The following is a 141,462-nucleotide window of genomic DNA, read 5'->3' on the forward strand; positions in this document are numbered from 1 at the left end:
TGGGTGCCACCACCGAGAAAGCCCTCTGTCGGGGTATTTCACAGTGACATTCCGTTTGTTTTGGATTGACCAGCAAGGGTTGACCTCTGATTGACCTCTGATGATCTTAAAGGCCATCTTGGTATGTACAAGGGCAGGCAGTCTGCTAGGTACCCTGGTTCCAAGTTGTTTAGGGCTTTATATGACAATAACATAACCGTGTATGTTGCACAGTAGCTAACAGACAGCCAGTGCAGTTCTTTTAACACAGATGTTACGTGAGCATAGCTGGGTGTCCCAGCGAGCACCCTAGCTGCTGCATTCTGTAGTAGCTGCAGCTTCTGAACCAGGCACAAGGGCAGCCCCACACAGAGTGCATTGCAGTAGTCTAATCATGAAGTCACCAGAGCCTGGATCACTGTGGCTAGGCTATCCCTATCCAGGAATGGATGTAGGCAACGTACCAGCCAGAGCTGGTAATGGGCGCTCTGGGCCACTGAGACCACCTGGGCCTCCAGTGACAAAGATGGAGCATCCCCAAACTATGTACCCGCTCCCTCACAGGGAGTGCAACCCCATCCAGAACAGGCAAACAGCCCAATTCCCAGACCTGGGAACTGCCACCCCATAGGATCTCTGTCATATCAGGATTCACCTTGAGTTTATTGGCCCTCATCCAAGCCATCACTGCATCCAGGCACAGGTTCAGAACGTGCACGGCCTCTCCCAATTCAGATGTCACGGAGAAACAGAGCTGGGTGTCATCAGCATACTGGTGAGACCTTGCCCGAAATCTCCTGATGACCGCTCCCAACAGCGTCATGTGGTTATTAAATATCGTTGGGGACAGGATGGTGCAACAGCGCCAATAGGGATCTGAAAAAAGAGCTGTAAGGCTGGAAACCAACGTTAAAAAAAAAAGACACAGCTGCACCTGTTAAGACTGTTTCTGAGCGTATGGAGATAGTTAGAAGTTTAGATTCTGAAGGGGAACAGCCAGAACCAGGGGAGGCAGCTTCCCGAGCGAGTTCAGATATGGATAGGTGTGCTTCTCAGGATGCTAACACTCAGATGGCTGAGCCTGAAGGGTCCCCCCCCCCCGTGAGAACTCAAGAGGAGGAGGAGAGTGCAGGGTTCTCATGCGGGGGGGGGGGCCTTCAGGCTCAGCCATCTGGGTGTTAGCATCCTGAGAAGCACGCTTATCCATATCTGAACTCGCTCGGGAAGCTGCCATCCCTCAGGAGACCTGAGAGATGCTAGACTGCAGCGCAGAGCGAAGCGGGAAAAGTTAGAGACGGAGCTCAGACAGTCCACCCAGTTGGTGATGCGTGAGGGTCGACGCAGGGGAGCATCACTGGAAGGGAGGGGCATCCCTCCCTAAATTTTTCTAGTCAGCAAGTCCTTGTTCAAACTGCTGGCCACATCGTAGCTCCTATTTGGATCCCCCGCTGTTATTCTTTTGTAGCCTGAGAGTCTTCGAGGATTTGCATCTGTAATGGACCTGTTGATAGTGAGTTAAAGGCGTGAGACTGAAGCCTCTCTTCTTGTGTGTGTGCATGAGGAAGGTGGGGGCCAAGGGAACGTGGCAGCGCCAATTGAATTCCCAACACGTTTCGACACTTGGTCTTTATCAAGGACAGACACTGCATCAATAGCGGTGTTCAAGCCAGCATGAAGGCAAGCAGTTTTATCCTTGAAATGTCTTGCAAAGTCATCACAGAGGGCCACCAAGTATTCCAGTATTGGATTCACTGGGTTTGATGTAACCCTTGAACCACTCGGAAAAGTGGTCACGCATCAGCTGGACGGCTACTTGAGGATGCAATGGAGGTGGCAAAGTAAGCCTTCTTTGCTGCCTTCCCCGCCACGTGGTAGGCACGATTATACACCCTTACACGTGTTCGATCACCTCCATGACGAGTCTTATGCCACTTACGCTCCAGCCATCTTCTGACCTGCCTCATTGTCTGGAGCTCCCCAATAAACCAGGGAGCCTTCCGTGGTCCATTGTATCAAAGAAGGCACTCGGGAGCGATCGTGTCAATGGCCCTTCACACTTCGCCATTCCATAGTGCAACAGGGGCCCCGACAGGATTGCCGGCTCTGGCTACTGAGAAGTCCCCCAGAGCATTCTGGAATCACTTGGATTCCATTAGTCCTTGGGGGTGGAGCATCTTAATGGGTCCCCCAGCTCTGCAAGGAGGGACTGGCATCGCCTGAGTTTGTGCAACCACCACCTATGTTGCTTTGGTCAGCTATTTATCATTCCATGTAGGTAGTATTGAGTGCCAAGTGGGTACTCTTAACGTGGAATGGTAGCTTCAGTTGCATGGTGGCTTCAGTTGCACAGACTCCATGTGAACTCAAAGTGAGAGAATAGTCTCAGGATGCTGTACAAGATGCTGAGACTATTCTCTCCTTTGGGGTTCACCTTGGATGCTCACCCACCTTTGCACCTCTATAGACTCATAGAATCATAGGGTTGGAAGGGGCCTATAAGACCGTCGGGTCCAACCCCCTGCTCAGTGCAGGATTCCCAAGTCCGAGCATCCCTGACAGGTGGCTGTCCAGCCTCATCTTGAATGCCTCCTGGGTGGGAGAGCCCACCACCTCCCTAGGTCACTGGCTCCATTGTTGTATTGCACTAACCATCAGGAAGTTTTTCCTGATGTTCAGCTGGAATCTGGCTTCCTGTCACTTGAGCCATTATTCCATGTCCTCCATTCTGGGATGATCGAGAAGAGATCCTGGCCTTCCTCTCTGTGACAGCCTTTCAAGTCCTTGAAGAGCACTATCCTATCTTCCCTCAGTTTTCTCTTCTCAAGGCTAAACATGCCCAGTTCTTTCAGTCTCTCTTCATAGGGCTTTGTTTCCAGTGCCCTGATCATCTTCGTTGCCCTCCTCTGAACCCTCTCCAGTTTGTCTGCATCCTTCTTAAAGTGTGGTGTCTTCCAGGGTATTAACTATCCCACCCAATTTTGTGTCATCCGCAAATTTGATAAGCATGTGCCTATTCCACTGAACGCTCAAATCTGGGACTGTGTTCAGACACTCTGCCACTGACAACCATCCAGCTCAAGGGTAGTGGTGAATCTGGAACTGACCACAGCATAGGATATTGCCAAAATAACCCAAGACGTGGCCCTTACCAGCAGTAATTTCCCAGCATATTGGGGCTTGAGTAAACGGGAAGCCTTTCACAGGTAAGTTAAACTGGACATTTAAAAAAATTGAGCATGTTTTCTCCTGGGCTTGAATCTTTTAAAATGCAGGGCTGCACTTGAGGATCTTCACGCATCCCTGACATTGCTAGGATCTACAGATCCCACCCTAGGTGTCTTCTTTGATGCTCTCCGATATGAATTCTTTGATGTCTTTTAAGGCACATACTGAGAGTGAAGCTCTTTCCACACTCTAAACATTTATACGGCTTCTCACCTGTGTGGATTCTCTGATGGGCATTAAGGTGTGAGCTCCAACCGAAACTCTTCCCGCACTCAAAGCACCTATACGGCTTCTCACCTGTGTGGATTCTTTGATGGGTTTTAAGGTCTGTGCTCTGAATGAAGCTCTTTCCACACTCTGAGCATTTATAGGGCTTTTTCCCTGTATGGATTCTGTGATGGGTTTTAAGTTTTGAACTACAATGGAAACTCTTCTCACATTCGAAGCATTTATACGGTTTCTCCCCTGTATGGATTCTGTGGTGTATTTTCAGGTGTGAGCTCTGGCTGAAACTTTTTCCACAGTCTAAGCATTTATAAGGCTTCTCCCCTGTGTGAATTCTTTCATGCAGTTTAAAGGCTGAACTCCCAGCGAAGTTCTTTCCACACTCTGAGCATTTATAGGGCTTCTCTCCTGTGTGGATTCTTTGATGGGTTTTAAGGATTGTGCTCCGACTGAAATTCTTCCCGCACTCTAAGCATTTATAGGGCTTCTCACCTGTGTGGATTCTTTGATGGGTTTTAAGGATTGTGCTCCGACTGAAATTCTTCCCGCACTCTAAGCATTTATAGGGCTTCTCACCTGTGTGGATTCTTTTGTGCCTTTTAAGGTGAGTGCTGACAGTGAAGCTCTTTCCACATACAGTGCATTGATGAGGTTTCTCCCCTGTATGGATTCTTTGATGGGTTTTAAGTTTTGAACTACAATGGAAACTCTTCTCACACTCTAAGCATTTATACGGCTTCTCCCCTGTATGGATTCTGTAATGTATTTTAAGGTGTGAGCTCTGACTGAAACTTTTCCCACAGTCTGAGCATTTATAAGGCTCTTCCCTGGTGTGTATTCTTTGATGGGTTTTAAGGGCTCTGTTATCACTGAAGCACTTTCCACACTCTAAGCATTTATGAGGCGTCTGCCCTGTATGGCTTCTTTCATGTCTTTTAAGGGCTGTGCTTTCAATGAAGCTGTTTCCACACTCCGAACATTTAAAGGGCTTCTCCCCTGTGTGAATTCTTTTGTGCGAGTTAAGCTGTCCTTTGGTACTGAATTGCTTTCCACACTCTGAGCATTTATAGGGCTTCTCCCCCATGTGGATGTTTTGATGTGATTTAAGGTGTATCCTATAACGGAATCTCTTCCCACATTCTCAGCAGTCAAATGGCTTCTCCCCTGTGTGGATTCTTTGATGGTATTTCAATTGTGCACGATGAATGAAACTCTTACCACACTCTAAGCATTTATAGGGCTTCTCCCCTGTGTGGATTCTTTGATAGTTTTTAAGGACTGAGCTCCGACTGAAACTCTTTCCACATGCTGAACATTTGTAAGGTTTCTCCCCAGTGTGGGTGCTTTGATGTGATTGAAGGCTTATCCCATAACAGAATCTCTTTCCACACTCTAAGCATTTATACGGCATCTCCCCTGTGTGAATTCTTTGATGGATTGTAAGGCTTTTTTGATAATGGAATCTCTTCCCACACTCTAAGCATTTATAGGGCTCCTCCCGTGTGTGAATTCTTTGATACAAGTTAAGGTCAGAGTTGCAACTGAACTGGTTTTCACTGTCCAAGCACTGAAACATTTTCCCTCTTGTGTGAATTCTTTGACACTCAGTAAGGTTTATTTCCTCGGTGAAATTCTTTCCACTCTCTGAGCATTTCCACAGTTTCTCCTCATTGTCAATATTCCTTTTGTTTCTTTCAAAAGATTCTTCTGGTATTGGACATTCACTGACGTCAGCCCCTTCAAAAGAGCTAGATGTGTTTCCCCATTTCTCTTCATCTTCACTTTTCATTCTCTGGTGGACGTCATGTTTATTGCTCTCCCTCCCATCAGCTGAAAGAAGAAAAAGAGAACGAACCCCCTGAATTGCTATTTTGATTATCAGAGTAGTGGGAGGAAGAATACTTCCAGATATAGTCAGGGCCAGAAATATAGGAACAAGGATAACTGTTTTGGCAGTTGGCCTCTGTACAGCACCACACTGAAGTTGAAAGGAAACACACCCAGATGGGAGCGAAGTCAGGACTTCCAGCTGTAATTCAAGGGGTTTGAGAAAAGTGGGGCACTAACTATTCAGGAAGTACAGCCAGTGGTGTGTTTCGTTTCTACTTCAATGTGGTGGTGTACAGAGGCCGACTGCCAAAACGGTTATCCTCGTTCCGATATTTCTGGCCCTGACTGTATATTAAATAACCTCTGGTAATCAATAGAACTGACAACCAGAGGGGGACCGAGAGTTTTTTTATTTTATTACAATATTTATAGGCGTCCTTTTAGCACATACGGGCATGGTTTGCACATTACACAGCAACAACTATTAAAAAAAAAACCTCTGGGAAACCATGAGCAAGTGTGGCGACTGCATGTAGATTGATCGCTCTCACTTGGCTCCTCCTGGCGGCTAAAACGAAAACTGGGTGATGAGCGTGGCTTGTCAGGGGAGAGGCAAGGCAGAGTTCTGGATCTGGACATCACGTGAACCAAACCAGGGATGAACCAAGCAGAGGAAATCAAAATGCGCACGCTAGCAATGTGGCTTGCTCCTGGCATGCATGGGTTTAAAACATCTCTGGATTGCTGGATGTGCAGACCCTCTCAGGAGACTCATAAGATTGAATAAACTCATAATAAAAAGGTAGACAGCAGCTCAACATTCCTTTCATGATGTAGGTGAGATTTGAAAAAATCAGTAACCAAACTGAGCAAGACTGTTTAATAGGATATGATGGCTGACGGTATCAAAAGCTGCTCAGAGGTCCAAAAGAAATCAAGAGGGTTGAACTTCCTCATCTGCAAAGGCAACCAAGGCTCTCCCCATCACAAAACCAGGAGGGAATGTGGGACCCAAATAGCCGGTCTCCTCCAAGACCATCTGGCGCTGAGAGGCCGCTATCCTCTCCCAGGCCTTGGCCCCCCAAGGCAGGTTAGAGACCGGGAGGAAATTAACACAATTCCTTGGGTCCAGGCTTGGTTTCTTTAACAAAGACAATCAGTGGGGACCCTGCCCTCTGTCCAAGTGGAATTAATCAACTCCGAACTCCCTAAACCCATCCTGGCTGCTTTTATTACTCAAGAAGATCCAGAGCACAGGTGGAAGGCCTCATCTCTCCAATCAGCTCATCCACTTCCTCTGAACAAGCTGAAAAATACCCGTAACAACATGAGAAGAATGCGCCCTAGCCTCAACCGTCTTCGGGTTTGTCAGAACCACGGCAGCCAAGTTGATGTGAATGTGAGCCATTTTCCCCTCAAAGTGAATGTGAGCCATCTTCCCCTCACGTTGAGATGAATGTGAGCCATTTTCCCCTCATGTGAATGTGAGCCATTTTCCCCTTTTCCCCCTTTTCCCCACACAGATCCCAGGAGGCCTCTGAACACGCCTGACTCTGCTCTACTGAGCCTCCCCTGAGGAGACTATTAACCACTGTCAGGGAGCCTTGGGGCTCAACATCTCTTTCACAGTGACCGTCACACCCCTCACTGTGTCACCAGGGCACCCCTCCCAACCACTGGGCCCACTGAGACCGGCTGTGGTGGGGCAGCTGTGAGCAAATGGATAACAGCACCAGCCGACAGCCACTCAAGGCTCCTATTGACGGGAGTAACTGGAAGAGGGAGGGGGTGAGGAGGAGGATATCAGGGAAAGCCGGCAGCCACTGGATAAATAGGGCAGGAAGGAGACAGTGGGGGAGGAATTGGAGAAGACACTGGGAGACAATCAGAGACCTCAAGCGAAGGAGAGAGAAAGGCAAGACGGGGGAAGAACAGCTTCTTACGTGGGAAATGCCGACCTCCGCTCCTCTGTAGTCTTGTCAGGAGCCACTGAACTTACTGCGGAGAGAAGAGACCTTCCCCTCTTCTTACATTGCCCCTCTACGTGCAAGGCTTCAACGACTGAATTGCCCAAGATGGAGGATTTGGTGTTTGCTCGAGGAAAGGCACCAGGGAGACGCACCAGAGAGGGACTGAGCAGCTGTGGGCCTTGTTTCTCCTCGTACTTTCGGCAGACACAAACTGTGGGAGCATTATTTACCTGCCCATGCCATCAGCGAAGGTGGAGAGAATTTTCCTAACGGATGAGCTATTCCCCCGGTGTCTAATATTCTGTTTAGAGGCCACCAGTGCTGTAACTAGGACAATCTGCCTTATTAAATGTTTGCGTTAAAGGACATTTCTTGCTGCTGCGTCTGATGGACTCGATGGATCAGAGAGGTTCTGATGTGCCTTTGCCACAAGACCCGCTCGCAACTTCCCCGAAGAGCGCTGCCTGTTCCGTTAGGGACCTGTCTGGTTATCACGATCTTGAGGGCACCCTCACCCGCAGAGGTGCGGTGGACGAGCAGGCGAGAAAAGACTTTCCCCTGTCTTGCTCCCGAACTTGGAAGGTGCTGCCTCAAGGACGACGATCGGCCCTCCTCTCTCGGCTTTTAGACAGGAAGTGAAGACCCATCTTTGCAATGAAGGTGCTAAATTATGTAGCTCTTTAGGGTGTTACTATTTGTATCCTTCTTGCTCCTTCTTGCTTTAAGCTTTTGTTGTTTGACAACGTTAAAAATAAATAAATAGGACCAGTTTGGACAGTCTGGCCAGGGCTGCCAAAGTTCCCAACACCTGGGAACCCACCAAACTGGTGGACTGTGGAGAAGGGCACCTGTTTAAGGAGATGCAATGTTTTGCATGCCCAAGGTCACAGGTTCGGGCCCTGGCATCTCTGCATGGAGGCATTGAAAGAGCAGAGTTGGAAAGGTCTCCACCTCAGATGATCACTCCCAGTCTGAGTAGATAATACTGGGAAATTGATTGGCATTGTCTTTAAGCCCTAGTACTCTAGAGATCTCCAGCAAAGGAGATCGTTACCTTGTCGTGGTGCTGGAGCTTGAGCACCTCAATGACGTCATGAGTTAAACCGTGAAGCGACACCCAAGATGGGAAGGTCATGGCAGAGAGGTCAGACTAAATACGATCCCTGGGGAAGGAATCGGCAACCCACCCCAGTATTCTTGCCATGAAAACTAAATGGATCAGTACAACCAGAGATATGTCGGTATACCATCAGAAGATGGGACTCCCAGGCCGGAAGATGGTCAAAATGCTACTGGGGAGGAACAGAGGATAAGTTCAACTAGCCCCAGATGTGATGACGCAGCTAGCTCCAAGCCGAAAGGACGGCTAGCAGCCAATGGTGCTGGTGGTGAACGACGAATCCGATGTTCTAATGATCAACACACCATAGGAACCTGGAATGTAAGATCTATGAGCCAGGGCCAATTGGATGTGGTTATTGGGGAGATGTCAAGATTAAAGATAGACATTTTGGGTGTCAGTGAACTGAAATGGACTGGAAAGGGCCACTTCACATCAAATGACCACCAGATCTACTACTGTGGACAAGAGGACCACAGAAGAAATGGAGTAGCCTTCATAATGAATAATAAAGTGGCTAAAGCAGTGCTTGGATACAATCCAAAAACTGACAGAATTATCTCAATTCGAATTCAGGGTAAGCCATTTAACATCACAGTGATCCAAATATGCACCCCAAACACAGATGCTGAAGAAGCAGAAGTAGATCAGTTCTATGAGGATCTGCAGCACCGCCTGGATAGTACACCAAAAAAAGATGTAATTTTCATTACAGGAGACTGGAATGCTAAGGTGGGTAGTCAAACGACACGTGGAATTACAGGTAAGCATAGTCTGGGAGAACAAAATGAAGCAGGACATAGGCTGATAGAATTTTGCCAAGACAACTCACTGTGCATAACAAACACTCTCATCCAACAACCTAAGAGAAGACTTTATACATGGACTTCACCAGACGGTCGACACCAAAATCAGATTGACTACATCCTTCGCAGCCAAAGGTGGCGGACATCTATGCAGTTGGTAAAAACAAGACCTGGAGCCGATTGTAGTTCAGATCACGAACTTCTTATTGCACAATTTAGAATCAGACTCAAGAGAATAGGGAAGACCCACAGATCAGTTAGGCCAGGGCTGACAGTCTGGCCAGGGCTGCCAAAGTTCCCAACACCTGGGAACCCACCAAACCGGTGAGCAGGGCACCTGTTTAAGGAGATGCAATGCTTTGCATGCCCAAGGTCACAGGTTCAGGCCCTGACATCTCCGCATGGAGGCGTTGAAAGAGCAGAGTTGGAAAGGCTCTGAGGTCATCTGAGTGACCTCAGATGATCACTCCCTGTCTGAGTAGATAATATTGGGAAATCGGTTGGCATTGTCTTTAAACCCTAGTGCTCTAGAGACGTTTCCCCCACATACACACTACAAGTAAGCTGCTTCCGATGTGACAGAATCCCCTCCACCTATTCCCTTGGCTCTTTCTCTGCGTGATGACTCAAGTGTCAAGGAGGTGACATTTAGTCAGAAGACAGATCTGCCAGGAGAATGCAGAGCCTGACAGACCTGACAAAGAGGCCCACCAGACCGAAGCACGTACCTGCTGATATCTCTCCTTCCTTGGAGGTGCCAAGAAATTTATCTTCCCCAGTTTTTTCCTGATAGGAGATGAGGTCCAATCTGGGAACTGGAAGGCCTTTTAAAGGGAGCAGAAATAGCAACATTACTTCTGGCACTTCCCACAATAACAAATAATTAGAGTGTTTGAAGCCTCTCCCCCCTGTACCAGCTAAAACAAGGTCAAAAGCAGGATGGGACTGTTATCCTCCATGACATCCTCAGAATGCTCTGATACAGCCAAAGAACAGCCTCAGTTCCCCCTTCCAGGATCTGTCCACAAGGCAAAAGGGAACCCCTACCCAGAGGGCCCCATCCCTTACCCAGAGAAGCCAGGTTCCCATAATTCTCCCCCGTGACATCCCTGTGGAGAGCCCTCTGGCCTGGATCCAGCAGGGCCCGCTCCTCCTCTGTGAAATGCACAGCCACCTCCTCAAAGGACACTGGACCCTGAAAGAAGGGGAAGAAATCATGTTCTCCTTACACATAATGTAGCTATCCATGAAGACAATAAAGGTAAAGTGGCTGCAGGTTCATTTGCAGGATCCAGAGCTTCATGAGTGACTTTCAAAGCCTTCCTGGCATCCATCTCGGACAGAAGCAAAGGGACAGGGTCAGATTCATCCAGGGCCAGAGAGATGTGCAGGGACAGATGCACCCCGGCCTCCCCTACCTGTTCTGGATGCCGAGAAGCCATTTCCACTCCTCCATAAAGCGAAGAGGGCCTAGAAGGAGCCGCCGGTGTCCACTCACTCTCTCTGCAGGGCGTTCCATTGCCTGTGTGGAAGACAAAGGTGGGAAGATATTTCATACTTCATAAGCCGTTTGCCTCTTAGTTCCTTGAGTGGAATCAAAGTTCTTTCGACATGGTGTTGAGGAATAATTCAAAATGCTGGCTTTTATTTCCATAAAGTTGAATCTATTTAAACACCACAGTTCCGAATACATTAGAGAGAAGCGCCTCCTCCCCATGCTGAAATCTGCCCCACTAATCCTCACCCAGGAAGCTGGGACCTCCGTCACCCTCCTGCCAGGTCCATCTGACCAGCGGCCTCTGTGTGGTGTCCGAGGGGGCCTTCTCTGCCTCAGGGAAGTCCGTGGCTGCTTTGGCTGAAATCCCCTCCACCTGGAGAAGGAACGAGGAGCCCAGGCAGTGAAGGGGGTAAAAGGGATCAGGCAAGAACTGGGACAGGAAAAGGCCAACAGCAGTATTTGCCAATCTATTTTCATTCAGGTCCCCTTCTAAAGTTATTCTGTTTACTATGCCCTGCACCCAGCCCTTTCGCAGGTGAGCACATAAGGATTTGGGCCAAAAACGTATCCTGAGGATCAGAACAGGACAAGAAAAATGTATCCAAAACTCCCCCTAAAACCAACTGGGAGGAGAGAAAGAAGCTCCCAGAAGTTCCCTGACACTGAGCTGCTGTAAGCACAGAAGTATGGTGCTTTTAACCACTAATCCTGTTGTGCTGGGACAAGTGGGCCGCTGATGGAAGAAGGGTTCCCTCCTTCCCTGGAATTTCAGTCTTTTTTGGGTGTCTTGTGATCCCCTAAAGGGGGCCTGCTACACACATTTGGAGCCTATGGGGTGGTCAGAGGTGGAGGGCGAGATTGGGACATCACTGCTTTGATTGACAGCCTGAAAAAGTTGGGATACTGTGAAGATTGTTAAGACCACGCTCCTTTGGAGCGATCAGGATGAAATCCTCTCACCTGCTTATTCTCCTTGTCCTCTGCCTGGCTGAGGAGGAACCCTTCCGCCAGGGCCACCGCCTGGGAACTGGTCTCCACTCCACACTCCCTGACCCAGCTCTCCATCTCCGGGGGCAGGACGGCCAGGAACTGCTCCAGGACCACCAGGTCCAGCATCTGAGCTTTCGTGCGCCTTTCTGGCTTCAGCCACTGACGGCAAAGGTGGTGGAGTCGGCTGCAGGCCTCTCGGGGCCCCTCGGCCTCCCGGTAGCAGAACCCCCTGAAGCGAAAGCGCTCTGCGTCTGAGCTGGTGCTGCTCTCCGCCAGGTTCTCCTGCGCTCCTCTTTCCCAGGCCTCTGCACTGCTCCCTTCCTGGATGATTTGAGGGGCTTTTCCCTCCTCGGGGCCAGCGAAGTCTTGCTCATCCATCTTCGCTCTCTTCTCCATCTCCACTGCCAACAGGACTTGAAGGATCTCCTTGCTTCTCTGCCAACATCTTTCTAGAGGTTGATTTGCCCCCTGTCCTTTGCTGCCTCTCTTCCCCCCAGCTGGGCTTCCCTCCCGACTTTTTCCTCCCACTTCCATCATCCCAAAGCACTTTGCACTCACCAGCTCTCATTTGGGGGCCTCCCAGGGCTGGGGGTCCCTGGACTTCAGCCCCGAAGCCCGGCCCGAGCCACCCCACCTTGGGCACTTCCCAGCTGTCTTGCAGGCAAGGAGGGGCTGCAGATCGCGCCCACGTGGGGAGAGAGGGGACGAAGGCGCTGTTTCCGTGGACGTTTTGTGGCTTACCCCATCAGTCCCTCAAAGTAACGTGTGACTGGTGAGTTTGGGGGATACGGACTGTGGCCCGGAACAGGTACCGGAACATGGCTTGCACGGACGTTTCGGGGCTTCTTGCATCCCTGCAATGCAGTGACGCAGGACTGGTGTGTTTGGTTGATTTGGCTCTTTTGGAAGCCGCTGCTCAGGGCCATTCCATTCTGTGTGCTGAGCATTGTGGGGTTAATAATAATAATAATATAATAATATAATATTGCAAGGGTATTAGCCCTAAAAGATTGTTCTCAAGTGCCTCTGATACATACCTCTATATTGGACATTTGGGGGGGGGGTTTAATAAAGGGGCCATTCTGGCCCATTCTGTTCTGTCCTGCAACACTTACACTGTCCCCTTTCTCTCCTCCCTGGCCCACTTTTATTGATTTATTTATTGCATTTATATCCCACCTTTTTTCCTCCAAGGAACTCAAGGCAGCATAGATAATCCTCCTCTCCATTTTATCCTCACAACAACAACCCTGTGAGGTAGGTTGAGCTGAGAGTCTGTGACTGGCCCAAAGTCACCCAGTGAGGTTCCCATTTCATCCTCACAACAACCCTGTGAGGTAGGTTGAGCTGAGAGTCTGTGACTGGCCCAAACTCACCCAGTGAGGTTCCCATTTTATCCTCACAGCAACAACCCTGTGAGGTAGGTTGAGCTGAGGGTCTGTGACTGGCCCAGAGTCATCCAGTGAGGTTCCCATTTTATCCTCACAACAACAACCCTGTGAGGTAAGTTGAGCTGAGGGTCTGTGACTGGCCCAGAGTCACCCAGTGGGGTTCCCATTTCATCCTCACAACAACAACCCTGTGAGGTAGGTTGAGCTGAGAGTCTGTGACTGGCCCAAAGTCACCCAGTGAGGTTCCCATGGCCGAGTGGGGACTAGAACCCGAATCTCTCGGCTCCCAGTCCAACACTCTCGCCACTACGCCACACTGGCTCTCCATCCCATTCCTTGGGAAGCTGGGAAGGATCCGGTGGATGCTAATGGGGAGGAGGGACCTGGGGGGTGGGATGTTGGAAGCCGGGGCACCACCAGTGATGGGGAGCTGGCTTAGAGCTTTGCATAAAGACTCTTTCCCCATCATCTTATCCAGCTAAAAAGTATATTAACAGAAAGCGTGTTGATAGAAAGATGGCCATTTCTTGGCGCATATTGAAATGAAACATTTTATGTAGTACATTTCTACCCTCTCCTTTCCCGCAGGAGCTCTGGGTGCTGTGCAGGGTTCTCCTCTCTCCCCTCCATATGTGATCCTCACAACAACCCTGTGAGGTAGGTTCATGTGAGAGACAATTACTGGCCCAGGAGCACCCAGTGAACTTCAGGGACTGGCCCATTTGGGGTCCCTTCAAAAGACCCATGTTTTTGCGCGGTGGCCCCAGATATTCCAGCGAAATGTATGGCTGAGTGGGAGTTTGGAGCTGGGTCTCCCTGGTCTTAGCCAATTTTTAAAAATATTGTATATTAAAATTGTTGTAAGCTGCTTGAGTAATGCATATGTATTAAAAGGGTGGGGAGGGATAGACATTTTTTAAATTGTTATTATTATTCTTTTGCAGTTACAGGGGGAACTCCCAGTAGATGAACCAAGAAAAACAATTCATCTTACATGGATTCGTAAATACAAATGATAACAGAGAAGAGTTATAAACTTAACCAAACTCATACCAGTTAAATTGCCCCTAACAGTAAATAAGGTTGTACTGAATCCTAGATATGCATCACCTGGAATTTTGAACTGTGCTGCTTCTGAGTAGGCCCACTCTGGTGGATGCTTCGTGATGGATGCATAACGGCGTGGATTTTTGCATGCTTTCAGAACTTGTTCCTATGTTCCAAAGGCTGCTTTTCTCCGTGCCTTTGAGAATGTCATGTATCATTTTAATCCTTACTTTTATTATCATTGCTATTATGGCTGTGGATTCTCTCCCGGCACTTCTCCTTTGAGTTTCTCATTTTCAGGCTATTTTTCCCTTATCAGAGCACTGTAGGCGTACCCTTTTCAAAATGTAATGAAATTCAATAAACAAAAAAACTTTCAGTTTAACATGTTGTGTTAAAGGCTTTCCATGTTCACTCGAGCGCCAAAATGTGGGGAAATTACAGCTGTCAAGGCCACGTCCTTAACGAATGCATTATTTAAGCCAAACATATATTGTACAGTGTGGTTAGTTCAAGCTTCACCACTCCCTTGAGGCTCAGTGGCTGTCAGCGGTGGACCTAAATCCTGTATTCATTCTCTGTTCGCCGGAATAGATACATCCACATGGACCATCCAGATAGAAGGACAGAGTTGGAAGGGACCCTGAAGTTCATCTAGTCCAACCCCCTGCCACGGGCAGAATATTTTAAAGCAACTTTCCTTTTAGCCAATTGAGGTTAGAACCACAATGAGGCTTGCCCAGAGGTAAGCCACAGCACACTTAATGGGCAGTCTCCAACGGTGTCATTCTGCAAACTCAAATCGCACTAGCAGAGCTCCGCTGAATCTTTCTGTTGTACCATTATATGGTTGCCCATTACACTTGTGGAACTGGTTGTGCAAGCAGTTGTACCAGCAACTGCACAAGAGTTATGTGCAATGGGTCGCACAACACGGTGCACAAGAGTTAAGACAAAAGAAACTCAGTGTGTCCAAGATGGTCTTTTTTTTACTTCGTTACTAGAAAGCAATACACACACACACATATCCGTGAACAGTGGAGACTTTGTGGATTCTTCTAGTGCCTTTTTATTGACAAATAGTATATCCCGCTGCTATAGATTTGCTAGTTTTAGCTTATTTCCAGCTATTTTAGGATATGTTCAGTATTTTATTGTAAGCAGCCCTGACAATGTCTCTGAAGGGGTGGGGTATGATTTCTGGTGGTGAAAATGCACATTGCAATCCTGTGTCTGCTCTGAAGGAATAGAAGCTGCTGTCTTTCAGTACTAGTCAACGCAAGAAATCGTTTCTCATCACCTTGAATGGTGGGAGCCAGGGTTTTACCACGCTCAAAGGCACCCATCAGGGATATCTACTCTCTCCCCTCCTTTTTGTGTTATCAACGAAACCTCTCGCTGAAATTATCCTGACAAAGGCAAAATGGGAATGGCTTTTGGAAAAGAAGAGTGTAAAATTAATTGATGCCCACATGATATTGAACTGATATTACAGGATCCTGCAACAGGGTTCAGGGAGCTTTTGGATTTGCTGAAAAACTTTGGTCAAGTATCAGGTTATAAAATCAATCTACATAAATCAGAATGGACAGGTATTAATTTAGAAAAGAGAGAGAAGGACCGTATAGCTAAAATATATTCAGTCCCACTGAGAGATTCCCCGATCAAATATTTTGGTTCATGGATCACACCTAACTTGGAAGACTGCACAGCTTGTAACCATAATACATTGTTACAAGAAATCAAGATTGATCTTGAAAATGATCACGGAAGAAGATGTCTTGGGCCAGGAAAATATCAACAATTAAAATGAATGTATACCAAGAATACTTTTTTATTTTTCAATATTCCATTGCAAGTGAACACAACACTACTTAATGCATGGCAAACATTAATATCATATCTTATTTGGGCAAGAAAAAGGGCTAGAGTTAATGCTCAAGTGTTATACCAACCTACAAATTCAGGAAGTTTATGCTATTACGTTGCTTCTATGCTACCTATGTTAAAATCATGGTTTATACCAGATAAAGGAACAAGAAAAGAATAATTTAACAACCACTATTGAGAATACACTCTGGTTCTGTAATAAAAAATATACAGAAGTTTTAAGGGCAAACCTCTGTATTAGCAATTTATATTACTGTATTATACAAGAATAAACTGAGCCTGGGACTCTTGAGCTCTTATCGCTATTAATTATAGAGAACAGTATTGGGTCATATGAATTTTGGGAAGAAACATGATCTAATAGGACTTAGAAGTCTGTTTTTAAACGGTCGTTAAAAGTTATCAAGATATTCTGGGGAAATAGAACAGAATCAAATCATAGAATAGTTTTGGAAAATCTCAAATATTGGAAAATCTCAGTTTTCCAATATTTGCAAATGAGACATATCATATCTAATTTGATATCTAAATGTGGGTCACTAAGTGATTGCTCTAGCTTTGAAGCAATAATATCAAATAGGGTACATACCACCCAGAGAGCTTCGGCTATTGGGCGGTATAGAAATGAAATAAATAAATAAATAAATAAGCCCCCTCTTAAGGGTGTAATCCTATGTGTGTTTAGGCAGAAAGAAGTCCTACAACTCCCAGCATTCCCCAGCCCTCCATGCTGGCTTGGGAATGCTGGGAGGTGTAGGACTTTTTTCTGTCTAAACAGGCATCGGATTTGTGTCAACTTTATAAAATTACAGTTAACCTTAATATGTTAAGGAATATCTACCTGCTGAAACGAGAATATGATTTAGGAAGACCAATTACTCCAGATGTTTGGGACTGGATTAGAACCCATGACCCAAAGAGCACGCTTGGTAGGAATTGTAAAGAGAACCTTTATAAATTACTCTTCTGATGGTACTGAACACCATTCAGGCTTAGTAAAAGCTGAAGATGTGGCCCCAGTGCAGCTAGCATACAGCATGTTTTTTGGTCCTGTCCCCAAATAGTAAATTGCTATTTACTATTAGCAAATAGTAATAATAAATCTAGAGGCTGTTTAGATTTTTAAAAATAAATACTATACTTTGGACTAAGGCCAGGGAGACCCAGATGGAAAGCCTCCACTCAGCCGCGAAGTTCCCTGGATGATTGGGGCCCAGTCATTCTCTCTGACGCTAGCCTACCTCACAGGGTTGTTGTGAGAATCAAAACGAGGCTGGACAGCCACCTGTCAGGGATGCTCTGACTTGGATTCCTGCCTTGCGCAGGGGGTTGGACTCGATGGCCTCGTAGGCCCCTTCCAACCCTACTATTCCATGATTCTGTGAATCACATCTGGAGGGAAGGGGCGGGGGGAGAACCCTGCACATCGCCCAGAGCTCCTGCGAGAAGGGAGAGGGTGGAAATGCACTAAATAAATTGCTCCGGTATAATATACTCCAAGAAGAGACCATCTTTCTACCAATTTGCTTTCTTTTTCTGCCATCCTTCTAGCAGGTGGAGATGCTGGGGAGGGAATCTGCATGCACAGCTCAGAGCAAGCCCCCCCCCCCACATCTCCCCCACCCCTTCCCAGTTCCCCCAAGGAATGGGATGGGAAGGGGAGGGGGCAAGGGAGCCCAACATCTCAGCCCCCCACCCCCGGTCCCTCCTCCCCCTTTGGATTCACCGGATCCTTCCCAGCTCCCCCAAGGGATGGGATGGGAAGGGGAGGGGGCAAGGGAGCCCAACATCTCAGCCCCCCACCCCCGGTCCCTCCTCCCCCTTTGGATTCACCGGATCCTTCCCAGCTTCCCCAAGGGATGGGATGGGATGGGAAGGGGGGGGAGAGGAAGTCCCTCCTCCATCTCCCACCCCTTTGTGTCTCTGGGAACGCGGGCGGGGGTCTGTCTCTACCCCTGGCTTCCCGCCCCTCCCTCTCCCCGTGGGTCGGATCCGGAGCCCCTCCTGCCCCGCCAGGCTGCTGGTGAGCGCCCAGGGTGGGGCGGCTCGGGCCGGACTGCGGGGCTGAAGTCCAGGGACGCCCCCAGCCCCGCGGGGGCCCAGTTGGGAGCCGGTGAGTGCCGAGCGCATCGGGGTCCCGGGATGATGCTGCGGAATGAGCTGCCGGGTGAAATGCGCCTGCGGACCTCCCTGAAGGTTTTTGGGGGCGCAACCCTCTGCATGTTTGGACAGCCACGAGTCCTACAACTCCCAGCATGCCCCAGCCAGCTTTGCTGGCTGGGGCATGCTGGGAGTTGTAGGACTCGTGGCTGTCCAAACATGCAGAGGGTTGCGCCCGAAGCGGGGATTAAAGACTCGTCTCCTTCTCTTTCGGGGACTCCTGTTCCCGTGTGTTGACCCTTCTGTGCTGTTTTTATGGTTGGGTTGTTTGTTACATTGTTTTCAACTTTGTACGCCGCCTGGGGTGTGCGTGCCTCGGCGGGCTCTAAACTGCATCCGTAAAACTCAATATAGAAATGATGGGGATGGGAGGAAAATGCCTGGGGAGGGGGGAGCCCTGGGGCGGGGGGTGAGTGGGGTGGGGGGAAGGCAGCAAAGGGCAGGGAATACGTTTTTCATGGGGTGGGGAGGTGACTGGCCCATTTGGTGCCCCTCCAGGAGCCCCCCATCTCGCCGCTTTCCCCCTCCCCGCCCTGAAGGCCCGAAGTCTCAACAGCCCCTTCCGGGCGAAGAAGACATTTTTCTCCCTCTCTCACAATACTAGAACTCGGGGTCATCCCATGAAGGTGGGAAAGTTAGGACAGATCAAAGGAAGGACTTCTTCGTGCAGTGCAGAGTTAAGCTGTGGAACTCACTTCTGCAGGACATCGTGAAGGCCACCAACGCGGATGCCTTTCAAAGGGGGTTAGAGAAATTCCTGGAGGAGAAGCCTACCAATGGCTACTAGTCCTGATGGCTACGTGCTACCTCCAGTATCAGAGGCAGTATGCCTGTGTATACCAGTTGCTGGGGAACATGGGTGGGAGGGTGCTGTTGCGCTCCTCTCTTGCTTGTGAGTTTCCCACCGGCAGCTGGTTGGCCACTGAGTGAACAGAATCCTGGACTAGATGGACCCTTGGTCTGATACAGCAGGCCTCACTTTATGTTCTTAAGAAAAGCCTGCAAAACCCCAGGGAGGATCAACACTCATGCTTTTTGCCATTACTGTACGGCGCTGATAGCTGTTGGCGCACGCGGCGCTGTCCTTATACAGCCTTTCCCGCTTTTTATACCGTCTTATCCTGAACCCCGTTTTCGCTTTCGTGCCGCTTTCCTTTCGCTGTGTGTGCCGTCGTGTGCCCAAGCTGTGCGCTCCCATCGCTGGTCTTGGGTGTGTTCTGACCTCGATCAAAGTTCCCCCAAATGGGTTCAGCACTTTGGTTATCTCCAGAGTTCTGGCTGGTCCTGAGCAAAACCCAGTATGGGTGCATGGCCCCTCCGAAACTGGAGCCACCAGCCTGCGCTGGCCTGCCTCCTCCATTTCACACAGCATGCCCTCGCTCCTTTTGTTGCTGTTTTGAGTTGGGATTTGCACATGCATGTCAGAGCCCGAACACACGCAGGCACAGACGTGGCTCCTGAGCCAAGAAGGAGGCGGTGGAAAGAGGGGGAGGTCAAGACAAGGTGGGGGGGGAGAACTTAAATGCGAGGGCTCCAAGGGACCCCACTCCAGCACAACGAAGACAACATGTGAATTCATCCCTTCATACAGATGGACACCTGGTCAATTGCAGTGGGGAGGGCAGATTGCGTTTGACCAGCTCTCCGATAAAGCCACACGAATGTGTATACTCTGGGAAGATGCGGGGAGGGTGGGTCTGTCTGCAGCGTTTTTAAGCGACAAGAAGAAGGCACACACGATCCTCCCTTTCCCTCTAACTCAAGCTTGGTTTCTCCCCAGTTCTCCACGCCTTTCGAGGAAAGCTGGTCACAGGTCCTTTCTAGGGCTGGATGGGCATAGAGCGGGGGTGCCTGGGCAGGGTGATTCAAACAGGCACAGAGTTTGGCCGGCCTCGGCTGCCACCGGCCGTGCTGATGAAAAGGAAAAAGCACTTCTGGTTCCCTTCTCCCCCCTGCATGTGGCTCCTAAAAACCTCAGAACATCGCTCGCTTTCTTATTTTGCGAGGAACAATGTGCTCCTTTCATCCTCCTCCTTCTCCTCGGTGGTGCCCCCCCCCCCCGCAGTCCTAGGCACATTACCATTATACAAGCGCGCACACGGCCCCTCTTCAAAACACTCCCCTCGGTCGAAAGGAAGCGCATGCTGTGTTGTCCTTATACACACGCTCATACATGCTTTATACACGCTTATACACACGCTCCCTCTTCAGAATGCTCCCCTCTGTCTAAAGCAAGTGCATGCTGTGTTGTCCTTATACACACGCTTATACATGCTTTATGCATGCTTATACACACGCTCCCTCTTCAGAATGCTCCCCTCTGTCTAAAGCAAGCGCATGCTGTGTTGTCCTTATACACACGCTTATACATGCTTTATGCACGCTTATACACACGCTCCCTCTTCAGAATGCTTCCCTCTGTCTAAAGCAAGTGCATGCTGTGTTGTCCTTATACACACGCTTATACAAGCTTTATACACGCTTATACACACGCTCCCTCTTCAGAATGCTCCCCTCTGTCTAAAACAAGCGCGTGCTGTGTTGTCCTTATACACATGCTCATACATGCTTTATACACGCTTATACACACACTCCCTCTTCAGAATGCTCCCCTCTGTCTAAAGCAAGTGCATGCTGTGTTGTCCTTATACACATGCTCATACATGCTTTATACACGCTTATACACACGCTCCCTCTTCAGAATGCTCCCCTCTGTCTAAAACAAGCGCATGCTGTGTTGTCCTTATACACACGCTTATACATGCTTTATGCACGCTTATACACACGCTCCCTCTTCAGAATGCTCCCCTCTGTCTAAAACAAGCGCATGCTGTGTTGTCCTTATACACACGCTTATTATGCATGCTTATACACACGCTCCCTCTTCAGAATGCTCCCCTCTGTCTAAAGCAAGTGCATGCTGTGTTGTCCTTATACACACGCTTATTATGCACGCTTATACACACGCTCCCTCTTCAGAATGCACCCCTCTATCTAAAGCAAGTGCATGCTGTGTTGTCCTTATACACACGCTTATACATGCTTTATGCATGCTTATACACACGCTCCCTCTTCAGAATGCTCCCCTCTGTCTAAAGCAAGTGCATGCTGTGTTGTCCTTATACACACGCTTATACAAGCTTTATACACGCTTATACACACGCTCCCTCTTCAGAATGCACCCCTCTATCTAAAGCAAGTGCATGCTGTGTTGTCCTTATACACACGCTTATACATGCTTTATGCATGCTTATACACACGCTCCCTCTTCAGAATGCTCCCCTCTGTCTAAAACAAGCGCGTGCTGTGTTGTCCTTATACACATGCTCATACATGCTTTATACACGCTTATACACACACTCCCTCTTCAGAATGCTCCCCTCTGTCTAAAACAAGTGCATGCTGTGTTGTCCTTATACACATGCTTATACATGCTTTATACACAGTTATACACACGCTCCCTCTTCAGAATGCCCCCTCTGTCTAAAGCAAGTGCATGCTGTGTTGTCCTTATACACACGCTTATGCATGCTTATACACACGCTCCCTCTTCAGAATGCTCCCCTCTGTCTAAAGCAAGCGCATGCTGTGTTGTCCTTATACACACGCTTATACATGCTTTATGCACGCTTATACACACGCTCCCTCTTCAGAATGCTCCCCTCTGTCTAAAGCAAGCGCATGCTGTGTTGTCCTTATACACACGCTTATACATGCTTTATGCACGCTTATACACACGCTCCCTCTTCAGAATGCTTCCCTCTGTCTAAAGCAAGTGCATGCTGTGTTGTCCTTATACACACGCTTATACAAGCTTTATACACTCTTATACACACGCTCCCTCTTCAGAATGCTCCCCTCTGTCTAAAACAAGCGCGTGCTGTGTTGTCCTTATACACATGCTCATACATGCTTTATACACGCTTATACACACACTCCCTCTTCAGAATGCTCCCCTCTGTCTAAAGCAAGTGCATGCTGTGTTGTCCTTATACACATGCTCATACATGCTTTATACACGCTTATACACACGCTCCCTCTTCAGAATGCTCCTCTCTGTCTAAAACAAGCGCATGCTGTGTTGTCCTTATACACACGCTTATACATGCTTTATGCACGCTTATACACACGCTCCCTCTTCAGAATGCTCCCCTCTGTCTAAAACAAGCGCATGCTGTGTTGTCCTTATACACACGCTTATTATGCATGCTTATACACACGCTCCCTCTTCAGAATGCTCCCCTCTGTCTAAAGCAAGTGCATGCTGTGTTGTCCTTATACACACGCTTATTATGCACGCTTATACACACGCTCCCTCTTCAGAATGCACCCCTCTATCTAAAGCAAGTGCATGCTGTGTTGTCCTTATACACACGCTTATACATGCTTTATGCATGCTTATACACACGCTCCCTCTTCAGAATGCTCCCCTCTGTCTAAAGCAAGTGCATGCTGTGTTGTCCTTATACACACGCTTATACAAGCTTTATACACGCTTATACACACGCTCCCTCTTCAGAATGCACCCCTCTATCTAAAGCAAGTGCATGCTGTGTTGTCCTTATACACACGCTTATACATGCTTTATGCATGCTTATACACACGCTCCCTCTTCAGAATGCTCCCCTCTGTCTAAAACAAGCGCGTGCTGTGTTGTCCTTATACACATGCTCATACATGCTTTATACACGCTTATACACACACTCCCTCTTCAGAATGCTCCCCTCTGTCTAAAACAAGTGCATGCTGTGTTGTCCTTATACACATGCTTATACATGCTTTATACACAGTTATACACACGCTCCCTCTTCAGAATGCTCCCCTCTGTCTAAAGCAAGTGCATGCTGTGTTGTCCTTATACACACGCTTATGCATGCTTATACACACGCTCCCTCTTCAGAATGCTCCCCTCTGTCTAAAGCAAGCGCATGCTGTGTTGTCCTTATACACACGCTTATACATGCTTTATGCACGCTTATACACACGCTCCCTCTTCAGAATGCTCCCCTCTGTCTAAAGCAAGCGCATGCTGTGTTGTCCTTATACACATGCTTATACATGCTTTATACACACTTATACACACGCTCCCTCTTCAGAATGCTCCCCTCTGTCTAAAGCAAGCGCATGCTGTGTTGTCCTTATACACATGCTCATACATGCTTTATACACGCTTATACACACACTCCCTCTTCAGAATGCTCCCCTCTGTCTAAAACAAGTGGATGCTGTGTTGTCCTTATACACATGCTTATACATGCTTTATACACACTTATACACACGCTCCCTCTTCAGAATGCTCCCCTCTCTCTAAAGCAAGTGCATGCTGTGTTGTCCTTATACACACGCTTATGCATGCTTATACACACGCTCCCTCTTCAGAATGCTCCCCTCTGTCTAAAGCAAGCGCATGCTGTGTTGTCCTTATACACACGCTTATACATGCTTTATGCACGCTTATACACACGCTCCCTCTTCAGAATGCTCCCCTCTGTCTAAAGCAAGCGCATGCTGTGTTGTCCTTATACACATGCTTATACATGCTTTATACACACTTATACACACGCTCCCTCTTCAGAATGCTCCCCTCTGTCTAAAGCAAGCGCATGCTGTGTTGTCCTTATACACATGCTTATACATGCTTTATGCACGCTTATACACACGCTCCCTCTTCAGAATGCTCCCCTCTGTCTAAAACAAGTGCATGCTGTGTTGTCCTTATACACATGCTTATACATACTTTATACACACTTATACACACGCTCCCTCTTCAGAATGCTCCCCTCTGTCTAAAGCAAGTGCATGCTTTGTTGTCCTTATACACACGCTTATACATGCTTTATGCATGCTTATACACACGCTCCCTCTTCAGAATGCTCCCCTCTGTCTAAAGCAAGTGCATGCTGTGTTGTTCTTATACACACGCTTATACATGCTTTATGCATGCTTATACACACGCTCCCTCTTCAGAATGCTCCCCTCTGTCTAAAGCAAGCGCATGCTGTGTTGTCCTTATACACACGCTTATACATGCTTTATGCACGCTTATACACACGCTCCCTCTTCAGAATGCTCCCCTCTGTCTAAAGCAAGTGCATGCTGTGTTGTCCTTATACACACGCTTATACAAGCTTTATACACGCTTATACACACGCTCCCTCTTCAGAATGCTCCCCTCTGTCTAAAACAAGCGCGTGCTGTGTTGTCCTTATACACATGCTCATACATGCTTTATACACGCTTATACACACACTCCCTCTTCAGAATGCTCCCCTCTGTCTAAAGCAAGTGCATGCTGTGTTGTCCTTATACACATGCTCATACATGCTTTATACACGCTTATACACACGCTCCCTCTTCAGAATGCTCCCCTCTGTCTAAAACAAGCGCATGCTGTGTTGTCCTTATACACACGCTTATACATGCTTTATGCACGCTTATACACACGCTCCCTCTTCAGAATGCTCCCCTCTGTCTAAAGCAAGTGCATGCTGTGTTGTCCTTATACACACGCTTATACAAGCTTTATACACGCTTATACACACGCTCCCTCTTCAGAATGCTCCCCTCTGTCTAAAACAAGCGCGTGCTGTGTTGTCCTTATACACATGCTCATACATGCTTTATACACGCTTATACACACACTCCCTCTTCAGAATGCTCCCCTCTGTCTAAAGCAAGTGCATGCTGTGTTGTCCTTATACACATGCTTATACATGCTTTATACACACTTATACACACGCTCCCTCTTCAGAATGCTCCCCTCTGTCTAAAACAAGCGCATGCTGTGTTGGCCTTATACACACGCTTATACATGCTTTATGCACGCTTATACACACGCTCCCTCTTCAGAATGCTCCCCTCTATCTAAAGCAAGTGCATGCTGTGTTGTCCTTATACACATGCTTATACATGCTTTATACACACTTATACACACGCTCCCTCTTCAGAATGCTCCCCTCTGTCTAAAACAAGCGCATGCTGTGTTGTCCTTATACACACGCTTATACATGCTTTATGCACGCTTATACACACGCTCCCTCTTCAGAATGCTCCCCTCTGTCTAAAGCAAGTGCATGCTGTGTTGTCCTTATACACATGCTTATACATGCTTTATACACACTTATACACACGCTCCCTCTTCAGAATGCTCCCCTCTGTCTAAAACAAGCGCATGCTTTGTTGTCCTTATACACACGCTTATACATGCTTTATGCACGCTTATACACACGCTCCCTCTTCAGAATGCTCCCCTCTGTCTAAAACAAGCGCATGTTGTGTTGTCCTTATACACACGCTTATACATGCTTTATGCACGCTTATACACACGCTCCCTCTTCAGAATGCTCCCCTCTGTCTAAAACAAGCGCATGCTGTGTTGTCCTTATACACACGCTTATACATACTTTATGCACGCTTATACACACGCTCCCTCTTCAGAATGCTCCCCTGTCTAAAACAAGCGCATGCTGTGTTGTCCTTATACACACGCTTATACATGCTTTATGCATGCTTATACACACGCTCCCTCTTCAGAATGCTCCCCTCTGTCTAAAGCAAGCGCATGCTGTGTTGTCCTTATACACACGCTTATACATGCTTTATGCATGCTTATACACACGCTCCCTCTTCAGAATGCTCCCCTCTGTCTAAAACAAGCGCATGCTGTGTTGTCCTTATACACACGCTTATACATGCTTTATGCACGCTTATACACACGCTCCCTCTTCAGAATGCTCCCCTCTTTCTAAAGCAAGTGCATGCTGTGTTGTCCTTATACACACGCTTATACATGCTTTATACATGGTTATACACACGCTCCCTCTTTAGAATGCTCCCCTCTATCTAAAGCAAGTGCATGCTGTGTTGTCCTTATATACATGCTTATACACACGCTCCCTCTTCAAAATGCTCCCCTCTGTCTAAAGCAAGTGCATGCTGTGTTGTCCTTATACACACGCTTATACATGCTTTATACATGGTTATACACACGCTCCCTCTTTAGAATGCTCCCCTCTATCTAAAGCAAGTGCATGCTGTGTTGTCCTTATATACATGCTTATACACACGCTCCCTCTTCAAAATGCTCCCCTCTGTCTAAAGCAAGTGCATGCTGTGTTGTCCTTATACACACGCTTATACATGCTTATACATACACTCCCTCTTCCAAATGCTTCCCTCTGTCTAAAGCAAGCATGTGCCATGTTATCCTTCTGCACACGCTTATACACGCTTTATAACACTTGTACATACGGTCCCTCTTCAAAATGCTCCCCTCTGTCCAAAGCAAGTGAGTGCTGTGTTGTCCTTATACACATGCTTATACACACTTATACATGCTTTATACATGCTCATATGGCCTAGCAAACGACCTAGCAAGGGGGCGCAGGGAGGACATGGGGGAATGTGTCCATGAGTGGTGGTGGGGGGAGCAGGTAGGAGCGCAGCATAAGGAACGCATAACCCACGGTAACAGAGTCAGGGATTCTAAATAGCGCAATAATCACCTCGGTGTGCCCCATGACGTATCACTGTGCAAGATGGAAATTGCGTCACCCTGACAGGTTCGTTACTAAATGATGCTAAGTGCAGATCTGGCCCCAGTCCCTGGGAATCTGAAGCAGGCCTGCCCAGCCCCGGGCCCCCAAACAGTTCCTCCCCCCCGCCCCCGGTCAAGTGAATTATTTAAAAAAATAAAACGCAAGCCGTTCACATGACCCGAGGCAAGGAGAGCATTTAAAAAAAATGAAAAATTAAGGATTGTTTGATAGTAATTTTTGTGTGTAATGCCCCCCCCAAAAAAATTCCATTGCTCCGGGCCCCCAGACCCCTGTGGGCAGCCCTGATGTGGAGACAATGAAACTGGTTTCAAACTTCTTGACTTTTGAAGGACTGAAAGAGAAGAAGGAATCTGCTAGTGGGCTTTCACAGGGGTGGGGGCTGAAGCAGAACAGTGGGCGGGGGGGGCTGGAGGGGAGGGGGAAGGGGGAAGGGTTGGTGCAGGGCTAGAGATGTGCCATCTGCCGGTCCGGTTGCGAACAGGTCTGGTGGCTTGTCTGACTGGTGGGTCAGCAAAGGCAGAGTCAAGGTGTCATGAGCGGAAGAATCAAGAATCCAGTGGACGCAGAGCAGCCTTGGAATCCCGAACAGTCAGCAATCCATTCCACACAGAGAGAAAACTGAGGTACAATACAGGCAAAGGGTGGGATGGGGGGAACCACATAACCACACAAAAGGACTCCTGTGGACCACAGTTCTGGGAAAAACACCAATTCCATACAGAATAGAGCGACCGCCAAGTTCTGCACCTAGGAAAAAGAAACCAAATGCACAGTTACAAGATGGGCAATACGTGGCTCAACAACACTACAAGCGAGAAGGATCTTGGAATTATTGTTGATCACCAGCTGAATATGAGCCAACAATGTGATGTGGCTGCAAAAAAGGCAAATGCAATTTTGGGCTGCATTAATAGAAGCATAGCTTCCAAATCCCAGGAAGTACTAGTTCCCCTCTACTCAGCACTGGTTAGGCCTCATCTGGAGTACTGTGTTCAGTTCTGGGCACCACATTTTAAGAAGGATGCAGACAAACTGGAGGGGGTTCAGAGGAGGGCAACAAAGATGATCAAGGGACTGGAAACAAAGCCCTACGAAGAGAGACTGAAAGAACTGGGCATGTTTAGCCTTGAGAAGAGAAGACTGAGGGGAGATATGATAGCGCTCTTCAAGTACTTGAAAGGTTGTCACAGAGGGGAAGGCCAGGGTCTCTTCTCGATCATCCCAGAGTGCAGGACACGGAATCATGGGCTCAAGTGACAGGAAGCCAAATTCTGGCTGAACATCAGGAGAAACGTCCTGACTGTTAGAGCAATACGACAATGGAACCCATGACCCAGGGAGGTGGTGGGCTCTCCCACGCTGGAGGCATTCAAGATGAGGCTGGACAGCCACCTGTCAGGGATGCTCTGACTTGGATTCCTGCATTGAGCAGGGGGTTGGACTCGATGGCCTTGTAGGCCCCTTCCAACCCTACTATTCTATGATTTTGTGACTTTAAGGTGGTGAGTGGAAGGGGGGAATCTGCACAGCCATAAGAACAATGGTAATAATAATAGTTAAAATAATATGTGATATTCTCAGAGCCTCAGAGAAAAGCAGCCTCTGGAACACAGGAAGAAGTTCTGAAGGCATCCAGAAATCCACGCCTTTATGTCTCCATCACAAAGCCAGAGCTTTGGCAGGCTGACTCAGAAGCCACACAGTACAACATTCCAGAGTATGCCTATCTCCTACGAAGTAAGGTCTGGATTGCTCAGGAGAAAGTATGGGCATTGCTTTGCATGTCATGATGATGGTGATGATGGTTAAATCCCTTGGGAAGCCAGCAGGAACCCTTTGCACAACACACGGAACCCCTCCCTTTCACACACCCCTCAGATGGACCTCCCCTTCTCACACGGCACCTTGGGAGGGCTAGCCTGCACATGCAGATGATGTGCCTTCATAATCTAGTCATTTCCCCCCCCTCTTCATCCCGCACCCCCCCCCACCCCGCCCCTTAAACCTGCCTTTTCATATCTTGCCTGATGAAGCAATCCGGAGATCTCAAAAGCTTGCACATATTTTCTGATCAGTTGGTTGGCAGAGATCTCAAAAGCTTGCACATGTTTTCTGATCAATTGGTTGGCAGAGATCTCAAAAGCTTGCACATGTTTTCTGATCAATTGGTTGGCGTAATCAAGGCATTATTATAGGAATATTGATTACTGAATTTTGCAAAAGATGAAATGCCCCCCATCCCCAGCACCAGAAATTGATTTTTAAAATATATGCAAGGACACACAGCACCAGAAACTGTTCTTTAAAGATATACAAGGACCCCCACCCCATAAATTGATCTTTTTCAATAGGCAAGGACCTGTGTCACCAGAAATTGATTGTTAAAAACATACAAGTACCCCATCCCACCCCCCAAATTGATTTTTTTAAAGGTGCAAGTTCCCCACGCCACATCCATGAACTCAAAGCCCACAACACAAGCACCAGAAATGCACGCACACAGCCACTCCTCATACTTATAGACACATACCCCATATTCTCTCTCTCTCCGACACAACCACACATGGCGTAAGTGCTGTGTGGTGGGAAGTGGGGGCTCCCTTCCTCACAGCGTAACACAGAAACCCACGTCCAGATATCTGGGCCTCCACACCATGCAGTGAGGAAGGGAGCCCTCTGCTTCCCAGTCAGTACAGAACCGCTGTGATCAGGAGGAGACCTGTGCGCAAATGGCCTCTTGAAAGTCTCCACCCTGCCCATGGGTAGAGAAACTGGCGGGACAATTCCACTGAATTTCTCCAGGAGAAGGAGAAATTCTCAACGGTTTCTCACTGATAGGGCTCAGCATGGGCAGGGGTTGTAGCACGGGCAGGGGTTGTAGTCTCTTTTCCCCCCAAGGGTTTTTCGACAGGTTTGTGCTGCCGCTGCAAGTGGCAACAGCATCAGCTGCGCTGGCAGGATGGTCCCCATTTTGCGTCCACCACAATGCAGGTGTGAGGGGGCAGTGTTGTGTCTAGCTCCAGGGAAGAGGCGGAGCTTGCACTGTGCCAGAATCTGTCCTCCAATTTCCTGAAAGTTTTCTTCCCCCATGAAAAGGGCTTCCATTCTTCTGTCTCATTTCCAGGGTGTTCTATAATCTTATTTTTGTGGCTTTTTAAAATCAATTTTTAATTGTGAGTTTCGACAAAACAAAACAGACAAAACAAAAAGCAAAAAAAAGCAAAAAGACATCGCAAGTGTAACTGCATGCTTTACAGTCCTCAGTTTCAAATATTCCAAAAAAAGGAAAAGATCATAGAATCATAGAATAGTGGGGTTGGAAGGGGCCTACAAGACCATCGAGTCCAACCCTCTGCTCAGTGCAGGAATCCAAGTCAGAGCATCCCCGACAGATGGCTGTCCAGCCTCATCTTGAATGCCTCCAGGGCGGGAGAGCCCACCACCTCCCTAGGTCATTGGTTCCATTGTTGTCTTGCTCTAACAGTCAGGAAGTTTTTCCTGATATTCAGCCGGAATCTGGCTTCCTGTAACTTGAGCCCATTAGTCCGTGTCCTGCACAGTTTGCACATGAACTTCAGTAAAAGCAGACCAAATATCCAAATATAGGTCCATTCGCAAGTGACACCAATATACCCCTTTCAAATGTTGCTAGTGTTAGGTCTTCAATCCATTGCATTATAGGTGATGAACCTTCCAGTATTGTAGTATAAGAACATAAGAAGAGCCCTGCTGGATCAGACCAAGGGTCCATCTAGTCCAGCATTCTGTTCACACAGCAGCCAGCCAGCTGTCAACCGGGAACCCACAAGCAGGGCATAAGTGCAATGGCACCCTTCCACCCATGTTCCCCAGCAACTGGTGTACATAGGCTCACTGCCTCTGGTACTGGAGGTAGCACATGGCCATCAGGACTAGAAGCCATGGATAGCCTTCTCCTCCATGAATTTGTCCAATCCCCTTTTAAAGCCATCCAAATTGGTGGCCATCACAACATCCTGTGGAAGTGAGTTCCATAGTTTAACTCTGCGCTGTGTGAAGAAGTCCTTCCTTTGATCTGTCCTGAATCTCCCAACCATCAGCTTCGTGGGATGACCCTTTTGGGTTCTACAAAGCTGTTCAGTATCAGTCTTTTAGCATTCAAGAGCGGGTGGAAAATCCATTTACGCTGACCGTGTGTTACATTCCAAGAAGCAGGTAAATAGTTTAAGAGAACAAACACATCAGTAAATGTTAAAGAACTTTCCAACACAAAATTTCTCCGTATGATAACTTCCTCCCAAAAGGAGGCAACTATTGGGCCATTTCCAAGACATATGAATAAAAGAAGCATTAACTGTATAACACCTCCAACAATTAGCCGAGTTAGACAAACATTTATTAAAGTGACGTTGTGGCATCCAATAAACCCGAAACAAAACTTCTTGCTGAACGAGACATAACCGGAAGCCCATAGACGTATCAGATACAGACGCCAAAATGGCCGTCTGTCGATTAGACAAAATAGGACATTCCAGTTCCCTGGTCCATTCCCACTGAAGACCCATGTATCATATTTATTCACTCGCAATAAGTATTTATAAACATGATTCATGGGTCAATATACGTGGTCAGCCTCAATAACTCTTTCCAATAAGAAAAGGGACTCTGAGGCAGTAAAAACAGCAGGGCTGGATCTTGTTGTTGTTGTTCAGTCGTTCAGTCGTGTCCGACTCTTCGTGACCCCATGCACCATAGCACGCCAGGCCTTCCTGTCCTGTACTCTCTCCCGGAGTGTGCTCAAGTTCATATTCATTGCATCGGTGATGCTATCCAGCCATCTCATCCTCTGCCGTCCCCTTCTCCTTTTGCCTTCAGTCTTTCCCAGCATCAGGGTCTTTTCCAGAGAGTTTTCTCTTCGCATCAGGTGGCCAAAATATTTGAGCTTCAGCTTCAGTATCTGTCCTTCCAATGAGCACTCAGGGTTGATTTCCTTTAGGATGGACTGATTGGACCTCCTTGCAGTCCAGGGGACTCGTAAGAGTCTTCTCCAGCACCACAGTTCGAAAGCATCGATTCTTCGGCACTCAGCCTTCCTTATAGTCCAGCTCTCACAGCCATACATTACTACTGGGAAAATCATAGCTTTGATTAGACGGACCTTTGTCGGCAAGGGGATGTCTCTGCTTCTTACTATGCTGTCTAGGTGTGCCATAGCTTTCCTCCCAAGGAGCAAGCGTCTTTTAATTTCATGGCTACAGTCACCATCTGCAGTGATGTTGGAGCCCAAGAAAGTAAAATCTGTCACTGCTTCCATTTCTTCCCCTTCTATATGCCAGGAAGTGATAGGGCCAGATGCCATGATCTTAGTTTTTTTAATGTTGAGTTTCAAACCAGCTTTTGCACTCTCCTCTTTCACCCTCAACAAGAGGCTCTTGAGATCCTCTTCACTTTCTGCCATTAGGGTGGTATCGTCTGCATATCGGAGGTTGTTGATAATTCTCCCGGCAATCTTAATTCCGACCTGTGATTCATCCAACCCGGCGTTTCTCATGATGTACTCTGCATATAAGTTAAATAAGCAGGGTGACAATATGCAGCCTTGTCGTACTCCTTTCCCAATTTTGAACCACTCGGTTGTTCCATGTCTGGTTCTTACTGTTGCTTCTTGACCCTCGTACAGGTTTCTCAGGAGACAGGTAAGGTGGTTGGGTACTCCCATCACTTTCAGAATTTGCCACAGTTTGTTGTGATCCACACAATCAAAGGCGTTAGCATAGTCAATGAAGCAGAAATAGACGTTTTTCTGAAATTCTCTTGCTTTCTCCATGATCCAGCAAACGTTGGCGATTTGATCTCTAGTTCCTCTGCCTCTTCGAAACCCAGCTTGTACTTCCGGTAGTTCTTGGTTCGCATACTGCTGAAGCCTAGCTTGTAGGATTTTGAGCATCACCTTGCTGGCATGTGAAATGAGCGCAGTTGTGCGGTAGTTTGAACACTCTTTGGCATTGCCCTTCTTTGGAATTGGAATGTAAACTGACCTTTTCCAGTCTTGCGGTCATTGTTGAGTGTTCCAAATTTGTTGGCATATTGAATGCAGCACTTTAACAGCATCATCTTTTAGGATTTTCAATAGCTCAGCTGGAATACTGTCATCTCCGCTAGCTCTGTTGTTAGTAATGCTTCCTAAGGCCCACTTGACTTCACTCTCGAGGATGTCTGGCTCAAGTTCAGTGGCCGCACTAGCATGGCTATCAGGGACATTAAGATCTTTCCTGTATAGTTCTTCTGTGTATTCTTTCCACCTCTCATCTGCTTCTGTTAGGTCCCTGCCTTCTTTGTCCTTTATCATGCCTATCTTTGCACAAAACATTCCCTTGAGATCTCCGATTTTCTTGAAGAGATCTCTAGTCTTTCCCATTCTGTTGTTTTCCTCGATTTCTTTGCATTGTTCATTTAAGAAGGCCTTCTTGTCTCTCCTTGCTATTCTCTGGAACTCTGCATTCAGTTGGGTATATCTTCCCCTTTCTCCCTTGCTTTTCGCTTCCCTTCTTTCCTCAGCTACTTGTAAAGCCTCATCAGACAGCCACTTGGCTTTCTTGCATTTCTTTTTCTTTGGGATGGATTTCGTTGCTGCCTCCTGAACAATGTTACGGACCTCCGTCCATAGTTCCTCAGGCACTCTGTCTATCAGGTCTAATCCCTGAAATCTATTCCTCACCTCCACTGTATATTCATAAGGGATATGATTTAGGTCATACCTGAATGGTTTAGTGGTTTTCCCTACGTTCTTCAATTTAAGCTGAAATTTTGCAACAAGAAGCTCATGATCTGAGCCACAGTCAGCTCCAGGTCTTGTTTTTACTGACTGTATGGAGCTTCTCCATCTTTGGCTGCAAAGGACATAATCAATCTGATTTCAATATTGACCATCTGGTGATGTCCGTGTGTAGAGTCGCCTCTTGTGCTGTTGGAAAAGAGTGTTTGCTATGATTAGTGTGTTCTCCTGGCAAAACTCTATTAGCTTTTGTCCTGCTTCATTTTGTGCACCACGGCCATGCCTGCCTGTTATCCCAGTGATTTCTTGACTTCCTACTTTAGCACTCCAATCCCCTATGATGAAGAGGACATCTTTTTTGGGTGTTAGTTCTAGAAGGTGTTGTAGGTCTTCATAGAACCGATCAACCTCAGCTTCTTCGGCATCAGTGGTTGGGGCATAGACTTGAATTACTGTGATGTTGAATGGTTTGCCTTGGATTCGTACTGAGATCATTCTATCATTTTTAAGATTGTACCCCAGTACTGCTTTTCATACCCTTTTGTTGACTATGAGTGCTACTCCATTTCTTCTAAGGGATTCTTGCCCACAATAGTAGATATGATGGTCACCTGAATTAAATTCGCCCATGCCTGTCCATTTTAGTTCGCTGATTCCCAGGATGTCGATGTTCAATCTTGCCATCTCATGTTTGACCACCTCTAGCTTACCTTGATTCATTGATCTGACATTCCAGGTTCCTAAACAATATTGTTCTTTACAGCATCGGATTTTCTTTTCACCACCAGACACATCCACAGCTGAGTGTCCTTTCGGCTTTGGCCCAGCCGCTTCACTCTTTCTGGCGCTACTTGGAAATACCCTCTGCTCTTCCTCAGTAGTATATTGGACACCTTCCGACCTGAGGGGCTCATCTTCCGGTGTCATCTCTTTTAGCCTTGTGATACGTTCCATGGGGTTGTCTTGGCAAGGATACTGGAGTGGGTTGCCATTTCCTTCTCCAGGGGACCACATTTTGTCAGAACTCTCTGCCATGACCTGTCCATCTTGGGTGGCCCTGCACGGCATAGCTTATGGCTTCACAGAGTTACGCAAGCCCCTTCGCCACAACAAGGTAGTGATCCATGAAGGGGAGGGCTGGATCTAGATTCTAACAAATGTTTCAGTTGCAAATACTGCCATTCAGTTGTAGCAGATGAATCAAATTTATCTCACAAAGCTGAAAATGCCCCAAACTAACTTTTGTTGGGGTTTTGAGCTTACCTAATCACTGCAAGGGTGCTGAACGTGTGTCTTTGTTCTATTACAATTCTCTCCCTTGCTCCGCAGCCACCCAAGCTGCCTGTGCTTGCAGATCTGAAAAAGCCTTATGGGAGGACTTACATCCCCTGGGGTTTAAGTGGAAGTGTGGGAAGCTGAGGGAGCTACAGGCTGCTTGGAGAGATGATTGTAGAATGAAAGACAGACACTTGACGATCTCCTTAGCCACCTCACAGGTATGTTAAGCACAAGAACCCTGAACCCAACCCGTGAGAATTTCTCTGAAATGTTCTTCTTTAAATTTGTATTCAAAAGAACTTTTATTTTCTATCAAATTGAATGAGAATGGTCGAAAAAAAATGTGGGGGAAATTTTCAGCACAGTGCTAATCTTCCCTTATACATTCCCAGGCTACCTTTAAGATCATCAGAAGAGGCTTTGCTGGTCATTCCGAAATGAATGGAATGTCACCACGAAAACCCCCAAAGGACGGCCTTGTTGTTAGTGGCACCCACCCTTTGGAAAACCCTCCCTCTGGCAGTTTGGGAGGCAGAAAACGTGGCATCTTTTAAACGGCTCCTGAAAACACACTTGTTCACCCAGGCTTTCCCTGGGCTGTAAGTAAATTAATCATGCCAATCCATTTTACTAATCCTTGAATGTTTTTTTTACTGTACTTTGAAGTGTTTTTAATGTTGCATTTTTAATATTGCATTTTAACTGTATTTTAATAATTTATTGTGAACCGCTGAGGAGGTTTATTATATTCAGCGGCGTATAAGTGTCACAGCTAAACGGATAAATAAATACATAATCTGAACAGGGGGGAAAGGGCGGCTTGCTCTCTTTCCCCCTGTCCAGATCACTGGGCTTCTGTGCTGTGTGATGGGAGGGGGCTGCCCTCCTTTCCCCACAGCACAGAAACCTAGTCACTGGGACATCCCCCCTGTTCCCCACATGGAGAGGAAGAAAGGAGGGAAGCGAACTCACAGGGCTGGTGCTGCCACTACCCAACACTCTTCAGGTCTGCGATGTTTCTGGGACTGGGGGAGATTGAGAAAGGAGCAGGAAGATGAGACGCAGGGCCTGGCCCTCTTTGCCCCCTCCAGAGAGCCAACTCTGGTTGTGAACCAGGGGAGGCTTTAGGTCTGAGCATCTCAGGAGGAAAGACCCCCTGGCTGCCTCCTGCTATCTCTAGTGTTCCCTTGAGTTGTGGTGCTCACCTGCCTTTCTTACCCAGAATGCGCCTTTTCTGTGGTGAGTGTAATGTCTGCAGAGAGAGAGAGGGACTCGCAGGCTTTGTAATGTGTGATCTGCTTGCATCAGATTCAGGCACTCCTGGCCCCAAGACAGAAATCGGCAGCAAAGCAAGGAGATCCTTCCAGTCCTGTTGGCAGCAGAGAGAGAAGACGGAAGAGCGAGACTTGGCTGACCCTGAGGCAGGGAGTGGCCCCTGTATCATCCAGGAAGGGAGCAGTGCAGAGCTCTGGGAAAGGGGAGTGCAGGAGAACCTGGCTGGGAGCAGCACCAGCTCAGCCGCAGAGCGCCGGCGCGTCAGGGGGTTCTGGTACTGGGAGGCCGAGGGCCCCCGAGAGGCCTGCAGCCGACTCCGCCACCTTTGCTGTCAGTGGCTGAAGCCAGAAAGGCGCACGAAAACTCAGATGCTGGACCTGGTGGTCCTGGAGCAGTTCCTGGCCGTCCTGCCCCCGGAGATGGAGAGCTGGGTCAGGGAGTGTGGAGCGGAGACCAGTTCCCAGGCGGTGGCCCTGGCGGAAGGTTTCCTCCTGAGCCAAGCAGAGGACAAGGAGAATAAGCAGGTGAGAGCATTTCATCCTGTTATTTATTTATTTATTCATTCATTCATTCATTTATTCATTTCATTTCATTTCTATACTGCCCAATAGCCGAAGCTCTCTGGGCGGTTCACAAAAATTAAAATCTTAATCTTACAAATCCCCAACCAGTATCCCAACGTTTCTTAGCTGCCATGGGAGGTAGCGATGTCCCTGTTTATTTCTTCATTTATTTCATTTCTATTCCACCCAATAGCCGAAGCTCTCTGGGCGGTTCACAAAAATTAAAACCAAAGAGCACACGGTAAAACAATATAAAATAAACAAACATTAAAATATAAAAACATTAAAACCACAATACAATCTCCCCTGCCCAATCTCCCCGTGCCCACACCCACCCACAACTATCCCACGGGTTCCGAATGTGTATAGCAGGGCCTCTTTAGAGGATCACAAAGCACCCAGGGAGAGTATGACATTCCAGGGAAGGAGGGAATTCTTCTTCCATCAGCGGCACAGTCGTCGCAGCAGAACACGATTAGCGGCTACAAGCACCATATTTGTGTGCTTCCAGCAGCTGAGTGTCAGGGCACTTCTGGGAGCTGCTTTCTCTCCCCTCAAGTTGGTTTTAGGAGGGAGTTTTGGATTCATTTTTCTTGTCCGTTGTAATACTCAGGATACCTTTTTGGCCCAAATCGTTATGTGATCTCCTGCGAAAGCACAGGTGCAGGGCTCAGGAAGTAGAATAGCTTCAGAAGGAGACCTGAATGCAAATAGATTGGCAAACTCTGCCCGAGGCCTTTGCCTGCCTTTTTCCTTTCCTAATCCCCTTCACTCGTGACTCCCTGGGCTCCCCGTTCCTTTTCCAGGTGGAGGGGATATTAGCCGAAGCAGCCACGGATATCCCTGAGGCGGAGAAGGCCTCCTCGGACACCATACATGGAATGACCTGCGGAGAGAGTGAACGGACACTGGGGGATCCTTCTACGCCTCCTTCGCTTTGTGGTGGAGTGGAAATGGCTTCTGTGCAGCTAAAGCGGGTAGGGTAGGCCTGGGTGTGTCTGTCCCCCACACATCTCTCTGGGCATGGAAGAATCTGACCCTTTCCTTTTCCCTTTGTCCCTTGGCTTCTCTCCAAAATGGCTGCTAGGAAGGCTTTACTTGTCACTCATGAAGCTCTCGATCCTGCAGAAGAACCTCCGTCCACCTCACCTTTATTGCCCTCATGGTTTGCTACGTTATGTGTAAGGAGAACCTGATTTCTTCTTCTCTCAGGGTCTGGTGACCTTTGAGGAGGTGGCTGTGCGTTTCACGGAGGAGGAGTGGGCCCTGCTGGATCCAGGCCAGAGGGCTCTGCACAGGGACGTCATGGAGGAGAATTTTGGGACCCTGGCTTTTCTGGGTAAGGAATGGGGCCCTCTGGGTAGGGGTTCCTCTTTGCCTTGTTGAATGATCCTGGGCGGAGAATTGTGGCTCTTCTTTCTTTGTATTAGTGCATTGTGAGGATGTCATGGAAGAAAACAGTCCCAGCCTGCTTTTGACTTTTTGAGGGCTGATATAGAGAGGAGATGAAGCTGAAGCTCAAATATTTTGGCCGCCTAATGCGAAGAGAAAACTCCCTGGAAAAGACCCTGATGCTGGGAAAGATTGAAGGCAAAAGAAGGGAACGGCAGAGGATGAGATGGCTGGATAGCATCACCGATGCAATGAATATGGACTTGAGCACGCTCTGGGAGAGAGCGCAGGACAGGAAGGCCTGGCGTGCTGTGGTCCATGGGGTCACGAAGAGTCGGACATGGCTGAACGACTGAACAACAACAAAAATAGAGAGGAGAAGGTTCAGACACTCTGAATGTTTGTGACAGTGGAAAGTGCCAGAAGTAATTTTGCTATTTCTGCCCTCTTTAAAAGGTCTTCTGGTTCCCAGAGCTGACTTCCTCTCCTGTCAGGAAAGAAAAGGGGCCTCTGAGGAAGGAGAGACATCAGCAGGTATGTGCTTAGGTCTGGTGGGATCCTTTGTCAGTTCTCTCAGGCTCTGCATTCTCCTGGCAGATCTGTCATCTGACTAAATGTCACCTACTTGACACATCTCTCAGAGAAACAGCCAAGGAAATAGGTGGGGGGGACTCTGTCACATCGGGAATGGGTTATTTGTATCCTAACTCTGTGTGTGGGTGGGTGGGTAACATCTATAGAATCCTAGGTCTTAAGGACAATCCTGGGTAACATCCTACATCTTAAAGACAATCCTTGACAGACCTAGGTCTAGACAATCCTAGACAATCCTAGGTAGTCTAGACAATCCTAGGTAGTCTAAACAATCCTAGGTATCCTAGACAATCCTAGGTCTTAAAGACATCCTAGATCTTAAAGACAGTCCTGGGTAACATCTATAGAATTGTAGGTCTTAAGGACAATCCTGGGTAACATCCTATGACTTAAAGACAATCCTAGACAGACCTAGGTCTAGACAATCCTAGACAATCCTATGTATCCTAGACAATCCTAGGTAGTCTAGACAATCCTAGGTCTAGACAATCCTATACAATCCTAGGTAGTCTAGACAATCCTAGGTATCCTAGACAATCCTAGGTCTTAAAGACAGTCCTGGGTAATGTCTATAGAATCGTAGGTCTTATGGACAATACCAAGATTTGCAATTTCCAGTATTATCTACTCGAACCGGGATTGATGGTCCCAGGTGCCAGGTGGAGGTCTTCCCACCTCTGCTCTTTGAATGCCGTCGCGTGGCATTGCTAGGGAATACACCAGTGACTTTGGGCATGCGAAACATTCCATCTCCTTGGTCTGGTGCCCTTTTCCACAGTCCACCAGTCTGGAGTGCTTGTTCCAGGCAGTCCAGGGTTTCTGCTGGTGTACTGTCCACCCAACTGCCCAACAATCTCCTTGGCCAAACTCTCCAAAGTCGTCCTATATATTTATTTATTTTTTATATTCTAAAACAAAAAAAGCTTAAAGCGATAAGAGACAAGAATGGTAAAAAGAGTAACACATTAAAAGACCTAAGTTGTGTAGAAACATTCATTACAAAGATGCATCTTCACGTCCTTTGTACAAGCCAAGAGAGTGAGGGTCAATTCGAGTTCTTGAAGGAGCACGTTCCTCAGTTTGGGAACAACACAGGGGAAAGTGTTCTCTCACATGCCCATCAAATACGCCTCTGTAGATAATGGTGTCCTCAAGATTTTAATAACCAGATAGGTTCATAAAGAGACAGGCAGAGCTACTCAAGGTGGTTATGAGCAAGTCTTGGGGCAAAGGCACATCAAAACCTCCCTGATCCGATGACTCCGTTAGAGACACAGCAGCCAGGAACATGCTTTCAGTCAAACGTTTAATAAGAAAGTCTGTCCTAGTTTTGTTGTTCAGTCGTTCAGTCATGTCCGACTCTTCGTGACCCCATGGACCATAGCACGCCAAGCCTTCCTGTCCTGTACTCTCTCCCGGAGCGTGCTCAAGTCCATATTCATTGCATCAGCGATGCTATCTAGCCATCTCATCCTCTGCCGTCCCCTTCTCCTTTTGCCCTCAGTCTTTCCCAGCATCAGGGTTTTTTCCAGAGAGTTTTCTCTTCACATTAGGTGGCCAAAATATTTGAGCTTCAGCGTCAGTATCTGTCCTTCCAATGAGCACTCAGGGTTGATTTCCTTTAGGATGGACTGATTTGACCTCCTTGCAGTCCAGGGGACTCGTAAGAGTCTTCTCCAGCACCACAGTTCGAAAGCATCAATTCTTCGGCACTCAGCCTTCCTTATAGTCCAGCTCTCACAGCCATACTGGGAAAACCATAGCTTTGATTAGACGGACCTCTGTCGGCAAGGGGATGTCTCTGCTTCTTACTATGCTGTCTAGGTGTGCCATAGCTTTCCTCCCAAGGAGCAAGCGTCTTTTAATTTCATGGCTACAGTCACCATCTGCGATGATTTTGGAGCCCAAGAAAATAAAATCTGTCACTGCTTCCATTTCTTCCCCTTCTATATGCCAGGAAGTGATGGGGCCAGATGCCGTGATCTTAGTTTTCTTAATGTTGAGTTTCAAACCAGCTTTTGCACTCTCCACTTTCACCCTCAACAAGAGGCTCTTGAGATCCTCTTCGCTTTCTGCCATTAGGGTGGTATCGTCTGCGTATCTGAGGTTGTTGATAATTCTCCCAGCAACCTTAATTCTGACCTTTGATTCATCCAACCCAGCTTTTCTCATAATTTACTCTGCATATAAATTAAATAAGCAGGGCGACAATATACAGCCTTGTCGTACTCCTTTCCCAATTTTGAACCACTCGGTTGTTCCATGTCTGGTTCTTACTGTTGTTTCTTGACCCTCGTACAGATTTCTCAGGAGACAGGTAAGGTGATCTGGTACTCCCATCTCTTTAAGAATTTGCCACAGTTTGTTGTGATCCACACAATCAAAGCCTTTAGCATAGTCAATGAAGCAGAAATAGACGTTTTTCTGGAATTCTCTTGCTTTCTCCATGATGCAGCGAATGTTGGCGATTTGATCTCTAGTTCCTCTGCCTCTTCGAAACCCAGCTTGTACTTCCAGTAGTTCTTGGTTCGCATACTGCTGAAGCCTAACTTGTAGGATTTTGAGCATCACCTTGCTGGCATGTGAAATGAGCGCAATTGTACGGTAGCTTGAACACTCTTTGGCATTGCCCTTCTTTGGAATTGGAATATAAACTGACCTTTTCCAGTCTTGTGGCCATTGTTGAGTGTTCCAAATTTGTTGGCATATTGAGTGCAGCACTTTAACAGCATCATCTTTTAGGATCTTAAATAGCTCAGCTGGAATACTGTCATCTCCGCTAGCTTTGTTGTTACTAATGCTTCCTAAGGCCCACTTGACTTCACTCTCGAGGATGTCCGGCTCAAGTTCAGTGACCACACTAGCATGGCTATCAGGGACATTCAGATCTTTCCTGTATAGTTCTTCTGTGTATTCTTTCCACCTCTTCTTATTCTCATCTGCTTCTGTTAGCTTCCTGCCTTCTTTGTCCTTTATCATGTCTTTGCACAAAACGTTCCCTTGAGATCTCCAATTTTCTTGAAGAGATCTCTAGTCCTTCCCATTCTATTGTTTTCTTCGATTTCTTTGCATTGTTCATTTAAGAAGGCCTTCTCGTCTCTCCTTGCTATTCTCTGGAAATCTGCATTCAGCTGGGTATATCTTCCCCTTTCTCCCTTGCTTTTCGCTTCCCTTCTTTCCTCACCTACTTGGAAAGCCTCATCAGACAGCCACTTGGCTTTCTTGCATTTCTTTTTCTTTGGGATGGATTGAGTTGCTGCCTCCTGAACAATGTTATGGACCTCCGTCCATAGTTCCTCAGGCACTCTTGTCTATCAGGTCTAATCCCTGAAATCTATTCCTCACCTCCACTGTATATTCATGAGGGATATGATTTAGGTCATACCTGAATGGTTTAGTGGTTTCCCTACCTTCTTCAATTTAAGCCGAAATTTTTCAATAAGAAGCTCATGATCTGAGCCACAGTCAGCTCCAGGTCTTATTTTTACTGACTGTATAGAGCTTCTCCATCTTTGGCTGCAAAGTACATAATCTGATTTCGATATTGACCATCTGGTGATGTCCATGTGTCCTTGCTATTCTCTGGAAATCTGCATTCAGCTGGGTATATCTTCCCCTTTCTGCTTTCTGCACATTCTGGTGATGTGCTGTTGGACAAGAGTGTTTGCTATGATCAGCGTGTTCTCTCTCCTAGTTACAATACTGTTATTCTCCAAAATGAACATATAATGATTGGGGAATAGCTCATCTATTAGGAAAATTCTCTCCACCTTCACTTAGAGCATGGACTGATGCCGGGCAAGTAAATAATCCTCCCACAGTTTGTCTCTGCTGAAAGCATGAGGAGAAACAAGGCCCACAGCTATTCAGTCCTTCCCTGGTGCTTCTCCCTGATACCATTCCTCAAGGAAACACCAATTTCTCCAGCCATGAGCAGTTGAAGCCTTTTTGCACTTAATGGGGGAACGTAAGAAGACGAGAGGCCTCTTCTCTCCCCAGTAAGTTCAGTGGTTTCTAACAAGAGTACAGAGTGGAGGTTGCCATTTTCCATGTAAAATATCTCCCCTCCTGTCTTGCCTTTCTTTCTCCTTCTGTTTAGATCTCTGTTTGTCTCCCCATGTCTTCTCCAATTCCTCCCTCACTATCTCCCTTTCCCCCTATTTATCCAGTGTCTGCCAGCTTCTCCTTCTATCCTCCCCTTTGCCCCCTCCCTGTTCCAGGTAAACCCAATTACAACCATGAACATGAACCTTGAATGTGTGTCGGCGGGCGCGGTTATTCATTTGCGCCGCTGTCCCTCGCAGCTGCGCCCGCGCAGCCAGTCTCAGTGGTCCCAGAGGATGGGAGGTCACGGACCACCCTGGTGACACAGCGAGGGGTCTGGCGGGCACCAGGAAAGAGACATTCAGCCCCGCTGATCCCTCACAGTGGTTAATGGTCTCCTTGGAGGTTCAGTAGAGCAGAGTAGGGTGTGTCCAGAAGCCTTCTGAGATCTGTGTGATGTGTTTCCTTTCAGAGGAAAATGCCTCACAATCGAGCCCACTAGGCTGCTGTGGTTCTGACAGAGTTGGAGACAGATGAGGCTAGGACCCGTTCTTGTCATGTTGTGATGGATATTTTTCAGCTTGTGCATCCTGATGATGTGGGTGAGCTGCTTGGAGGGATAAGGCCCTCCACGTGTGCTCTGGATCCATGCCCTTCTTGAGTCGTGGAAGCAGGCAGGATGGGTTTAGGGATTTTGGAGGGGATGAATTCCACTTGGGCAGAGGGCATAGTTCCCCACTAATGTAAAGGTTTTGGCGCTGCAGCCTTAATTAAAGCAACCAGGCCTGCCCCCAAGGAGTTGTGTTAGTCATTTCTAACTCTGATCATCAAAATAGCCATCCATTCGGTTTGTTCTCTTTTTTCTCTTTCAGGGAATGGGAGGGAGAGCATTAAAAATGCTGTGCACCTGAGGAAAAACCCTGAAGATGAAGAGAAGTGGGGAACATCTAGTTCCTTTGAACAGGCTGACGTCGATGAATGGCCAGCACCAGACAAACCCTTTGAAGCGCACAAAAGGAATATTGACAATGCAGAGAAACAGTGGAAATGCTCGGAGAGTGGAAAGAATTTCACTGAGGAAATAAACCTAGTTGACTGTCAAACAATTCACACCAGAAGGAAAACATTTCAGTGCTTGGAGACTGAAAATCAGTTCAGTTGCAGCTCAGACCTGAACTCCCATCAAGGAATTCACACAGGGGAGAAACCTTTTAAATGTTCAGAATGTGGAAAGAGTTTCAGTCGCAGCTCAAACCTTAAAACCCATCAAAGAATTCACACAGGGGAGAAGCCCTATAAATGCTCAGAGTGTGGAAAGAGCTTCACTGACGGCACACACCTTAAAATCCATCAAAGAATCCACACAGGGGAGAAACCCTATAAATGCTCAGAATGCGGAAAGAGTTATAAGCATAGCTCAAACCTTAAAACCCATCAAAGAATTCACACAGGGGAGAAGCCCTATGAATGCTCAGAGTGCGGAAAGAGCTTCAGTGAGAACAGAGCCCTCAAAACACATCAAAGAATTCACACAGGAGAGAAGCCCTATAAATGCTTAGAGTGTGGAAAGAGCTTCACTGATGGCACACGCCTTAAAAGACATCAAAGAATTCACACAGGTGAGAAGCCCTATAAATGCTTAGAATGTGGGAAAAAATTCAGTCAGAGCTCACACCTTACAGGCCATCACAGAATCCACACAGGGGAGAAGCCCTATGAATGCTCAGAGTGTGGAAAGAGCTTCACTGTCGGCATGTACCTTAAAATCCATCAAAGAATCCACACAGGGGAGAAACCCTATAAATGCTTGGAGTGCAGGAAGAGTTTCAGTCAGAGCTCAGCCCTTAAAAACCATCGAAGAATCCACACAGGGGAGAAGCCTTATAAATGCTCTGAGTGTGGAAAGAGCTTCACTCTCAGCATGAACCTTAAAACCCATCAAAGAATTCACACAGAGGTGAAAACCTATAAATCCTCAGAGTGTGGGAAGAGCTTCACTGAGAGTACAGCCTTTACAATACATCAAAGATACATCAATATACATCAAAGATACATAAATATACAATACACAGGGGAGAAGCCCTATGAATGCTCAGAGTGTGGAAAGGGCTTCACTCACAAGTCATACTTTAAAGCCCATCGCAGAATTCACACAGGGGAGAAGGCCTATGAATGCTTAGAGTGTGGAAAGAGTTTCATTCAGAGCACAGCCCTTAAAACCCATCAAAGAATCCACACAGGGGAGAAGGCCTATGAATGCTTCGAGTGTGGAAAGAGCTTCATTCAGAGCACAGCCCTTAAAACTCATCAAAGAATCCACACAGGGGAGAAGCCCTATGAATGCTTAGAGTGTGGAAAGAGCTTCATTCAGAGCACAGCCCTTAAAGCCCATCGCAGAATTCATACAGGGGAGAAGCCCTATGAATGCTTAGAGTGTGGAAAGAGCTTCATTCAGAGCACAGCCCTTAAAACCCATCAAAGAATCCACACAGGCGAGAAGCCGTATAGATGCTTAGAGTGTGGGAAGAGTTTCAGTCGGAGCTCACACCTTAACGCCCATCACAGAATCCACACAGGGGAGAAGCCCTATAAATGCTTAGTGTGCGGAAGGAGCTTCACTCTCAGCACACACCTTAAAACCCATCAAAGAGTCCACACAGGGGAGAAGCCCTATAAATGTTCGAAGTGTGGAAAGAACTTCACTCAGAGGGCACACCTGAATGGCCATCAGAGAACCCACATAGGGGAGAAGCCCTCTGAATGCTCTGAGAGCTGAATGAGCTTCACTCTCAGCGTGCACCATAAAAAACATCAAAGAATTCACTTTGGGGGGCAGCACTCTCAATTCTCCAAGTGCAGAAAGATCGTCCATGATTGCAATTGCCTGAATTGGCATCAAAGTCAGCCCTGTAGCTGTGGGGGTGGGGTTTTCCCCATCTCTGTGCTCATAACTGCCGCTCAGAGTGGGCAAAAGGAGGCATTCCCGGGGGCAGGGTGGGGAGGAGACCATGGAAGTGTTGTTACAACACTTCCTATGCGCCGTCCAGCCTCCACCCCTCCCACTCCGACGTCCCCAGCTAGACAACCAAAATTGGCTATCTAGCCGCAAACGCAGGGTGGCCAGAGTGCAGAGGAGAGGATCCCCTTCCATGCTCCACTCACCCTGCATTGGATAGTCGGCTGTCTCCGAGTTTGGTGGCAGCCGGCTATTCCGACAGGATTGCACCCTTAATCTCATTGTCTCCAACAAGGGATATTGTTGAACATATTTTCAACACCACTCTCCCTAAACGCTTGACTATGGTCCCATTGTAATGTGCTCTTCTGTTTCCAAAGGGTTGGGTCAGGAGGTTAATGATATTGCTATAATATAAGGTTAAAATTGAAGTTTTGAGAAAACAAGCTCCACACTAGTTTTTCACTTCTTAGTTATATAGGAGAAACTATTTTGTTTAATACCTTTTGGGATCCTCTTGTGCAGTGTATCCTTAGCATCCTTTTTATTTTATGAAACAAAAGATATGCCAGTCACTTAATTCTTGGTCCTCATACTAAATTATCTGTCAACTTGACCTTTACATAGCCCATTATGTATGTTAACACACTCTCTGCAGGAGGAAAGCCACTGCCTTTCCCTTCAGCTGGCCTGGCCCTCTCATTTTCTCCACCAGTGATGGGTGGGGAATTGGCTGGCACTATGCACCCCCAAATGCCCCACCTAACAAGATTGGCTGGCTACAGGGCTGATCAAAATACACACATCTGTAAATCCTAGCAATGTCTGGAATGTGGGAAGCCCTGTATTGGCCCAGGCCTGTAACCAAGTTACCTGTAGTGTTAGAGGGGCCTAGAGATCCATAGTGCTTTGCTTAAGTTCATTATTAGTGCAATTTCCTTGCTAGTAAGCCTCTGATCATATGAAGATGAGTCAAAGGGCCCATAGTGCGGCCTAGCACATTCCATACTAATGAGTGAATCAAGATGTGCCTGGGAAGCAAAGGTTGTTTGTCTTAAAGCTGCAGGTGGCTGTGCTGAGAACTAAGCCCTGCTAGTCTATGCTGGGAATGAATGCTAGGGGGCGCTTGCTGCTGTTATGCTGCCTCATTGCTAACATGTATGGTATAAAACCCATTGTACCCCATGGCTCTGAGTTCAGAGAAGCTGTCTGATACACCTGCATGCTGACTGTACTCAATAAAGTGCTCCTTGTAAATAAACCTGGATCTGATTTACCACTATCTTGGCACCTCTAACCTAAGAGTTCAAAACCTACAGCCGGGGCAATACAAGGCCTTCAAATGGTGTGCAGCCCTTTATTGTAAAAGAATCAAGCCCAGGAGAAAAGATCCTCATTTTGAAAAATAAACATTTAGTTTAACCTGTCTGTTAAGGGCTTTTGATTTTCACTCAACCGCCAGTACTCTGGGGAATGAGAGCTGGTAAGGGCCACGCTTTTAACAGACGTTATACAGGCAATATGCGATTGGTATTGTATCCTATGGTGTGGTTAAGCTGGGTGGCTGTCTGTGGCAGAGTGGTGGAATCAAGTCCCAGATTTTTCTGTTCCCTGGAATAGGCACATAGAGTCTATGCAACTGAAACTATCATGCCACTGAAGCTGCCATTCCATGTTACAAGAACCCGGCTGACAACCAATGACAACCACATTGAATGATAAATAACTAACTAAAGTGACATGGGTGGTTGTTGGGGAAACACAGGCAATGAAAATGTGCAACGGGAGCTATGAACAGTGTGCTCTGAAAACTATAGTTGTGTGCAGCAGTTTCTAAAAAGTGCAGCCTCTGAGATGATGGAATGCAGTTTGTTTATGTAGCAAAAGCTACTATATGCTCTTAGACAGCAATCCCATGTCCCCTAGACAACCTCTGTGGGAGATTGGTTTTTTGGTTTCCCAGCTCTGAGATCGTAGACAGCACAACGAGCTCGGAGCTGGGAAACTGCGCTCCCCACCCCTCCCGCTCAGTGCCAGCCAGCACAGACAGAACCACGGCGGATACCCCCCCTCCGTGCCTGTCCATGCTCATAACACAGAGCCCGTTCTCGCCCCCTCCCCGAATCCACGCTTAGATGCGTGAAATTGGGGAATTACTCAGATGAGTAATTACTTCTCATCAAAGAACTCACATGGGGGAGAAACCATATCATTGTGTGGAGTGTGAAAAATGCTTCAATCAGAAGAATCATCTCACTTCTCACCAAAGAACTCACGTACAGGAGAAACCATATCATTGTTTGGAGTGTGGAAAGAGCTTTAGGCGTAAAGTAAGTCTCAATTGTCATCAAAGATTTCACAGAGGGGAGAAACCATGTCATTGTTTGGAGTGCGGAGAGAGCTTCAGTCAGAAGACAACTCTCAGTTCTCACCAAAGAACTCACATGGGAAAAACCATATCGTTTGGAGTGTGGACAGCACTTCAGTCAGAAGAAATATCTAATGTCTCATCAAAGAACTCACACAGGGGAGAAACCATATCATTGTCTGGAGTGTGGAAGGAGCTTCAGTCAGAACAGACACCTCACTTTTCGTCAGAGAGCTCACACAGAGGAGAAACCATATCATTGCGACCGTCTTTCTCAGTAGGATTGCGTTCTGTAGATCAGAGGTGACTGTCTATCTCAATAGGATTTTGTCCTTCATCCCCTTGTGATGAATATTTGGCTCGGAGGTCTTTGGCCACATAATGAGAAGACAGGATACCCTGGAGAAGATGCTGATGCTAGGGAAAGTGGAAGGCAAAAGGAAGAGGGGCCAACCAAGGGCAAGGTGGATGGATGATATTCTGGAGGTGACGGGCTCGAACTTGGGGGAGCTGGGGGTGGCAACGGCCGACAGGAAGCTCTGGCGTGGGCTGGTCCATGAAGTCACGAAGAGTTGGAAGCGACTGACCAAATAAACAACTAATCTTAAAAGAACGTTGCACCAACCTGCACAATACGCTAACTTGCAAATATTCATCCTTGAGTAATATTTGGGCTTCTCAAATAAGCTGCAGCATTCATAAAAGCACCTACAAAACATGAAAATATATTCTCATGTGAAGTATGAATCTGGCTTGGTTCTAGTAAAGGCATTCATGATGACATGCAGTAACTTTTCACCCGTCTTGGAGCCTGCTATTGTTAAACCAAGTAATGGGGGTTGGACTCGATGGCCTTGTAGGCCCCTTCCAACCCTACTATTCTATGACTCTATGTGGGAAAAGCAAGGTGAGCTCCTTTCCCCTCTAAACTCAGGAAAAAATAACCCATGCATCAGATAAGGAGTCTGATGGAAGGAGGTTTGGTTAGGTATAATCTGCTTATGATGTAAATGAGTGAAGATGACAAATTATTTTAGGAAGTGAATAGAAGTGAATGGCATGTCTGAGCTTGCATTCTATTCTTTGTTAAATACCATGTAAGCAGGTCATAAGAAATAAAAGAACTCAGAAATATCCTATGAGTTAGGATATTTACGCATTTTTAAGAAAAACATACTCCTAAAATAATTCTTTAAAGATTTTTGTCAGACGATTTGCCCTTTACCACAACTTTGTATTTTTGTTGTGATCTAAGCTCTTATATCAGATATTATTATACGGTAAAGATTACTTGAGATTTTGAAGGAAAAGATAAAAAGACACATCTGATCTCAGAGTCCTATATGAAAAAGTATATCTGTTTTAACATTTCAAACTACTGTTGATGTGCTGTATATTTTTAATTTTCTGGTTTTATTCCTGTGTCTTCAAACTTTTTGATGCGCCAACTGTTATTTTATGGGATGGTATTTTTAAATAGAATGTTGCAGATATGAGAAGGCGTCCAAATTATCCCCCCCCTCCCGCCGCCTAGTGAAACTCTTTAATTGCACAAGGCCGCTCTAGGGATTCTGGAGGGATGTGGGTAAAATCAGGGCAAAAAGAGGACTGCATTCAAATCCTCGCTCCCTCACCTCCATTTCTCCCCAATTTCTCCCAAGCAGAGCAGGGATGGAGTGAGTGGTTCCAATGCCTCCCTCGTAAAGGTGTGTCCTACACGCATCCTGCCCAGGTACAGACCTGGCTGAGGTGCTTGCAGAAGCAACACAGAACTGTAGCTCGAACCCGCCACAAAGAGGAGCTCTGTAGTGTGGGCAGGAACACCATTCCAGCATCTAGTAGAACACGACCGAGCGCTGCTGTGCGGATTCAGGGTGTGTTGGAGACAGACTGCAGCATCGCATTGTGGGACTACGGGTGGATCTGTTTACTTACAAAGACTCAGGTAGAGCTGTGAAGGCTAAGGGTGGTCAACGAATTGGCCACTTTGCATTGCAGGAAACCCATTGGGTTCATCGGCACGAGGACTGCATTTTTACTGCACATTCCTGTGCATGCATGAGCTCTGGTGTAGCACAGTTACAGTGGAAGTCCCCGGCTTGAATTTTGCCCCTGCCATGAAGTCATTTGGTGGCCCTAGGCAAGCTTCTCTCCTAGCCTCAGTTTCCCAATGGGCAATATGGAAAATAATAAAAATGACATACTTTAAAACGGGAATAGGCTATTTTGTGCCCATGGGTGTGCCTTCCTCCACATGCTTCTTTAAAAAAAATTCTGTTTTTCTCACTGACAGCTTAGGTGACTTCAAAGAGACCGTGTGGTGTAGTCAGAGACAGTGTGGTGTAGCGCTTAGAGCACTGGACTGGGACTCCAGTTTATTTCCCCTCTGTGATCGTGCAAACTAGGTCACTGACTCTCAGCCTAACCTATCTCACTGGGTTGTTGTGAGGATGAACTGGAGAGGAGGAGGATCACGTAATCTGCCTTGGCTTCCTTGGCCGTAATAAAGGTGGAATATCAATGTAAGCAAGAAAGAAAGAAAGAAAGAAAGAAAGAAAGAAAGAAAGAAAGAAAGGCCAGTGATAAGCCAACAGGGAGGGGGGAAGGGAGAGCTAGAGGAACCAGCGGCAGACTGGGGGAGCCCACTGGGAGAGGGCCTTTTCTGTGGTGGCCCCCACTCTGTGGAACTCCCTCCCTAGGGAACTCCATCATCCCCCTCTTTAATGAGTTTCCGTTGTGCATTAAAAACGTGGTTGTTCAGGCAGGCATTTGGGGTGGGTTAGGGTATTTTAGAAAATGTTTTTATTGTAGAATTTTATTGTTTTAAACTGTTTTATTGCATATTGTACATCGCCCAGAGTGGCTGGGTGACCAGCCAGATGGGCGATTAATAAATTTAATAATAAAATAAATAAAATGTGGAGGGCTGGGGAGGGATTTGGCCTGTGTGTCTGAGTGATGGGGCTGCAGAGCTTCGTGGGGATTCTGGAGGGATCCTGGAAAAGTGTGAGGATGGCTTCTCCTGTGCTTGCTCTGAGGAGCAGAAGGGAGGGACCATCTGTGTATGCAATCCATGATGGATATATGTGGTGCTTGTCTGGATTTGTGCGTGTGGATGGATGGATGGATGGATGGATGGGAAGCGTGGTGTGTGTGTGTGTGTGGAAGAGAGAGGTACAGCGAGTGCATGGGCTCAGACCCACCTGTCCTTTGTACTTGACTTCTGGGTGGGTTACTTGTCCTTTGCGACTGGCCACACCTCCCATGGTGGCCATTTTGTGGTGGTGCCTAGTACTGATTCTGTAAACGGTATGCAAATGCTATGTTTTATTACAGTGCCTACTCGCTGGCCTCCCTGCCTTGTCAGTGGGCGTAGATTTTCACCCTTAATAGAATAAATGCACAAGTAAAGGGCCTCGGAAGGGCAGTGAAGAGCCAGCAGGGAGGCGGGAAGGGAGAGCAGGAAGAAGCCAGCAGCAGACTGGGGGAGCCGCTGGGAGCAACCTGGAGGGCTGGGGAGGGATTTGTGTCTGAATGACTGGGGGCTGCAGAGCTTAGTGGGGGATTTTGGAGGGGTCCTGGAAAAGTGTGGGGATGGCTTCTCTTGTGCTTGCTCTGAGGAACAGAAAGTGTGCGTGTGTAGATGGATGGATGTGCGAGAGAGGTAGAGAGAGTGGGTGTATGGGCTCAGACCCCACCTATTCTCTGTGCTCAGTCTTTGGGGAGGGTTAGTTGCCCCTTGTGACTAGCCACACCTCCCATGGCAGCCAGTTTGTGGTGGTGCCCAGGCCAGATTCTGTAAGCCCTATGCAAACGCTAAGTGTTATTACTGTGTCCACTCAATGGGTGTAGAACTTCGACCTTAATATGGTAGCGTTGCCAGACACCCCGATATTCTGCTGATTTTGACATAGAAACAGTTTCATTCTGGCTCGGGAACGCATAGGAGACGTCTGCCATTCCAAAGGCCAGTCCTGACACGCAAAGCAGAATGGTGTACGTGATACAAAGACATCACTCCCCCCTGACATGACCATGGTTCTTCAGATGTGATCCCTTGACCTCTTACCCTCCTTTGAGCCTATTTTCAATTTACACTACGGCTCCAAAATGTCAGCCCAAGAGAGTTGCCAGGAAAATCATCTCCTCATCCCCAGTGTTACTGTTCACCTGTTTGTTTCTGCTCAGAGGAAAGAAAGATGGTCGGTTTGATGCCCAGCTGGAACACATCCCAGTTCCAATGACCCAGTAGAGGCAGGATTGTGACCGTGGTTTCAGTTTTAACGATCAAACTCAAATTTGGGGGCATATAACCAGCTCCTGGACAGCCCAATAGTTAGGAATCTTTGACCCAAAAGAAGCCTCACTCTCTTACAAGAAGAATCTTGTGAAACGCCCCCTTCTTCCTCCCTCTGCCCCCCTTTCTTTCTTTGTTGCTGTAGGGGACCCCACTGCCTCCAACTTCATCGTGCCCCAGGCTGTGCCTGGAGAGACCTGGACTGAGACCTGGAGAGGTAACAAACCCCTTACTAACTTCTTCCCCACAGGTCTACTAGCTTGCCAGGTCTCCCCCTCTCTTCTCTTCTGTCTTCACCCCCACTTTGCTGGAGAACCCAGTCAGCGTTCCCTGCCTCTTTTCTTATCCCCAGGCCTGTGTGTCTTCATGGAGGGGCATCTCACTAACTGCTTCTCTTAGCTCACCAGCTCTCCTACCAGCCTCCGTTCCCTTCCCCTGCCAGTCCCCACATCCATCTCCCCACAGAAACCATGCACCGATATCCTTTCCGGGCAATAGTTTGTATTCCGCTTTTTCTAGATTACACATTATTGCCCTAAAGGCAAATCAAAATGGGGCTTCTCTAAAAGCTTTATGGCTTCTAGATTCCGGCTGAACATCAGGAAAAACTTCCCGACTGTTAGAGCAATACGACAATGGAACAAATTACCTAGGGAAGCGGTGGGCTCTCCCACCCTGGAGGCCTTCAAGACGAGACGAGGCTGGGCAGCCATCTGGCAGGGATGCTCTGACTTGGATTCCTGCATTGAGCACGGGGTTGGACTTGATGGCCTTGTAGGCCCCTTCCAACCCTACTATTCTATGATTCTAACCCCTCGTGGATGAATGCTGAATTTGGTTGGTGTTGCTCTCTCAGACATGTTCCGATACCCCTTCCCAGCAATAGTTCATCTTCTGGTCCTCAGGTTGCTTTTCCTAGATTACAGATTCTTGCTCCGAAGGCAAACCAGTTCATATTATGCCAGTACTTTTTCAGCTGCACTGGCTGCCAGTCCATTTCCAGGCCTGATTCAGAGTGCTGGTATTAACATTCAAAGTGCTTAACTGCTTGGAAGGATCGCCTCCTCCCATATATGCCTGCCTGGACCATAAGATCATCCTCAGCGGCCCTTCTCTGTGTTGTTGTTGTTTAGTCGTGTCCGACTCTTCGTGACCCCATGGACCATAGCACGCCAGGCCTTCCGGTCCTGCGCTCTCTCCCGGAGCGTGCTCAAGTCCATATTCATTGCATCAGTGATGCCATCTAGCCATCTCATCCTCTGCCATCCCCTTCTCCCTTTGCCTTCCCTTCTCCGTGAGCCCCTGCCAAAGGAAGTGAGGCGGGTGGCTACTAGGAGGAGGGCTTTTTCTGCTGTGGCACCCCGGCTGCGGAATGAGCTCCCTAGTGAGGTTCGCCTGGCACCTATATTGTATTCCTTCCAGCGCCAGGTGGAGACCTTTTTATTTTCCCAGGCATGTTACCATTTTAGCTTTCTAGACTTTTAGCTTTGCTGTTTAAAAACTGTATTTTAAATTCCTGCACTGCTGCTAGGTTTTCTTGCGGTTGTACTGTTATACTGTGGTTTGAATGTTCTATATATTTTAAATTGTTCTATTGTGTGCCGTTTGGTTTTAATTTTTGTGAACCGCCCAGAGAGCTTCGGCTATTGGGCGGTACGGAAATGAAATAAGTAAATAAAATAAAATAAAATAAACCAGAAGGGAGTTTCTCTCGGGGCTGTATGGCTTGTAGCATCCATCCCATGTCTATGGCTGCTGAGTTTGCTTGGCTTTGCTGTGTCAGACATAAGATGTCCCGGTTCGTTCTCCCGGAATCCTGAACGCTTCATCTGGGGAAACGATGTGCGTTGCCGCATCAGCACCATCTAGGCAGCTGCGACTGGTGAATTTGGGTAGGTCCTGGCCCTTTCTCGACGCTAAACAATGCCAGCATGAGTCATTCCAGTATATTCCAAGAAAACACCATTTCCCCCCGTAAGTCTTTGTAGCTGGAGGAGATGCGCCGCGCGGGGGGGGGGGGATTCTGAGCAACCCCCCCTTTCCCATTTGCCTGGCGGAGTTTGCCTCCAGGGCAGAAACATCTCCCCTCCCCACAGGCCTGCCCTCCTCCCCCTTTGCACTGACTAGACCCTTCCCAGCTTCCCCAAAGAATGGGATGGAAGGGGGGGGAGGAAGTGTGTTTCCCCCCACCCCCAGTTCCCAGCCCTTTGTGTCCCCAGGAAGGAGGCGGTGGTCTTTCTCCCGCCACACTTGAACTGGTTCCTGGGGCCGGCGGCAGAGAGGGGGGGATCTCCGCGCAGGAGCCCCGCTGCAGCCCCCCGCCCCGGAGGCCCCAGAAGAGAGCCACGCGTCTGCAAGAGGCCCCCGCAGGACCAGACGCTGGACCTTCCGGGGAGACGCGGCCCGAGGGCGCGCCGCTTCCTGCCGAGGGTTTTGCGGAGGTGATGGGAGCCGCGGCCCGCAAATGAGAGCTGGGCTGGTGAGTGCGAAGTGCGGTGGGGGCTCCGGGATGATGGGCATGGGAGGGAAATGCGCTCCCGGGCGGGGGGAGGTAGCAAAGAGCAGGGGGGAGGGGAACAGAGAGCCCCCCCCCCGGTGGCTGGCCCATTTGGGGTCCCTCCAAGAGACCCCCATCTCGTCGCTTTCCCCCTCCCCTCTCTGAAGCCAGGAATTCCCAACAGCCCTTTCCTGGGAGAGAAGGCAAGACCCCAAGACCCAGTTCCCTCTGAATCGGGAGGCACTGAAACCGGTTTCGAACTAGTTCAGCATTTGGGATATTGAAAGACTAGAAGGGGTCTGCTAGACGGCTCGTTGCAGGTGCGCGCGCGCGTGTGGAGCAGAGCTGTGAGGCAGCGGGGGGGGGGGCTGCAAAGGAGTGGGGGGGGGGTTGGTGCAAGGCCAGAGATGTTCCATCTGCTGGTCCGGTTGTGAACAGGTCCGGTGGCTTGTCTGACTGGTGGAGGGCAGGTCAGCAGAGGCGGAACCGAGGGGCCCCCAGGGTGTAAAGCAGTCCCACAGTCAGCAACCCATTCCACAGACAGAGAAAACCGAGGCACAAGACAGGCAAAGGCAGTGCAGGGTGGGGGACCACATAGCCACACAAAAGTACTCCTTTGGACTGCCGTTCTCCAGTTCAGCAACAACTCCCATTCCACAGAGAATCGAGTGACTTTGGGACGATGAGTGGGAGGAGAGAATCCACATGGCCATCATGACAATAAGGGTTAAAATAATACATGATATTCTCGGAGCCACATCGAAAAGCAGCCTTTGGAACACAGGGACACATTCTGAAAGGTCCAAAGATCCACGCCTTCGTGCATCCAGCACAAAGCATCCACCAGGGCAGACCTGCTCAGAAGCAGCGCGGCACAAAATTCCCAGTGATGCATATCTCATAAGAAGTACAGCCTGGATCGCTGAGGAGAAAGTGTGGGCTTTCCTTTGCCTGTGATGATGATTGATGATGGATGATTGAAGTTCGAAAAAAGTGAAATGCCCTCCCCAGCATCAGAAATTGATTCTAAAATATATGCAAGGATCCACAACACCAGAAATTCATTTGTAAAAAGGTACAAGGACCCCCATGCCAAAAATTGATTTTAAAAATATGAAAAGATCACCAGCCCGTAAAGTCATTTCTAAAAACGCACAAGAGCCCCAGCCCCAAACCATGACTTAAAAGCCCACAACACAAGCACCAGAATTGTATGCACACGGTCACTCCTCATACATATAGACAGCCCCACCCCATACATTCTCTCTCACACACACACCCAAACACATACACTGCTGTGCGGCGAGGAAGGGAGCCCCCCGCTTCCCAGTCAGTACAGAAACGCTGTACAGGGAGAAAGGGGCGGCTTTCCCTCTCTCTCCCTGGCCGGATCACTGGGCGTCTGCGCTGTGTGATGGGAAGGGGCTGCCCTCCTCTCCTCGCAGCACAGAAACCTGGACATTCCCCCTGCTTCTGACACGAAGAGGAAGAAAGGAAAGGGAACGTGCTGGGCTGCCCAACACTCTTCAGGTCTGGATTGTTTTGGAGACTGGGGAGATGGAGAAGGGAGGCGGAAACTGACAGGCAGGGCTCTGCCCTCTTTGCCCCTTCTGGAGAGCCATCTCTGGCTGTGAACCAGGGGAAGCTTTGATTCTGAGCATCTTAGGGGGGAGGACCCCCTGACTCCCATCCCCTATCTTTACTGTCCCTCTGAGTCATGGCATCACCTGCCTTTCTTAGCCAGAATGCTCCTTTTCCTTGGTGAGAGTAATATATGCGGGGGGGGGGGGGGCTCATAGGCTTTGTAATAGGTGATCTATTTACATCAGATTCAGGCACTCCTGGCCTCAAGAAAGATACTGGCAGCAAAGGAAGGAGATCCTCTGAGTCCTGTTGGCAGCGGAGAGTGAAGATGGAAGAGCGAGATTTGGCTGACCACGAGGAAGGAAAAGGCCCCCGAATCATCCAGGAAGGGAGCAGTGCGGAGCTCTGGGAAAGAGGAGTGCAGGAGAACCTGTCTGGGAGCAACACCAGCTCAGACACAGAGCGCTGGCGCTTCAGGGGGTTCTGCTACCAGGAGGCCGAGGGGCCCCAAGAGGTCTGCAGCCAACTCCACCACCTTTGTCGTCAGTTGCTGAAGCCAGAAAGGTGCACGGAAGCTCAGATGCTGGACCTGGTTGTCCCGGAGCACTTTCTAGCTGTCCTGCCCCCGGAGATGGAGAGCTGGGTCAGGGAGTGTGGAGCGGAGACCAGTTCCCAGGCGGTGGCCCTGGCAGAAGGTTTCCTCCTCAGCCAGGCAGAGGTCAAGGAGCAGGTGAGAGCATTTCATCCTCACAGCTCCAAAGGAGTGTGATCTTAAAAATCCCCACCAGTATCCCAAAGTTTTCTGGCTGTCAATCAAGGTACTGATGTCCCCATCTCTCTCACATACCCCTCCTTAAAAAACCCACAGGTTCTGAATGGCTATAGCAGGATCTCTTCACAAGGGACCGAAAAGAGATTCTGGTGTTCCAGGGAAGGAGGGGATGCTTCATCCACCAGCTGCACAGGCCCAGCCATGGTTCTAATATGCTTACAGGAGCTGAGAGTCCAGGAACATCTGGGAGCTTCTTTCTCTCCACCCAGTTGGTTTTAGGAGGGAGTTTTGGATACATTTTTTTTTTTTGTCCTGTTCTAGTGCTAAAGATACATCTTTGGCCCAAATCATTATGTGCTCATGGCCAAAGGCACAGCTAGAAGGCTTAGGAAGCAGAATAACTTTAGGAGATCTGAGTGCAAATACTGGCAAACTGCCCATGGCCTTTGCCTGTCCCAGTGCTTTCCTTTCCTAATGCCTTCTCCCCCTTCACTGTCTGGGCTCCTCTTTTCTTTTCCAGGTGGACAGCATATCAGCCAAAGCAGCCATGGACATCCCTGAGGCAGAGAAGCTCCCCTTGGACACCACGCAGAGGCCACTGGTCAAATGGATCTTGCAGGAGCGTGACGGAGGTCCCAGCTCCCTGGGTAAGGATTAGTGGGGCATATTTCAGCATTGGGAAGAGGCTCTTCTCTCTAACATACTCCGAAAAGGGTCATATTTCAACACATTCAGACATTATTGAAATAAAAACTGGCACTTTGAATTATTCCCAAATGCAATGTGGAAAAAGATTGATTCCACTCAAGGACCTAAAATGGAAATTGCTTGTGGAGCATCAAATATTTTCCTACCCTTTTTTGTCTTCCTCACAGGGAATCAAACGACCTGCAGAGAGAGTGAACTGACAGTGGGGCATCCTTCTAGGCCCCCTTCGCTTTGTGGTGGAGAGGAAGGAGTTTCGGTGCAGCCAGAGCAGGTAGGAGAGGCCTGGGTGCTCCTGTCCCCTGCACTTCTTTCCAGACCTGGAAGAATTTGCCCCGTTCCCTTTGTTTCTTTCCAAGATGGCTGCTAGGAAGGCTTTGAATGACAGTCATGAAGCTCTACGCAAATGAACCTCCAACCACCTCACCTTTATTGTCTTCATGGATTGTCACCTTATGTGTAAGGAGAACCTGATTTCTTCTTTGTCTTTCAGGGTCTGGTGACTTTTGAGGAGGTGGCTGTGCGTTTCACAGAGGAGGAGTGGGCTCTGCTGGATCCAGGCCAGAGGGCTCTGCACAGGGATGTCATGGAGGAGATTTGTGGGAACCTGGCTTCTCTGGGTAAGGGATGGGCCCCTCTGGGTCAGGCTTCCTCTTTGCCTTGTGGACAGATCCTAGAAGGGGGAATTGTGGCTCTTTTTTTATCTGTATCAGAGTATTGTGAGGATGTCATTGAGCATAACAAAGGCATCCTTCTTTGGACCTTTTTAGGGCTGGTATAGAGAGCCCTAAAAGTTTCCTGGTGTACATCATCCAGAGACTTTGGACACTGAATGTTTGTGATAGTGGGAAGTGCCAGAAGTAATTTCACTATTTCTGCCCTTTTTAGAAGGTCCTTTGGTTCCCAGATCTGACTTCATTTCCTCACATGAAATAAAAAGGGAAAATCCATTTCTTGGGGCCACCAAGGAAGGAGAGACATCATGTGTTTAAGGTCTGGTGGGACCCTTTGTCAGGTCTCTCAGGCTCTGCGTTCTCCTGGCAGATACGTCTTCTGGCTAAGTGTCACATACTTGACACTTGGGTCATCTCTCAGAAAAACAGCCAAGGAAATAGGTGGAGGGGCCTCTGTCACTTGGGAAAGGGGTCATTTGTACCTATGTTTATGCGTGTGTAGTGGTGGGGTGTCTATAGAATACTAAGTCTTAAGGACAATGCCAACTAGTTTCCCAAGTTTCCTCAGACAGTGATCGTCCCACGTGGAGGTCTTCCCAACTCTGCTCTTTGAATGTCTTCATGAGGAGATGCCAGGGACTGAACCTGCGACCTTAGGCAAGCAATGCATTGCATCTCCTTAGTCAGGTACCCTGTTCCACAGTCCACCAGTTGGGAGTGCCTGAACCAGGCGTTGGGAACTCAAGGCAGCCCAGGGGTTCTGATGGTGTATCATCCGACTGACTGCCGTTCCATCTCCATGGCCAAACTGTCTGAATTGGTCTTTTTTATATGTAATTTGAAACAATAAAAGCTTAAAGCAATAAGAAACGAGAATCCCCCAAATAGTAAAACATTAATTGAACTACATAATTTAGAAGACTAGAAGAAAAAGATGCGTCTTCACACTATTTCTACAGACTAAGACAGTGGCCGCCAGTCGTAGTCTTCAGTTTGGGTGCAACACAGGAGAATGCCTTTTTTTTTGCAGAACGAGACAGACTTAGCTATTGGTTGTGAGCGGGTCTTGTGGCAAAGGCACATCAAAACCTCCCTGATCCATTGACTCCATCAGAGTCAATGAGCAGCCAGAAACATGCTTTAAGTCAAATGTTTAATGAGACAGACTCTCTTGGTTACAACACTGGTAACCTCCAAACAGAACATAAAACCATTGGGGAATAGCTCATTCATTAGGAAAATTATCTCCACCTTCACTGACGGCATGAACTGACGCCGGGCAGGTAAATTATTCCTCCCACAGTTTGTGTCTGCCGAAAGCACGAGGAGAAACAAGGCCTACAGTCATGGACAGTTAAGTCCGCTGAAGCCTTTTTGCAGCTTGCACTTAAACAGACAATAGGATAGGTCTCTTCTCTCCCCAGTACATTCAGTGGCTCCTGACAAGAGTCTAGAGGAGTGGAGGTTGGGATTTCCCCTGTAAGAAGCTGTTCTTCCCTCATGTCTTGCCTTTCATAGGATCATAGAATAGAATAGTAGGGTTGGAAGGGGCCTACAAGGCCATTGAGTCCAACCCCCTGCTCAATGCAGGAATCCAAGTCAGAGCATCCCTGACAGATGGCTGTCCAGCCTCGTCTTGAAGGCCTCCAGTGTGGGAGAGCCCACGACCTTCCCAGGTAATTGGTTCCATTGTCGTATTGCTCTAACAGTCAGGAATTTTTTCCTGATGTTCAGCCGGAATCTGGCTTCCTGTAACTTGAGCCCATTATTCCGTGTCCTGCACTCTGGGATGATCAAGAAGAGATCCTGGCCTTCTTCTCTGTGACAACCTTTCAAGTACTTGAAGAGTGCTATCATATCTCCCCTCAGTCTTCTCAAGGCTAAACATGCCCAGTTGCTTCAGTCTCTCCTCATAGGGCTTTGTTTCCAGTCCCCTGATCATCTTTCTTGCCCTCCTCTGAACCCTCTCCAGTTTGTCTGCATCCTTCTTTCTCTCTCCTTCTCTTGAGGTCTCTGATTATCTCCCCTTGTCTTGTCCAATTCCTCCCCCACTATCTCCTTTCCCCCCTATTTATTCCATGCCTGCCGGCTTTTCTTCCCATCCTCCTCCTCGCCCCTTTTCTCTTCCAGTTGAACCCAATTATGACCATCAACATGAACCTTGAGCAGGTGTCAGACGGCGCTGTTATTCATTTGCACCGCTGCTCCTCACAACAGCCCCAATGCAGCTGGTCTCATGGAGCCCACCGGTTGGGAGGTCATGGGGCGCCCAGGCAGCACAGCGAGGGGTCTGACAGGCACCAGGAAAGAGACATTCAGCCCCACCGATCCCTCACAGTGGTTAGCGGTCTCCTCAGTGGAGGCTCAGTAGAGCAGAGTCGGGTGTGTTCGGAAGCCTCCTGAGATCTCTGTGGTACACGCTTTGAGGGAACAATGGCTCGCGTCCAGACCAACTAAGATGCCACGGTTCCTATCAAAGTCAGAGGCGGATGGGGCTAGGACCCGTTTTTGTCATGTTGTGAAGGATATTTTTCAGTTCGTGCAAGCTGAGGATGTGGGTGAGCTGCTCTGAAGGATGAGGCCTTCCACCTATTCTCTGGATCCATGCCCTTCTGGAGTAATAAGAGGGATTTCAGAGGTGATTAATTCCACTTGGACAGAGGGCAGGGTCCCCACTCATTGCCTTCGTTGACGAAACCAAGCCTGGACCCAAGGAGTTGTGTTAGTTAGTTAGTTAGTTAGTTAGTGATTGATTGATTGATTGATTGATTGCATTTATATCCCGCCTTTTTTCCTCTTGCAAGGAACCCAAGGCGGCTTACATTATCCTCTTCCTCCTCTCCATTTTATCCTCACAACAACAGCCCTGTGAGGTAGGTTGGGCTGAGAGTCTGTGACTGGCCCAAAGTCACCCAGTGAGCTTCCATGGCTGAGTGGGGACTAGAACCCGGATCTCCCAGCTCCCAGTCCAACACTCTCACCACTCCACCACACTGGCTCCCATTAATTACCCCCTAGTCTCTAATCTGCCTTTTGGGGGCCAAGGCATGGGAGAGGATAGCGGCCTGTCAATGCTAAGTGGACTTCGAGGAGACTGACTATTTGGATCCCAGATTCTCCCCCGGAGGTTGCGATGGGAAGAGCCTCAGTCATACTATCATCAACCATTATATCCTTCTAAACAGCCTTGCTCAGTTTGGGTATTGATCCTCTCCTGGGTTTGTGATGGAAAGAGCCTCAGTCGCCCTTGCGGATGATGTACACCAGGAAACAGTGGAGGGAAGTTCAACCCTGTTAATTCTCTCAGCAGCTTTAGATACCATCAACCATTACATCCCTCTAAACAGTCTTGTTTCATTGGTTATTTGGGGTGTTTTTTTTTTAACCAGACCTACATTGTAAAATGTATCCTGAGCTGCTGTCTAGCATTTATTATGAGTTTATTCAATCTTATCTTTGTCATGTTGTTGTGAATCACCTGGGTGGGTTTGCACATCAGGGTAGTCCAGCTACATTTTAAATCCAGGGGTGCCAGGAGCAAGCCACCACGCTAGTGTATGCATCTTGACTTCTTCCGCTTGGTTCATCTCTGGCTTGGTTCACAAGATCTCTTGTGCTGAGAGCCACTACACCACACTGGCTCTCAGCACACTAGCACACCTTTATTTATTTATTGCTTGCTTGCTTGCTTGCTTGCATTTATACCCCACCTTTTTTCCTCTTGCAAGGAACCCAAGGCAGCGTACATGAACCTTCTCCTCCTCCTCCTCCATTTTATCCTCACAACAACAACCCTGTGAGGCAGGTTGGGCTGAGAGCCTGTGACTGGCCCAAAGTCACCCAGTGAGCTTCCGTGGCCGAGTGGGGACTAGAACCTGGATCTCCCGACTCCCAGTCCAACATTCTTGCCTCTACGCCACGCTGGCTCTCAGCACACTAGCACACTGCTAGCATACTGGCTTGCTCAGAGTTACCCAAATGTTTTTTTAAAAGTCGTTCCTGCGTAATGTGCAAAGTATGGAGGTATGTCTTAAAAGGACGCCTATAAATACTGTAATAAACAAAATAAAAACTGTCCCCCTCCAGCTATCAGTTCTATTGATTATCAGAGGTTATCTTATCATATATATATAATTCAAAGTCAAGAATTAGTTCATTCTTGGTCTCCTCTCATCTAGACTACTGTAATGCGCTCTACGTAGGGTTACCCTTGAAGACAGTTCGGAAGCCGCAGCTGGTACTGAACGTGGCGGCTCGCCTGATTAAAGGCAGCTGCCGGCGTGATCACATCACTCCAGTGCTGAAGGAGTTGCACTGGTTACCAGTTGTTTTCCGGGCCAAATTCAAGGTGTTGGTTTTGACCTTTAAAACCCTATACGGTTCCGGCCCAGCCTATCTCAAGGAGCGCCTCCAGCAACACCAGACAGGCTGCTCAACAAGATCAGCTTTGGATGGCCTTCTCTCTGTCCCATCAGCCAGGACAGCTAGACTGGTGGGGATGAGGGAGAGGGCCTTTTCTGTGGTGGCCCCCAGTCTGTGGAACTCCCTCCCTAGGGAACGCCGCTATGCCCCCTCATTAATGAGCTTCCACCACGCATTAAAAACGTGGTTGTTCAGGCAGGCATTTCGGGTGGGTTAAGATATTTTTAGAAATATGACGTTTTAATGTAGAATTTTATTGTTTTAAAACTGTTGTATTGTTGTACATTGCCCAGAGTGGCCGAGTGACCAGCCAGATGGGCAATTAAGAAATTTTATAAATAAATAAATAAATAAATTCATCATCTGTTTTTGACTGTCTTTCCATTGACCAATTCTCATGAAACACACTTCATTGGAAAGCTCTCAACACACGGATCTCATAGATCTCATAGAATCGTAGGGTTAGAGGGGGCCTACAAGACCATCGAGTCCAACCCCCTGCTCAATGTAAGAAGCCTGATTCCCAGGTGATCTCCCATCCAAGTACTAACCAGGGTTGACCCTGCTTAGCAGCCAAGATCAGGCGAGATCAGGTGCATCCAGATGCCACAAATAACAATGGTTTTCACTATAGTTCAAAATCGGAAGTATATTTATGTCCATAAAGCTTTTTATTTTAAGAATGAGGCTATCTTCTACTCCAATGCACTATAAAGTTTTATTTTTAATATAAAAATGTCAAGTTTAATTAAACAAATGTAAATAATTGCAAACTGGAGCAAAATGAAATATGAACATAAAAAAGTCTGTGTACATCTTTATAAACACAGGTGCAGGCCAAAGTACAATGATATGCCGGTAACATACAGCTTGTAAACAAATCATGAAGGGATTAAGGGATACCTACAGTTAAAAGTAACCCAGTCAAAGTTTAGTTTACACCAAGAACGTTGTATTTAAGGAAGTTTTGTAAAGTTAAAAGATGTAACACTTTGAATGTTTCAATAAACGCAGTTAGTTAAGTTAAACCTTTTATTAGATTTGATTTTTCTCGGCAAACTCTGTTAGCAGGGAACCAACTTGTCGTTTAATATATTTGGAAGGATTCTTCTTCCCAGCTACTCTGATAATTATTATAACAATTGATTGGGTTTGTTCTCTTTTTCTTCTTTCAGCTGATTGGAGGGAGAGCAATAAAAATAAGGTTTACCAGAGCATGAAAACTGAAGATGAAGAGAATTGGGGAAACACATCAGGTTCGTTTGAAGGGGCTGTCTTCCATGAATGTCCAAAACCAGAAAAACCTTTTGAAGCAAACAAAAGGAATATTGACAATGAGGAGAAAATGTGGAAATGGTCTGAGAGCGGAAAGAACTTCACTGAGGAAATAGATGGTATTGACTGTCAAAGAATTCACACAAGAGGGAAAATATTTCAAAGCTTGGAGTATGAAAATCAATTCAATTGCAGCTCAGACCTTAATTTGCATGAAATAATTCACACAGGGAAGGAGGAGCCCTATAAATGCTTGGAGTGTGGGAAGAGATTCCGTTATCTCAAAAGTCTTAAAATCCATCAAAGAATTCACACAGGGGAGGAGCCCTATAAATGCTTGGAGTGTGTGAAGATATTCCATTATCACAAAAGCCTTAAGATCCATCAAAGAATTCACACAGAGGAGAAGGCCTATAAATGCTTGGAGTGTGCGAAGAGATTCCGTTATCACAAAAGCCTTAAAATCCATCAAAGAATTCACACAGGAGAAATGCCATATAAATGCTCAGAGTGTGGAAAGAGATTCCGTTATCACAAAAGCCTTACAATCCATGAAAGAATTCATACAGGGGAGATGCCATATAAATGCTTAGAGTGTGGGAAGAGATTCCGTTATGGGATAAGCCTTCAATCACATCAAAGCATCCACACGGGGGAGAAACCTTATAAATGTTTAGAATGCGGAAAGAGTTTCAGTCGGAGCTCAATCCTTAAAGACCATCAGAGAATCCATACAGGGGAGAAGCCCTATAAATGCTTAGACTGCGGAAAGAGTTTTATTCAGAGCTCACAATTGAAAGACCATCAGACAATCCACACAGGGGAGAAGCCGTATGAATGTTTAGAATGTGGGAAGAGATTCCGTTATAGGATACACCTTAAATCACATCACAGAATGCACACAGGGGAAAAGCCCTATAAATGTTCAGAGTGTGGAAAGCAATTCAGTACAAAACGACAGCTTAACTCACATGAAAGAATTCACACAGGGGAGAAGCCCTATAAATGCTCAGAATGTGGAAAGAACTTCATTGATAGCAAAGCCCTTAAAAGGCATCAAAGAATTCACACAGGGGAGAAGCCCTATTTATGTTCTGAGTGTGGAAAGCAATTCAGTACCAAACGACAGCTTAACTCACATGAAAGAATTCACACAGGTGAAAAGGTCTTTAAATGCTCAGATTGTGGAAAGAGCTTCATTGAAAGCACAGCTCTTAAAAGGCATCAAAGAATTCACATAGGGGAGAAGCCCTATTTATGCTCTGAGTGTGGAAAGCAATTCAGTATGAAAGGACAGCTTAGCTCACATGAAAGAATTCACACAGGCGAGAAGCCCTATAAATGTGGGAAGTGTGGGAAGAGTTTCAGTCGGCATGCACACCTTAACAGCCATCACAGAATCCACACAGGGGAGAAGCCCTATAAATGCTCAGAGTGTGGAAAGACCTTCAGCGAGAATGCAGCCCTTAAAAGCCATCAAAGAATTCACACAGGTGAGAAGCCCTATAAATGCTCAGAGTGTGGAAAGAGGTTCACTTGCAATTCAAACCTTAAAACCCATCAAAGAATCCACACAGGCGAGAAGCCCTACAGATGTGTAGAGTGTGGAAAGAGTTTCTGCCACAGTTCTCACCTTAAAAGACATCAAAGAATCCACACAGGGAAAAGCCCGAATCATGCTTAGCGTGTGGAATGAGCTTCGCTCTCGCTACGGGCCTGAAAGGACATCAAAGAATTCACATCAGGAAGTAGCACTATCAAATGCTCAGAATGCTGAAAGAGCTTCCATTTTTGCAAGTGCCTGCAATCGCATCCAAGAACACCCCTAGGGAGGGATCTGCAAAGCTGTCATGCAACAATTCCGTATTGCAAGTACCCCACCTGGTAATCAATACCACCCACACAGAATGATGGAGAAATAGCTGACGAAAGCAACATGGGAGGTGATTGTAGAAACACATGCAATGAAAATGTACAACTGGTACTTTGAACAGTGCACTCTGAAAACTATAGTTGTGCACAGTGGTTTCTTAAAAATGCAGCTTCGGAGAAGATGGAATGCAGTTAGTTTGTGAAGCAAAAGCTACTATGCACCTTTAATCCCATTGTAATGAATATTGGTTAGTACTTGGATGGGCGACCTCCTGGGAATCGGGCTTCCTGCATTGAGCAGGGGGTTGGACTCAATGGTCTTGTAGGCCCTTTCCAACCCTTCTATGATTCTATGATTTGGCCCAGAACTCTTGAAAGAATGTTTCTACCTGTATGCATGTAGTTCTACCTGTGATCATAGCTGGGAATAATTTTTCGAACAAAATAATACTCAGTTGTTAGAGCGCTGAGCGTGTGTTCTGTTCTTTGTTAAACATCATGTAAGCGGCTCATAAGAAATGAAAGAAGTCAGAAGTGTCTAAGACTTTGTACTCATTTTCAAGAAAGGCATGGTCCCAAAATAGTTCTTAAAAAGCTTTTTGAAAGGTGATTTGCTTTTTACCCCGACTTTGTATTTCTGTATGTGGTCGAAGCTCTTCTATCAGATGTTCCTGTCACGTAAAGATTGTCTGAGATTCTGAAGTAAAATAGACAAAGACACACCCGATCTCAGAGCCCTGTACCAAAAAGTACATCTGTTTTGCTTCAAACCACTGTTTACGTGCTGTACGCTTCCTGGGAGGAAGTAAAGGTGGGATATGAATGTAATGCATTAATGTAATAAAACAAATAAATAAGGGAGGGCCTCCAGCATTGCCTTGACAAGGGAGCAGGGAGGGGAGAGCCGGAGGAACCAGCAGCAGACCTGGGGAGCCCTCTGGGAGCAACCTGGAGGGCTGGGGAGCAGCGGGGTAGTGCTCGGGGGTCTCACCAGGGCTTCGCTCCTGCACTTTTATTGGACCGGCCCCCAGCCGGGTCATGGTCTGCTGCTGCGGGACAGATGCAGCAGGAGGAGGGAGCAGAGGAAGGGAGTGCAGGCGGGTGTCTGGCGGTGCCTCTCGCCTACCATGCAGAGCCGGCCAGACAAAGGGGGCAGCAGAGGAAGCCTGAGGGAGCTCTGCAGCCTCCTCTCCGCGCCCCCTATTCTCAGCTTTCGGCTTCTCCGCCTTCCCCCCGCAAGCAGCCACCACACCTCGACCCATCGCCCCCAGCCAGCCCCTCAGCTTCCTGACCTTTTCCCACCTGGCTGCCCATCCCTGCTCCGTGCCTGCACACCCGGTGTGGCACAGGCCACCCGTTCAGGGCTGCTGGCCACGCATGCGTGGGGTTTGCTGTCTGTGGGAGAGGGATTCTAGTGGGGGGCCTGGGGTTGGATCCAAGCCCTCTGGTTGACAGGAGGATCCTCGGTTTGTTTACTCGGAAGTAAGACCCAATGTGTTCAGTGGCGTTTATGTTGGAGGGACTAGGGCCATGAGCCACTTTGCCTGAACTTGGAAGAGTTAATATGCGTAAGGTGGGAGGGGATCTCTGGGAGGTCCTCCGCCTTTCCTTGTCTGCTCCCATCTTCCTCCTGCAAGTGATGCTGACCTCAGCCAGCTTACCTTGAGTTGCAGGTTTGTTACAGCTCCAGTAAAAGTCTGTTCCCCTAGCGAGCGTAGTTATGCTTGTAGCCTTGTGGGGCAACCCTGCTTGTCTATTCAGAAGTATCATTCTGTTCAATGGCATTTGCTCCCAAATAAGTGTGTATAGGATTGCAGCCTTAAAGGAGTTGTGGGCCACTGCCGACTGAGTTCCATTTATTTAAATGGGGCACTGCTTCACACCTGGTTGCAATGGCTGTTCATAATAATAATAATATACTATGATTTTATTATTATTATTGTGTTTCTTGAATTAAAAAGGACTAACCTTTTAGCCCACCCTGGAGGCATTCAAGAGGAGGCTGGACAGCCATCTGTCAGGGATGCTCTGACTTGGGTCCCTGCATTGAGCAGGGGGTTGGACTCGATGGTCTTGTAGGCCCCTTCCAACCCTACTAGTCTATGATTAACCAAATAATATTTTCTAGCAAGTTGCTGGACGTGACTGTGTGTGTGTGTGTGTGTGTTTTCTTCTCAAATGGACCTTTAATAATTCTGAATTAAGGTGACCAGCTGCTCCAAAGTGACTGAGAGCTCATTTGTACTGTCTGACCTCCCAAGGTTGTATAATCTTAGGAGGGGGCGTGGCGGTGACTGTCGCGGAGGGGCCCTGCACCTCTGACTTTGCCACTGTGCTACTGCGGGGGGGGGGGGTCTGTGCCTGTGTGTCTGAATGGCTGGGGGCTGCAGAGCTTAGTGGGGGATTCTGGAGGGATCCTGGGAGAGCGAGGATGGCTTCTCCTGTAGTCGCTCGGAGGAGCAGAAGGGAGGGACCATCTGTGTATGCAATGCATGATGGATTTATGGGGTGCTTGCCTGGATTTGCATGTGGGGCTGGATGGATGGGAAGTGTGTGTGGGGGGGTGTAAGAGAGAGGTGGAGAGAGTGTGTATGGGCTCAGACCCACCTGTACTTTGGCTCACTTGTCCTTTGTGACTGGCCACACGTCCTGTGGCAGCCATTTTGTGGTGGTGCCCAGGACAGATTCTCTCAACCGTATGCAAACGCTACCTTGTATCACTGTGTCTACTCACTGGGCTCCCTGCCATGTCACTGGGTGTAGGTTTTCACCCTTACCTGGGAGTAAGCCCCACTGAACTGGGTGGGGCTTCCTTCTGAGTAGACATGCGGTTGCCTTTCTGTTACCAAAGGGAAACGTTTCGTTTCTTTTGTGGCCATACTCAAACAAGGTGTTTTTGCAGGGCAATTGAAAGGGAAGGGGAAATATCTTGAGACGTGCCGTGACCTGAAGCTGAACACGAAAGCACTCACAGGTTCTGAAAGCACGTGTTAATGGCAAGAGGCGAGGCCCGACGCGACTGCTGCGCTCTAAACCGAGGGGGAACGCTACAAGCTACCGTCTCTGCGGAGGCGCGGAGGGTTTCACCCGGCTGCAAGGAGCGCGCTCGTGCGCCTTCCCGCCCGCTCCTCGGCCTGAGCTTAGGGCCGTGCGGGAAGCGCGCACCATCGCAGGGCCCCGCGTGGCCCGTCCGGACCCGCGGGAAACGCCCCCGTTATCCCGAGCGCGGGATCCGCTCTCCGGCCGCCCCCGAGGCGTCGGGCGGGCCGAGGAGCCCGGACCCAAGCCCCGCGCAGCGCCGGGCGCCCCTGGGCCGGCCCTTCCCCTCGCGCGCACCTCGCGGGGCCGTTGCGCAGTCTCCATGGGGGCGCGGGGGGAGCCCCTTCGGCAGGACATCGGCGGCAGCCCCGGGGCGCCCGGAGGGTCTCCGCGGGGCCGCGGCGAGCAGCGGCGGAGCGCCCGCGCCCGGGACCTCCCGCGCAGCGCCTTGCGCGCCGGGAGCGCGGCCGGGGCGGCGACCCCGAGCGAGGCGGGCCGAGCCGAGCCGAGCCGAGCCGGCCACGCCGGCCAGCGCGCGCGACCAGGCGGGGCGAAGCAGAGCCGCGTCCGGGCGCTTCCCGGGCAGCGGCGTCCCCGAGGGCGCCGCCCCCGCTCGCCGGGGGGCGCATCTCCGGGCCCGCTTCTGCGCGAGCCCCCGCTCCCACCGGCCGGGTGGCGCCTGCCCCCGGGGGAACCGGCCCCCCGCGCCCGCCAGGCCCTTCCCAGCTTCCCCACGGGCGGGGCGGGGCGGGGAGGAAGCCCCCGTCCGCAGCCCCCGGGATTCCTAGGAATGCGGGCGACCCCCAGGTGAGAGAGGCAGCCCGGGGGTCTCCGCGCGGGAGCCCCGCTGCAGCCTCCCTTCCCGGAGGCCCCGGAGGAGAGCCGCGTGTCCCCGCAGAGCTTCTCCAGGCATCGGGCCCCCCGGGGGGCCGGGCCGCGGGCGACAGCGAGGGCGCGCCTCTCCCCGGGGAGGGTTCGGGGGCGATGGGAGCCGCAGCCCCCCGGTGAGAGCGGGTGAGTGCCAAGCGCAGCGGGCCCCCCAGGGTGGCGGGACTGGGGGGGCCAAGGGGGCGCAAGGGGCAGGGAGGCACAGAGAGACCCCGCTCCAGCAGGCAGCTGGCCCATTGGGGCCCCTCCAGGCGACCCCCATCTCCCCCTCCCCTCTCTGGAGCCGGGCCACCCAGCGGCCCCTTCCGGGGAGCGAAGAGAAGACCCAGATCCCTGCGGGTGTGGAGGCATCGAACCCGGTTTCACGCTACTTCACATCCGGAGCACTGAAAGAGCAGAAGGGAGCTGCTAGCAGGCCTTTGGGGTGGGGGGGGCAGGCGGGGGGGGGGCTGGAGGGCGGGGGGGGGCTGCAGGCGCTCCATTCGGTTGTGAACGGTGGTGGCCGGTGGCCAGTGTGACTGGTGGGAGGGAGGGCGAGTCAGCAGAGCCACGGGGATCAGTGGACTTCGAGCAGTGGCTGCTAGTCCTGATGGCGCTGTGCTACCTCCAGCGTCAGAGGCAGTAAGCCTGTGCGCACCCGTTGCTGGGGGATGTGGGTGGGAGGGTGCTGTTGCGTCCATGTCTTGCTTGTGGGCTTCCCGCGGGCATCTGACTGGCCATTGTGCGAACAGAACGCCGGGCTAGATGGACCCTGGGTCCGATCCGGGACGGCTCTTCCCAGTTTCTTAGTCGTTGCGTCCCCTTCCACAGACAGAGAAAACTGAGGCACAAAACATGGAAAGGGCAGCAGGGGGCGGGGGTCACACAGCCACACCAAAGTACCCCTTTGGACCCCCATTCCCCTGTTCCAGCAACGATTCCCATTCCACAGAGAATCAAGTGACCTTTGGATGCTGAGTGGGAGGACAGAATCCACCCAGCCATCATAACAACGATGATAATAACAATAATAGTGAAAACAGGAAAAGCAGCCTTTGGAGCACCGGAACAAGTTCTGAAAGCATCCAGTCTTTACATATCCAGCACAAAGCACCCACCAGAGCAGGCCGACTCAGAAGCAGCACGGTGCAAAATCCCAGAGTATGCCTATCTCATAGGAAGCAAGGGCTGGATTGCTCAGGGGAAAGCATGAGCATCCATTTGCATGTCGTAACCTTGGAACTCCCTGCCCCTGGAGGTCAGGCAGGCACCAGCACTGAGCTGTTTCCGGGGCCTCCTGAAAACAGCACTGCTCCAGGAGACATTCTTTAATTGACCAGTCCCCATTTCTATTGGCATTCCATTTTTTAAAAAGCATGATTTTAAGGTGGCATTCATCTTTTACAAAATATGCAAGGTCACAGAGCACCAGAAATTAATTTTAAAGTATATGCACACACGGAACTGTGCGGTGAGGAAGGGAGCCCCCCGCTTCCCAGTCGGCGCAGAAACGCTGTGATCTGGACAGGGAGAAAGGGGCGGTTTGCTCTCTTTCTCCCTGTCCAGATCACTGGGCTTCGGCGCTGTGTGATGGGAGGGGGCGGCCCTCCTCTCCCCGCAGCACAGAAACCTAGTCACTGGGACGTTTCCCCTGCTCCTGACGTGAAGAGGAGGAAAGGAAACGTGCTGGGCTGTTGCTACTGCATCCGGTAGCAACCTGCACTCTTCGGGTCTGAGTTGTTTTGGGAACTGGGGGAGATCGAGGAGGGAGGTGGAAATTGCCAGGCAGGGCTCTGCCCTCTGCCCCCTCCAGAGAGCCGTCTCTGGTTGAGGACCAGGGGAAGCTTTGAGTCTGAGCATCTCAGGAGGGAGGACCCCCGACTCCCACCCCACATCTCTAGTGTCCTTCTGAGTCACGGTGCTCACCTGCCTTTCTTAGCCAGACTGCTCCTTTTCCGTGGTGAGTGTAATATATGCAGAGAGAGAGGGGCACGCAAGCTTTGTAATAGGTGATCTACTTGCATCAGATTCAGGCGCTCATGGCCTCAAGAAAGAAATCGGCAGCAAAGCAAGGAGATCCTTCCTGTTGGCAGCGGAGAGTGAAGATGGAAGAGCGAGACTTGGCGGACTCTGAGGCAGGAAAAGGCCCCCATATCATCCAGGAAGGGAGCAGCGTGGAGCTCTGGGAAAGAGGAGTGCAGGAGAACCTGGCTGGGAGCAAGAACAGCTCACATTTACAGCACCAGCGGTTGAAGGAGTTTTGCTACTACGGCACAGAGGGGCCCCGAGAGGTTTGCAGCCGACTCCACTATCTTTACCATCAGTGGCTGAAGCCAGAAAGACGCACGAAAGCTCAGATGCTGGACCTGGTGGTCCTGGAGCAGTTCCTGGCTGTCCTGCCCCCGGAGATGGAGAGCTGGGTCAGGGAGTGTGGAGCGGAGACCAGTTCCCAGGCGGTGGCCCTGGCAGAAGGGTTCCTCCTGAGCCAGGCAGAGGACAAGGAGCAGGTGAGAGCATTTCATCATAGCTCCAGAGGAGTGCGGTCTTAAAAATCTCTACCAGTATGCCAACATTTTCTGGATGTCAGTCAAGGTAGTGATGTCCCCATCTCACCCCCACCCCCCTTCTTCAAAAATCCGACAGGTTCCCAATGTGTATAGCAAGGCCTCTTTAGGGGATCACAAAGCACCCGAAAGAGATTGTGATGGTGCAGGGAAGGAAAGAATCCGCCTGGCGCCAGCAGCACAGTCATCCCAGCAGAGCAGGGTTAGTGGTTGTAGGCAGCAAACTTCTGTGTTTACAGTAGGAGCAGCTGGGTATCAGGGAATGTCTGGGGCTTCTCTCTCTCCTCCCATTTGGATTTAGGGGGGAGTTTTGGATATATTTTTCTTCTCCTGTTCTAATGCTTGGGATGTATTTTTGGTGCAAATCCGTATGTGCTCACCTGCTAAAAGCACAGCTGCAGGCCTTAGGAAGCAGCATAAATTTAGACCTGAATGCAAATAGTTTGGCAAACACCGTCAGTGACATCTGCCTGCCCCAGTTCTTTCCCTCCCTAATCCTTTTCCCCCTTCACTGCCTGGGCTCCTCGTCCCTTCTCCAGGTGGAGGGGATATCCGCCAAAGCAGCCACGGACGTCCCTGAAGCGGAGAAGGCCCCCTCGGACACCACGCAGAGGCCACTGTTCAGGCAGACCTTGCAGGAGGGTGACAAAGGTCCCAGCTTCCTGGGTAAGGGTTAGTGGGGCATATTTCAGCATGGCGGGGAGGGGGAGGGAGGCTCTTCTCTCTAACATATTCAGAAAAGGAGTTGTGTTTCAATAGATTCAGACTTTGTGGAAAACAATTTCTATAAAGCACTTTGACTTGTGCCCAAAGCAAATGTGGAAAAAGATTGATTTCATTCAAGTAACTAAAATGCACATGCTTTTGAAGGATAAAATACCTTCCCATCTTCTTTGTCTCCCTCACAGGGAATGGAACAACCTGCAGACGGAGTGACCTAACACTGGGGGCTCCTTCTAGGCCCCCTTCACTTCGTGGTGGAGTGGAATCAGTTTCTGCGCAGCCAGAACAGGTAGGGGAGGCCTGGCTGCTTCTATCCCCTGCACAGCTCTCTGGGCCTGGATGAATCTCCCCCTTTTCCTTTGCTCCTATCCAAGATGGCTGCTAGGAAGGCTTTGAATGTCACTCCTGAGGCTCTGGAACTCTGAAGGAGAACCTCCAACCACCTCACCTTTATTGTCTTCATGGATAGCTACATTATGTGTAAAGAGAACATGATTTCTTCCTCTCCTTTCAGGGTCCGGTGACCTTTGAGGAGGTGGCTGTGCATTTCACGGAGGAGGAGTGGGCTGTGTTGGATCCAGGCCAGAGGGCTCTTCACAGGGATGTCATGGAGGAGAATCATGGGATCCTGGCTTCTTTGGGTAAGGAATGCGGCCCCTCTGGGTAAGGCTTCCTCTTTGCTTTGTTGACACATCCCGGAAGGTGGAATTGTGACTCTCCTTTGTCTGTATCAGAGCATTGTGAGGATGTCACTGGGGATATCAATCGCATCCTTCTTTGGACCTTTTTAGGGCTGGTATAGAGTGGGGCCGCGGTGGCTTAGTGGTTAAGACGCTGAACTGAAGACCGGAAGGTCGGCAGGTCAGCAGTTCGAGACCCGAGTGCTGCATGACGGAATGAGCTCCTGTCTTCAGTCCCAGCTCCTGCCAACCTAGCAGTTCGAAAGCAAGAAATTGCAAGTAGATAAATAGGTACCGCCTCGGCGGGAAAGGTAACAGCGTTCCGTGCACCTCGGTGTTCAGTCATGCCGGCCACATGACCACGGAAGCGTCTTCGGACAGCGCTGGCTCTTCGGCTTAGAAACGGGGATGAGCACCGCACCCTAGAGTTGGACACGACTGGTTGGGGACACCTTTGCCTTTATAGAGTGGGGAGGGTTCAGACACTCTGAATGTTTGCCGTAGTGGGAAGTGCCAGAAGTAATTTTGCTATTTCTGCCCTCTTTAAAAGGCCTTCTGGTTCCCAGATTGGACCTCATCTCGTGGCAGGAAAGAAAAGGGGAAGATCCATTTCTTGGGGACTCTGAGGAAGGAGAGACGTCCGCAGGTATGTGCTGAGGTCTGGTGGGGCCATATGTCAGGTCTATCAAGCCCTGATTTCTCCTGCCAGAAACATGCTTCAAGTCAAAAGTTTAATAAGAAAGACTACTATTTACAACACAGGTGGTCTCCAAAGAGAACATAAAACAACTGGGGAATAATTCATTCATTAGGAAAATTCTCTCCACCTTCGCTGACGGCATGGGCCAGCGCCGGGCAGGTAAATAATCCTCCCACAGTTTGTGTCTGCCGAAAGCATGAGGAGAAACAAGGCCCACAGCTGCTCAGTCCCTCCCTGGTGCCTTTCCTCGAGCAAACACCAAATCCTCCATCTTGGGCAGTTCAGTCGTTGAAGCCCTTGGCTGGACAATAAGTTTCATTTGGCTTACCTTGGCTTACAACAATGAGTTACCAGCAGAGATTGGCATACAGACACATTTCAGAGTTAAAGAAGTGCCACTTTTCAATGGACAATAAATATTACACTCCAGCAGGCAACACATGATGAGTTTTAATCGGTCCTGGATGTGTCTTCAGTTACGACTGACAGCTCAAAGTTGTTTTTAGTTATATGTTGTTTGTGTATATTGTCTGTGTGCTATTATGGAAATGGCTTTTAAACTTTGCATATTGTATTTTAATGTTTTAACTTCTGTAAATTGCCCAGAGACCTTGGCAATGTTAATAATAATCATAATAATCATAATCATAATAATAATAATAGCAGCGGCGGTGGCGGTGTTGGTGATAATTTGTACCACCGCTATTTGCAAACCCCCTGGCACAGCCAATCTCAATGAACTGAATAATCGGAAGGTCACGGGGCACCCTGGCGACATAGCAAGGGGTCTGATGGGCACCAGGAAAGAGATTCTGAGCCCCACCGCTCCTTCCCAGTGGTTAATGATCTCCGTGGTGGAGGCACAGTAGAGCGGACTAGGGCAGATTCAGAAGCCTCCTGAGATACAGTATGTGTGCTGTGTGCTTTGAGGGAGAAATGGCTCTTATTCACACCAACTTCGATGCCACGGTTCTGACGAAGTCAGTGACGAACGCGGCTAGGACGCATTCTTGTTTGGGGTATTTTTCAGCATGTGCAACCTGAGGATGTGGGTCATTTCCTTGGAGGGATGAGGCCTTCCACCAGTTCCCTCTATCCGTGCCCTTCTTGAATAATAGAAGCAGCCAGGATGGGCGTAGGGAATTTGGAGGTGATGAATTCCACCTTGACAGGGGGCATGGTCCCCACTCATTTCAAGGATTCAGTGGTGCAGCCTTTGTTAAAGAAACCAAGCCTGGACCCAAGAAACTGTGATAATTACCTCCCAGTCCATAACCTGCCTCTTTGAGCCAAGGTATGGGAGAGCAGAGTGGCCTCTCAATGCCAGATGGTCTTGGAGGAGACTATTTGGATCCCAGATTCCCTCCTGGGTTTGTGATGGAAATGGCCTCGGTCACCCTAGTGGATGACGTATGCCAGGAACTGGTATGGGAAGATTTTTGGGGATCTCTGAGAGCTTTTATAACAGCCATTATATCCTTCAGAGCACCCCAGCTCTGTTTCATTACTTTTTTAAAAAAACCTGACCTGCATAATGAAATGAATGTTGGGGGTGCTATCTAGCTTTCCTATGAGTTTATTCTCTCCTAACATCTTACGTATTCTTGTGAGCCGCCTGGGAGGTTTTGCATATCTCAGCAATCTAGAGATGTGTTACACCCAGGGGTGCCAGGAGCAAGCCACCTTGCTAGTGTCTGTGTCTTGACTTCTTCCACTTGGTTCATCCCTGGCTTGGTTCGTAGGATGTCCAAACTTGGAACTCTGGCTTGCCTCTTCCCTGAAAAGCCACACTCATAACCCAGGGTTTGTTCATTGCAGTCCCAATGTCAGCTGTATTAATTATCAGAGGCTATTTAATATATTTGGAAGGATTCTTCCTCCCCGCTACTCTGATATTCATGATAGCAACTAATTGGGTTTGTTCTCCTTTTCTTCTTTCAGCTGATGGGAAGGAGAGCAATAAAAATGGCAAACAGCAGAGAATGAAAACTGAAGTTAAAGAGAAGGCAGGAAATAAATCCAGGTTGTTTGAAGGGGCTGTCTTCCATGAATGTCCAATACCAGAAGAATCTTTTGAGGCAAACAAAAGGAATATTTACAGTGGAGAGAAACCGTGGAAAGACTCTGAGTGTGGAAAGAATTTCACTGAGGAGATAAACCTTCTTGAATGCCAAAGAACTCACACAAAAGGAAAAACGTTTGAATGCCCGGAGTGTGAAAGTCAATTCGGTTGCAGCTCAGACCTTAACTTGCATCAAAGAATTCACACAAGGGAGGAGCCGTGTAAATGCTCTGAGTGTGGAAATGGCTTCAGTGAGAGCAGAGCTCTTAAAACCCATCAAAGAATTCACACAGGGGTGGAGCCTTATAAGTGCTCTGAATGTGGAAAGGTTTTATTTAACAGCACAAACCTTAAGGTGCATGAAAGAATTCACAGAGGCGAGAAGCCTTATAAATGCTTAGAGTGTGGGAAGAGTTTTAGTCAGCATTCACACCTTAAAAGACATCAAATAATCCACACAGGGGAGAAGCTCTATATTTGCTTAGAGTGTGGAAAGAGTTTCAGTCAGAGTTCAAACCTTAAAAGACATCAAAGAATTCACATAAAGGAGAAGCCCTATAAATGCTTAGAGTGCGGAATAAGCTTCACTCTTAGCACACACCTTAAAACACATCAAAGAATTCATGCAAACAAGAAGACCTACAAATGTTTAGAGTGCGGGAAGAGATTCAATCGGAGCTCACACTTAAATGCCCATCTCAGAATCCACACAGGGGAGAAGCCCTATACATGCTTAGAATGTGGGAAGAGTTTCAATCGGAGCTCAAACCTTAAGGCCCATCTCAAAATCCACACAGGCAAGAAGCCCTATAAATGCTTAGAGTGTGGAAGGAGTTTCAATCGGAGCTCACACCTTAAAAGACATCAAAGAATCCACACAGGGAAGGGGACTTATAAATGCTCTGAGTGTGGAAGGATTTTACTTAGCAGCAGAACCTTTAAACTGCATGAAAGAATTCACACAGGTGGGAAACCCTATAGATGCTTAGAGTGTGGAAAGAGTTTCAGTCGTGGCTCACACCTTAATGCCCATCAAAGAATTCACACAGGGGAGGAGCCTTATAAATGCTCTGAGTGCTCAAGGATTTTACTTAGCAGCAGAACCCTTAAACTGCATGAAAGAATTCACACAGGTGAGAAACCCTATAGATGCTTAGAATGTGGAAAGAGTTTCAGTCAGGGCTCACAACTTAATGCCCATCACAGAATCCACACAGGAGAGAAGCCCTATAAATGTTCAGGGTGTGGCATGAGCTTCAGTGAGAGTGCAGGCCTTAAAAGGCATCAAAAAATTCACACAGAGGAGCCCTGTAAATGCTATCAAAATTCCACACAGGAGAAAAGCCCTATAAATACTGTGATTGTGGAAAGAGCTTCAGCCAGAGCTCAATCCTCAAAACCCATCAAAGAATCCACACAGGGGAGAAACCTCATCAATGCACAGCGTGTGGAACGAGCTTCACTCTCCATATATGCCTTAAAAGGCATCAAAGGATTCACCTTGAGGCGCAGCGCTGTCAATGCTCAGACTGTGGAAAGAGCTTCCATGTTTGCAAATGCATGAAACTGCATCAAGAAACATATCTAGGGCAGAATCTGTAAATCCTAGCAATGTGGGAAGATCTTCAAACAGAGTGCAGCCTTTCTAAAAGGTTCAAGCCCAGGAGAAAGGCTACTCAATTAAAAATAATCAGTGTTCAGCTTAACTTCTCTGTTGATTGGTTTCTGTGTTCACTCAGACTCCAGTACTCTGGGAAATTAGAGCTGTTAAGAGCCACGCCTTATCAGATGTGTTATTTAGGCAGTAGGCCAATCGTATGGTGTCCTGTGCTGTGGATCATTCCAGCTGTACCCCTTCTTTGCAGCTGGATGGCTGTCAGTAGCAGAATGGTGGAACCAAGTCCCAGAATTCACAGGAATAACGGTGAAGAAGGGAGAGACAAGCTGTGGTGCTCAAGAAAATGGAAGGTATTGCACTCGATGCGTTTCGGAATGCTTCCTTCCTCAGGACCTATAGATCGAACCAAACATTTACATTAAAAATACTGTCTTCCAGATAACACCCTGTTCCTATATTACAAAATTTCATAAAACCTTTTTATATATGAATGTTAAAATTCCCATAACCACTGAGAAAAACATTTCCCATTTACATATAGTGTAAAATACTCCCACACATTGCCTTTTAACTCAGGAGATAAAGTAAGCGGTAGCTTACTAACAGCTGCATAGTTAAGATTCATGGTGCTTTTCCCCTCTTCAGTGGAATAGGCGCATGGAGCCTATGCAACTGAAGGCATCATGCAACTGAAGCTACCATCCCATGCTACAAGTACCCCACCTGGTGACCAATAACACCCACATATAAAGATAGAGAAATAAGGGCACAATCCTATGGGGACAGGCCGACCTCCAAACTCGGTGGCAACCACCTATCCCACACAGGGCAGGAGCAGCATGGAGGGGATCTTTCGGATTTCGGCTGTCTAGCCACAGGAAGGCGGAGAGGGGGAGGAGGTTGCTGGACAACACATGGGATGTGTCATACCGGCATTTCTGCCTTCCCTGCTTCAGAGCGCCCCCCGAAATGCCCCGTTTTGGCTGCTCCATGCTCCTCTTTAGAGCGCGGGGCCGTTCCATGCTGCCTGCAAGGCAGTGCAGAAAGGGAGGAAGGTCGGTTCCTGGAAAACCACATATCCTATGGCCATATAGCCGCTGACTAGCAGCCATCGGATTGCTCCCTAACTCACTCAAGCAACATGGGTGGTGGTTGTGAAAACACAGGGAATGGAAACATACAATAGTGCACTCTGAAAAGTATGGGTGTGTGCATACTAAAAAATGCATCCTCTAAGGTGACGGAATACAGTTTGTGTAGTAAGAGCTACTATGTACGCTTAATCCCCTTTTGATGAATATTTAGCCCCAAAGTCTTTGGACTTTAATATAAGGGTCTTGGAATGTTGCACCTATCTGCATAATAGGCCCCTTTGAAAATATGCATCCTAATACATGTTCTCTAACTCTCCCATAAGCAACAACTTTCATAATAGAGTTTAGGAAATATTAAAATGTATTCACATGTGGAGTTTGAATCTGGTTTGGTTCTAGTAAAGCTGACATGCTGTAACTTTTCACCAACCACTGCACCTGCTATTGTTATGCCGAGTGACGTGGGAAAAACAAGGTCGGACCCTATTCCCATGTAAAGTCAGGAAAAAAAATAAGATGGGCTTCTGATGAGAAGTAAGAAGGAAAGAGGTCTGGTTTGGTATAATAGGTTCTGCTTATGTTGCAAATCAGTGAAGATGGTATAAAGCATTTTAAAAAGTCAAAAGAATTGAATGACATGTCAGGGTTAAGCTTGCAAAGAAAACTGAGGCTGCGGAGGACAATGCAGATGTGACCTGAAATGAAGTATGTTTCTTTAGGGATATGAAATAAATGTATTATTCTCAAAGCATTGCTGGGAATAATTTTAATGATAATAATAATACTTAATGGTTACACTGTTCAGCTTGCCTTCCATTCCTAAAATAAATTCTTTAAAGATTTTTTAAAGGAGATGTGCTTGTTACAACTTTGTATTTTTGTATGTGGTCTAAGCTGTTGTATCGGATTTTAAGATCATGTAAAGATCGCTTGAGATTTGATGGAAAAGATAAAAAGACACACCAGATCTCAGAGTCCTATTTTAAGAAGAATATTTCTTGCCAATACCAGAATTCAGTGAACCTTCATTTTCTTGGTGGAACCTGGTTCTTTGGAAATTGAACTGGAGTGGTTGTCTGGTGGTCTAGGACGATGCTAAGCACTGAACTCTCACAGTATAGAATCCCTTGGCAAGACAAATTCTCCACACCTTCTCCAAGAATCACTCTTTGGATCACAGATGACAACCTTCATCATGGGCTACTGAGGCAAATTTCAGAGATGCTCGCCTGGTTCCTCCTTGACTATCAGGACAAGACTCAATTTATTTTTGCAGGACATTTACAAATCCATGATTTTAATGTTCCAAACCACTGTTTATGTCCTTTGGATTTTTAATTGTCTGGTTTGATTCCTTTGTCTCTAACATGCTTTGCTGCTGCAACTGTTATTCTATAATATGGTGTTTTGTTGTTGTTAACTGGAGCAGAAATGAAGGACCTTGATTATCTCTCCCCCACTGGCAGACTCTTAAATTGCACAATACTGCTTTAAAGATTCTGGGGGGATGTGTGTAAAATTAGGGTGAGAAGAGGAGCACATTCAAACCCTCATTCCCTCACCCCTATTTCTCCCCAAATTCTCCCAAACAGGGCAGGGATGGAGTGATTAAAATCCCCGCCCTCCCAGTATGGTTTATACCCATCCTGCCCAGGGCTGGACCTGGGTGAGCTGTTTTGAAGATTACATATGGAGCGGAAGGAAAGAGAATGCTGCACGTCACCGAAACATCCTTGGAGAATGGACAGGGTATACATTTGCTAAAAAAAATGGGACTAAATAAAATACTAAATAAAATGGGAATGGCAAAGAATGGGCCATAATGACCCCTACATTTAAAAAAGCCATGCCAAAAACACTGGAATGGGTCAGAGACACTTGAGAACAATATTTTAGGACTGCAACTATTTCAATCTTGTATTATTTTTAACCCCATAGTGCCCAGAACCCAACCTGAACAGAAGGGATTGGCCTAGAATGGCAAATTCCTTACCTTTATTTATAACCATATAGGTTCGGCTAGGGGGTGGTATAGAAATGCAATTAATAATAATATCCCGCCTTTTTTTCCTCCAAGGAACCCAAGGTGGCTTATGTGAACTTGCCCCTCTCTATTTCATTCTCACAACAGCCCAGTGAGGTAGGTTTAGCTGAGACAGTGACCTGGTTAGCACAATTTTGGAGGAGATAGAATCATAGAATAGTAGGGTTGGAAGGGGCCTACAAGACCATCGAGTCCAACGCCCTGTTCAATGCAGGAATCCAAGTCAGAGCATCCTTGACAGGTGGCTGTCCAGCCTCATCTTGAATGCCTCCAGCGTGGGAGAGCCCACCACCTCCCTAGGTCATTGGTTCCATTGTCATACTGCTCTAACAGTCAGGAAGTTTTTCCTGATGTTCGGCCGGAATCTGGCCTCCTGTAACTTGAGCCCATGATTCCGTGTCCTGCACTCTGGGATGATCGAGAAGAGATCCTGGCCTTCCCCTCTGTGACAACCTTTCAAGTACTTGAAGAGCGCTATCCTATCTCCCCTCAGTCTTCTCAAGGCTAAACATGCCCAGTTCCTTCAGTCTCTCCTCATAGGGCTTTGTTTCCAGTCCCCTGATCATCTTTGTTGCCCTCCTCTGAACCCCCTCCAGTTTGTCTGCATCCTTCTTCAAGTGTGGTGCCCAGAACTGGACACAGTACTCCAGATGAGTCCTAACCAGTGCTAAGTAGAGGGAAACTAGTACTTCCCAGGATTTGGAAGCTATGTTTCCAAATGCTGCCCAACATAACATTGGCCTTTTTTGCAGCCACATCACATTGTTGGCTCATCTTCAGCTTGTAATCGACAACAGTTCCAAGATCCTTCTCGCTTGTAGTGCTGTTGAGCCACGTATCCCCCATCTTGTAACTGTGCATTTGGTTTCTTTTTCCTAGGTGCAGAACTTGGCATTTATCTCTATTAAATGTCATTCTGTTGTTTTCTGCCCAGCGCTCCAGTCTATCAAGATCACTTTGAATTCTGTTTCTGTCTTCCAGGTATTAGCTATCCCGCCCAGTTTGGTGTCATCTGCAAATCTGATCAGCATTCCCTGCACCTCCTCCTCCAAGTCATTAATAAAAATGTTGAAGAGCACTGGGCCCAGGACTGAGCCCTGTGGTACCCCGCTCGTTACCTCTCCCCAGTTTGAGAAGGTCCCATTGATAAGCACTCTTTGAGTCCAGTTCTGTAGCCAACTGTGGATCCACCGGATCGTTGTTTCATCTAGCCCACTTTGAGCTAGTATTATGAGCCACGCTGGCTTATATTCCCCTCCCCATCCACAGCAGTCACATCCTGGGCATAATAACCCCAGGCACCACACCTTGTGATGTGCGAACCTGGGCAGGGAAGCTTGTTGCTGTGGGTACCAAGCTCCCCGACACCTATGGCCTGCTTTAGGGTTCCACTGTAGCTGATTTCTCCTCCTTGATTGTGAGAACCTAGCCAGTGAAGCCAACAGTGAACATCATCTATTTATTTACTATATTTGTATACCACCCCACATCCAAGGATTTTGGAGCGGCGAACAGCAAATAAGATAAAAGAATAAGAACACCATGTTAAAATAGTTAATATTTTAAAGAAGAAACCGAGTTCTGATAAAACTGAGTTTTGATAAACTGCTGCTGGTCACTCAAGGAAGCCCTCTTGAAATAACAATGTCTTCAGAAGGCGCTGGAAGCAACACAACTTTGGTGCCTGCCTGACCTCTGAAGGCAGGGAGTTTCACAGGAAGGGGGCCACCACACTGAAGGCTCTTTTCCTGGTGGAGTCCAGCCAGGCCTTGGGTCCATGTGGAACCACCAGGAGCATGCCGTCTGATGACCCCAGTGACCAGGCAGGTTGGGAAAGAAGAAGGCGCTCTCTCGGGTATCCTGGTCCCAAGCTGCTTAGGGCTTTGTACGCCTTAAACCTGATCCAGTAGCGAACAGGCAGCCAGTGCAGTTCCCTCAGCAGAGGAGTTGCATGCTGAAAAGGGACAGCTCCTGACAACAGCCAAGCTGCTGCGTTCTGCACGAGCTCCAGCTTCCAGAGCAGCCTTAAGGGCAGCCCCACATTGAGCGCATTGCAGTAATCCAGGCTTGAGGTGATTCACACCTGTACCACCATGGCCAAGCTACCCCTGTCCAGGGAAGGCTGTAGGTGGCGAACCAGCCGAAGCTGGTGAAAGACACTCTGAGCCGCTGCGATCACTTGGGCCTCCAGTGACAATGATGGATCTTGGAGTACCCCCAGACTATGAACCTGAACTTTCAGAGGGCGTGCAACCCTGTCCAGAACAGATAATGAGCCTATCTCCCGGACCCAGCCGAGTGGGGACTAGAATCCGGATCTCCTGAGCCCCAGTCCAACACTCTAAGGAATACGGCACACTGGTTTTCACCACACCATACACACTCAACTCAACTCCGCTCCATGGGCACTCCTTTGCCTACGCTGGCCGTAAGGAGTAGATTCTGAAGTAAAATATAGACATCTTCTTACGTTAGTTTTACACACATCCCTCCAGAATCCTTTAATCAGCCCTGTGCAATTAGAGTCTGGTTACGAGGGAGAGTTAATTAGCTAGTGTAGCGGGAGGCAAGCCAGAGTTCTGGGTCTGGACGTCACGCAACGAAGCCAGGGATGACTAAAGCAGAAGAAGTCAAGCCACATACATGGGCAAGGTGGCTTCTTCCTAGCACCCCTGGGTTTAAAACATCTCTGGATTGCTGCAGTGTGGAAAGCCTCCAGCCCTTACCAGGCGACTCACAAAAATATGATAAGACAGAGCAGCTCAAAATGCATTTTATATCTGGTTAAAAAAAAAAAATCAATAACCAAACTGAGCAACCCAGTGTAAAAGGAGGTAATAGATCCAAAAGGATGATATAGAAAGGTGCTCAGAGGTCCAAAGGAATCAAGAGGGTTGAATTTCCCTATACCACTTTGTGGCGGACGTCATCTGCTAGGATGACCAAGGCCATTTCTATCACAAACCCAGGAGGGAATGTGGGATCCAAATAGTCTCCTCCAAGACCACCTGAATGCCCATAGGGAAACATAGGCTACCTGCCCATAGGAAGATCCTGAATCCTGACCTATGTTTCCCTCTGGGCAGGTATGATGGATATATAAAGGCATGGATGTTTGGATATTTTCAGAACTTGTTCCAAAGGCTGCTTTTCTGTGTGGGTCTGAGATTGTTGTCATGGCTGCGCAGATTCTCTCCCCCAACCCATCATCCTGAAGTCACTTGATTCTCTGCGCAAAGGGAGTCATTGCTGGAGCAGGAGAAAGGCGTCCAAAGGAATACTTTTGTGTGGCTATGTGATCCCCCCACCCTTTGCATGTTTTGTGCCTCAGTTTTCTGTTTATGTAATGTTGGGGATTCAAAGACTAAGAACACGGAAGGAATATAATAGTTATTTAAGAACATAAGAAGAGCCCTGCTGGATCAGACTAAGGGTCCATCTAGCCCAGCATTCTGTTCACACAGTGGCCAACCAGATGCCCATGGAAAACCCACAAGCAGGACATGGGGGGGGGGGATGTTTCCACAGCCTCGGGTTTGCCTCACTGGCCATTTTGTTGTGATTCTTCTGCTGTCAGATCTGTTCCCTTTCCAGCCCACCCAGGTGGTCAAACTCCCGGATTGTGGGCAGGGTAGCGTGGGGCTCTGTGTTGGTTACATACATTTCATTGCAAATTATTTTGCTGGTTGCTGGATGGAGTCTGGGTGGGGTCTGGGTGGAGTCTCTTCCACCACCCTTGTTCCCGCCTCCTCCTCTAGCAGAGTCCCACCTCCATCTGCCCCTTCTGCTCCGCTCCTTTTACCCCACCATCCCCAGGGTGTCCACCATCTTCCTGCCTTTTTTTTTTAAATTTGAAAAAGGGACTTAAAAGTGCAATAGCATATCAATGGCAAGAAATTGTGTTAAGGCACTACTGCGCATTTCCAACATTGAAAGCAACACCTGTTTTGCAGGGGTGCGCTATTGCGCATTAGGGGTTTACTTAACGCATGATAGCGCATCCCCATTTCTAAAGTAATGGCAGTAACGCACTGGGTTGTGTTTGTGTCTTTCCGTAATGCTCTGTGGGATGGGATGCTTTTCTTAGTGCTCTGTGGGTTGGGATGTGACGTGAGGTTTCAGTCAGTGTTATATGCTAGGACCTGTGCAATCAGTGTTCGTTTTACAGCCACCTAAAACGCTATTTCGCTTTAACGCGTATTAGGATCTGGTGCCTTCGGTGGCGTATTTAGAGCTCAATGTATAGCCCTGCAATGACTTAAAGGCAGGGAGATAGATCCATGTATGTTAAGGGTGCCTATATTCCTTAGGATGCACTTTCAGTAAACCCCCTTGCAGTACATCACTGCTCTGAATGCTCCCTCCGGGAACATCTCCCACATAGGTAGCTTCCAGTTGTATGCAGATGTGGGGCAACTTCTGGCTCACCTGCACAGCAGCTACTCCATCACGGATCCTCACTGCCTGAAGATGTGCATCTGTGCAATCTGCATGTTAGTCTCCAACATTAGGGCGATGTTCCTCCTTCTGCGGCTCTTGCGGGACTAAGAGTCCCGCTTGAAGAAGCTTAGAAGGGGTACGAGGAGCAGGCATAGGAAGAGAGCGGCCTTATGGCTCTACTTGAAGGCGAACCCTGCTGCATTCTGCATGGCCAAACGACAGAGCGTCGGTGCTGGCGTTACTGGTGGGAGAACGTTGTTCTCCAAATGTGGGATGATAAGCAGTGGACTGCCAATTTCAGGATGACCCGGGGGACCCTCTTTAAGCGAGAAGGATCTTGGAATTGTTGTCGATCACAAGCTGAAGATGAGCCAACAATGTGATGTGGCTGCAAAAAAGGCAAATGCTCTTTTGGGCTGCATTCATAGAAGCATAGCTTCCAAATCATGTGAAGTACTAGTTCTCCTGTACTCGGCACTGGTTAGGCCTCATCTGGAGTACTGTGTCCAGTTCTGGCACCACACTTAAAGAAGAATGCAGACAAACTGGAGAGGCTGCAGAGGAGGGCAATGAAGATGATGAGGGGACTGGAAACAAAGCCCTCTGAGGAGAGACTGAAAGAACTGGGCATGGTTAGCCTTGAGAAGACTGGGGGGAGGATAGGATAGCGCTCTTCAAGGACTTGAAAAGCTTTCACAGAGGGGACGGCCAGGATCATTTTTTGATCATCCCAGGGTGCAGGACATGGAAGAATGGGCTCAAATTGCAGGAAGCCAGATTCCGGCTGAACATCAGGAAGAACGTCCTGTTAGAGCAACACGGAAATGGAACCAATGACCTAGGGAGGTGGTGGGCTCTCCCACACTGGAGGCCTTCAAGTCGAGGCTGGACAGCCATCTGTCAGGGATGCTCTGACTTGGACTCCTGCCTTGAGCAGGGGGTTGGACTCGATGGCCTTGTAGGCCCCTTCCAACCCCACTATTCTATGATTCTATGAAATAGCGGAAGTTCCCCAGGCAGCACTGGAAAAGCAAACCACCAATATGGGGGAGCCAATTCCAGTGGTAAAAGACGTGGCCATTTGCATATGATGCCTGGCTAATCCCTGCATGCACAGGAAGGTTGCTCATCAGTTTGGCGTGGGCAGAACAACAGCTGGAAAAATCGTGATTGAAGTTTGCCTGGCCATGGACCATCTGCTGCTCAGAAGGACGCTGATGCTCAGGGATGCAGCCCAGGCAGGCCTAGGGAGAAGTGGGGGCTTGGGGCGATGGGTGGGGAGAGGGAATGCTATGGGAGGAAAGATGGCAGCATAGGGAGAGGTGGAGGTTGGGGATGATGGGTGAGGGAGTTGACTTCCCTTGGGTTAAGACAGCTAAGGGGGTAGGTTAGGCTGGAGATTATGGGAGGGAAGGCGACTTGCCTCAGGGTAAGGCAGCGGCCTAGGGCAGAGGCAGGGGCTGTGCTTGGTGTGGGGGATTGGCGACTGGGGGAATCTGCCGCTAAGTGAGTCTCTTGGGGTGGAAGCTGGGTGCGACCCCTATGGTGACCCCCCCACTTGGAAGGCCAACGTCTGGACCTCGATGTACTGTCTCCCCACAGCACCGCCCCAACCTGACCAGGGCAGGCCGCAATTCCCGCCTCCGTCCAGGGCTCAGCCGCCAGCCCAGCGGGGGCAGCCGGGGGAGCTGCCGCCACCCAAACCTGCACAGGAGGGTCAGGCAGTCCCCGGGGGAGGCGGCAACCGCCCTGCAGTGCAACATGGGCAGGGTGGCCACCCTGCAGCAGCAGCCCCCGCAGGGCTCCTGCGCCAAATCCTCCAGACTGTTCTGGAGATCAGGACTGCCCGCGAGTTCCAGGGGGGCATGTCAACTTTCTGAAGAATCGTGAATGACGCCATGCGCCAGCCTTCCTTCCTCCCACCTTTTCCCTAGGGCCCCATGTGGCAGGACGGCTGGCAGCCCTCAAACAGCTGCAGCAGCCACCTGGGCGGGGGAAGACGGTGGTAGCGGGGGGGGAGCCCAACGTGGCCACACAGCTGCACAGCCAGCCTGGCAAGCACCCCCCTCCACCCCCACATGTGAGGCGGAATCTACCCGCCCACACACACTGTAAATATGTGGATATGTGCAAGAACGAGCCAAGGGCTGGATGTGCCCGATCTCGTCTGATCTCAGAAGCTAAGCAGGGTCAGCCCTGGTTAGTACTTGGATGGAGACCGCTTGGGAATCAGGCTTCCTGCGTTGAGGAGGGGGTTGGACTCGATGGTCTTGTAGGCCCCTTCCGACCATATGGCGTTATTTATTTAATTTCTATACCGCCCAAATTAAAACCAACAAGCACACAGTAAAACAATATAAAATATAAAAACATTAAAACCACAATATAACAATACAATTCTATGGTTCTATGAAACCCCACCCTCTGTATAGAGCCCCCCCCTTCCCCTCCCCCCTTTTCGTTACAATCTGTTATGTATTCCCCCCTAAATATTCGACCCCCTCCCAACCTCAATCGAAAGCCACCCACCCCCAATTCCTCCAGACACCAGCCCGGCTTCCCCCAACTGTAATTTTAAAATGCTCTATTTTATTTAAAATGTAGGGCTACGATGCCCTCTATATATCTTCCCTAGACAAAAATTCCTTGAATACATTCTCTGCTCTGTATCTCATCGATCTCCCGTTGATCAAATGTGTATTTTCTTGGCTGATAATAATGTACATATTACTGCTCTGGTTGCAAAATTCGCCACGGCTGCAAGTCACTCCAGAGCTTGGCTCCAAAACCACCCATAATGCATCCCAACGTGGGGCACATATAAATTTCGTTCTCCATTATATGTGTCGGCCTGGTATCCTGTTGGGGAGCTTTTGAGCCACATCAATGCGAACTTGCATTTTTATACTCTTGTTACGCTTGTATTTCTGTTTACCATTTTTACTGTATCTTACTATTTTTACGGTATTCCATTTTAGTTTATTGTCCTATTTGTATTCCATTCTATTTTAATTATATAACATTGTGATGGCTGACCGCTTTTAGCAATAAAGATAATTCAGTTCATTTATGTAAGTAAAGAAAAAACATTTATTAATAAGCAATTTCCTGCCTTCCAGCATTTATTGGGGTGCAGCCTGGGACAGGATGGGATGGGGTGGGAATGGCCTAGACGGAAGCGGGCGGTGAGAGGGAGAATGTCTTCGGCTTCCACACCCGGCGCTGTTCCCCCTGGTGGGGCAGAGTGGCCTTCTTGGGGGTGGATGCCTGCTGTGGGGGTCCAGCGGCTGCGGGGGCAGGGAAAAGGTGCGGTGGCTGCAGATCGGGGGAAGCCGGGCTGAGTGAGAATGGTTCCTCCTCCTCAACCTCAAAACACAGGTCAGGCGTCGCATCATCTGTGTGGGCCTGACCACGCCATCCCCCTCCTTTGCGAGGCGTCCCTGCTGGTGCCCTCACATGGGCTGGAGTTGGGCCTTGAGCAAGGGGTGGGGGAAAGGCCCTTCCTTGGGGGTAAGGAAGCAGCTGGGTGGGAATTAGGGCTTGGCCTGAGGCGGGGAGGGCCTTCCCTGGAAGAGGGTGCAGCCAGGGTTGGCCTGGGAGCTTGGCCTGGGGGGTGGGAGTGAGAAGTGCCTTCCCTGGTGGTGAGGCAGCAGCCTGGGTGGGGTTCCTCACCCGGGGGTGCTCCCTCGGGCGGGGCAGAGTGGACTTCTTGGGGGTGGATGCCTGCTGTGGTGGGCCAGTGGGTCGGGTGCCGGAAGCTGCCGGGGTGGCGGGAGATCAGCGGCAGCCAGGGCGAGAGGGAAGGCTTCACCCCCCTCTACTGCACGGCACAGGTCAGGGGCCGCATCCTCTGTGTGGGCCTGACCACGCCGGGCCCCTCCCTTCCGCAGCTCCCCCACGAGCGCTCCCACCAGCGTCTCCAGCAGGTCCGACTGCCTGTCGATCGCTGCCAGGAGCGCGCGTCGGTCCCTCCTGCACTCGGCCTCGTCTGCACGCTGGTCCCTCCGCCAGGCCGCCTCCTCCGCTGCTGCTTGCTCGCCTTGGCACGCGAGAAACCGGAGCATCCGGTCGTTCTCCGCGGAGGTGTGCCGTAGCAGCCGATCCATGTCGAGCGAGGAAGAGCGCCCGGTCCTCCGATTCCGGGCCATCGCTAGCCGAGTTGCAGGGGACAGTGTGGCGGTGTGGTTTGGGATGCCGGGGTCTGGAAAAGGAGGAGAAACAGAGAGTGCCAGTGTCTTCCCATGTAGTTGCTTATGCAATGCCCCCTGCCCCCCCCCCCCGGTCTATAGACTTTTGGGTGGTAGTTGCTAGGGTTCATAGTTTGGGAGCGGGACTTCCCTGGGGGTGAAGCAGCCACCTGGGGGGTAGTTGGTTTGAGAGCGGGACATGGTTTGGGAGACATGGTTTGGGAGTGGGACATGGTTTGGGAGACATGGTTTGGGAGAGGGACATGGTTTGGGAGACATGGCTTGGGAGTGGGACATGGTTTGGGAGAGGGACATGGTTTGGGAGACATGGTTTGGGAGTGGGACATGGTTTGGGAGATATGGTTTGGGAACGGGACATGGTTTGGGAACGGGACATGGTTAGGGAGACATGGCTTGGGAGACATGGTTTGGGAGCGGGACATGGTTTTGGAGACATGGTTTGGGAGTGGGACATGGTTTGGGAGAGGGACATGGTTTGGGAGACATGATTTGGGAGAGGGACATGGTTTGGGAGACATGGCTTGGGAGTGGGACATGGTTTGGGAGAGGGACATAGTTTGGGAGACATGGTTTGGGAGTGGGACATGGTTTGGGAGACATGGTTTGGGAGCGGGACATGGTTTGGGAGTGGGACATGGTCAGGAGACATGGTTTGGGAGACATGGTTTGGGAGTGGGACATGGTTTGGGAGTGTATTGGCCCCAGGAGCGTAGCCAAGTCCTTTATAGTGTTAGAGGGGCCTGGAGATCCATAATGCTTGCTTAAGATCATTATTGGTGCAGTTCCCTTGCTAGTAAGCCTCTGAGCATGTGCAGATGATTCAAAGGGCTGATAGCAGCCTTCTCAGCGCCTTCCTTACTAATGAGTAGAAAGCCTTATCAGGCCATGCCTGAGAAGTGAAGCTGTGTGTTTATGCTGAGCTGCAGGTGGCTGTGCTGAGAACGAAACACTTCTAGTCTATGCTGGGAATGAACGCTGGAGGCGCTTGCTAGTGTCGTGCTGCCTCATTGCTGACATGTATGGTATAAAACCCATTGTACCCCATGGCTCTGGATTCAGAGAAGCTGTCTGATACGCCTGTGTGCTGATTGTACTCAATAAAGTCTCCTTGTAAGTAAACCTTGGAATCTGATTTATCACTACCTTGGCACCTCTAACCTTTCAGCGCCCACGGCCGGGCAACACAGGGAGACATGGTTTGGGAGAAGGACATGGTTTGGGAGACATGGCTTGGGAGAGGGACTTCCCTGGGGGTGAGGCAGCCACCTGGGGGGGGGGGGAGTTGGTGCTTGGGTTGAAAGGGAAGCAGGCAAAGGGGTGGGCAAAGGGACTTCCGTCGGACTAAGGCAGCAGCCTAGCTGGAAATTGGGGCCTGGGTTGATGCGGGGGGAGGCACTTCCCTGGGGTTCCCCCAACGCCCACCGTCCATAGTGTACTGAGAAAGGGAGCTGCTGGAGAGTGGCATACGAATGCACTTCTCTGTTCATGGGGAGTCTTTCTTGGAAGATGGTCCGAGTCGCGCCCCACACTCGAGCAGGAAACGTGCAAGGCAGAGGTTTAAGCAGCACCCAACAGTAAAACACAGTGCTGCCTGCAATTTCAAGCTCACCGCCGTGACTGAGACTATGACCAGCCTACATGCCAAGGAGGATCAGCAGCAAAACCCAGCGTTCAGCCCTGCCCAGAAACCGTCAGCTGGGGAACGTGGGCTGCTGTAAGAAAGTTTTACTGTCATCCACTCAGTCGTGGCTATGGGGACTTTGTCGCACGTATAGCAGAGCAAAGGGACTTCCCTGTCGGTACGGCAGCACCCTAGGGAGAAGGTCAGGGTGGGGATCATAGAATAGTAGGATAGGAAGGGGCATATAAGACCATCGAGTCCAACCCCCAGCTCCATGCAGGAATCCAAGTCAAATCCTTGGCTGGCAATGGTTCTTCCCAGTCGGTAAGGCAGCAGCCAACGTAGAAGGGGTTTGGGCTTCATGGCGCGGCCAAGGGGCTTCGCTTGGGGTAAGAATGTATCCCAGGGAGAATGGGCGGTGGGATTTTCAGGCAACAGCTCACACAGGTCTTGCGAGACACAACGGGAGGATCACGTGTTCACGCTGAACAATGGCAAATAGTGAGAAGGAAAGGGCAAACTGGAGTCTGAACTGGAAGAGCATGTGGGTTATGTTGTTATCTCGGGTCTACCACGGAGCTCACCTGGGCGGGCCTGTCTCTTTGGGCTGGACCCATCAGCATTCTGGGGGGCAGGATCTTCCGAGGTCTCACCCACGTCTGTGGCTGCAGAGGACGACGTAGCGGCTGTGCGACACAAAGGCGGTTACAGTAGCGGTGGGCGTGCGGCACTGCCGAAGGGGCACCTGTCTCACATGAAGGTGCCTCCCTGGGCTGCAGAATGCGCAAGCACAGGCTGTGGGCGTCCACTCACCTTGTGGCTGATCGGGCCGGGTCTCCCCCTCCGCAGAATCTGCTATTTCTGCACGTGAGCAAAGACAGAAGTGCGCTGCGGTGGGCTTTCAGAGGGCGGTGTGGTGGGGGTGGGTGGGAGGACAAATGGTCGATCGGAGGACTCACCCATGTTTTCCTCCGGTGGCGCCATGTATTCCTCCACATTCACAGTCTGGAGGCCGTGGGTGAAGAGCTCCTCCGATCCTTCCTGGACAGGCAGAAGTGCTGGTGGAGCAGCGGGTGTTCGGCGAATGGTGATGCTCCTGCAGACACGCTTGGGCTGGATTGTCGCTTCCCCCCGAAGGATGCTGTGGAGCTCCTTGTAGAAGGGGCAGGTTGCGGCATCAATCCCGGAGCGGGAGTTTTGCGTCACCACCTTCCTATATTCCATCCGTAGCCCTTTGGTCTTTGTCCTGCACTCCACGGCGCTGCGTCTGTGCCCCCGGAGGGTCATCTGGCGGGCGATGTGCTCATAGGAATCTATGTTCCTGTGGCTGGAGCGGAGCTGCTCCTGGACCTTCTGCTCCCCCCATATGTCCAGTAGATCCATCACTTCCTCGTACTTCCACGATACCCCACGCCCCTTGCAGGCGGACTCTGCCGAAGCCATGAAACCCGGGTTAGTTACGCAAGCCCTGGGGGCAGAAAGAAGTGGCATTGTTAGACTCAAGAACCGTAGGGCTCTGTAGTCTTTGGGCTATAAATTCAGGAGGAATTCCCCCTGCTCCCGCTCGCTAATGCGGTAGGAACTTCTGAGCAGAATTTGGGCAGTGCAAAGCCCAACTTGACACCCCTGCCATTATGACTGTGGAGGTCCAAGGTGCTAGAACTTTCTAGCACCTCAGAATGCAACAATACAAGCGCTTAATTTGGGATCACGTGAGCACGCAAATGCGATATCCCAACCAAGCGATTTAGCGCATTAACAATAGATAGGATTAAAATGATTAAAACCTTGCCTTTGCGGTCCCACAGCTGCATTTAAACGTAATAGTGATTCAAACCCAGGGCAATATCACGTGTGGATGGTAGGCACCCAGTTCCAGGACAATGGACCGAGAGGGAGTGACTGCATGCCTGAGCTTCAGGCTGGAGTGGGAGCAGATGCTTCGCGTTTGATTTTGCACTTTAAAGTGAACGGGTTTTTCAAAGTTGGTCGCTCCTGAGCCAGCTGCAAAATGGTGAGACGTCAGGAAAAGACGGAGGGAAAGCTTTGGGGGAAACACCCCTTGACCGGGGTCAGTGAGGTTATGGCCAGGGGAGAGACAGCCCCATGGGCAGGGTGATCCTACCGAAGCAAATGCAGGGGATGAAACATGAAGAGGAAAAGTGGGACTATAACGAGTCTCAGAAAATCCGGTTTTTCTGCAATAAGCTCTGGGGTGGCTGTGGGATGGCCACGACGTCATGTATCCCTACCGACCTCCACACACAGCCCCCACAGAGTTAACGGCCCGTGGAGACACCCCCATGAGTGCAGCACCACCCTCCCACCCATGACTCCCAGCTAATGGTGTACATAGGCATAGTGCCTGATACCGGAGGGAGCATACGGCCATCAGGAGTAGCGCCCACTGGTCTTCATCCGCTGGGTCCACTTTGGGGTTGGACTCGATGGCCTTGTAGGCCCCTTCCAACCCTACTATTCTATGGCTCTATGATCCCCTTGGCTCCGCCTCTCGTGACCCTGTGGCTCCGCCTCTGCAGACCTGCCCTCCGCCTCCCCAGTCAGATTAGCCCCCAGCATCCACGGTTTACAACCGGGCCAGGGGATGGAGCATCTCTAGCCCCGCACCAACCTTCCCCACTCCCCTCCAGCCCATCAGCCCCAGCTCTGCTTCACCCCACCCCCACCCCGAAGGCCCACGAGCAGCTCCCTTCTGCTCTTTCCGGGCTCCAGAGGTGAACTAGTTTCAAACCGGTTTCGATGCCTCCATATTCCCAGGGGCCGGGTCTTGCAGTCTTTTCTTCTCTCCCAGGCCGGCGCTGTTGAGGCTTCCTGGCTGGCTTCCGAGAGAGGAGGGGGAACGTAACGGGATGGAGCTCTCCTGGACGGGCCCCAAATGGGCCAGTCAACTTGTGTGTGGGGGCGCCTCGCTGCCCTTGGCTGCCTCTCTCCCCACCCCTCGCCCCCGGCTGGGCTTCCCTCCCCCGGACGTTTTCCTCCCGCTCCCTTCATCCTCGGGACCCCCAATGCATTTTGCGCTCCGCAGCTCCCACGTGGGCGCCCTCCCCGAGGGGACTCCAGCCCCTAACGCACTTACCAGCTGCCTTGCAGGCGAGGAGGGGCTGCGGATCGCACCCGCGGGGGGGCAGGAAGCGAGTGGTGGAGGATCTTCTCCCCAACCCCCACCCCCACCCAGGAAGGGGCGCAGCCTCCCTTCCCCCTTGGGGTCGAGTCCCCCCGGAAGATCCAGTGCCTGGTCCGGCGGGGACCTCTTGCAGACACGCGGCTCTCTTCTGCGTCCGGCGGGGGGGGGGCTGCAGCGGGGCCCCCGCGCGGCGACCTCTTCCTCTCGCCGCTGCTTTCTCTTTCTCACGCAGGCGCTGGGCGAGACCCCGCCTGCCTGCCCAGAGACACAAAGGGGTGGGAACTGGGGGGGGGGCTCCCTTTCCATCCCATTCTTTGGGGAAGCTGAGAAGGATCCGGTGAATGCTAAGGAGGTGGGGGGACCTGGGGGGGTGAGGTGTCGGGAGGGGGGCAGCACCGGTGAAGGGGGGGGGATATTGCTCAGAGGTTTGCACGCAGATTCCCTCCCCAGCATTTTCTCCAGCTAAAAGGATGGCAGGAAAAAGACCGCGGCTCAAAGCAAGTTGATGGCAAGATGTCATTTTCTTGACTGTACTGGCAGGAAACATTTTATTGAGTACATTTCTACCCTCTTCCTTCTCCCAAGAGCTCTGGGTGCTGTGCAGGGTTCTCCCCGCTCCCCTCCATATGGGACCCTCACAACAACCCTGTGAGGTAGGTTAGTGCGAGAGAGAATAACTGGCCCAGGAGCATCCAGTGAACTTCATGGCTGAGTGGAGGTTTCGGATCCAGCTCTCCCTGGTCCTAGTCTAACCCTTTAAAAGCATTATTTATTAAAACTGTAAGCTGACTTGAGCAAGGCATATGCATTAAAAGGTTGGGGCGGGATAGACATTTTTTTTTAAAACTGTTCTCCTTATTATTTTGCTATTGCACAGGGAACTCCCAGTCAATAAACCAGGGAAAACATTTCATCTGATATGGATTCATGAATACAAATGATAGTTTTGAAGAGTTATAAACTTAATCTAACTCATACCAGTGAAATTGCCCCTGAGAGTAATGTAATGTTCTTTCCTTTTCTCTATAAACCGTTCATAACTTAAAACGTCCTGCCTGGCATGTTTTCATTTGTTTAACGAGTTGAAAGGGAATTCTCTGTTTTCCTGCTGCACTTTTAAAATATATTTCCAAACACATTGAGCTTTCAACTAGGCTTAATGTCGCGTCTGGTTACAGTCTCTCGCCCACTGGGGCAAAGTCAGAACCTCCTTCTCAGCTCCCAGGCCCACAACCCAGCAGGGAAGGTGGATGGGAGAGCAAGAGGAACCAGCGGCAGACTGGGACTGGACGGGAGAGCAAGAGGAACCAGTGGCAGACTGGGACGGTGAAAAGGCCGGAACCGGACAGGCCTGAACGGCCCCGTTATCTAAAAAAAAATGCCAAACACTATGACATGTGTTAGAGACACACAAGAACAATATTTTAGGGCAGAAACCCTTGCAATATTATATTATTATTAACCCCTTAATGCCCAGAACACATCTGGAATGGAATGGCCCGGAACAGCAACTTCTAAATGAGCCAAATCAACCAAATTCACCATTCAAACATCACTGCATGGGACTGATGCAGTAAGCCACAAAACTACAGAAGCCACGTTCAGGTACCCATTCCGGGCAATAGTCCCTATGCTGAAAAACAGTCCCAAACGGCAGTTTCTGAGTCAAATCAACCAAATTCATCAGCCAAACATAACCGCATGGGAATGATGCAATAAGCTAAAAAAACAACAACACCTGCCATAAAGCCATGTTCCAGGACCCGTTTCAGACCACAATCTGTATTTCTGTGGACCTGGAGCCAATGTTCCGTGCCTCACTGCATCCTTCCCATGTGGTTACGTGAGACTGGTGAATCGTGGCCATTCTGTTCCGGATGTGTTCCGGGCATCAAGAGGTTAATAATGTAATATTGCAAGGGTCTCTACCATAAAATATTGTTCTCAAGTGTTTCTAACACATGCCGTAGAGTTTGGCATGCTTTTTTTTAAATAAAGGGGCCGTACCAACCCGTTCCGTTCCAGTTTTGTACTGTCCTGGCAGACTGGGAGAGCCAAATGGAGCAACCTGGAGGTTCGGGGAGGATTTTCTGCCTGTATGCCTGCATGGCTGCAGAGCTTAGTGGGGGATTTGGGAGGGATCCTGCAAAAGAGGGCTATGACTTCTCCTGTGCTTGCTCTGAGGAGCAGAAGGGAGGGATGGACCCCGTGTGCTTGCATGCATGAAGGATGCGAGGGGTGCTTGCCTGTATTTGCATGTGTAGATGGATAGGGATGTGTGGTGGTACGACAGAAGTAGAGAGAGTGAGTGGATAGCCTCAGACCCCACCTCTGCCTTGCACTTTTTTGGGGGTGGGGGGGCACTTGTCCTTTGTGACTAGCCGCACCTCTCATGGCAGCCATTTTGTGGTGGTGCCCAGGACAGGTTCTGTGAGTGCTATGCAAATGCTAAAGAGAACCCCCCCCCCCCCCCGAGTGACACCATGGAGCAAAAAAAGAAAGTAAAAGCCAGATCCAGGAAAACCCCACGGATCCTCTTGATTTCATGATTTTTAGCGAGCAAATCCCCCAAACCACAATCGACTCACGGAGCACACTGGCTTCCATCAACTGAACCATAAAAATCATGGATCCGCCACTACTGGGCACCTCCACAGAGTAAAAACATGGGTCTCCTGAAAGGACCCCAAATGGGCCAGTCCCTGCAGGTCATTGGATGCTCCTGGGCCAATTATTCTCTCCCATACAACCTACCTCACAGGGTTGTTGTGAGGATCACATATGGAGGGGAGGGGGGACAACCCTGCACAGCACCCAGAGATCCTGGAAGAGGATAGAAATGCACTCCCTAAAATGTTTCATTTCAATATATTCCAAGAAAAGGCCGTCTTCTATCAACGTGCTTTCAGCCACCGTCTTTTTCTGACATCCTTTTTACCTGGGGGAGATGCCAGAGTCCCCCGCGCCCCCAGGACCCCCCTCGCCCTTTGCATTGACCAAACCCTTCCCGGCTTCCCCAAGGGATGGGATAGAAAGGGGTGGGGGGAGGGAAGAAGCCCCTCCCCAGTTCCCACCCCTTTGTGTCTCTGGGAAGGCAGACGGGGGTGGGGGTCTCTCTGTCTGCCCCAATCTCCCTCTCTCCACCTGGGAGAAGGCAGCAGCAGACGGGGGGATCTCCGCGCGGGGCCCCCGCTGCAGCCCCCCTCCCTGCAGGACTCGGGACGGAGCCACGTGTCTGCAAGGAGCCCTCGCAGGACCAGGCATTGGACCTTTGGCTTTCGGGGGAGGGTCCTCTTCCCCTCGCTTCCCGCCCCCCCTCCTCGTGGGGGCGATCCGCAGCCCCTCCTCGCCTGCAAGGCAGCTGGGAAGTGCCCAGGTTGCTCTGGCTCGGGCCAGACCTGGGGGGCGAAGTCCAGGGATCCACAGCCCTGGGGGGGGGGGCGATATTGGGAGCTGGTGAGTGCCAAGTGCATTGGGGCCCCTAGGATGATGGGAGTGGGGGGGTATCCCCAGGGGGGAGGGAAGTCCAGCTGGGGGGGGGGGTAAGAGAGGCAGCAAAGGGCAGGGGGCAAGTTTTGCAGGGGGGGAGGAACTGGCTCATTTCGGGTCCCGCCAGGAGACCCCCATCTCGTTGCTTTCCCCCTCCCCTCTCTGAAGCATGGAAGTCCAGTTGTGAACAGTGGAAGACTGGTGGCCAGTCTGAGTGGTGGGGCCGAGGGCAGGTCAGAGCGGCGGAGCCAAGGGGTCTCCAGGGGTGCAGCCAAGGGGTCCAGTGGACTTAGATCGGACTTGGAATCCCCCGCAGTCAGCAACCATTCCACAGACAGAGAAAACCGAAGACAGGCAAAGGGCGGGGGCGGGGGTGTCACATAGGCACGCCAAAGTACTCCTTTGGACCCCTGGTCTCCCATTCCAGCAATAACTCCCTTTCCACAGAGAACCCAGTGACTTTAGGATGATGCGCGGGAGGGGAACATCCGCACAGCCATAACAACAATGATGAACATAATAATAAAAATAATATGGGGTTCCGAAATGTCACTGAGCAAGATGGCAATTTAAGGTAGCAGCTCCCGATCTGGGTCAGCTAAATCAAGAGCTACCACAAGGTAGAACAGCTGCTCACGTCTCTAGATGTCACAGTCAGGTACCAGCAAGGACGGGGGGCCGCGAAGTAAGGTTCCCGCCTTAAGCAATTATGTTAAGCAGCCAGCAGGTATGGCTTTTTCTTCTCCCCCCTGTGTTGCTCCAGCCGTGGGCGTTGAACTCTTAGTCAAAAGGCCGATAAGGCGTTCTCAGAACATTCCTCGCTGTGCCAAGATAGTGATAAATCAGACTCAAAGGTTTGCTTACCAGGAGACTTTATTGGGTAACTTACAGCACACAGGTATACCCAATGCTTCTCTGAACCAAGAGCCATGGGGTACAATGGGTCTTATACCATACATGTTAGCAATAGGCAGCATAACAGCAGCAAGCGCCCCCTAGCGTGCATTCCCAGCATGGACTAACAGCACGGTTCTCAGGCACAGCCACCTGCAGCTTTAAGGTGAACAACCTCTGCTTCTCAGGCTCATCAGTGATAAGACATTCTCCTCATTAGTGGAGAATGTTCTGAGAAGGCTCTTATCGGCCTTTTGACTCATCTGCACATGCTCAGAGGCTTACTAGCATGGGAATTGCACCAATAATGAACTTAAGCAAGCATTATGGATCTCTAGGCCCCTTTAACACTATAAATGACTTGGCTATGCTCCTGGGGCCAATACACGCCCCCCCCCCAAGTCAAAATATGGCAACGGCAGTGTCGGGTGAAGGCCTAAATAGGATGTGCCATACTGGCATTTCCGACCTTCCCAGCCCACCCCCAGGAACGCCCCTGTTTTCGCCACACTTCACTGCTCTTACGAGTGCAGAGCACAGGGCCAATCTGCGCTGGCTACAAGGCGGCGTGGGAGGGGGTGGGGGTTGGTTCTCCGGGAACCGACCTCGGAGTGCGGGCTCTGAGGTCGGTTCCTGGGAACTGACCTATCCTATGGCCATCCCGCCACTGACTAGTGCCCATAGGATTGCGCCCTAAGTTGGGTAGCTTACAAGGGTACCACCTGGCATGTTGCTAACTTAATTGAAGGAGTCCAAATGTTGAAGGATCTTAATCTACGCATTCCAGGGTTACAACAGAGGCAAAATCAGGAAAGCCAATTGTCTATTCCTGATGCTGTGGATGGAGAGCCCCGGCTTCCGGCCCCTCTGAGCCTTTCACCTCAATAGCTATGTAAAGATTCTGCTTTTCACTTGCCCTTTGTGATTACCAATTAAACCTAAGTATAAATGTTTGTAAGGGGGGGGGGGAGATAGAGAGAGCTTATTTATTTACTTCTTTTAAAACATTTGTATCCTGCCTTATATCATTAAGATCTCAGGGTGGCATGCAGGTAAAATCAATCTGAACAGTATAAAACAATGAATAATTTAAACAGCTAAAAGCATATTAAACCATAAAACAAGCTAATACCAATTAGAAAATCTAACACAGTTAAAACAGTGTGCAGCTTTAGGGAATTCAGTTAGCCCTCAAAGGCTTTGGTGAAAAGCCATGTTTTAACTTGGCGCCGAAATGAAACCCAATGTCTGTCCCAATTGGGCCTCCAAGGGGAGGGTATTTCACAACCAGGGTGCCACAGCAGAGAAGGCCCTCTCCCATGACCCACCATAGTGCATGTCTTGCACTGGTGGGACATAGAGATGGGCCCCTCCCACAGATCTCAATCCTTGGGCAGTTATATATAGGGAGAGGTGCTCTCCCTCCCTATATACTGAGAGCTTACTGCTTTCAGTCTGCCTTATATATCATTTTGCAGGTGGGGGAGCTGGGGGTGGCGACGGCCGACAGGAAACTCTGGCGTGGGCTGGTCCATGAAGTCACGAAGAGTCGGAAGCGACTGACTGAATAAACAACAACAAAATAATAAGACAGCATTTGCAGCTGACTGAGATTAGGAGATACCCCTTGTTACACCAATAATCCCCTTTAATTGTGATCAAACTGGTTGATCTGGTCCTTACCATTGTTATGTGGGTGGACTTCATGGAATAGCAGGGTTGGAAGGGGCCTATAAGACCATCGAGTCCAACCCCCTGCTCAAGGCATGAATCCAAGTCAGAGCATCCCTGACAGGGGGCTGTCCAGCTTCATCTTGAATGCCTCCAGTGTGGGAGAGCCCACCACCTCCCCAGGTCATTGGTTCCATTGTAGTATTGCTCTAACAGTCAGGAAATGTTTCCTGACATTCAGCTGGAATCTGGCTTCCTGTCACTTGAGCCCATTCCGTGTCCTGCACTCTGGGATGATCAAGAATTGATCCTGGCCTTCCTGTCTGTGACAACCTTTCAAGTACTTGAAGAGCGTTATCCTATCTCCCCTCAGTCTTCTCTTCTCCAGGCTAAACATGCCCAGTTCTTTCAGTCTGTCCTCATAGGGCTTTGTTCCCAGTCCCCTGATCATCTTTGTTGCCCTCCTCTGAACCTTCTCCAGCTTGTCTGCATTCTTCTTAAAGTGTGGTGCCCAGAGTTGGACACAGTACTATTACATGTCATTCTGTTGTTTTCTGCCCAGCGCTCCAGTCTAGCAAGATCACTTTGAATTTTGTTTCTATCTTCCAATATATTAGCTACCTTGATAAATGGTCATGAAGCAAGATGTCTTGGGCCAGGAAAATATCAACAATTAAAATGAACGTATGCCAAGGATACTTTTTTATTTTTGAATATTCCATTGCAAGTGAACACAACACTACTTAATGCATGGCAAACATTAATATCACATTTTATTTGGGCAAGAAAAAGGGCTAGAGTTAATGCTCATGTGTTATACCAACCTACAAATTCAGGTTTATGCTATTACATTGCTTCTATGCTACCTATGTTAAAATCATGGTTTATACCAGATAAAGGAACAAGAAAAGAATAATCTAATTTAACAACCACTATTGAGAATACACTCTGGTTCTGTAATAAAAAATATACAGAAGTTTTAAGGGCAAACCTCTGTATTAGCAATTTATGTTATTATATTATCCAAGAATAAACTGAGCCTTGGACTTTGAGCTCTTATCGCTATTAATTATAATGAACAAACTGATGATTGAACAGTATTGGGTAATATGAATTTTGGGGAGAAATATGATCTAATAGGACTTAGAAGTCTGTTTTTAAATGGTCATTAAAAGTTATCAAGACATTCTGGGGAAATAGAACAGAATCAAATCTCAGTTTTCCAATATTTGCAAATGAGACACATCATATCTAATTTGATATCTAAATGTGGGTCACTAAGCGATCGCTCTAGCTTTGAAGCAGTATTATCAAATGGGGTACATAAGCCGCCTCTTATAGGTGCAATCCCATGCCTGTTTAGGCAGAAAGAAGTCCTACAACTCCCAGCATTCCCCAGCCCTCCATGCTGGCTGGGGAATGCTGGGAGGTGTAGGACGTTTTTCTGTCTAAACAGGCATCGGATTTATGTCAACTTTATAAAACTACAGTTAACCTGAATATGTTAAGGAATATCTACTTGCCCAAACGAGAAAATGATTTAGGAAGACCAATTACTCCAGATGTTTGGGACTGGATTAGAACACATGACCCAAAGAGCACGCTTGGTAGGAATTTTAAAGAGAACCCTTATAAATTACTCGTCCGATGGTACTGAACACCTTTCAGGCTGAGTGAAATCTGTCGGCTGGAGATGTGGCCCCAGTGGAGCAAATATACAGCATGTTTTTTGGTCCTGTCCCCAAATAGTAAATTGCTAGAGGCTGTTTAGATTTTTAAAAATAAATACTATACTTTGGACTAAGGCCAGGGAGACCCAGATAGAAAACCCCCACTCAGCCCTGAAGTTCCCTGGATGATTGGGGCCCAGTCATTCTCTCTGACACTAGCCTACCTCACAGGGTTGTTGTGAGCACATCTGGAGGGTAGAGTAGGGGAGAACCCTGCACATCGCCCAGAGCTCCTGCGAGAAGGGAGAGGGTGGAACTGCACTAAATAAATTGCTCCCGTATAATATACTCCAAGAAGAGACCATCTTTCTACCAGTTTGCTTTCTGTCACCGTCTTTTTCTGCCATCCTTTTAGTAGGAGGAGATGCTGGGGAGGGAATCTGCATGCGGGGCTCAGAGCAAGCCCCCTCCCAACATCTCACCTACCCCCCTCCAGGGCCCCCCCACCCCCTTTGCATTTACCGGATCCTTCCCAGTTCCCCCAAGGAATGGGATGGGAAGAGGAGGGGGCAAGGGAGCCCCTCCCCCAGTCCCCCCCCCCGGTGACTCTGGCAAGGCAGGCGGGGGTCTTTCTTCGGCGCTCGCTTCCCGCCCCTCCCTCCCCCGTGGGGGCGATCTACAGCCCCTCTTCGCCTGCAAGGCAGCTGGGAAGCGCACAGGGTGGGGCGGCTGGGCTGAACTTTGGGGCTGAAGTGCAGGGCCCCCAGCACCGGGGCCCCCCAAACGGGAGCTGGTGAGTGCCAAAGGCATTGATGGGAATGGAAGGAAAGGCCCCAGGGGGAGGGAAGCCCACTGGGCGGGGGGAAGCGTTTTTTGCAGGAAGGGGACCCCCCCAGTGAATGGCCCACTTGGGGTCCCTCCAGCGGACCCACAACTTTCCCCCTCCTCTCTCCGAAGCCTGGAAGTCTCAGCAGCCCCTTCCTTAGGGAGAAGAAAAGACTGGGAATTTGAGCCAGACCCCTGGGAATCTGAAGCAGGGCTTGGGGGGGGGGGCAGATGGGGCAGTTTGCCCTGGGCCACCATACGCTGCGCCCCCCCCCCACAGCTGTTTTGTGTTTTAAAAAAAACTAAAATGTGAGCCATTCACATGAGCTGAGGCAGGGAGAGCATTTAAAAAAAAAATTTTTTTTTTTGAAAAACAGGATATTTTTATTGCATTTTTTTTTGCTAGAGCGTTCCCCCCCCCCAATACCACAGCCCCAGGCCCCCCGGATTTCCCTGGACAGGCCTGATCTGGACACACTGCAACCGGTTTCAAACTTAGTGACCTTTGAGGGACTGAAAGAGAAGCAGGGATCTGTTGTGGGGCTGGAAGGGAGTGGGAAAGGTTGGTCCAGGGCCAGAGATGCCCCATGTGGTGGTCCGGTTGTGAACAGTGGAGGCCGGTGGCCAGGCTGAGTGGTGGTGGTGGGGGGAAGTCAGCAGAGACAAAAACGGGATATTGGGATGGCAAAAATGGGACGAGGTTATGTAATATTCCATAATCATGAAAAAATAAGACGATAACAAAAGTTTTATTACATGAACATATTGAGCTAGCAACTATTCTTCAGTGACAGAACTCATATAAAAATTTAGGTAGATGTAGGGAGGGACTCTATTTCACCAGGATCGTAGTTATGAGTAGAATTTGGGACTCCGATCGTAGAAAGCAGCAAGAACGCGTTCGCTCCGTCCCTTACTAGCGATGTTCTCTCTCTGGGCAAGAAGCCTGGCCCTACAATATATAAAGGAAACTGCGCTAAGGTAAAAAAAAACAAAAAAACACAATATAATAAAACAACTGCAGCACCCTTTGTGGTCTCTCAGGCTATAAGAGACCTAAAAAACAACCTAAACTCACTGCAAAAGAACATGGAAAGGGGCGCAAATGAATAACACTAATTTATTGCATATACACACACAAAACACTCATAAATATACATAAAATACTTACAAAATTTCACATGAGCGGTAAAAAAATCTGTATGGCATACCACACTAAACACGCTAATGCAGGACTGCAGTGGCCAGACCGCAAAAAATCATAAACATACACCAAAAAGAAAAGAAAAAAAGGAACGAACACCCCGACTGCTATCACAAGCCGGTATATGCTAATGTCCCACCGGAGAGTTCTGCTGTAATAAAAAAATAGCTAACAACCTGTTGAACTGAAATATGAGTCCGAAAAGCCCGAATCAAACTGAATGTAGGGCAGAAAGAATCCCAATGGGCGGAATGATGGTAGAAATAACAGTGAGACTCACCCTCCTGGCCCCCACATGCTGAATGGGGCTTAGTGACCACCTCTTGAATTCCCACCACTGCAGACAAGCAAGGGGGCAGCGTCTGATCGTCGCTAGCTCAAGAAGCCTGGCCCTGACTGGATGAAGGAAATGAAACTTCCTCTTTCATCACACTAGTAGTTTTACTGCACACATTGACTAGCATAGAGCCTTATGATAAACGTGTTCAGTTTTTTACAAAAAATTAAAAACGGGACAAAATTGACACTTATATTAAAACGACGGAACGGTTGGGAAATATGAAAAAAAACGGTACTGTCCCATTTAAAACGGTATGTATGGTCAGCCTAAGCCAAGGGGTCTCCAGAGGCGGAGCCAAAGAGATCACTGGGCGTAGACCAGTCTTTGAATCCCCCCCAGTAAGCAACCCATTCCACAGACAGAGAAAATTGAGGCACTAAACGTGCAAAGGGTGGCGCGGGAGGGAATCACTTAGCCACACAAAAATTCTCCTGTGGACCACAGTTCCAGGGAAAATTCCCATCCCACGGAGAATAGAATGACTTTAAGATGGTGAGCAGAAGGGGAGAATCCACACAGCCACAATGACAATAAGGATTAAAATGATACATGATATTCTCAGAGCCACAGAGAAAAGCAGCCTTTGGGACACAGGAACACGTTATGAAGGCATTCAGAAATCCACGCCTTTATGTCTCCCATCAGAAAGCATCCACCAGAGTGGGCCTACTCAGAAGCCAGACTACTACACTCCGGAGTATGTATATCTCATACGGACTGGATCGCTCAGGAGAAAGTAGGGGCATCCATTTGCATGTCATGATGATGATTATATTTATTTCTTTATTAAATTTCTTAATCGCCCATCTGGCCGGCCACCCAGCCACTCTGGGCGATGTACAATAATACAGTTTAAAACAATAAAATTCCACATTAAAACATCGTATTTCTAAAAATACCCTTTTTGTTGTTCATCAACAAATTGGTCAGTCGCTTCCGACTCTTCGTGACTTCATGGACCAGCCCACGCCAGAGCTTCCTGTCAGCTGTCGCCACCCCCAGCTCCCCCAAGATCAAGCCCCTCACCTCCAGAATATCATCCATCCATCTTGCCCGTGGTCGGCCCCTCTTCCTTTTGCCTTCCACTTTCCCTAGCATCAGCATCTTCTCCAGGGTATCCTGTCTTCTCATGATGTGGCCAAAGTACTTCAGTTTTGCCTTAATATCATTCCCTCAAGTGAGCAGTCTGGCTTTATTTCCTGGAGGATGGACTGGTTGGATCTTCTGGCAGTCCAAGGCACTCTCAGAATTTTCCTCCAGCACCACAGTTAAGCATCTATCTTCCTTCGCTCAGCCTTCCTTATGGTCCAGCTCTCGCAGCCATAGGTTACTATGGGGAATACCATTGCTTGAACTATGCAGACCTTTGTTGTCAGTGTGATGTCTCTGCTCTTCACTATTTTATCAAGATTTGTCATTGCTGTCCTCCCAAGAAGTAAACGTCTTCTGATTTCCTGGCTGCAGTCAGCGTTTGCAGTAATCTTTGTACCTAGAAAGACAAAGTCTGTCACTGCCTCCACATTTTCTCCTTCTATTTGCCAGTTATCAATCAAGCTGGTTGCCATAATCTTGGTTTTTTTGAGGTTTAACTGCAACCCAGCTTTTGCACTTTCTTCTTTCACCTTCATCGTAAGGTTCCTCAGCTCCTTCTTGCTTTCAGCCTAACCCACCCCAAATGCCTGCCTGAACAACCATGTTTTTAATGCGTGGCAGAAGCTCATTAAAGAGGGGGCATTGCGGAGTTCCCTAAGGAGGGAGTTCCACAGTGTGGGGGCCACCACAGAGAAGGCCCTCTCCCTCGTCCTCACCAGCCTGGCTGATGGGACAGAGAGAAGGCCATCCGAGGCTGATCTTGTTGAGCGGCCTGTTGGTGTTGCTGGAGGCGCTCCTTGAGATAGGCTGGGCCGGAACCGTATAGGGTTTTAAAGGTCAAAACCAACACTTTGAATTTGGCCCGGAAAACAACTGGTAACCAGTGCAACTCCTTCAGCACCGAGTGATGTGATCATGCCGGCGGCTGCCTTTAATGAGGCGAGCCACTGTGTTCTGCACCAGCTACAGCTTCTGAACTGTCTTCAAGGGTAACCGCACCATATCCTTTGGGAAGCCAACAGGAACACTTTGCAAAACACACAGACCCCCTCCCTTTCACACACCCCTCATTCACACAGACACACACCCTTGCGCAAAGCCCAACCCATACACCACCATATTCAAAAAGCGAACTGGAACCGAGGGGTCACAACAGGCAGAGCCAAGGGGTCAACGTTTTGCTGGAGAAACAAAGGCAGAGGAGCTTAAAAGTTGGCCATCCATGCAGCATGGGAGTTTCTTAAGGCAGAACATGGTGCAAATCAGAAGCAAAGGCAGAGGAGCATTTAAAGGAATCAAAGTTGGCCATCCATGTAGCAGAAGAGGTTTCTAAGGCACAATAGAAGTGAGAAACAATGGCACACCAGCTGGGAAAAACATGAAGTTTGCCCACTGAGGCACACACTTCTTACAGATGAGGGTGGAGTCGCCTTTTCTGCATGTTCAGTCTCCTTCCCAAGTTGGATGTAGTCTGCAGGGGTTCAAATGAGGCTCAGCAGGTGAAGTAATGGCCATTGTTCTCTGTTTGACCTGGAACTGCCCGTGGGCACGCTGGGAAGAAACTGGCGGAAATGTTGGGAATTAGTCTCAGAAGTGTTTTCCGTCCTGGTTGAACACCGAGCCCCTTTGACCAGTGGACCACAGGGAAATTCAGCGATTTTTAGATTAACAACTCAAGCAGGAGATAATTTTAGATTCTGTTCTAAATAAAAACAAAACTGAAGCCAAGTTTGGTAGTATTGCCAAGTTCTTCGGGGAGATGGAACTCCTCACACAACACCTTGCGAGGGACTAGCCTGCACATGCAGATGATGTGACTTCATAATCTAGTCGTTTCCCCCCCTCTTCATCACGCTGTCCCCCTCTTTCATCCTACCTTTTGACATCTTGCCTGATGAAGAGATCTGTAGATCTCAAAAGCTTGCACATGTTTTCTGATCTTTTGGTTGGCCTAATCAAGGCATTATTATAGCAATATCGATTGCTGAATTTTGAAAAAGATGAAATCCCCCCCAAAACCAGAAATTGATGCTAAAATATATGCAAGGACACACAGCACCAGACATCGATTTTTAAAAATATACAAGTACCCAACCTCCCATAAATTTATTTTTTAAAATATGCAGGGACCTGTAGATATTGATTATTTAAAATATACAAGACCCCCACCCCATAAATTGATTTAAAATATATCTATGCGCAAGGACCCACAGCACCAGAAATTGATTGTTAAAAATATACAAGAGCCCCCACCCATATATTTTTTTTAAGCTGCAAGGGCCCCACTCCACATCCATGAATTCAAAGCCCACAACAAAAGCACCAGAAATGCACTTACATAGTCACTCCTCATACTTCTAGATACATACCCCATATTCACAGAATCATAGAACAGTAGTGTTGGAAGGGGCCTATTAGACCCTCGAGTCCAACCCAGTGCTCAGTGCAGGAATCCAAGTCAGAGCATCCCTGACAGGTGGCTGTCCAGCTTCATCTTGAATGCCTCCAGTGTGGGAGAGACCACTGCCTCCCTAGGTTATTCGCATGATTTGGAAGTACTCCGCGTGATTTGGAAACTGTACTTCTATTAATGCAGCCCAACAGAGCATTTGCCTTTTTGGCAGTCACATCATGATTTCATTTTCCTAGGTGCAGAACTTGGCATTTATCCCTATTAAATGTCATTCTGTTGTTTTCTGCCCAGCGCTCCAGACTATCAAGATCACTTTGAATTTTGTTTCTGTCTTCCAAAGTATGAGCTATCCCGCCCAATTTTGTATCATCTGCAAATCTGATAAGCATCCCTCCTAAGCCATTTGGCTCTCTCTCGTGCGCGCTGGCTCTCTCTCGCGCTTGCTCTCTCTCGCTCAGACACAACCACACACGGCGTAAGTGCTGTGCGGTGGGAAGTGGGGGCTCCCTTCCCCACAGCGAAACACAGAAACCCACGTCCAGATATCTGGGGCTCCACACCGTGCAGTGAGGAAGGGAGTCCTCTGCTTCCCAGACAGTACAGAACCGCTGTGATCAGGAGGAGACCTGTGCGCAAATGGCCTCTTGAAAGTCTCCATCCTGCCCGTGGGCAGAGAAACTGGCGGGACAATTCCACTGAATTTCTCCAGGAGAAGGAGAAATTCTCAACGGTTTCTCACTGATAGGGCTCAGCATGAGCAGGGGTTGTAGCACGGCTTCTCTCTTCCCCCCCCAAGGGTTTTTCGGGGGGGGGGTGTTGTGCTGCCGCTGCAAGTGGCAACAGCATCAGCTGCGTTGGCAGGATGGTCCCCATTTTGCACAATGCAGGTGTGAGGGGGCAGTGTTGTGTCTAGCTCCGGGGAAGAGGCGGAGCTCTGGGGAAGAGGCAGAGCTTGCACTGTGCCAGAATCTGTCCTCCAGTTTCCTGAAAGTTTTCTTCCCCCATGGAAAAGGCTTCCATTCTTCTTCCTCATTTCCAGGGTGTTCTATAATTTATTTTTGTGGAGTTTTTGAGCGTACCTAATCACTGCAAGGCAGTCAAGGGTGCTGTGCGTGTGACTTCTTTCTTTTAGACATCTCTCCATTGTGCTCCAGCCACCTGAGCTGCCTGCGCTTGCAGGTCTGAAAAAGCCTTATGGGAGGACTTACATCATGTCTTCCCCTGGGGTTTAATTGGAAGTGTGGGAAGCTGAGGGGACTACAGGCTGCTTGGAGAGATGATTGTAGAATGAAAGACAGAACACTTGCACAAACTCCTTAGCCACCTCACAGGTACATTAAGCACAAGAATCCCAAACCCAGCCTGTGAGAATTTCTCTTTTTTTTTTTTTTCCTTTGAATTTATTTTCAAAAACCATTTCTTTTCAATCAAATTGAATGAGAATGGTCAAAAAAATGTGGGGAAAATTTTCAGCACAGTGCTAATCTTCCTTTATACATCCCCAGGCGACCTTTAAGATCATCATTGGAGGCCTTGCTAGTCATTCCGAAATGAATGGAATGTCGCTGTGAAATACCCCGATGGAGGGCCTTCTCAGTAGCGGCACCCACCCTTTGGAAAACCCTCCCTCTGGCAGTTTGGGAGGCAGAAAAGGTGGCATCTTTTAAACACCTCCTGAAAACACACTTGTTCGCCCAGGCTTTTCTTGGGCTGTAAGTAAATTAATCATGGGCTGTAAATTAAAACACACTTAAATTGATCATGGGCTGTAAATTAATTTAAAATACACTTAATCATGAGTTGTAAATTAAATTAAGCCATACTTCAATTAATCATAGGCTGTAACTTAAAACACACTTAAATTGATCATGGCCAGTAAATTAAATTAAAACATACTTCAATTAATCATGGGCTGTAACTTAAAACACACTTAAATTGATCATGGCCAGTAAATTAAATTAAAACATACTTAAACTGATCATGGGCTGTAAATTATTATTATTTACATATATATTATATATATTATTATTATTATTATGTAAATTATTGGCTCATTATGGGCTGCAGAGAGAGACTGGGTGAGGGGATCAGGGCGGTGGTGAATGCCTCCTTTGAGGAGGGAGTGATGCCATCAGCCCTCAAGGAGGCAGTGATAAGACCGCTCTTAAAGAAGCCCTCCTTGGATCCTCAAGTTCTGAACAACTTTCGCCCAGTCTCAAATCTGCCATTTTTGGGCAAGGTGATTGAGTGAGTGGTGGCGATGCAGTTGAAGGCACACTTGGAAGAAACTGATTATCTAGACCCATTTCAGTCGGGCTTCAGGCTTGGGCATGGGACAGAAACGGCCTTGGTTGCCTTGGTAGATGATATGAGGAAGGCTCTGGATAGGGGTGAATGCTCCTTCCTTGTTCTCCTCGACCTCTCGGCGGCTTTTGATACCATTGACCATGGTATCCTCCTGGACCGCCTGGAGGGGTTGGGCATTGGAGACACCGTATTGCGGTGGTTCCGGTCCTTCCTCTCCAGCAGGTACCAGAGGGTAGCACTGGGAGAGGAGGTTTCGGACCTGTGGCCACTCACTTGTGGGGTGCCATAGGGTTCCATCCTCTCCCCGATGCTATCTAACATCTATGTGAAGCCGCTGGGGGCTATCATCAGGAGGTTTGGGGTGTGGTGTCATCAGTATGCGGATGTCACACAGCTCTACCTCTCATTCAAATCTTCACCAAGGTTGGCCGTAGAATCCCTGTCCAAATGTCTGGAGACGGTGAGTGGCTGGATGGGGAGGAATAAGCTGAATCTGAACCCTGACAAGACCGAGGTACTTTTGGTGGGAGATAAGAGGAGGCTGGGGGATGTTGACCTGGTGCTGAATGGGGTACGGCTACCCTTGAAAGACCAGATCCACAGCCTGGGGATCATTTTGGACTCCCAGCTGTCCATGGAGGCTCAGGTGTCAGCTGTGAGCCGGACAGCGCTGTATCAACTCCATCTGATACAGCGGCGGCGCCCCTTCCTTCCCGACCCTCTGCTCCCATCGGTAGTACATGCCCTGGTCTCCTCTTGTTTAGACTACTGTAATGCGCTCTACGTGGGGTTACCCTTGAAGACGGTTCGGAAGCTGCAGCTGGTACAGAACGTGGCGGCTCGCCTGATTAAAGGCAGCCGCCGGCGAGATCACGTCACTCCAGTGCTGAAGGAGTTGCACTGGTTACCAGTTGTTTTCCAGGCCAAATTCAAGGTGTTGGTTTTGACCTTTAAAACCCTATATAGTTCCAGCCCAGCCTATCTTAAGGAGCGTCTCCAGCAACACCAGACAGGCCACTTAACAAGATCAGCTACCATTCCATGTTACAAGTACCCCACCTGGCAAGCAATAACCACCACACAGAGTGTCAGAGAAATCACTTACTATAGCAACATGGGTAGTGGTTGGGGAAACACAGGAAATGAAAATGTACAGCAGGAGCTTTGAACAGTGCACTCCGAAAACTATAGCTGTGTGCTGTGGATTCTAAAAAATGCAGCCTCGGAGATGATGGAATGTAGTTTGTTTACATAGCAAAAGCTACTATACACTCTTAATCTCCTTGTGATGAATATTTGGCTCAGACGTTTTTGGACTTCTCTCGAAGAATCTTGAAAGAATGTTGCACCAACGGGCATAATACACCATCATAGAATAGTAGGGTTGGAAGGGGCCTATAAGACTATCGAGTCCAACCCCCTGCTCAATGCAGAAGCCCAAGTCAAAGCATCCCTGACAGACGGCCGTCCAGCTTCATCTTGAAGGCCTCCAGTGTGGGAGAGCCCACCACCTCCCTAGGTCATTGGGTCCATTGTCGTATTGCTCTAACAGTCAGGAAATTTTCCCTGATGTTCAGCCGGAATCTGGCTTCCTGTCACTTGAGCCCATTATTCCGTGTCCTGCACTCTGGGATGATGGAGAAGAGATCCTGGCCTTCCTCTCTGGGACAACCTTTCAAGTACTTGAAGAGCGCTATCCTATCTCCCCTCAGTCTTCTCAAGGCTAAACATGCCCAGTTCCTTCAGTCTCTCCTCATAGGGCTTTGTTTCCAGTCCCCTGATCTTCTTCGTTGCCTTCCTCTGAACCCCCTCCAGTTTGTCTGCATCCTTCTTAAAGTGTGGTGCCCAGAATTGGACACAGTACTCCAGATGAGGCCTAACCAGTGCTGAGTAGTGGGGAACTAGTACTTCCTGGGATTTGGAAGCTGTATTTGCTATCTTGCAAATATACATCCTAAAGCAATATATGTTGGCCTCTACTTCTCAAGTAAGCAACAATATTCATAAAAGAGCTTATGAAACTTGAAAATATATTCTCATGTGACATATGAATCTGGTTTGGTTCTAGTAGAGGCATTCATGATGACATGCGGTAACTTTTCACCCATCTTGGAGCCTGCTATTGTTAAACCAAGTAACGTGGGAAAAGCAAGGTTGACCTCCTTTCCCCTCTAAAGTCAGGAAAAAATAACACATGCATCAGATAAGGAGTTTGACGGGAGGAGGTTTGGTTACGTATAATATATTCTGCATGGGATGTAAATGAGTAAAGATGACAACATATTTTAAAAAGTGAATAGAAGTGAATGACATGTCAGGGTTAAGCTAGCAGAGAAAATAAAGGCTGTGGAGAAGGATGGAGATGTGGTTTCAAAGGGAGTAATCCTGTTTAGGGATATGAATTAAATACATTACCCCCAAATCTTTGCTGGGAATAATTTTTCAAAACAAAGACGTAATTGTTAGCGTGCTGAGCTTGTGTTCTGTTCTTTGTTAAATATCATGTAAGTGGTCCATAAGAAACAAATGAACTCAGAAATATGCGATGGGCAAGACTTTACTCATTTTTAAGAAAAACACGGCCCTAAAATAATTAACAATTTTTGATAGGTGATTTGTTTTTTACCACATCTTTGTATTTTTGTATGTGTTCTAAGCTGTTATATCAGATGTCATTATCGTGTAAAGATTGCTTGAGATTCTGAAGTAAAAGATAAAAAGACACACCTGATCTTAAGAGTCAGTATATCTGTTTTAATGTTTCAAAAAAGTGTATCTGTTTTAATGTTTCAAACCACTGTTGATGTGCTGTATATTTTTAATTTTCTGGTTTTATTCCTGTGTCTTCAAACTTTTTGATGCTGCCAACTGTTATTTTATGCGATGGTATTTTTAAAAAGAACGTTGCAGATGTGAGAAGGCAACCAAATTATCTCTCCCGCACCACCAGACTCTTTAATTGCACAAGGCCGCTCTAGGAATTCTGGAGGGATGTGAGTTAAATCAGGGCAAAAAGAGGACTGCATTCAAATCCTCGCTCCCTCACCTCCATTTCTCCCCAATTTCTCCCAAGCAGTGCTGGGACGGAGTGAGTGGTTCCAATGCCTCCCTCGTAAAGGTGTGTCCTACACCCATCCTGCCCAGGTACGGACCTGGCTGAGGTGCTTGCAGAAGCAACACAGAACTGTAGCTCGAACCCGCCACAAAGAGGAGCTCTGTAGTGTGGGCAGGAGCACCATTCCAGCATCCAGTAGAACACGACCGAGCGCTGCTGTGCGGATTCAGGGTGTGTTGGAGACGGACTGCAGCATTGCACTGTGGGTCTACGGGTGGATCTGTTTACTTACAAAGACTCAGGTAGAGCTGTGAAGGCTAAGGGTGGTCAACGAATTGGCCACTTTGCATTGCGGGAAACCCATTGGGTTCATCGGCACGAGGACTGCATTTTTACTGCACATTCCTGTGCATGCATGAGCTCTGGTGTAGCACAGTTACAGTGGAAGTCCCCGGCTTGAATTTTGCCCCTGCCATGAAGTCATTTGGTGGCCCTAGGCAAGCTTCTCTCCTAGCCTCAGTTCCCCCGGCAATATAGAAAATAATAAAAATGACTTACCGTACAGTGGGAGTAGGCGATTTGGTGCCCATGGGTGCTGCCAGACACCATTCTTGACACAAGCATTGTGTGGCTTCCTCTACACACTCCTTTTTTTTTTTTTTTAAATAAAGAAGTTCTCACTTTTTCTTTCTGACTGCTGGCCTGGCGTCAAAGAGCCAGTGTGGTGTAGTGCTTAGAGCCCTGGACTGGGACTCGGACTTATTTCTCCTCTGTGACTGTGCGAGCCAGGTCACCGAGACTCAGCCTACCCTGCCTCACTGGGTTGTTGTGCGGATGAAGTGGAGAGGAGGGATGGGATATCAATGTTAAATTAATGTAAGAAAGGAGGGAGGGCCATGACAAGCCAACGGGGGCGGGGGAGGGAGTTGAGGAAGAACCAGCGGCAGACTGGGGGAGCCCACTGGGAGCAACGTGGAGGGCTGGGGAGGGATTTGTGCCTGTGTGTCTGAGTGATGGGGCTGCAGAGCTTCGTGGGGATTCTGGAGGGATCCTGGAAAAGTGTGAGGATGGCTTCTGCTGTGCTTGCTCTGAGGAGCAGAAGGGAAGGACCGTGTGTGTGGTGTGTGCGTATGAGAGAGAGTGTATGGGCACAGATCCCACCTCTTCGTGGTCAGTCTTTTGGGAGGGTTACTTGACCCTTGTGACTAGCCACACCTCCCATGGCAGACATTTTGTGGTGGTGCTGGGGCCTACGACAGAGTCTGCAAGCACTATGCAAACGCAAAGTATTATTACGGGGTCTACTCACTGGGTGCAGGATTTCAGCATTAATAAGGTGGTGTTGCCAGGCACCCCAATATTCTGCTGATACTGACATAGAAAAGAAGGTTTAATTCTGTCTTGAGAAGACATAGGAGACGTCTGCCATTCTTAAGGCCAGGCCTGATGCTCAAAGCAGAACGGTGTATGTGATACAAAGACGTCACCCCCACCCCCTGCGTGACCGTGGTCCTTCAGACTTACCCCTTGAGCTTTTACCCTCCTTTGATCCCATTTTCAATTTACAGTATAGCTCCAAAATGTCGGCCCAGGAGAGTCACCAGGAAAGCCTGCTCATCAGGTGTTAATGGTCACCTGTTTGTTTCTGCTCAGAGGAAAGAACGATGGTCGGTTTGATGTCCAGCTAGAATGCATCCCAGTTCCGATGATCCAGCAGAGACAGGATTCTGACCATGCTTTGAGTTTTAAGGGTCAAATTCAAATTTGGGGGCATATAATCAGCTCCTGGACAGCCCAATAGTTAGGAATCTTTGACCCAAAAGAAGCCTCACTCTCTTATCAGAAGAATCTTGTGAAACGCCCCTTTCTTCCTCCCTCTGCCCCCCTTTCTTCTGTGTTGCTGTAGGGGACCCCACTGCCTCCAACTTCATCGTGCCCCAGGCTGCGCAGACCTGGAGAGGTAACAAACCCCTTACTAACTTCTTCCCCACAGGTCTACTAGCTTGCTGCCTCTCTTTTCTCAGCAGCATTCCCACCAGCCTCTATGCCCCTGCCAGTCCCCACATCCATCTCCCATCTTTGTCTCCCCGCTGCCAGGATTTACACACATACACCCCACTAGTTAAGTACACCAAACCTTTGCTTTCAGTATGTTTATCTTAAGAATTAGAACTGGTATTCTGTACAAATGAACGGTAATCCTATGAAATGCCTATTGCCATGTTCTGATCTCTTCGATGTATGTTTTTAATTCTTTTCAGTAAATTACTCCTGGGTTAAGCAACGCTTGTCTTCATTCTCTAAATCCCTGTAACCCGTTAAGATGCTAAACTTTGGGATGCTCAGTACTCCATGTTAAAACCGATGTCTTCAAGTGTCAAGGTTGCATGTCTGAAAGTGCCCTCAGGCATACAGGCAACAAGGACACTTGCTAACAAGCAGATGCCATGATGAGCACAGGCACTCCAAAATTTCCCACCAGACCATTGGAGAATGACCTGAGGGACCATCGGTGTATGCAATGCATGATGGATATATGGAGTACTTGCCTGGATTTGTGCATGTGGATGGATGGATGGGAAGCGTGGGGTGTGTGTGTGGAAGAGAGAGAGAGAGTGTATGGGCTCAGACCCACCTGTCCTTTGTGCCCATCCTTTCGGTGGCTTACTTGTCCTTTGTGACTAGCCACACATCCTATGGCAGCCATTTTGTGGTGGTGGCCAGGACAGATTCTGTAAACGCTGTGCAGATGCTATGTTTTATTACAGTGTCTACTCATTGGGCTCCCTGCCATGTTATTGGGTGTAAATTTTCACCCTGAATAAAGTAATTACTTGGGAGTAAGCCCCATTGAACTGAGTGGAGCTTCCTTCTGAGTAGACATGGGATTGCCTTTCTGTTACCAAGGGGAAATATTTGTTTTGTCACTATTTTCAAATAAGGAGTTTTTGCATAACAGTTAAAAAGGGAAGGGAAAGTTATCTTGAGATGTAACATGATTTGAAATTTAATGTTGAAAACGCTAGCAGATACTGAATGCATTTGTTAATGGCAATAAGGCTCAATGTAATAGTTATTCTTTAAAATAAGGAAGAATTCTAAATGCTACAGTATCTGTTGAGATATGAACGTTTTTTGTTTTTAAGAATATGGATGTGTGTGTTAGTGCTTACTCATCTGCTTGATTTTAAGGCGATGTGTGGGAAATATTATTATTATTCTGAAGCCCTCATGTCGCCCGTTCAAATCCACAGGAAATTGTCTCTCATCATCTTAAATTGTGGGATCAAGTGTTTTACAGCGCTCAAAGTGTTGGACTAGGATGAAGGAGATCCGGATCCAAAACCCCACTCAGATTTGAAGTTCACTGGATGCTCCTGGGCCAGTCATTGTCTCTCGCACTTACCTACCTCACAGGGTTGTTGTGAGGATCAAATTTGGATGGGGGGGGAGAGAATCCCTTTCAATATTGTACTATTTTTAACCCAATAATGCCCAGAACCCATCCGGAAGAGAACTACTTGGGAGGGATGCAATGAGCAACAAAAACAAGCTGAGCACCAACTTCCACATTCCGATACCCCTTCCGGGCAATAGTTCATCTTATGGTCCTCAGGTTGCTTTCCCCAGATTACAGATTATTGCTCCAAAGGGAAACCAGAAGGGAGTTTCTCTAAAAGCTTTATGGCTTGTAGCATCGATCCCATGTGTATGAATGCTGAGTTTGCTTGGTTTTGCTGTGTCAGACATAGATGTCCCGGTTCGTTCTCCCGGAATCCTGAACGCTTCATCTGGGGAAACGTTGTGAGTTGCCGCATCAGCACCATCTAGGCAGCTGCATCAGCCCCATCTAGGCAGCTGTGATTTGGGAATTTGTTTACTTCCTCACCATTTTTGATTTTTCTAAGCTAAACAATGCCAAAATGTGTCATTCCAGTATATTCTAAAAAAAACCCAATCCATCATCTTTCTATGAACTTGTTTCCACCCTGCCAGGGTTCCCCTTATGACCTGGACCCCCTGAGCAACTCCTTAAGGATCTCTTGCCCCCTTAAGAGTCCTACCTTCCTTCTTTTAAACTTTCCCTTCCCAGTAATGTGGGGTTTAGGCTGTAGACCTGGCGTGACTGAAACTGTAGACACAGGGTTTAACCACAACAGCTTACTGGTCAATTAAAGCAAGCAAATTACAACTAAAGGTATTTGCAGAATATTGCTGAATGATACAAAAGGCATGAAGAGAAAAGAAAGGTTGCAAGAATGTCTCCTGCTCACTGGCTCTCTCCCCCTCCTTCCCCCAAACTGAAAGTATTGTGTCAAACCTGGAGAAATGAGACCTAACTTAGGAAAATGAAACTTAACCAGGGAAATGAAACTACTATTCCAGGGTAACCCCCTCCCAACAAACCCCCCACCCCACCCAGGCCTGTAGGCCTGGCTTTTTCTTCTTCTTTTCCTTGCCTGTATATGCCAGAAACCTATACACACTCACTGTGTGTTTTTCTGACATCCTGTTAGATGGAGATGTGGAGGGGGGGAATCTGCATGTGTACCCCACTGCTACATCTTTCTTTAAGAATTCTGAGGAAATATTCCTGCACATGCTAAGTAAAGGAGTGAGATACAGAGTGTGGAAGAAGCTTGTTTCCTCCTCCCTGTAAGACCCTGAACCTTTGAGACAGGTTAGTAGGGAGGTTTCCTTTTGAATTTTTTTTTAAGAGTTATGATTTTTTTTTTTTACAAACACTATGAGTTCCTTATTTATATTCTTTTATATTGTATAAAGGGCTGCTTAAGTTGTTCCTGCATAGCTGGATCCTGATCCACCTTGATAGTAGGGTTGGAAGGGACCTATAAGACCATCAAGTCCAACCCTCTGCTCAATGCAGGAATCCAAGTCAGAGCATCCCTGACAGGTGGCTGTCCAGCTTCACCTTGAATGCCTCCAGTGTGGGAGAGCCCCACCACCACCCTAGGTCATTGGTCCCCTTGTCATATTGCTCTAACAGTCAGGAAATTTTTCCTGATGTTCAGCCGGAATCTGGCTTCCTGTCACTTGAGCCCATTATTCCGTGTCCTGCACTCTGGCAGGATCGAGAAGAGATCCTGGCCTTCCCCTCTGTGACAACCTTTCAAGTACTTGAAAAGTGCTATCCTATCTCCCCTCAGTCTTCTCAAGGCTAAACATGCCCATTTCTTTCAGCCTCTCCTCACAGGGCTTTGTTTCCAGTCCCCCGATCATCTTTGTTGCCCTCCTCTGAACCCCCTCCAGTTTGTCTGCATCCTTCTTAAAATGTGGTGCCCAGAACTGAACACAGTACTCCAGATGAGGCCTAACCAGTGCTGAGTAGAGGGGAACTACTACTTCCCGGGGTTTGGAAGCTATGCTTCTATTAATGCAGCCCAAAATTGCATTGGCCTTTTTTGCAGCCACATCACCTTGTTGGCTCGTATTCAGCTTGTGATCAACAACAATTCCAAGATCCTTCTCGCTTGTAGCGTGGTTGAGCTACGTATCCCCCATCTTGTAACTGTGCATTTGGTTTCTTTTTCCTAGGTGCAGAGCTTGGCATTTATCCCTGTTAAATGTCATTCTGTTGTTTTCTGCCCGGCCCTCCAGCCTATCCAGATCACTTTGAATCCTGTTTCTGTCTCCCAGGGTATTAGCTATCCTGCCCAATTTCGTTTCAATTGCAGAAGAGAAGATTGCTGCAGCGCTGGAGTGGACAAAATAGAGGCTGTCTTCCTTCTTCTGCCAGCAGAAAAAAAAATCAAGCTTCAGAGGGACGTTTTATTTATATTTTCGTTGTGGACTCCAGCTGAACAAAAAGGCAGAACTTTGGGAGGGCTGCACTCTGTCTTACTGTTTTGGTGTATGTGAAACTATTACATGTGCGTCGTTATTCTTTTAATTTAGATATTAAAATATAGGTGGATTCCTGCGTAAAGCCTTTGCTGTGAGTCCCTTTAGAGGCCGGGAAGAAAAAGCTATACTCAGGCTTCTTCCTGCGCAACCCTCTCTTGCCCCCTTCAAACACCTCTTTCCATTTGCCTGGCGGAGTTTGCCTCCAGGGCAGAAACATCTCCCCGCCCCACATGTCTGCCCTCTTCCCCCTTTCACTGACTAGACCCCTCCCAGCTTCCCCAAAGCATGGGATGGAAGGCGGGGAGGGGAGGAAGTGTGTCTCCCCCCCCCCAGCCCTTTGTCCCCAGGAAGGAGGCGGTGGTCTTTCTCCTGCCAGACTTGAACTGATTCCTGGGCCCGACTGCAGCCCCCCTCCCTGGAGGACCCAGAAGAGAGCCACGTCTCTGCAAGAAGCCCCCGCAGGACCAGACATTGGACCTTCTTTGGTGTGTGTGTGGGGGGGGGGGGCTCCGCGACGTGTGCCTCTTCCTGCAGAGGGTTTTGCGGAGAAGATGGGACCCACAGCCCCGGGTGCCTCCCAGATGTGGGCCGGTGAGTGCAAAGTGCAGTGGGGGGCCCAGGATGATGGGAGTGGGAGGAAAGTCCCCGGGGGGAGGGAAGCCCTGCCGGGGGGGAAGAAAGGCAGCAAAGAGCAGGGGGAGGGGGAAGAGAGAGCCCCCCCCCGCAGATGTCTGGCCCATTTGAGGCCCCCTCCAGGAGACCCCCATCTCCTCGCTTTCCCCCCTCCTCTCTCTGGAGCCAAGCAGTCCCAACAGCCTCTTCCTGGGAGAGAAGAGGAGACTGCAAGACCCAGATCCCTCTGAATCTGGAGGCACCGAAACCGGTTTCGAACTAGTTCAGCATTTGCAGTATTGAAAGACTAGAAGGGGTCTGCTAGTGGGACTTCGAGGGGTGGGGAGCGGAGCTGTGGCGGGGGGAGTGGGGAGGGTTGGTGCAGAGCTAGAGATGCTCCATGTGCTGAGCTGGTTGTGAACAGTGAAGGGGGGGGCTGTCTGACTGGTGGGGCGGAGCGGAGGTCAGCAGAGACAGAGCCAAGGGGATCAGCGCAAGTAGAGCGGTGGTGACTAGTCCTGAGGGCCATGTGCTACTGTTAGAAAAAGAGACTCCATAACTGGTTGGCGCCTCAGTCACGTAAGAGCCCGAGTGGCGGGGAAAACGTAGGCGGAGCAGGAAGGGAACCACACTGACGCCCTCATGACTTAAGGGCTTGGCAAGCTGGTTACTAACGAAGGAAAGCCTCACTTTCAAGGCGTGCTCTAGCTTCAACATCGCCACCCTGTTACCAGCAATACAGGCCACACGTGGGCCGGGGCTCCCAGATCATGATTGTCTTGAAGTACTAGACTTGGACACCAAGGGTCAGCCAGATCTTGAAGATGAACCGCTAGAGGGAGCCGAAGATTTGTTTGTAGACGGGTCCAGTTATATGCTAGATGGGAAGCGTTACACAGGGGCGGCTGTCGTCACCCAAAGCGAGAGTGTCCATGAAGAGCGGCTGCCTCCTCATTTCTCCGCCCAATCCGCTGAACTGCTGGCCCTGACAAGAGCTTTGCAGGCAGGCAAAGGAAAGCGGGTAAACATTTACACTGACAGTAAAAATGCTTTTGCTGTTGTGCACGCGCACGGACAGTTATGGAAAGAGAGGGGATTCCTTACAGCAAATGGATCCCCAGTTGCCAATGGCGGCTTAATCGTGGACCTTTTAGATGCCCTCCAGTTACCCCTACAAGGGGCTGTTATCCACGTCCGAGCCCATGGAAGAGAGAAAGAGGAAAAGTGGAAGTAAGGAAATCAAAGAGCTGATGAGGCCGCAAAGAGAGCAGCCAGGGAAGGAATCCAAGGAACATTCCTTGTCTTACCCAGAAGGGGAGAGCGCCCCACATACTCCCCCTCTGAGTTGCAAATGGCACAAGAACACAAAGTGAGTCCCCGCGACGATGGATGGATCCAGATGACGGATGGAAGACTGCTTCTCCCACAGACCCTGCAGGGAGTTATCCTAGAACAAGTGCATCATTCTCTTGGACACCCTGGGGCATCAGCCATGATTGACTATTGCAAGAGGCTATTTGTCTCTCCTGGCCTAACTGTACGCGCCCATCGACTAGCTGCAACCTGCGAGGTCTGCCAGAAAACTAACTCCCCCAGGGCACCCCCTCCACCAAAAGGAGGGCGACCATGGGCGTACTATCCCTTCCAGAGGGTACAGATTGATTTTGCTGAAATGCCACCATGTAGGGGTTACAGGTATTTGCTTGTAATAGTGTGTCAAATGACGGGGTGGGTAGAAGCGTTCCCATGCAAAAACTGTCAGGCAAAAACTGTAGTTGCTAAGTTGTTGCAGGAGGTGGTGCCCCGGTTCTCCTTGCCTGAAGTTACAGAATCTGATCAGGACTCACATTTCACCTCAGCTGTTAGCAAGGGTTAGCACGGGCCCTGGGGGTAGAGTGGCACCTACACTGCCCCTGGAGACCCCAGGCGAGTGGGCAAGTTGAAAGAACCAATCGGAGTCTTAAAGAGACTCTAACCAAGCTCCAGCAAGGGGTAAAACTCACTTGGGTTGAGGCTGTGCCAATAGCTCTGACAAAGCTTCGAAAAATGCCAAGGAAAGACATAAAGCTGTCTCCCTTTGAGCTAATGTTTGGATTCCCGCCTCAGGTACACTGTGGAAGGAGGGAGGAGGTCAAATGGGAGATGGGAGATCAAATGTTAAGGGGCCAGTTGACTTCTCTACAGTCTGTTCTTTCACAGCTCCGGGCCTACTCCGTCCCATTCCAGAGATTGCCGCTAGATGCTCCCATCCATCTTTTCCAACCGGGAGATGAAGCATTGCTGAAAAAGTGGAATAAAGAAGCTTTAAAGGAGGGGTGGGAAGCACCCTACCTAGTGGGACCAACCAGCCATTCATGTGTAAAACTTGTAGGTTCTAGCAAATGGACACATTGCAGCCGGTTGAAGCCATTTAGACGACCCCTGCTTCCTCCTGCCACCCGGAAAGAACAGGAGGACACGGGCAACGGTCCTCTGCTCCCTGGCACCCCCCCGGAAGCTGCCAGGGACACAGGCGAAGAAGCCATCCAGGAGCCACAATCGCCTGTAATATACAAGTCACAACATCTGGGAAAAGCTCGGGTTCGAATTACAAAAAACTTGTAATATGAAGCAAGTATTATGGGTGGTGTTGATAATGCTAATCAAAGAGATATTAACATGGGCGGTGATACCTCAAGGGTTTAGACTTGACAGCTTTAAAGTAAAACCCCAAAATGCCACACCTACGCCCCCCAAACTACCTCTGGTGCAAATCCCCGAGGAAGAGAAGCGACCCTGGGAAGCCAGGTTAGGAATCCCAATAACAGAGGAAACTGATAATGTGTGGTTAGAATGGGTAAAGTATACCGCCAAGTCCTTAAATAAGTCTGACTGTTTTGTTTGTGCCGCAGGGAGATCGGCAGCAAAAGTGATGCCTTTTCCTCTAGGATGGGACACTCCTTCCCTCCTCACCTGTGTGATCCGCTTGTTCCAACACCCTGATGCGTGGGGAGAAGAGGAGTGCCAGACTCTCAATAAGCTATACCCTCCTATCAAATTAGAAAATCGCGTTAGACCCTCCATAGTTTTTTTGCAACAAAGAAACCATACCGGATGCATACACCGGGACCCTACAGGGATGGGGGAGCAGTTGGGGAACCTGACAAGCAAAATAAAATGTGTTAATTCCACCCGCTTTAGAAATAATTCCCTTCCAATCGCACGGGCTGATCTCTGGTGGTACTGTGGGGGCCTAAAGTTATATGAAGTGTTGCCCTCCAATTGGTCCGGGGCTTGTGGATTAGTCCAATTGGCGGTCCCCTTTTCAATTGCATATCATCCAGTAGAAGGAACTAGCCAACCCCGACGGAAGCAGTTGGTAACCCCTTTTGATGATCAAATATACATTGACTCTATAGGGGTGCCACGGGGAGTACCAGATGAATTCAAAGGGAGGAATCAAATTGCTGCAGGATTTGAATCTACCTTGTTTTGGTGGGTGACAATTAACAAAAATGTAGATTGGATCAATTACATTTATTATAATCAACAAAGATTTATAAATTATACCCGTGATGCTATAAAGGGATTGGCTGAGCAGCTAGATGCCACTAGCCGAATGGCTTGGGAAAATCGGCGTGTTCTTGATATGATGTTAGCAGAAAAAGGAGGGGTATGTGTTATGTTAGGTGGGCGATGTTGCACCTTCATCCCTAACAACACTGCTCCAGACGGCACAGTAACAAGGGCCTTGCGGGGCCTCACTGCCTTATCCGAGGAGTTAGCCGAGAATTCAGGAATTAACAACCCCGTGACCGCCTGGTTGGAAAGATGGTTTGGAAAATGGAAACACCCAGTGGCCTCGATCCTTATCTCGCTTGCAGTAACGGCTGGAGTTTTAGTATTATTTGGTTGTTGCATTATCCCCTGTGTTAGAGGCTTATCCCAGCGATTAATTGAAACCGCTCTGTCAAAGCAGATGCTCTTGCTTTATTGTACCAATAAAGAGACTCCGCTTTAAGCGCTTTAAGGCGTGAGTAAAGACTTAAAGGAGGGAATTGTTAGAAAAAGAGACTCCATAACTGGTTGGCGCCTCAGTCACGCAAGAGCCCGAGTGGCGGGAAAAATGTAGGCAGAGCAAGAAGGGAACCATACTGACGCCCTCATGACTAACGGCTCGGTAAGCTGGTGTACTGACTGTTTCATTGGTTACTGGCAAGAACAATAGAAGTAATAAAGTATAAAAGGCCTTTGCACACGTGCTTCGGGGTCCAGACTGCTCTGCACCCGTTTTGCAAAACCATCAATAAAATAGTGTTGGATCCACTGCTGCCTGCCTGCCTGGCATCCCTTTCTTTCAACCGAAAGCAAGAACTTTTTATCTAACAGTGCAGAGCTAGAGATGCTCCATGTGCTGAGCTGGTTGTGAACAGTGAAGGGGGGGGGGGGCTGTCTGACTGGTGGGGCGGAGCGGAGGTCAGCAGAGACAGAGCCAAGGGGATCAGCGCAAGTAGAGCGGTGGTGACTAGTCCTGATGGCCATGTGCTACCTCCGGTACCAGAGGCAGTGAGCCTATGTGCACCAGTTGCTGGGGAACATGGGTGGGAGGGTGCTGTTGCACTCATGCCCTGCTTGTATGTATCCATCAGACCAGGCCTACACATAAGCAGCAAAGTACAAAATCCCAGGTTATGCATATCTCATAAGAGGTACAGATTGGATCACTCGGGAGAAAGTATGGGCATTCATTTGCATTTGATGATGATGATATCCCTTGAGAAGTCAACTACAACCCTTTGCAAAACACACAGACCTCTTCCCTTTCACACACCCAAGGTACCCCCTCATTCACTCACACACTCTCACACATAGCAAAGCATTGTTGCTGTTCAGTCGTTCAGCCGTGTCCGACTCTTCGTGACCCCATGGACCAGAGCACGCCAGGCCTTCCTGTCCTGCGCTCTCTCCCGGAGCGTGCTCAAGTCCATATTCGTTGCATCGGTGATGCTATCCAGCCATCTCATCCTCTGCCGTCCCCTTCTCCTTTTGCCTCCAGTCTTTCCCAGCATCAGGGTCTTTTCCAGGGAGTATATAGCAAAGCATACACACACACAAACCCCCAAAACCAAACACACATACACACACACACACACACACACTCATCCCAAATCATACACACAAGACAATGGTGAAGTCATATCTTCTGGAAGTTCACACTCCTCCCAAAATGGAATATAGGAGGAGTCTGCAGGGATTCAAATGAGGCTCAGCAGGGGAAGTCATGGGCGATGTTCTCTGTTTGACCTGGAACTGCCCCTGGGTGTGCTGGGAAGAAGCTGGGAGGGAAATGTTGCATCATCCATTTTGGGAATTAGTCTCAGAAGTCTTTTCTGTCCTGGCTGAACACCACGTTCCTTTGACCAGCAGACCACAGACAGAAATCAGGCGGTTTTTAGATTAACAGCTCAAGCAAGAGGTAATTTTAGATGTTGTTCTAAACTATAAAAGAAAATTGAAACCAGCTTGGTAGGATTACAAAATAGTTAGAGGAGAGGGAACTCCTCTTCCCACGTTGCATCTTGGGACTATGCTGAACTTGCCGATGATGTGACTTCATAATCTAGTGGGGGGGAGGCCCCCCTCTTCATACCCACCTCCTCAAACCTCTGGAGATCTCAAAAGCTTGCACATGTTTTGTGATCCGATTTGCAGAACCGGACTCCAAAGGTGCTTATCAATGGGACCTTCTCAAACTGGGGAGAGGTAACAAGCGAGGTACCGAAGGGCTCAGTCCTGGGCCTGGTGCTCTTCAACATTTTTATTAATGACTTGGAGGAGGAGGTGCAGGGAATGCTGATCAATTGCAGATGACACAAAATTGGGCAGGATAGCTAATACCTTGGAAGACAGAAAGAAAATTCAAAGTGATCTTGATAGGCTGGAGCGCTGGGCAGAAAAAAACAGAATGACATTTAATAGGGATAAATGCCAAGTTCTGCACCTAGGCAAAAGAAATCAAATACACAGTTACAAGATGGGGGATATTTGGCTCAACAATACTACAAGCAAGAAGGATCTTGGAATTGTTGTAGATCAGAAGCTGAATATGAGCCAACAATGTGATGTGACTGCAAAAAAGGCCAATGCTCTCTTTTGGGCTGCATGAATAGAAGCATAGCTTCCAAATCCTGGGAAGTACTAGTTTCCCTCTACTCAGCACTGGATAGGCCTCATCTGGAGTACCGTGTCCAGTTCTGGGCACCACACTTTAAGAAGGATGCAGACAAACTGGATTGGGTTCAGAGGAGGAAACAAAGCCCTATGAAGAGAGACTGAAAGAACTGGGCATGTTTAGCCTTGAGAAGAGGAGACTGAGGGGAGATATGTTAGCGCTCTTCAAGTACTTGGAAGGTTGTCAAAGAGAGGAAGGCCAGGGTCTCTTCTCGATCATCCCAGAGTGCAGGACACGGAATCATGGGCTCAAGTGACAGGAAGCTGGATTCCGGCTGAACATCGGGAGAAACTTCCTGACGGTTAGAGCAATACAACAATGGACCCAATTCCCTAGGGAGGTGGTGGGGCTCTCCCACACTGGAGGCATTCAAGATGAAGCTGGACAGCCATGTGTCAGCGATGCTTTGGCTTAGATTCATGCATTGAGCAGGGGGGTGGACTCCTTCCAACCCTTTTATAGGCTCCTTCCAACCCTACTATTCTATGATTGTATGATCTTTTGGTTAGCCAAGCCAACGCATTATATAGCAATATAGATTACTGAATTTGTGGGGGAAATGAAATGCCCCCCCCTCGCAGCACCAGAAATAGAGTTGTAAAAATGTACAAGGACCCCCACCCCATAAATTCATTTTGGAAAATATGAAAAGATCCCCAGCCCGTGAAGTGAACTCCATCCCACAGCCATTAATTCAGAGCCCACAACATAAGCACCAGAAGGGAACGCACACAGTCACTCCTGATACGTAAAGACACACCCCCTCCATATATTCTGTGTCTCTCACACACACACGCGCATACACTGCTGTGCGGCAAGGAAGGGAGAACCCTGCTTCCCAGTCGCCACAGAAACGCTGTGATCTGGACAGGGAGAAAGGGACGGCTTGCTCTCTTTCTCCCTGTCCAGATCACTGGGCTTCTGTGGTGTGTGATGGGAGGGAGCTGCCCCCTTCTTCCTGCAGCACAGAAACCTAATAACTGGGACGTCTGCTCTGCTCCTGACATGAAGAGGAAGAAAGGAGAAAAGTGAACTTACAGGGTTGTTTTTGGGACTGGGGGAGATCAAGAAGGGAGGTGGAAACTGACAGGCAGGGCTCTGCCCTCTTTGCCCCCTCCAGAGAGTTGACTCGGTTGTGAACCAGGGGAAGCTTTGAGTCTGAGCATCTTAGGAGGGAGTTCTTCCACCCCCTATCTCTAGTGTCCCTTTGAGTCATGGCGCTCACCTGCCTTTCCTAGCCAAAATGCTCCTTTTCCTTGGTGAGCGTAATGTATGCAGAGAGAGAGGAGCTCGTAGGCTTTGTAATAGGTGATCTGCTTATATCAGATTCAGGCACACCTTGCCTCAAGAAAGAAACCGGCAGCAAAGCAAGGAGATCCTTCCAGTCCTTTTGGCAGCAGAGAGTAAAGATGGAAGAGCGAGACTTGGCAAGACCTGAGGAAGGAAAAGGCCCCCATACCATCCAGGAAGGGAGCAGTGCGGTGGCCTGGGAAAGACGAGCGCAGGAGAACCTGGCTGGGAGCAGCACCAGCTCAGACGCAGAGCGCCGGCGCTTCAGGGGGTTCTGCTACCGGGAGGCCGAGGGGCCCCGAGAGGCCTGCAGCCGACTCCACCACCTTTGCCGTCAGTGGCTGAAGCCAGAAAGGCACACGAAAGCTCAGATGCTGGACCTGGTGGTCCTGGAGCAGTTCCTGGCTGTCCTGCCCCCGGAGATGGAGAGCTGGGTCAGGGAGTGTGGAGCGGAGACCAGTTCCCAGGCGGTGGCCCTGACAGAAGGGTTCCTCCTGAGCCAGGCAGAGGAGAAGGAGCAGGTGAGAGCATTTCCTCCTGAGAGCTCCAGAGGAGTGTGGTCTTAAAAATTCCCACCAGTATGCCAGTGTTTTCTGGATATCAATCCAGATGTAATATCCCACTTTCACCCCCCCACCCCCGTTCTTCAAAAGTCCCACATGTTCTGAATGTGCATAGCAGGACCTCTTCACAAGGCACCGACTAGAGACTGTGACAGTCCAGGGAAGGAGAGAATCCTTCTTCCATCAGCACAACGGGATTAGCGGTTATAAGCACCATACTTCTGTGCTGAGTGTCAGGGAACTTCTGGGCATTTCTTTCTCTCCCCTCAGTTGGTTTTAGGAGGGAGTTTTGGATTCATTTTTCTCCTCCTGTTCTAATCCTAAGAATATGTTTTTGACCCAGATCCTTTTGGCTCATCTGCCAAACCACGGCTATAGGAAGTAAAACAACTTTAGAATGCAAATAGATTGGCAAACACTGCTCTTGTCCTTTGCTTGGGCTCCTCTTTCCTTTTCCAGGTAGACAGGATATTAGCCAAAGCAGCCACGGATTTCCCCGAGGCAGAGACGTCTCCCTAGGACACCACACACGGAACGACCAGCGGAGAGAGAGAGCGGATGCAGGGGGCTCCTTCTAGGCCCCCTTCGCCTTGCGGTGGAGCGGAAATGGCTTCTCTGCAGCCAGAGCAGGTAAGGGAGGCCGGGGTGCCTCTGTCCCCTGCACATCTCTCTGGGCCTGGAAGAATCTGACCCTGTCCCTTTTCTCCCATCCAAGAAGGCTGCTAAGAAGGCTTCGAATGTCATTCATGAAGCTCTGGCACTTGGATGGAGAACTTCCAGCCACCTCACCTTTATTGTCTTCATGGATTGCCACATTATGTGTAAGGAGAACATGATTTCTCCTCCTCCTCTTTCTTATTCTTCTTCTAGGGTCTGGTGACCTTTGAGGAGGTGGCTGTGCATTTCATGGAGGAGGAGTGGGCTCTGCTGGATCCAGGCCAGAGGGCTCTGCACAGGGACGTCACGGAGGAGACTTATGGGAACCTGGCTTCTCTGGGTAAGGGATGGGGCCCTCTGGGTAGGGGTTCCTCTTTGCCTAGTTGACAGATCCTGGAAGGGGGAATTTGTCTGATACAGACAAAGAATCTGATTCTTTGTCTGTATCAGAGCATTGTGAGGATGTCATTGAGCATAACAGGAAAACTCGTGCCCAGTCTGACCAAACACAGGTAAGAGCTCACTCGAGCCTACTCTGTGGCGGTGAGGGTGGAAAAGAGACAGTTATTTTCCACCAACATTGCATCTTCTCAGTGTCGTCCAGCAGGACCTGGGGCCAGGTTATCTGAAGGATCGGCTCCTCCAATATGGGCCTGCCCGGACCTTAAGATCTTCCTCAGCGGCCCTTCTACATGAGCCCCAGCCAAAGGAAGTGAGGCGGGTGCCTACTAGGAGGAGGGCTTTTTCTGCTGTGGCACCCGGGCTGTAGAATGAGCTCCCTAGTGAGGTTCGCCTGGCACCTATATTGTATTCCTTTCAGCACCAGGTGAAGACCTTTTTATTTTCCCAGGCATTTTAGCTTTCTAGGCTTTTAGCTTGCTGTTTTAAATCTGCTGTATTTTAAATTCCTGCACTGCTGCTAGGTTTTCTTGCGGTTGCATTGTTATACTGTGGTTTGAATGTTCTATATATTTTAAATTGTTTTATTGTGTGCCTTTTGGTTTTAATTTTTGTGAACCGCCCAGAGAGCTTCGGCTATTGGGCGGTATAGAAATGTAAATAAATAAATAAACAAACAACAGAGGCATCCTTCTTTGGACCTTTTCAGAGCTGGTATATAGAGAGGGGAGGCTTCAGACAATCTGAATATTTGTGATAGTGGGAAGTGCCAGAAGTAATTTCAGTCTTTCTGCCCTCTCTTAAAGGCCTTCCGGCTCCCAGGTCTGACTTCATTTCCTCAGAGGAAATAAAAAGGGAAGATCCATTTCTTGAGGCTGCTGAGGAAGGAGAGACCTTACCAGGTGAGTGCTTAGGTCTGGGGGGACCCTTTGTCAGGTCTCTCAGGCTCTGCATTCCCCTGACAGATACATCTTCTGGTTAAATCTTAAATGTCACGTAACTGACACTTGAGACATCTCTCAGAGAAACAGCCAAGGAAATAGATGGAGGGGACTCTGTCACGTCAGAAAAGGGTCGTTTGTTTCTGAAGTGTGTGTGCGTGGGTGGGGGGACGACTGTAGAATATTATGTCCTAAAGGCAATACCAAGAGATTTCCCAGTATTATCTACTCGGACTTGGAGTGATTGTCCCACGTGGAGGTCTTCCCAAGTCTGCTCTTTGAATGCCTTCATGAGGAGATGCCAGGGATTGAACCTGCGACCTTAGGCAGGCAAAGCATTGCATCTCCTTAGTCAGGTGCCCTGTTCCACAGTCCACCAGTTGGGAGTGCCTGAACCAGGCGTTGGGAACTCAAGGCAGCCCAGGGGTTCTGTTGGTGCGTCAGCCATCTTACTGCCCAAAGTTTCCATGGCCAAACTGTCCAAAGTGGTCTTTTTTATATATAAAACAATAAAAGCTTAAAGCAATAAGAAATGAGAATCGCAAAAATAGTAAAACATTAAATGAACTACATAATTTAGAAGCCTCAAATACAAAGTTGAGTCTTCCCTTTGTTTCTGCAGGCCAAGACCTAAAATAAAAAAGATGCGTCTTCCCTTTGTTTCTGCAGGCCAAGACCTAAAATAAAAAGATGCGTCTTCCCTTTGTTTCTGCAGGCCAAGTCCTAAAATAAAAAGATGCGTCTTCCCTTTGTTTCTGCAGGCCAAGACCTAAAATAAAAAGATGCGTCTTCCCTTTGTTTCTGCAGGCCAAGACCTAAAATAAAAAGATGCGTCTTCCCTTTGTTTCTGCAGGCCAAGACCTAAAATAAAAAGATGCGTCTTCCCTTTGTTTCTGCAGGCCAAGACCTAAAATAAAAAGATGCGTCTTCCCTTTGTTTCTGCAGGCCAAGACCTAAAATAAAAAGATGCGTCTTCCCTTTGTTTCTGCAGGCCAAGACCTAAAATAAAAAGATGCGTCTTCCCTTTGTTTCTGCAGGCCAAGACCTAATATAAAAAGATGCGTCTTCCCTTTGTTTCTGCAGGCCAAGACGGGGGCCTCCAGTCATAGGCTGGCTGTCCCTCTCCTTCTCTTTAGGTCTCTGGTTGTCTCCCCGTGTCTTCTCCAATTCTTCCTACACTATCTCTCCCTCCCCCCATTTATTCCGTGCCTGCTGGCATTTCCTCCCATCCTCCGCCTTCCTCCCTCTTCCAGGTGAACCCAGTTACGGCCGTGAGCATGACCTTGAGTGGGTGTTGGATGGTGCCGTTATTCATTTGCTCCTCACAACAGCCCCGGCACAGCCAGTCTCAATGAGCCAAGCGGATGGGAGGGCATGGGGGCCCCTGCTGGCACAGTGAGGGGTCTGACGGGCACCAGGAAAGAGGCATTCAGCCCCGCAGATCCCTCCCAGTGGTTAACGGTCTCCTCAGTGGAGGCTCAGCAGAGCAGAAAAGGGTGTGTTCAGAAGCCTCCTGAGATCTGTGTGGTGCATGCTTTGAGGGGAAAAATGGTTCGCATTCAAACCAACGAGGATGCCATGGTTCCTATCAAAGTCGGAGATGGAGGGGGCTAGGACCTGTTCTTGTCATGTTGTGAAGGATATTTTTCAGCTCGTGCAACCTGAAGGTGTGGGTGAGCTGCTCTGAAGGATGAGGCCTTCCTCCAGTTCTCTTGATAGATGCCCTTCTTGAGTAATGAAAGGGATTTCGGAGGTGATTAATTTGGGGGTTGGACTTGATGGCCTTGTAGGCCCCTTCCAACCCTACTATTCTATGAATTCCACTTTGACAGAGGGCAGGGTTCCCACTAGTGGTTAAGGAAACCAAGCCTGGACCAAAGGAGTTGTGTTAAGTACCTGCCAATCGCTAATCTCCCTTTTTGGGGCAAGGCCTGGGAGATGATAGCAGCCTCTCAATGCCAGGTGGTCTTGGAGGAGACTGAGTATTTGGATCTCAGATTCCACCCTGGGTTTGTGATGGAAAGAGCCTCGGTCGCCCTTGCCGATGATGTACGGCAGGAAATGGCATGGGGAGTTTCAACCCTCTTGATTCCCTTAGCAGCTTTAGATGCTATCAACCATATATATATATCTCAACCCCATATATATATATATATATATATATATATATAAATAAATAAATATGGGCAGGGTGTGTGTGTGTGTGTATATATGTATATATATATGTATGTGTATATGTGTGTGTGTATATATATATATATACACACACACACACACACACACACATATATATATATATACACATATACATATACACGCACACACACACACCCCCTGCCCCATAGCCGAAGCTCTCTGGGCAGTTTACGAAAGTTAGAACTTTAAAATACAATATATAAAGTTTAAAAACCATTTACATAAAACATACGCACAAACAACAGATAACTAAAAACAACTTTGAACTAAAAACAATGTGTGTAAAAAATCCAGCAATAAAACACAGCGTAAAATAACTGCTTAAAAATAATATACAAAAGTCAGCAAAAGGAATGAGAGTTCTCAAAAGGGAAGGCCTGCCGGAATAACAGCGTCTTTAATGCCTGCTTAAAAACCTTCAGCGAGGTCAGCAGGTGCGTTTCAACCGGCAGGTCGTTCCACAGATGAGGGGCAGCAAAGGAAAAGGCCCTCTCGCGTGTGGCTGCCAGTCTCACATCAGGCATCTGCAGCAGAGAGCCCTGAGAGGACCTTAGGTGGCGGACTGGGACGTAGGGGAGAAGGCGCTCCCTAAGGTACCTTGGACCTAGACGATGTAGGGCTTTAAAGGTAAGAACCAGCACTTTATATTTTGCTCAGAAACAAATTGGCAGCCAGTGTAAAGATTTTAAAACTGGTGTAATATGGTCCCCACGGGATGTCCCAGAGACCAACTTGGCTGCCATATTTTGTACCAGTTGAAGTTTCCAAAGTAAATATAAAGGCAGCTCCAAGCAGAGCGCATTGCAGAAGTCAAGCCTAGAGGTTTCCAGCGTGTGCACCACTGTTACCGGATCCACATGTTCCAGGAATGGGCGTAGCTGGCGTATCAGCCCAATTTGATAACAGGCACTTCTCACCGTTGCCTCCACCTGGGGTGCCAGGAGAAGAGTTGGGCCAAGAAGGACCCCAAGCTACGAACTTGCTCCTTCAAGGGGAGTGCAACCCCATCCAGGACTGGTTGACATCCCTCAACACCTGAATTACGACCCTTCACGATGAGCACCTCTGTCTTTCCTGGATTCAGTTTCAGCTTATTCTTCTTCATCGACCCCATTACAGACTTCAGGCAGTCATTCAGAGGAGTCCTACGTTCCTTGGATAAAGATGTGAAGGAGAAATAGATTTGGGTGTCATCAGCATACTGATAACGCTCAGCCCCAAACCTCCTGGTGATCTCTCCCAGCGGTTTCATGTAGATATTGAACAGCATCGGGGATAGAATGGAGCCCTGAGGGACTCCACATAATAGTTCCTTTTTCAAGGAACAGCAATCCCTGAGCGACTCCATTTGGAACCGTCCTGAGAGAAAGGAGCGGAACCGCTGCAGAGCAGTGCCAACCCCCAGCTCCCTCAGGCGATCCAGAAGGATACCACGGTCGATGGCATCAAAAGCCGCTGAGAGATCCAAAAGAATCAACAGGGGTGCACTCCCCCTATCAATTCCCAGGTGAAGATCATCCACCAAGGCGACCATGGCAGTCTCAGCTCCGTATCCAAAGCCGGTTTGAAATGGGTCCAGATAATCAGCTTCATCCGAGACTGCTTGGAGTTGAATGGAAACCGCCTTCTCAGTTACCTTGCCCCAAAATGGTGAATTACTTACTGGCCTATAATGATTGAAATCTAGGGGGTCCTTGTATTATATCCTTCTAAACAGCCTTGCTCAATTTGGTTATTGTTTTTTTTTACCCAGACCTACATTACAAAATGTATTTTGAGCTGCTGTCTAGCTTTTATTATGAGTTTATTCTATCTTTGTCATATTGTGAGTCGCCTGGGAGGGTTTGCATGTCAGAGTAGACGTTTTAAGCCCTGGGGTGCCAGGATCAAGCCACCTTGCTAGTGTATGCATCTTTATTTCCTCTGCTTGGTTCATCCCTAGCTTGGTTCATGTGATGTCCAGACCCGGAACCTTGCCAGTATGTCCTAAAACACCACCTAGAAATATTGTAATAAATGAAAGTTCTGTGTCCCACTTCAGTTGTCAGTAATACTGATTCTTAGAGCCTATTTAATATATTTGGAAGGATTCTTCCTCCCACTGATAATTAAAATAGCAATTCATTGGGTCCGTTCTCTTTTTTCTTTCAGCTGATGGGAGGGAGAGCAATAAAAATAAGGTCTACCAGAGGATAAAAACAGAAGATGAGAATTCAGGAAACACATCCACTTTGTTTAAAGGGGCTGATTTCCACAAATGTCCAATACCAGGAGAACATTTTGAAGGAAACAAAAAGAATATTGACAATGTGGAGAAATCGTGGAAATGCAGAAAGAATTTCACTAAAGAAATTAACCTAACTGACTGTCAAAGAATTCACACAAGGACAATGTTTCAATGCTTGGATTATGAAAATCAATTCAGTTGCAGCTCAGTCCTTAAAGATCATCAAATAATCCACACAGGGCAGAAGCCCTATAAATGCTTAGAGTGTGGTAAGAGTTTCATTCACAGATCACAGCTGAAAGACCTTCAAAGAATTCACATGGGGAGAAGCCCTATAAATGCTTGCAGTGTGGAAAGAGCTTCATTCACAGCTCACAACTGAAAGACCTTCAGAGAATCCACACCAGAGTGAAGCCCTATGTATGCTTGAGTGTGGAATGCAATTTGGTATGAAAGGACAGCTTAACTCATGAAAAAATCCACACAGGCAAGAAGCCCTGTAAATGCATAGAGTGCAGGAAGAGTTTCAATCAGAGTGCGGAAAGACCCTCAGTCAGAACACAGACCTTTCCACATAGGGGGAAAGCCCTATAAATGCTTAGAGTGTGGAAAGAGCTTCAGTCAGAGTTCTCAACCTAAAAGACATCAACGAATCCACACAGGGGGAAAGCACTAAACATGGTCAGTGTGCCAAATGAGTTTTGCTCTCAGCATATGCCTCAAAAGACATCAAAGAATTCACATCAGGGAGTAGCGCAAAGAGCTTCCATGATTGCAGGTGCCTGAAATTGCATCAGAGAACACCCCTAGGGAGGGATCTGTAAATCCTTGCAAATCCGTCATGCAGCCGAAGCTACCGTTCCATATTACAAGTACCCTACCTGGTAACCAGTACCACCCACACAGAACGATAGGGAAATAAGTGACGAAAGTACCTATAGGATAGTGCCTTAAAATAACATGGGTGGTGATTGGGGAAACCTAGGCAATAAACATGTACAACAGGAAGTTTCATCAGCGCACTCTGAACCCTATAGTTGTGCACAGTGGTTTCTAAAAAATGCAGCCTCGGAGAAGATGGAATGCAGTTCGTTTGTGAAGCAAAATCTGCTATGCACCCTCTGTGATGAATATTTGACCCACAAATCTTTGGACTGTTATTGAAGGATCGTGAAAAATTGTTTCTACCTGTATCCATATAGTTCTACCTGTGATTGTAGCTGGGAATGAATTTGTTGAAAAAAATTATACTAATTATATATAAATTATATATATATTAGAGTGCTGAGCTTGTGTTCTGTTCTTTGTTAAGCATCACTTAAGAGGCTCATCTCTTCTCCTTCTCTTCTTCTCCTTTATCTCTGTGGAAGGAAGTGTTTGTCCACAATGGACTTGAAAACTATACGTCCAATTGCTATGAAACTGTAAGGATTTGTTCTACCTCTTATCTGGGATGGCTTTATATATAGTGAACAAAATTCCACCTTCTTGAAACAAAATGGCAGCCAATCAAGGTTTTAACAGATTTACTGCTTCAATACCGTTTGATCGATTTCAACCAAACTTTATATCGTGATTTAGCGCTGCAGCAAGAATTTAAGTGTGTCCATGTGGCCTAACCTTGCTGTTACATTTTCGGCCACTAGGGACAGGCTTCACCAGCATGCAGCTTTGCACTCCGTACAGGTTGAAGCCGTAACACATTCGTAGGTTGAGGGACACAGTTATATGCCTGACCCTCCCCCTCCTGTGGGGCAGCCCCCCTCAGGGACAGACCCCTCCCCCAGGGGGCTATAGGGGTGCACCCTATCTGGGATGGTTTTAGGCATAGTGAAAACTCCATCCCCCATCTTGAAACAAAATGGCGGCCAATCCAAATTTTTAAAGATGCACTGCTTCAATGCATCTTTAACCTGATGGTCTTATAGGCCCCTTCCAACCCTACTATTCTGTGATTCTAATGCAACTATTTGTGTGCCCTCCAAGACCATAAAACCTACACACCTGAAACTCCAAGACCTTGAAACCTACACACCTGAAACTCCAAGACCATGAAACCTACACACCTGAAACTCCAAGACCATGAAACCTACACACCTGAAACTCCAAGACCATGAAACCTACACACCTGGAACTTGTCATGCAGACTAAGGGGACCTTACGGATGAACACCTCAGGGTTGTTTGTGTCTTAAAACGCATGACTTTAAATGTGTCTGCGAGGCTAAAGCCTGTGGTACAATATTCAGGCAGTGCATGGCGAACTTTCTTAATCAGCACATAGTTCTGCAATTCAGCCAGTCTGAAGTCATCTGAGGGAAAGAGTGATATCACCACCCCCTCCCCTCTTCTGCTGGGCAGCCCCCCCCCAGGGGAATGAAGTTGACAGACCCCTCCCTCAGGGAGCTATGGGGGTCACCATAGGGGTTGTGCCTAGGGCCCAGGGCAGACATGATGGGCCCAATTCTGGCAGATGTGTAACTTTGCTTGAAGGCTTCACTGTATCAAACGACATCCAGAGCAAACAGTCATGTGAGAAAGAATAACAACTAATGGTTCTAATAGCCTAACCTAACTTTGGAGATCTCACTAACAGCTACCCCTGTCAGCTCCCACCTCTCACTCAATTAATTCTCTCTTCTATCTAAACAACGTCCTCAGCTCCTACTCGCTAACTGACTTTCCTAACTGACACTAACTCCACCCATTACTCCATTCTGCCCCCTGCCACCAGCATGTTTCGTCCTCTTCCCTCAGTCCCTTTCTTGATTGAGTCGTTCCATTTTTCTATACAATTTTATTTCTTTTCTGCCGCTGGCTGAAGAATGCTGGGAATTGTAGGACTTTTTTCTGTGCAGTTCAGGCATAGTGTCTCCGACTCTGACAGGTGTGTAAGTCTTTGTTGTACCTGACTAAGGGCTCTCTCCAACCTGTGTGAAGCTGGGTCCGTTTGCTAGTAAGAAATAAAACAACTCAGAAGTGTCCTATGAGTAAGACTTTATACTCATTTTTGAGAAAGGCATGCTCCTGAAATATACTTTTAAAAGATTTTTGAAAGGTGATTTCCTTTTTGCTACAACTTTACATTTTTATTAATGACTTGGATGAGAAGGTGCAGGAAATGCTTATCAGATTTGCAGATGGCACAAAATTGGGCAGGATAGCTAATACCTTGGAAGACAGAAACAAAATTCAAAGTGATCTTGATAGGCTGGAGCGCTGGGCAGAAAACAACAGAATGACATTTAATAGGTTTAAATGCCAAGTTCTGCACCTAGGGGGAAAAAAAACAAATGCACAGTTAACAAGATGGGGATACTTGGCTCAACAACACTACAAGCGAGAAGGATCTTGGAATTGTTGTAAATCACAAGCTGAATATGAGCCAACAATGTGATGTGGCTGCATAAAAGGCAAATGCTCTTTTGGGCTACATTATTAGAAGTCTAGCTTCCCAATCCTTTGAACTCAAAAGTTAGAAAGACTGTCGAAGTTACAACACCGGTACTGTCCAAACGGAACAGAAGACAATTGGGGAATAGCTCATCCATTAGGAAAATTCTCTCCACCTTCACTGACGGCATGGACCGATGCTGGGCAGGTAAATAATCCTCCCGCAGTTTGTCTCTGCCGAAAGCACGAGGATAAACAAGGCCCACAGCTGCTCAGTCCTTCTCTGGTGCGTCTCCCTGGTACCTTTCCTCAAGGAAACACGGACTTCTCCAACCCTGAGCAGGTAAGTCTGTTGAAGCTTTTTGGGAGCTTGCACTTAAAGGGGCAGTGTAAGAAGAGGGGTAGGTCTCTTCTCTCCCCAGTAATTCTGTGGCTTCTGACAAGGAGGTTTCATTTATGCCACGGCTACTTGCAACAGCCATGGCACAGCCGGTCTCAATGAGCCCAGCAGTTGGGAGGTCACGGAGTGCTGTGGCGGCTGTGAGGGACCTGATGGCCACCGGGAAAGAGATATTGGGCCCAGCCAATCCCGCACAGTGGTTAATGATTTCCTTGGTGGAGGCTCAGCGGAGCAGAGTTGTGTGTGTTCAGAAGGCTCCTGAGATCTGTGTTCTGTGCACTTTGAGGGGAAAATGGCTCGCATTCACACCAGCTTAGATGCCATGGTTCTGACAAAGTCAGCGACGAATGGGGCTAGGACACATTGTTGTGAAACTTTCCATTTAGCTCATTTCTACCCAGTCCCTTCTTGAGGGCGCTCTGGGTGATGGGCAGCTTTCTCGCCTCCCCCCCCCCCCAGATGTGATCCTCACAGCAACCCTGCATGGTAGGCGAGTGTGAGGGAGAATGACTGGCCCAGGAGCATCCAGCAAACTTCACGGCGGAGTGGAGGTTTTGGATCCGGGCCTCCCTGGTCCCTGCCCAACCCTTTGAGCATGCAAAATCCTGGATCCCACCACTCGAGATGCTGAGAGACCCTTTCTTGTGCTTGCTAGCATTGAAAGATGAGGTGGATCTGAGTGTATCCTATGATGGCTTCATAATAACTGCGGAATTGGCTACCACAAGACATAGCGATGGCCATCCATTTGAATGGCTTTAAAAGGGACTTGGAGAAATTTATGGAGGAGAAGGCTATGAATGGCTACCAGTCCCCCCCTCCGTGCTCTCTTGTTGCTTAAGAACATAAGAGCCCTGCTGGATCAGACCAAGGGTCCATCTAGTCCAGCGTTCTGTTCACACCGTGGCCAACCAGCTGTCGACCAGGAACCCACAAGCAGGACACGAACGCAACAGCACCTTCCCACCCATGTTCCCCAGCAACTGGTGTACAGAGGCTCACTGCCTCTGGTCCTGGAGGTAGCACAGAGCCATCAAGACTAGTAGCCATTGATAGCCTTTTCTTCCAGGAATTTGTCCAACCCCCTTTTAAAGCCATCCAAATGGGTGGCCATCACTACACCTCTTCTCGTTCCTGGCAGCGCCTGGAGGCCCTCACTTTATTATTTTTAATGGGTCGCATATGTTTCTTCTGTTTATAACCCACCTTTCGTTTCTGCAAGGGACCCAAGGCAGTTTGCATGATCCATCTCCTCCTCTCTACTTCGTCCTCACAACGACCCTGTCAGGTGGTTAGGGTGAGAGTCAGTGACCTGTTTCACAGGATCACGGAGGGGAAATAAGCCATGACGGCCGATTCCCCCTCCCAAGCATGGTGCCTGCATTGCAGGGGGATTAGCATAATTATCCCCAGCAGCCCAGCTTCTTGTGTCGTGTGAACCCGTGCTGGGTGGCTTGTTGCGAACCCAGCTGGGGGCTGTCCAAAGTCACCCTGTCAGCTTCATGGCGGAGTGGGGACTAGAACTCGGATCTCCTGAGTGCCAGTCTAACACTCGACCCCCCACTGGTCTTTGAACCAAGCCCAGCTGCCAGTGGATTTAGAGGTCGATTTGAAATACAAGAGTGGGAGGTGTAGGCCAGGTGCCAAGAAAGGGGCCTGGGAGCCCACCAGTGCCTACAGGTTGCAAATTCCTCTTGGAGAGAGGGAGTGGTGCCGGCCGCTTTAAAAGAGGCGGTAATCAGACCACTCCTGAAAAAGCCTAACCTGGACCCGGAGGATGTTAACAATTATAGGCCAGTGGCCAACATCCCCTTCCTGGGCAAGGTGCTTGAGCGGGTGGTTGCAGGACAGCTCCAGGCCCTCTTGAATGAAACGGATGATCTAGATCCATTTCAATCGGGTTTCAGGCCTGGTTTCGGAACGGATACTGCCTTGGTCGCCCTGTGGGATGACCTCTGCCGGGAGAGGGACAGGGGGAGTGCGACCCTGCGTCAACAGTATTATCTCCCATATTGCAGATGGGGAACCGAGGCTGGGAGAGGCTTGCCTAGGGCCACCACATGAGTTCCTGGCAGGGACAAAATTCAAACTGGGGACTTCCATAGTCCCTGTGCTGCACCAACTCTCACCCATGCTGAGGACCGTGCAGTAAAAATCCGGTCCTGATGCTGACGAACCCAGTGGGTTCCCCGCAATGCAGTGTAGCCAGCTGGTTGATCACCCTTAGCCTTCACACCTCTACCTGTGTCTGTGTAAGTAAACAGATCCACCCATAGAGCCACAGTGAAATGTTGCAGTCCGTCTCCAACACACCCTGAATCTGTGCTACAGCCCTTGCTCGGGTTCTCGTTCATGGCCTTTAAGCCATGTGGTGAGACTGTAGCTCTTTCTGCACTCTTGAGCATTTATACAGCTTCTCCCCTGTGTGAATCCTTCCAGGTCTTTTAAAGGCTGTGCTGTCAGTGAAGTTCTTTCCACATTCTAAGCATTTATATAGAAGTATCTGTACGTCCTCAGTGGACTCAAAAACTGTACGTCTGATTGGTATGAAGCTTTCAGGATGTGTTGTACGTCTATCTGGGATGGTTTTAAGCATAGTGAAAATCTCGACTGCCATCTTGAAACAAAATGGCGGCCAGTGCAAACGTACCAACACTCGCTGCCTTTATGCCATTTGATCGATTAGTATAAAACTTCTAGGATTTGTTCTGCTTCTATCTGGGATGGTTTTAGGCATGGCGAGCATTTTGACCGCCATCTTGAAACAAACTGGCAGCCAGTCTAAACTTTTGGCCACTCGCTGCCTCTATGCCATTTGATTGATCGTTATGAAACTTTTAGGATTTGTTCTATCTTTACCTGGGATGGCTTTAGGCATAGTGAACATTTCGAATGCTATCTTGAAACAAAGTGGCGGCCAATCAAAATTTTTA

General features: G+C 48.6%; 7 protein-coding genes across 10 annotated transcripts; 5 read left to right on the plus strand and 2 right to left on the minus strand.

Moving 5' to 3' along the window:
• Positions 1 to 3,295: 3,295 nt before the first annotated feature.
• On the minus strand, positions 3,296 to 12,048 carry LOC146356510 (uncharacterized). Its single transcript, XM_084830157.1, is given in 5 exon segments — positions 3,296 to 5,259; positions 10,224 to 10,350; positions 10,574 to 10,677; positions 10,900 to 11,026; positions 11,614 to 12,048. Coding segments are annotated over 5 exon segments (2,748 nt in total). The 5' UTR covers positions 12,040 to 12,048.
• Positions 12,049 to 36,115: 24,067 nt separating this feature from the next.
• Positions 36,116 to 48,194, plus strand: LOC146356511 (uncharacterized). Its single transcript, XM_084841085.1, is given in 7 exon segments — positions 36,116 to 36,520; positions 37,366 to 37,536; positions 37,772 to 37,898; positions 38,408 to 38,485; positions 43,462 to 45,329; positions 47,738 to 47,994; positions 47,996 to 48,194. Coding segments are annotated over 7 exon segments (2,856 nt in total). The 5' UTR covers positions 36,116 to 36,364.
• An 8,416-nt stretch (positions 48,195 to 56,610) lies between these two features.
• Positions 56,611 to 65,891, plus strand: LOC146356512 (uncharacterized). The gene is given in 6 exon segments (XM_084830158.1): positions 56,611 to 57,021; positions 57,584 to 57,710; positions 57,939 to 58,042; positions 58,262 to 58,388; positions 64,040 to 65,800; positions 65,803 to 65,891. Coding segments are annotated over 6 exon segments (2,610 nt in total). The 5' UTR covers positions 56,611 to 56,619.
• A 3,034-nt stretch (positions 65,892 to 68,925) lies between these two features.
• On the plus strand, positions 68,926 to 80,810 carry LOC146356513 (uncharacterized). 3 transcript variants are annotated; one of them, XM_084841127.1, is made up of 7 exons: positions 68,926 to 68,985; positions 71,945 to 72,424; positions 73,021 to 73,147; positions 73,390 to 73,493; positions 73,719 to 73,845; positions 74,435 to 74,530; positions 76,526 to 80,810. In XM_084841127.1, the coding sequence occupies exons 2-7, from the start codon at positions 71,957 to 71,959 to the stop codon at positions 78,208 to 78,210; spliced, it is 2,607 nt and encodes an 868-aa protein (XP_084697253.1). In that variant the 5' UTR covers positions 68,926 to 68,985; positions 71,945 to 71,956; the 3' UTR covers positions 78,211 to 80,810. The 3 variants fall into 3 exon arrangements, with proteins under 3 accessions (XP_084697253.1, XP_084697251.1, XP_084697252.1); XM_084841125.1 differs by lacking the exon at positions 68,926 to 68,985 and adding an exon at positions 69,517 to 70,064; XM_084841126.1 differs by lacking the exon at positions 68,926 to 68,985 and adding an exon at positions 69,517 to 69,857.
• Positions 80,811 to 88,802: 7,992 nt separating this feature from the next.
• Positions 88,803 to 95,042, minus strand: LOC146356514 (uncharacterized). Of its 2 annotated transcripts, none has more exons than XM_084841216.1 (5): positions 94,769 to 95,042; positions 92,631 to 93,139; positions 92,485 to 92,532; positions 92,256 to 92,357; positions 88,803 to 90,043 (listed from the first exon to the last, which is right to left on the minus strand). In XM_084841216.1, exons 2-5 carry the CDS (start codon positions 93,112 to 93,114, stop codon positions 89,511 to 89,513), a joined length of 1,167 nt encoding a protein of 388 aa, XP_084697342.1. In that variant the 5' UTR covers positions 93,115 to 93,139; positions 94,769 to 95,042; the 3' UTR covers positions 88,803 to 89,510. The 2 variants fall into 2 exon arrangements, with proteins under 2 accessions (XP_084697342.1, XP_084697341.1); XM_084841215.1 differs by having other exon boundaries at positions 92,485 to 92,559.
• Positions 95,043 to 126,705: 31,663 nt separating this feature from the next.
• LOC146356515 (zinc finger and SCAN domain-containing protein 31-like) lies at positions 126,706 to 128,522 on the plus strand. Its single transcript, XM_084841257.1, has 2 exons — positions 126,706 to 126,765; positions 127,791 to 128,522. Exon 2 carries the CDS (start codon positions 127,874 to 127,876, stop codon positions 128,318 to 128,320), a length of 447 nt encoding a protein of 148 aa, XP_084697383.1. The 5' UTR covers positions 126,706 to 126,765; positions 127,791 to 127,873; the 3' UTR covers positions 128,321 to 128,522.
• Positions 128,523 to 128,773: 251 nt separating this feature from the next.
• Positions 128,774 to 136,011, plus strand: LOC146356516 (zinc finger protein 785-like). The gene is made up of 4 exons (XM_084841250.1): positions 128,774 to 128,947; positions 129,188 to 129,314; positions 130,180 to 130,275; positions 134,662 to 136,011. The coding sequence occupies exons 1-4, from the start codon at positions 128,876 to 128,878 to the stop codon at positions 135,117 to 135,119; spliced, it is 753 nt and encodes a 250-aa protein (XP_084697376.1). The 5' UTR covers positions 128,774 to 128,875; the 3' UTR covers positions 135,120 to 136,011.
• Positions 136,012 to 141,462: the final 5,451 nt, after the last annotated feature.

The sequence above is a fragment of the Heloderma suspectum genome, chromosome 2 (genome assembly GCF_057233095.1).
Source record: "Heloderma suspectum isolate Gila_16-S chromosome 2, 16-S_ref, whole genome shotgun sequence".
Lineage (NCBI taxonomy): Eukaryota > Metazoa > Chordata > Lepidosauria > Squamata > Helodermatidae > Heloderma > Heloderma suspectum.

Bases quoted from the DNA above. Each gene is read 5' to 3' on its own strand.
- LOC146356515 (XM_084841257.1), top strand. From the start codon at position 127,874: ATGGAAGAGCGAGACTTGGCAAGACCTGAGGAAGGAAAAGGCCCCCAT.
- LOC146356513 (XM_084841127.1), top strand. From the start codon at position 71,957: ATGGCCTCAAGAAAGAAATCGGCAGCAAAGCAAGGAGATCCTTCCTGT. The intron at 72,425-73,020 runs GTGAGAGCATTT...TCCCTTCTCCAG, and splicing joins AGGCAGAGGACAAGGAGCAG to GTGGAGGGGATATCCGCCAA. The intron at 73,846-74,434 runs GTAAGGAATGCG...CCTCTTTAAAAG, and splicing joins TGGGATCCTGGCTTCTTTGG to GCCTTCTGGTTCCCAGATTG.
- LOC146356516 (XM_084841250.1), top strand. From the start codon at position 128,876: ATGCAGGGGGCTCCTTCTAGGCCCCCTTCGCCTTGCGGTGGAGCGGAA. The intron at 128,948-129,187 runs GTAAGGGAGGCC...TTCTTCTTCTAG, and splicing joins CTTCTCTGCAGCCAGAGCAG to GGTCTGGTGACCTTTGAGGA. The intron at 130,276-134,661 runs GTGAGTGCTTAG...TTTTTCTTTCAG, and splicing joins GGAAGGAGAGACCTTACCAG to CTGATGGGAGGGAGAGCAAT.
- LOC146356514 (XM_084841215.1), bottom strand. From the start codon at position 93,114: ATGGCTTCGGCAGAGTCCGCCTGCAAGGGGCGTGGGGTATCGTGGAAG. The intron at 92,358-92,484 runs GTGAGTGGACGC...TGTGTCGCACAG, and splicing joins CCGGCCCGATCAGCCACAAG to CCGCTACGTCGTCCTCTGCA. The intron at 90,044-92,255 runs GTGAGCTCCGTG...CTCCTTTTCCAG, and splicing joins AAAGAGACAGGCCCGCCCAG to ACCCCGGCATCCCAAACCAC.